The 140,603-nt window shown below is 49.5% G+C and overlaps 4 protein-coding genes, 1 long non-coding RNA gene and 1 pseudogene across 13 annotated transcripts; 3 read left to right on the top strand and 3 right to left on the bottom strand.

Moving 5' to 3' along the window:
* Nucleotides 1-71,238: 71,238 nt before the first annotated feature.
* Nucleotides 71,239-72,094, top strand: LOC117311934 (NADH-cytochrome b5 reductase 3 pseudogene; annotated as a pseudogene).
* Nucleotides 72,095-75,451: 3,357 nt separating this feature from the next.
* Nucleotides 75,452-105,294, bottom strand: AP1M1 (adaptor related protein complex 1 subunit mu 1). Of its 6 annotated transcripts, XR_004525983.2 has the most exons (13): nt 105,115-105,294; nt 99,323-99,479; nt 96,773-96,840; nt 94,907-95,037; nt 93,918-94,065; nt 85,385-85,511; nt 84,193-84,335; nt 83,656-83,727; nt 82,983-83,141; nt 82,700-82,775; nt 77,223-77,348; nt 76,511-76,586; nt 75,452-76,349 (listed from the first exon to the last, which is right to left on the bottom strand). XR_004525983.2 is itself a non-coding variant. In XM_033853809.2 (12 exons), the coding sequence occupies exons 1-12, from the start codon at nt 105,154-105,156 to the stop codon at nt 76,327-76,329; spliced, it is 1,272 nt and encodes a 423-aa protein (XP_033709700.1). In that variant the 5' UTR covers nt 105,157-105,291; the 3' UTR covers nt 75,452-76,326. The 6 variants fall into 6 exon arrangements, 3 of the variants coding, with proteins under 3 accessions (XP_033709700.1, XP_073659087.1, XP_033709698.1); XM_033853809.2 differs by lacking the exon at nt 82,700-82,775 and having other exon boundaries at nt 105,115-105,291; XM_073802986.1 differs by lacking the exons at nt 82,700-82,775; nt 105,115-105,294 and adding an exon at nt 99,595-99,748.
* LOC117311687 (uncharacterized) lies at nt 105,227-115,698 on the top strand. 2 transcript variants are annotated; one of them, XR_004525985.2, is made up of 4 exons: nt 105,227-105,353; nt 112,147-112,215; nt 112,326-112,376; nt 115,493-115,698. It is a non-coding gene; the product is annotated as an uncharacterized lncRNA (long non-coding RNA). The 2 variants fall into 2 exon arrangements; XR_012331034.1 differs by lacking the exon at nt 105,227-105,353 and adding an exon at nt 115,275-115,389 and having other exon boundaries at nt 108,616-112,376.
* Nucleotides 108,358-113,064, bottom strand: FAM32A (family with sequence similarity 32 member A). The gene is made up of 4 exons (XM_019951199.3): nt 112,924-113,064; nt 112,692-112,833; nt 108,929-108,982; nt 108,358-108,619 (listed from the first exon to the last, which is right to left on the bottom strand). Exons 1-4 carry the CDS (start codon nt 112,995-112,997, stop codon nt 108,551-108,553), a joined length of 339 nt encoding a protein of 112 aa, XP_019806758.1. The 5' UTR covers nt 112,998-113,064; the 3' UTR covers nt 108,358-108,550.
* An 8,239-nt stretch (nt 115,699-123,937) lies between the features above and the next one.
* CIB3 (calcium and integrin binding family member 3) lies at nt 123,938-129,897 on the top strand. Its single transcript, XM_004328944.4, has 6 exons — nt 123,938-124,116; nt 124,334-124,368; nt 126,300-126,411; nt 127,409-127,556; nt 128,369-128,564; nt 129,774-129,897. Exons 1-6 carry the CDS (start codon nt 124,066-124,068, stop codon nt 129,793-129,795), a joined length of 564 nt encoding a protein of 187 aa, XP_004328992.1. The 5' UTR covers nt 123,938-124,065; the 3' UTR covers nt 129,796-129,897.
* Nucleotides 129,898-131,745: 1,848 nt separating this feature from the next.
* On the bottom strand, nt 131,746-140,342 carry HSH2D (hematopoietic SH2 domain containing). Of its 3 annotated transcripts, XM_073802985.1 has the most exons (7): nt 140,199-140,320; nt 138,820-138,917; nt 138,170-138,317; nt 136,349-136,438; nt 135,178-135,343; nt 134,512-134,646; nt 131,746-132,394 (listed from the first exon to the last, which is right to left on the bottom strand). In XM_073802985.1, the coding sequence occupies exons 3-7, from the start codon at nt 138,292-138,294 to the stop codon at nt 131,870-131,872; spliced, it is 1,041 nt and encodes a 346-aa protein (XP_073659086.1). In that variant the 5' UTR covers nt 138,295-138,317; nt 138,820-138,917; nt 140,199-140,320; the 3' UTR covers nt 131,746-131,869. The 3 variants fall into 3 exon arrangements, with proteins under 3 accessions (XP_073659086.1, XP_004328994.2, XP_019806760.1); XM_004328946.4 differs by lacking the exon at nt 138,820-138,917 and having other exon boundaries at nt 140,199-140,342; XM_019951201.3 differs by lacking the exons at nt 138,820-138,917; nt 140,199-140,320 and having other exon boundaries at nt 136,387-136,438; nt 138,170-138,257.
* Between the last annotated feature and the right edge of the window lie 261 nt (nt 140,343-140,603).

The raw sequence follows: 140,603 nt of genomic DNA, 5'->3' as shown, positions 1-140,603 counted from the left end.
CCTGTGAGCTCACTCAAGTGCTGGTTAGATGAGCTTTGCTCACTGTCATTCCGTTCTCTGGGCCTCAGTGTCCCTGAATGAGAACGAGGGGAAGTTGAAGGGAATCAAATTTGTTTCCCAGGATGTATAATTCTCAGTCAGTTGCGGACCTCTGCTTCAATGGCGCCTGGGGCCTCCCCTCAGCCTCAGCTAGCTCCTGCCGCTCTCTCCAGCCCATCCCCGTCCCTTCCTATTCTGTTTCCTTGCCAGTTCTGGAACACACCAAGCACATTCCTCCCTCCAGGCTTTGTACTTGCTGTGCCTTCCACCAAGCGTTCAGTCCTCTCACTTTCCACTAGCCTGGCTCAGGCTTATCTCCCGCCCCCTCCCCCCTAAACTAATGAACTTTATTTTTATAGAGCAGCAACAGGTTTACAGAAAAAAATGATCAGAAAGTACAAAGAGTTCCCATATATCCCCTCCCAAGGCACAGTTTCCCCTATTATTAACGTCTTGCTTTAGCGTGATAACCTTTGTTACATATTGATACATTATTATCCAGCCAATGTCGATACATTATTATTAACTCAAGCCCACAGTTTACTTTAGGGTTCACTCTTTGTGTTGGACATTCTGTGGGTTTCAACAAATGCATAGTGACATGTATCTGCTGTTACATCATATAGAACTATATAGAACTGTTTTCACTGCCCTAAAAATCCCTCCCTCCCTCCCTTCTAAGTCCTGGTTAGGTTCCGTAGTTTTACCTTTTGCAGAATGTCACAGAGCTGGAACCACACCATATGTAGCTTTTTCAGAGTCTTCTTTCACTTAGCAGTATGCATTTAAGATTCCTCCATGTCTTTTGGTGGCTTGATAGCTCCTTTCTTTTTATCAGTGAGTAATATTCCATGGTATGGATGTACCACAGTTTGTCCATTCAACTATTGAAGGACATCTTGGTTGCTCCCGGTTTGGGGCCATCGAGTTGCTATTGAATAGGCATTGAATATGGCTGCTATAAACATTCATGTGCAGGTTTTTGCCTGGACATAAGTTTTCAAATTAATTGGATAAATACCTAGGAACACAATTGATGGAATGTAGGATAAGACTCTGTTTAGCTTAGTAAGAGACCACCAAACTGTCTTCCAAAGTAGCTGTACCACCAGCGATGAACAAATGAGAGTTCCTGTTGCTCCACATCCTCGTCAGCATTGAGTGGTGTTGGTTTTTTATATTTCAGCCATGCTAATAGGTGTTTGGTGGTATCTCATTGTTGTTTTAATTTGCAATCCCCTGATGATATCTGATGTGGAGCCCCTTTTCATATGCTTGTTTGCCATCTGTATATTTTCTTTGGTGAGGGGTCTGTTCAGATCTTTGGCCCAGTTTTTAACTGGGTTTTTTATTTTCTTATTGGACTTTAAGAATCCTTTGTATATTTTGGACACGAGTCCTTTACCTGGTAGGTGTTTTGCAAAGATTTTCTCCCAGTCTGTGGCTTGTCTTTTGATTCTCTTAACGGTGCCTTTTGCAGAACAGAAGTTTTTCATTTTAATGAAGCCCAGCTTATCAGTTTTTCCTTTCACAGACTGTGCTCTTGGTCTCGTATCTAAAAAGTCAGTGCCAAACCCAAGGTCATCTCGATTTTCCCCTATGTTGTCATCTAGAAGATTTACAGTTTTGCATTTTACATTGAAGTGAATGATCCATTTTGAGTTAATTTTGTTGTTGTTGTTTGGCTGGTTTTTTGTTTTGTTTTGTTTTGTTGCACGTGGATACCCAGTGGTTCCAGCACACTTTGTTGAAAAGGCTGTGTCCTCAGCTCATCTGACTGTGCGTTTCAGTGTGAATGTGGGCTCTCCAGGCTCCACCCCCACCCACTGGGCCCACAAATAGTACCCTTCCCCAGGCCATATAGTTCCTTCCTCCACCCCCTCTTTTCTGTTGTTGTTGTTCTGCGGCACTTTTCACCGCTGGTCATTATTTTTATCTACCTGTTTGCTTTTCTTCTGTCTCCACCACAAATAGTGTATGAATCACAGGGAGGATGGGAGCCAGGTCTATATTGGATCCATTATGTTCTTCAAGCCCAGTTCAGCACACAGTAGGCGCTCAATAAACGTTCACCAGAGGGATGAACAAGCAAATGAATAGCTACATCTCTTGAGGCTCTTCAGAGGAACTTCTGCAGGTGGCTCTCTGCTCCTGTGGGATTGTCTACACTCTCTCCTCCTCACCCAGCCTCCTGTGCACCTTCTTTGTCACCACGGGTGGTAATAAGTTGAATGTGTCCCCAAAAGATATGTCCATGTCCTCACTCCTGGTACCTGTGAATGTGACTTTAATTGCAAAGAGGGTCTTTGCAGATGTAATTAGGGGTATCAAAATGAGATCATCCTGGGTTAGGATGGGTCCTATATCCAATGATAAGTGTCCTTATAAGAGAAAGGACACAGAGATACAAATGTAGAGAAGGCCATGTGAAGATGGGGACAGAGATTGGAGCTTTTGTTGCCATAAGCCAAGGAACACCAAAGATTGCCTGGGGTTGCCAGAGGCCAGGAAGGAGGCCTGGGACGGATTTTCCCTCGGAGCCTCATCAGAAGGAACCAACCCTATTGACACCTTAATTTCAGGCTTCTGGCCCCCAGAACTTAAAGAGGATACATTTCTGTTCTCTTAAGCCACCGAGTTTGTGTCACTTTGTGGCGGCAGCCCCAGGAAGCTCATACCGTCATGGTAACCAGCTCTTCTGCCTGCCTGCCTGCCTGCCTGGTTCCCTCTTCAGAAAGGGAGCCCCTCAAAGGCAGGGGCCTCCCTTGATTCATCTCTGTGTCCCCCAGGCCCAGCTGTGGACCTGGTGTTGAAACAAACGTGATGTGAGGATGCTGGCCACCCACCAAGGACCTCCCGGGGCAGCGTGAGACACTCCAGCAGAGCACCCGGGGAATGTAACCAGTTACACAGAGCCACGAATGAGTGTAAAGAACGTGGGCTTCAGTTGCCACTTTAGCTGTGTGTCCTTAGGCACATCACACAACCTCTCTGAGCGTCAGTTTCATTGTGAGATATGAGTATTTACTGCCTGATTATAGGCATGGATGAATGAGCCAGATAGAGGGTCTCAGGCAGAGGGAGAGGCTTGGCACAGAGGGGTTCGGAGCATGGCACCTCTCAGGCTGTGGTCCTGTCTCCCTGCTGTCCAGGCTGCACCCACCTGTGTGGGTATGTGTCTTTGTGACGTCTCAGGTGATGATGCTATTGGAGAAAGAGCTCTGGACTCGAAGTCAAGTCCCAGCGCTACCTCTTTCAAGCTGGGTAACTTACTCTTGGCCAAGCTTCCAAGCAGCCTGTCCCACTGCTAAGCGGGGGAGAATAAGGCACATGTCCAAGGATTACATGGTCAGTAAGCAAACTGGTGATGCTGAAGAACGCCGTGGGCACCCTTCTCCCTGTCATGGCTAAGTTCCTAAAGGGTAGGGACTGACTCTGTGTTCATGCCCTGCCAGCCCCCCTCTCCCAGTTGGGAACTTTATGCCTCTTGATGGTGATGCCCTCGTTCTCATCTCTTTCCCAAGGTCTCCCATCCTCTCCTAACAGCCCAACATGAATAATCTAACCTGAGGGGGCAGATAGTTTCCCTCCAATCCATTGGTAATGTTTTGAGCGATGTGTTCGCACAGATTCTGAGATTACATCCTGGCTCAATGCTGGAAAAGAGTACTGTGATTGATTAGTGATGTCTCTCCATGACTGATTGGTGATGTCTGTCACTGGTGGAGCCTTGTTGGAGTAGTATGCATGCAGCTTTACATTTACCATCTCTTGTCAGGCTGTCTTTAAGGACCCGGGAAACTTGCAAATCAGAGGTCTTGAGCCTGAACAAAAAATAAATGTTGAGCTCCCTCTCCATGTTCTGCTGGACATGGAGAGGAAGGTAAAAAAGTACACAGCTCCGTTTCTGCCCACAGAGAGCTTACAATCTCCTTTAACCGGGTCCTGGCCATTTCTAGTATCCTTTACTTCTTTCCACTTTTCTTCTAGAGTCTAGACCATCTCTCCCTTTACTAGCTGTTCCGCCCCAAATAGCTATTGTGTGCACTTGGCCCAGCTCCCAAGAGCAAGCACTCAGGAATTCTACAGAAAACACGTCACTTAAAATACAGCTGAGCTTCCAAGACTAATTGTGAATGCTCTAGAGGAATTACAGTCACATGACAGCAGCAACTGCACGATGACTCCCAGCTGGGGCAGTCGGGGTATTTCTGCTTAAGTTTGCATAAGTTCTTTGCAGCGTGTTGCCAAACTTAGCTCCCCATGTTGCAAAGATGTTTGGCAGCTCGGTGTTTCTCCAGGATGGGAAGTGATGCAGGCAGGGGTGCTCCTGCAAGTGGGCTTTTTTCTGAAGGTCACCACCTTGCCACTGCCGTGCTTGTGGCCAAGGTCCAATGAGAAAGGGCACTTCCCAATTTGCCTCCCTGTCTCTGAGATTTTCTTACTGTTTATGAACAATTAAGTAGTGAGCATGTAGGGAAGGTGCAGAATTGCATGTGGTTGATGACCGATGGATTCCTATGGGGACCCCTCATCATCTCCTCACCAGCCAGACCATGACTATCTCAGTCTCATTGATGCAGGGACATGAGAGGTGGAGGAACATTTATGAAGCACCTACTGTACGAAGAGTAGCCCCTGCTCGCCGCAACTAGAGAAAGCCCGCGCAGCAACGAAGACACAAGGCAGCCAAAAAATAAATAAATACATTTTTTAAAAGCACCTACTGTATGCCAGGTCCTGCATTGAAGAGTTGTATGTGTTTTCTCATTTAATCCTCACAGCAGGTCTGTTTAGTGTGATGAGCAATGAACAGAATGGGGGTGCTCAGCCAGAACCCCAGGTCAGATCCTGGCCCTGGCACTTATATCTCAGTAACTTTGAATGAAGGGCCTTCTCTTTTTGAACCTTTGTTCCTGTCCCATCGAAGGAGCATGAGAATGCCTTGTCACCTGTTGATGAAGATAAGAGACACCCCGTGTAAAGAACTTTTCCTAGAAGAGGCCCTCTGATCCTGGAAGCTGTTTTTATTTGCCTAAATCAAGGGCTGGCACATCCTGACTTGTGGCTTTTTACAAAATATATGTATGAAAATGTCAATAGTATTGCTCTTTTTTTTTTTTTGCGGTACGCGGGCCTCTCACTGTTGTGGCCTCTCCCGTTGCGGAGCACAGGCTCCGGACGCGCAGGCTCAGCGGCCATGGCTCACGGGCCCAGCCGCTCCGTGGCATGTGGAATCTTCCCAGACCGGGGCACGAACCCATGTCCCCTGCATCGGCAGGCGGACTCTGAACCACTGCGCCACCAGGGAAGCCCGGTATTACTCTTTTTTTAAAAAAAATTATTTTATTGAAGTATAGTTGACTTACAATGTTGTGTTAATTTCTGCTGTACAGCAAAGTGTTCTTAATATTTCACGTATACTCCAACGTTAATTATATATGTGTGCATAATTTTTATGGAGGTGAAATTCATATAGTAAAAAAATTAACCATTTTAAAGTGAAAAATTCAGAGGCATTTAGGACATTCTCGGTATTGTGCAACCATCACCTCTATATAGTTCCAGAATATTTCCATCCCCCACAAAGGAAACTCCATCCCCGTCAGCACTCACTCCCCATCCCCTCCTCCCTCAGCCCCTGGTAACTGCGAATCCACTCTCTGTCTCTATAGATTTGCTTATTCTAGATATTTCTTCTAAAGGGAACCGCACACTATGTGACCAAAACAGCTTTTGTTTGGCCAATAGCTAAGCATGTCTTCTTCCTTTATGAATGTTTGGGAAAAAACCCCAAAAGAATACTATTTCATACATGAACATTCTATGAAAATCAAATTTCGGTGTCCATAAATATGTTTTATTGGCATGCAGCCACGCCCATTCATGGAGGTATTGAGACCATGCACAGAAAGAGACTGGATGGTCATATGCAGAAATACTGAATCTCTGGCCCAAAGCTTAGAGAAGTTGATTCCATATGGAGAAGCCAGCAGAGCTACTTTTGGACTCCAGAGTCTGAGCTGGGCTCCCAAACAATCACTGCCTCTCAGTATGCATTTAATAGACCTTTCTGGAATTCTTATTACTGAGCAGGTGCTGGAGAGTGAGCCGTCATCCAGAGTAAGCTGGTCTTTGCCCCTACTTAGCTTCCAGGTGTTAAATCAATAACTAGCCAAATAGATATGGGGGTGAATCTGAAGACATCCTTTAGGTCAGTGGTTTGGACATTCACCATCAAGGGATGTCTCGACACCTGGTTGTAAAGGTACAGTTTATTAGTGATGACTGACGAGAACTTTTTCTGTTTTTGCTTAGGTTTTTGTTACATGTTGGCCATAGCATCTGGGCTAGGGGCTGCTTTTTTGTTTTATTTTTACTTGAAAAATTTTAGTTTTATTTAGATTTAAAATTATTAAGTTTTGATTTATTTATTTTTATTTTATTAAAATTTTTGCTTTATTTAGATTTAAAATTTTTAAATCTTATTTATTTTTTATTTAAAAAATTTTTAGTTTAAAAAATTTTAAAGTTTGGGAGCTCCCTGGTGGCCTAGTGGTTAGGATTCCTGGCTTTCACTACTGTGGCCTGGGTTCAATCCCTGGTCGGGAAACTGAGATCCCGCAAGCCATGTGGCACAGCCAAAAAAAAAAAAAAAAAAAAAATTAAAGTTTTATTTAGATTTAATTTTTTATTTTAAAATTTTAATTTTATTTAGGTTTTTAAAAATTTAATTTTATTTCTATTTATAGTGGGATCATTTGCATACTGTGAAATTTCCAAGTGGTGCAACCATCACTACAGTCCAGATTTAGAACTTTTCCATCAACCCAAGGAAATCCCTCCTGTCCCATTTTCAGTCCATCCCCACTTCCACCCCCAGCCCCAGTCAACCACTGATGTGCTGAGTCTGTAGATTTGCCTTTTCTGGATATTTCATATAAATGCAGTCACACAGTGTGGTCCTTTGCATCTGGTTTCTTTGACTCTGCATAACTTGAGGCAGCGTGTACCAGTCACTGGTTCCTTTTCATTGCTGAATCGTATTCCATCTTACGTATGGACCACAACTTTGTCACCCCTTCACCTATTGATGGACTGAGTGATACTGTGTTGTCCATGTCACTTCTTGGAGCCCAGTAACAATCCCACACACATAACTTAGAAAAGGCAGTCATGTCCTTTCCCACCTTGAGTGCCCTGGCCTCCCCTCCCCTCATTGGCCTGGGAGTCCAGCACTGTTGCCTGTAAGGTCACCCCTTTGGGAAGCTGGTCAGACCTGTAGGCCTCCCTGCCACACCCTGCCAGGAGGAGGAGGCTGGCGTTCTGCCCTCCAAGACACCTTTGTGTTCTGCACTCATGTGCCCGGCGTAGCCATATGTGTGACCTGGTAGGGGGAGAAGGAAAGGCCTGGGGGCTGGGGCAACAGTGACTAAGGTTGAGCCCCACATTGTTGGCACCTGGGGGACCCGCTTCCTCACACAGTCCCCCTGACCTGCCTGCCTTCTGACTTCAAGGAAGGTTTGATTCTCGCTTATATGGACGACAAGCCTGCACAGAGCCTCCCCTCCCCAGGGATCGTGGCCTGTTGTCACACAACTTGCTTTGGTTTCCTGTCATCAGCCAGAGGAGCTGGCTTTGGCATTGACCTCATTTGAATCTCTCTCTGCTCCTTCTGTGGTGAATGGCCTCAGGGACATTGCTTCACCCTGCTGACCTGCAATGCTGTAATCAGGGTGGAAAATAATAACAACATGATTAAGTTATTATATGTTATTATGTCATTATTATATATTGTTAATAATGATAGGCACTCGACAGGTTGGCCGGTGATCTACAAGGGATGAATTGCTTAAGGACCCCGTTTAACATTGTTAAAAGTTTATTTGTAAATCTCCACGTCTTCTGTTTGGGGACAAGGTATTTCTGGATGCCTGGAACCGTTTCTCTGGAAAACAAAGGAGCATATATATTGTTCGGATCCACTTATTTTTTCACTTTCAATTTTTTTTAATCGAGGTGAAATTCAGAAAACAAAAAGATAATCACTTAAAGTGTACCAACTCAGTGGTATTAAGTACATTCAAAATGTTGTACGAACATCCACTCTAGCTAGTTCCAGAACATTTCCGTGACCCCAAAAGGAGACCTTGTACCCATTAGTGGTCACTCCCCATTACTCCCTCCCTCCCCCAGTCCCTGACCGCCATCAGTCTTCTCTCTGTCTCTATAGATTTGCCTGTTCTGGACGTTTCATATAAATGGAATCATTCACTAAGTGGCCTTTGGTGTCTGGCTTCTTTCACTCAGCATCATGTTTTCAAAATTTGTCCACGTTGTAGCAGCCCTTTTTATGGCTGAATAATATTCCAAGATGTGGAGGGACCACGTTTTGTTTATCCACTCATCTGTCGATAGACATTTGGGCCGTTTCCACCTTTTGGCAGTTGTGACTAGTGCTGCTGTGAACATTGGTGTACAGGTATTCGTTTGAGTCCCTGTTTTCAGCTCTTTGGGGTCTATACCTGGGAGTGGAATGGCTCGGTCTTACGATAACTTTAGGTTTAACTTTTGGGGGAGCCACCTAATCAGATCCACTTTGAAAAGGCTCTCCTGGGCTGGAGACAGTGCTGGGTCTTCTAGCTTTGACCCCACCCCCTGCCTCCAAGATATTTATTCTTCTGATGACATTTATTCAAGCCTCTATAAGCACCATCTCATTTCCTCCTTCCAGACCCCGTGATTTGGCTTTCTCTGTTGCACACTTTCTCTCTCCTCCTGTTCCAGTAACACAAGGCTTCTCCCACTTCCCACTGGGAGCCAAGCCACAGGCTGGATGAGTGACGTTGCAGCTTTAACAGGGTGGACCTCACCTGGATGGTGTAATAAACCCCCTTTACAGATGAGCAAACTGAGGCTTACTGCCTCAGGGTTTGGGATCCCTATACCATCACACCAGCCCCCTCTCATTCCCGGTTCTTCAACGTCTTTGCAGTTTTGCTCCTTGACCCTGGGCAAATGCTGACACGTGGTCCCTGTACTACAAAGGCTTTTCTGGTTGAATTTTGGGGGAGGACGTTAAGAAAAAAAAACTTAAAGAGAAACAGGTCCTGATGGGAAAATATCCACGGTATCACGGGGTCAGTGGTGTCCCCACTAAAAGATATGCCTACCTCCTAACCTCTCACATCTGTGACTGTGATTTCTTAGAAATAGGGTCTTTCCAGATGTGATCGAGTGAAAGCTCCCGAGATGAGGTCATCCTGGATTTAGGATGGGCTCTAAGTCCAGGGACAGTTGTCCTTACAGGGAAAGAGAAGGGGAAACAGACAGAGAATGGAAGGCTGTGTGAAGATGGAGGAAGATATGGGAGTGACGCAGCCACAAGCCAAGGAACGCTGAGGGTTGCTGGCAGCCTCCAGAAGCTGGGAGAGAGATGGGGCCGATTCCCTCCCTCAGAACCTCCGGAAGGAACCAACCCTGCCCACACCTTTATCTCAGACCTCTGGCCTCCAGGACTGTGAGACAAAACATTTGTTTTATGTAAAGCCACCCAGTTTGCGGTCATTTGTTAAAGCAGCCACAGGAAACTCATATGCATGGACAGGAGGAGTGAGCTGGGGTCTCTGCATGCTGGGTCCGGGCTGAACATGGCTGAAATCCTGGGCCCATAAGGGAGCAAGGTATGCCCACAGACAGCCAGGGTGTAGCAAGATAAATGCCATGAAAGAGGTGCAGTTATTATTGTTCTCATCACCATTATTAGTATTGAGTCATTATTCATCTCCGTGATATGGGGCGCTCATTACCCCCTCGACTCCAGCCCATCCCTCCATTCTGCGACCCAGTTAATGGAACACCCTTCTTTTGCTGAGGCTAGAGCTCCCAGATCAAACACTGGACGCCCAGTGAAGTTTGAATTTCAGATAGATGAGGAAAGATGTTTTCGCATTAAGTATGTTCCTGTTTAACTGCCTTCCTCTTCCATTCTTAGCTTAAAGCTGTTGTATTTACAAATAACCTTTTAATTGTGGAATTGACAAATCTGATGGCAGAAACGCTGCGAAGAGCATATTCAGAGCTCCCCGTGTCTCCTTGGCCCAGTTTCCCTGAAAGTTAACGTCTTACGAGAGGACCGGGCATTTGTCAAAGCTGAGAAATTAACACTGGGCGGTGCTGTTTGATGCTGCACTCCAGACTTTATTGGATGTCCCCACTCCACCCACAGATGTCCTCTTTCGGTTCCAGATCCCATACTACATTTAGTCATCACCTTGCCCCAGTCTCCTCTAGCCTGTGACAGTTTTGCAGACTTTGTTTTCCTCATGACCTTGATAGTCTGGTAGAGTGCTGGCTGGCTATCTCCTAGGACCACTGAATGTACCCCACCCCAATCTGTTTTTTTTTTTTTAATATTTATTTATTCATTTTTTTTGGCTGCACTGTGTCTTAGTTGCGGCACATGGGATCTTTTGTTGCAGCATGCGTACTTCTTAGCTGTAGCAGGCGAACTCTTAGTTGCGGCATGTATGCGGGATCTAGTTCCCCGACCAGGACGCCCTGCATTGGGAGCGTGGAGTTTACCCACTGGACCACCAGGGATGTCTCCCCTCCATCTGGGTTTGTCTGATGTTTTCTTGTGATTAGATGGGGGATATCTGGGGAGAGGACCACAAAGGTGACGGGTCCTCCATATCATACCATCCCAGGGGTACCTGATGTCTGCATGACTTTTCACTGTGATGTGAACGCTGCGCTTCATGCTCAGGGGCACCACGAACATTCCCTAGACATCTTCAGGAACCAGACTGAGTTTTGGTTCCTTGAAAGCAGAAGACAGCGATAGCACGTACTGGGCACCAGGCCAGGCCCTGGGATGCATCCCCTTCACGCTGCTGGAAGATGGATTTTAATGGGAGAACATGGATGTAGAAGAACTTCTCCAACTGCAGAGCCTGGAATCCTGAAATGGTCCTCTTATCTTTTTCCCAAACAGTTTCCCGATATGCACACTTTACAGCCCCAGTAAGCGATAAGAGAGGCAGCCGCTTTTGAGAGGTTTGCCTGAAGCATGTTCCTCTAACTTACAGCCTAAAGAACATCAACTGAGCCATTTTAACTCTCAGAGTTGATTTAATCTGCACAGCAGCTCCATGATGTTATCCAAGTTATCCGGGGAGAACGGAGGCTCAGAGAGGCTAAGGTATCTCCTGAAGATCACACAGCAGCTCGGGTCTGCTTACACCCACCAACTCTGCTCCCTATTGCAAGAAGCCTCAGTAGTTAAGTTGCATCTCCCCTAGAATATGTTCTTAAAAGGAGGGGGTGGGGCAGGCCAGCGTGAGAACTGGGTTAGTTACAGGGGCCTGTAAGCAGGATTTTCCAACACGAGCACTGCTGACATTTGGGACCGGATGATTCTCTGTGGTGGGGCTGTCCTGTGCATTTTAGGATGTTGAGTAGCATCCCTGGTCTCCACCCATCAGATGCCAGTGATAGCATCCCCCAGTTGTGACAACCAAAAATGTCTCCAAGTTTTCCCCAGGGGGTCAGAGGAGAGATGCTCTGTGTAAGCATAGGAGGCGAGGTTGCTCCTCAGAGCTGTGATTTGCATTTCTAGCAAACTCCAGAGCCCTGCTGGGTGGTCAGACCCCTTCCCAGCTCTGGGAAGGAAACCTTCCTCCATCATCCCCATCACTGGCTGGCTTGGAAGACGTCGGACATTTGCGATTTAATAAGAAAAGTCTAAGCTCCCCTGACTCAGGGGAGCCTTGTGCTCAGCGATCTGTACTGTTTACACCAAACAATGACTTACGCACGGCAGAAAGCTGGTGATATGCCGGTATGTGCAGAGCAAGAAAAACCAGAGGGGCTGTCAGCTCTCCTGGCCTGACTCATGTGTTGCCATGCTGGGAGCGCGGCCAAGTCCTGACTCACGGCAATGTCATACCTGTGCCCTCAACCCAGGGATGGCACCCCTCTGAGAAAATATTGGCTAAACCCACGGCAATTGGGCTTGGCTGTATCCTTGCTTGCAACACCTAGGGTGTGAAGGGGTGTGGGACCCATGGTGGCCTTGCACCCTTGGTAGCCCCGGGCTGTTTGTAGGAGGAAGGTTGAGTCAGCCGTGGAGGTTGGTGCCAGGCCGAGACCCCTGGAGAAAGAGTGAAGGAGCGAGCAGAATTTCAGATATGCACCTTCTGGTTCTGTGTATTCATTTTTGTTTTTAACTTTTTTAACAAACTGAGGTGAAATTCCTACCACGTAAAACTAACCTGTCTTAGTCCTGCTCTAACAAACTACCATAGACTGGGTGACTTAGAAACGATAGAAATTTATTTCTCAAAGTTCTGGAGGTTGCCAAGTTCGAGATCAAGATGCCGGCTGATTTATTTCACTCGGCATGATGTTTTCAGAGTTCATCCACATTGGCACATGAATCAGGGTTTCATTCCTTTTCGAAGCAGGATAATATTCCATTGTGTGGATGGACCACATTTTGTTTTTCCATTCGTCAGTTGATGGCATTGTATATTTGGGCTATTGTGAGTAGTACTTTTGGACAGCAGTAGTATAAATTTATTTTATTTATTTATTTGTGGCTGCGTTGGGTCTTCGTTGCTGTGCGTGGGCTTTCTCTAGTTGTGGCGAGTGGGGGCTACTCTTCCTCGTGGTGCGCAGGCTTCTCATTGCCGTGGCTTCTCTTGTTGCCGGGCACGGGCTCTAAGCGTGCGGGCTTCAATAGTTGTGGAACACAGGCTCAGTAGTTGTGGCACATGGGCTTAGTTGCTCCACGGCATGTGGGATCTTCCCGGACCAGGGCTTGAACTCATGTCCCCTGCACCAGCAGGCAGATTCTTAACCACTGCACCAGCAGGGAAGTCCCAGTAGTGCTGTTTGAGTATTGTTTGAACACCTGTTTTCAATTCTTTGGGGTCTATACTTAGGAGTGGAATTGCTGGGTCATGTGGTAATTCTATGTTTAACCTTTTGAGGAACCGCCAAAGCGTTTTCCTCGGTGGCTACAGCATTTCACATTCCCACCAGCAGTGCACAAGGGTTTTGATTTCTCCACACTAACATTTGTTATTTTCCTTCTTTTTTGGCCAAGCCAGTGGGTTTGATTTGCATCCATTTATCTGCTCTGTGCAGACTCTGTCCCAAGCATTGCGGGGGGTGGGGGTGGGAGCAGTCCCCTGGCCTGGAAGAATTTGCAGGGACACATGAAAAAGTGGGAGCATATGTCACTTCACCAGGCAGAGGGGCATCCAGGAAGACTTCCTGGAGGGGGTGGTAGATAGCAATGGGTTAGGCCAAGCATCTCTAACTATGGCCCACGGGCTGGCCGCCTGTTTTTACAAATACACTTTTATTGGAACCCATCCACTCTCACTCATTTACACGTTGCCTATGTCTGCTTTGCACTACAATGGCAGAATTGAGTCATTTCAAGAAAATGTATGACTAGGAAAGGTAAAAATGTTTACGTCAGGCTCTTTATAGAAAAAGTTTGCAGGCTTTTGGGTCAGGCCAAGGAGGAACAGTGTGTGCATCGCCCAGACTCATGTGGAGATGGTGTGTTGGGGAACCGTGTTCTAGGTTTTCCGTCTGGCTGGGGTGTTCAGTGCCTGAGGGGAGCGTGAGAGATGAGGCCGGGGAGTGGGGGGACTCTAGGGGTAATTGTCTCCTATGCTGAGCTGAGGAGGTTGACGGTGGGGCCCGTGCTGGCTCTACTCTCTGTTTTCTCATCCTTCTCTGGGCCGGGAGGCTGGCCTCTGACGCATTGATGGCTCCTTGTTCGGTTTGGTCAGTAGGAGGTCCCTGAGGGGCACTAAGGGCAGGAGGGAAGTGGTTTGGGGAAATGATCCTCTGGGGTCCCTCCTGCCAGGAGGCTCTGCAGTGGCTTCATCTCCTGCTGAAGGCCACACTCCCCTCCCCAGCACACAGTGCCTGCCCTTCCCTCACCCCTGCTGCCTTGGGGTAGTAACAGCCCCCCAGTGTTGCTCATCCTGGGTGCTGGACCAGCCCTGCTGGCTTCCCAAACCCTGAGTTTTTGCCCATTCTCCCCAGTCACCCAGGTGAACATCCAGCTGAGCTGTGTCCTAGGGGATGCAGGGACCTACTTCCCCGTAGAAGGATTCTCTCCCTTTCTTTTTATAGTGGATGAAAACAACAAAACTTATCTTTTATGGGCTCTTTGTGGCCCCCACACCGCCAAATTCATCTGTTGAAATCCTAACCGACAATGTGACGGAATTAGGAGGTGGGGCCTTTGGGAGGTGATTAGGTCATAAGGGTGGAGCTGTCATGAATGGGATTAGTGCCCTTATAAAAGAGACCCCAGAGAGCTCCCTCACCCCTTCTGCTAAGTGAGGATACAGTATATACTGTGTTGATATATATATCAATATTTATCATCTGCATCTAGGAATCAGGCTTGCGCCAGAACCCAACCATGCTGGCACCTTGGTCTCAGACTTCCAGCCTCCAGAGCTGTTGTTTACAAGCCACCCAGGCTATGGTATTCTGTGACAGCAGCCTATGCTGATTAAGACAGTCTCTATTATCTCCCTGTTTCTACAAGTCAGGAACCCAGCACAGAGTAGCTGGTCCTCTGCTCGGTGTCCCACAAAGCGGTAATCAAGATGTTGGCCAGGGTGGGAGTCTCACCTGAGGCTCCTCCTCCAAGCTCCCTGGTTGTTGGCAGAACCCAGTTCCTTGTGGTTGTAGGACTGAGGCCCTCGGCTCCTTGAGGCTGCCTATCCTCTCCATCAAGCTTCCTTAAGGCCCACAGCATTGCCGCTCTCTACTGCTTCCAATTTCTGACTTCTAGATGCTCTTTTTTTAAAAAAAATATGTTTCTTCAAGTTTCTTCATTTTTCTTCAAAAAATGTTTCTTCAGCTACTTAGTTTAATTTTGGGTTATCCAACATTGTTTTTTAAAAAATTGTGATAAAATACACATAAGAGAAATTACCATTTTAATCTTGCCTTTTTTGCTTCCTTTGCTTATTTTAAATTGAAGTATAATTGATTTACAGTGTTGTGTTAGTTTCAGGTGTACAGCAATGTGGTTCAATTAATATGTGTGTGTGTGTATATATATATATATATATATATATACATGCATATATGCATACACACACATACATGTACACACGCACACACACATATATATCTATTCTTTTTCAGATACTTTCCCCTTATAGGTTATTACAAAATATTGAGTATAGCCCTTTTTAAGTGTACACTTAAGTGGCATTAAGTACATTCACATTCTTGTGCAACCATCACCACCATTCATCTCCAGAACCTTTTCATTTTCCCCAGCTGAAACGCTATCCTCATTAAACACTAACTCCCCATTCTCCCCTCCCCCAACCCCTGGCAACTACCATTCTACTTTCTGTCTATGAATCTGACTACCCTAGGAACCTCATGAAAGTATTTGTCCTTTTGTAACTGGCTTATTACACTTAATAATGTCCTCAAGGTTTATCCATGTCACATGTGTCAGAATTTCATTCCTTTCGTGGCTGACGAATATTCCATTGTACGGATATACCACATTTTTTACCCATTTATCTGTTGATGGTACTTGGGTTGCTTCCACTATCCAACACACTTAAAAAATTTTTTTTGATTAAAAATATTGTGGTTAAAAAATGACATAACCTAGGGACTTCCATGGTGGCACGGTGTTTAAGAATCTGCCTGCCAATGCAGGGGTGCAGGGGACAGGGGTTCGAGCCCTGGTCTGGGAAGACCTCACATGCTGCGGAGCAGCTAAGCCCACGTGCCACAACTACTGAAGCCCGCGTGCCTAGAGCCCGTGCTCCGCAACAAGAGAAGCCACTGCAGTGAGAAGCCCGCGAACCGCAATAAAGAGTAGCCCCCGCTCTCTGCAACTAGAGAAAGCCCGCGTGCAGCAACAAAGACCCAACACAGCCAAAAATTAATTAATTAACTTAAAAAAGACATAACCTAAAATTTACCGTCAGACCCTCGATTATGTCAGGACCACCCAGGATAACCTCCCTTTAGATGGACTCGAAATCAAATGATTTGGGACCTTAATTGCATCTTCAAAAATCCCTTCACTTTGGCCCTACAATGTAACCTAATTAAGGGAGTGACATCTCAACTATTCACTGGTCCCACACGTAAGCACGGTAGTATACCAGGCAGGAGTCTTGGGAATCTGAATCCCGCTTACCATGCGCTCTACCGCTTGCCATTGCCCATGGGTGGTTATGAAGGGATGGCTCAGGAGGCCCGTGGGTGGAATTGGGGGTGGGAGACACTTGTCCCTCATCAGAAACACACTGCCCCATCCTTCCAAATAAAGACAACCTGCATTGAGATGGTGAAAGCCCTTTGTCCCCTGGGCTGTGGGCCTCAATGCCCTAGATGATCAGCCTGGATGACGAGACTCCCCAGGCAGGAATGGAGGGACCACATTCGTGTGCAAGTCCTCTGTCCCCATACACAGTGGAGACGTCTGTTCACTTCTGAGACCTTTTGGAGGTGACTGGCCCCTGGCTTTTGTCCTCACTGGGGTCCAAGGGGATCCCTCGGAAAGGTTTTCAACGGGCTGGCTGGCTGACTGCCAGAAGCTTTTACCAAGCTTATTGATTTGTGGCGACAGAGGACTTTTTGCAGACAATCCGAGGGTTGAGTCCCCATGACTCATGTTGTCCTGGGCACCCGGAGGCTGTGTACCGAAGGTGGCAGCTCTCAGGCGAGGCTGCTTGCGTGCATGTGCCTCCCAGACACACCTGGTTGAGTCACCGGGGAAACCAGTGGGCAGTGAGGCTGGCCGGAGGGGTTCCGTGCGACTCATGAGCTCCTTCAGGGATCGGTATCCCACTTTTGGGTCCACTTTGGGGTCCTTGGGGAAGTCACTGAGTCTCTTTTCCACACCTGCCAAATGGGGTTTCGGGATGGGTGGATCGCCAGGTGAAGGCTGTAAAGCGCCTGGCGCATAGGGAGCTCTCGCCCACGGTGGCCACTGTCATTGATGACAGCTCCTCCTGGGCAGGGAGGTGGCCCCTGTGAGCACAGGTCCCTTCAGACCTCCTCTCTCCACCACCATCCACCCTTTCACAGCCTGTAAGACCAGGACAAAGCCTCGTCTTTCCTCTGCAAAATCTCTCCACCCATCCAGAGTTAGAACCATTTGCTTTTTCTTCCCAGACAGGGCAGGGTTCCCTGGGTCATGGGGCTGGCAGAATTCTGAGCACCAGCACCGATCCTGGGTAGAAGGTTCTGCTGAAGCCTTCTGCTATACCTTCCAGCTTGTGCTGCATCCTGCGGGGCTGCCTGGCCAGTGAACTTGTAGGAGGAGTGAGGTCTGAGCCACTGCTGCCCCTTAGTGCATGCACTAGGTGCTCAATAAATGCCTGTCTGGTCTTTTCAATGAAGGTAAAACTTGCATGCGGCTGAGTGCACTAATCTGAAATGTACGCGCAGTGGATTTCACTGAAGTGACTGTCACCCAGATCAAAATGTGGGAGCATCCAGTGCCCCCAAGGCTCCCTCTGCCAGTGAGGGAAACTTTGCCTCTGACCTCTGTCCCCGGACATGAGTTTCACCAGCTGTTGATCTTACTGGTGGAACTCACTGTGGAATCACCATTATGGCCTCTTTCACATTTGGTTTCTTTCCTCAGTTTTGTGCCCACGGGGTTCCACATTCTGTATGTAGCGGGCCTTTCCCCCCCCATCGGTGTATAGTATCCCATTAAATGAATATACTACAGTTCATTCATTGATGACATTTGGGTTCTTTTCTCATTTCCTCCCGCCCTCTCTCCCTCCCTCCCTCCCTCCTTCCCTCTCTCTCTCTCTCTCTTTCTTCCTTTCTGGCCACTGTCAGTAATGCGGCTATGTTTTTAGTGTGGACATATGGATTTATTTCTTTAAGGGTATATACCTAGCAGTGGCCTCACAGGGTCACAGCTTTGGTAGATACTGGCAAATGGTTTTCCAAAGCGGCTGGACCAATTTATTACTCTTGAAAGCAAAACAACCACCCCGAGGAGAGAGCGCAGCTCCCTAAAAAGCATGGCCCACAGAGTCAGCAAAAAGAAAATCCTGGACATGAAACTTGGACCCGATTTGAGAGCATCTCCCAGAGTGGGTTGTGGGGGCGGGGCGCGGCCAGCAGGTAAGCGACTAATACTTGGGTTGGATTTTGTGAAATGAGACATCCCTGCCACCTCCAATCTGGAGAACGCTTGTCACACCCACTTTACACATTTCTCAGGTCCCGATTCCGACCGTCACCAACCCTCACGTCCACGGGGGATGGTCTTTAAGGCAAATACTGAAAATATCGAATGTAGCTTCGGACAGATTTAGCTTTGGGTTCCACTGCTGCCGGCTTCAGCCATGCGTGACTTTGCTGGGGGCCAGTCGCCTGCCCTCTCTGTGCCTTGGGTTTCCTCTTCTGTAAAATGGGAAAGGCGTTCGGGGCATGGTGGAACTCCCAAGGGCGCTAGGAAGATTAAGGAGACACTGATAGAAAGTGACTTAAAAATCCTGGCTCACTGTGGGCGACCAACAGATGTGCCTGGGTCTCAGCTGCCGGTGGCTGGTGGAAAAAGATTCCTTTCCTTTCCTCGGAAGATTTGTGACCGTTTACAAGCACTCAGCCTTGCCAGCAGAGTTCACATAGGCACTGGGCCTCCCAGCCCCATCCACTCCCATCCACTTCCCCTTCTCACTCCGGTGGGGGGAGTCAGGGATCCCGGCCAGGGCATCACTTTCCCTTCTCGTGTCTGCCTGCTGCCAGCACAGCCCTCTGCCCCGAAAGCTCGCTGCCTGGGCCGTTGGATGTGCTTGCAGGGGCCAGTGGCATAGACTCTGTGTTATGTAAGTTCTGAGGTGAGTTTTGGAAAACTCCACCCTCTCCCACCACCACCTTTTTTTTTTTTTTTTTTTTCCCCTCGAGGTTTTCCAGTGTCACCCAAACACCCAGCTCTGGGAGTTGGGGTGGGCTGGAGGGGAGCAGTTGTTTACATGTCTTGGTGAGAACAGTGTGTCTGAAGGCCAGGGCAAGATGTGTGCGAGTGCTTTCGACTGGGGAAAAACAAATGTGATTTGAGAAATTAAAAAAAAAAAAAAAAGAAGAGGAAAAATGAAATGGAAAACAACTGCTCGCAGAACTGGAACTTTGAGGCACGGCCCCAACTGTAGGATTTCGAATGACCTGGGGAAGAATGTTCTGGAATACTCCAGGAGGCTCTTGTGCTCCTGGCAGGCTGATGGCTCGTGCCCCTCACCCTCCACACCACATCACTCGGGCCGCTCCGGACGGACGGACGTGCCGAGGAGGACAAACAGCTGCTTCTTTTCCAGGGGTTGCAAGCCTGCGTCCCCAGGCGCTTAAAAATAGCCATGGTTTCTTGCAGACCTGAGTCTAACAATCAGGGTTTTCTTCTGATGTAAAAACTTTTCCACCGTAAGGGCAGTTTTTTGAAAATATGTGTAGTGAGAGAGAGTTTTGCTTTTTTTTTTTCCTCCCAGGAGTAGTTGTGAAGGCTTGAGTTTAAAATGGCCAGTCCAGTGTCATGTTGTCGTGTGTGTGTGTGTGTGTGTGTGTGTGTGTGTGTGTGTGTGTGTGTTTGAGGCTTAGGATTGATGGAGGGGAGAAGGAAACTAATATTGAAGACCTACTATGTGCCAGGCCCTGTGTGGAGCTCCCTGGGTCCTCAGGACTAAGAGACCCATTCGTATTTCCACCACTTTATGGGGGGGGAGGGGGAACTGAGGCACAACGGATCCTCTGCTGAGCCAGGAGTTCGACTGTTTGATTTTGAAGCCTCTGATCCTGACCCAGGCTTGTTCCCCTGTATGAGCCTCAGAGGGTCCAGGAACCCCCCGACACTGAAGGCAAGCTGCTGACATATTTATGTAAAATGAATGGTCTCCAACTTTCATCACCCGGGAGCCCAGGACATCAAAAAGATACAAAACTACCCCTCCAAAAAAGGTTTTTGAGAGAACCACGGCCTAGAGCTTGGGTCAAGTTGCTTCTCTTTTCCGGGCCTCAGTTTTGATATTTGAGAAATGGATTGTATCTCCTGGTACATGCCGGATATGTGGTCCTGAGCCCCTCCCCACATCCCACCAGATGTTGATGTCTCCACGGGCGAGGAGGCTTTTTCCCACCTTCGTAGTGCAGACGTGTAACGAGACCACCTTGATCTTGGCAGGAGAAGCTCAGGGCTGACTTCTGACTTCTGGGGGCCTGAGGCACGTTTGCTTTTGCCTTACGTTTCTACCTGGCTGAGGGGACCAACTGTCACAAAATGACCAGGTCGTCAGATTTAGCAAATAAAACACGAGGTGCCCAGTTAAATTTGAGATTCAGATAACACATGTTTTAGCATAAATATGTACCAAGTATCGCTTGGAATGGGACATACTTCCTCCATTTTAAACAAAAGTTAAAGAATTGAATGATTTCCATAGGACTTAAAAATTTCATTTTCACCCTCTGAAGTAAGAAAAAATAAAACTTTTTTTTTTTCTGCCCTAAAATAATGTTTTTTCTTTTGATGTTAAAGAAATCAAGACATTTCTGTGGACTCCTAAAAGTACCAGACCTCCTATTCCTGATGTATCAGCTGGTCCTGGAGAAAGTGGCCTTCCCTTAAGCCCACGTCCCCTGGGTGGAAAGTGACCACGGGGTTTCCTTTATGTGATACTGCCCGGCATCTCCCAAGCCTCGGGTCAGTGCAGGGCCCAGAACCAGGTTCTGGGAAAAATCGAGGGGGAGAAGTGTTGCCTGTTCAGGCTGATCTGCCCCTCGCAGAGACGCTTCCGGTCCAGACGGGCTCCCTTTGAATATGAGGAAGCATGAATCAGACCTCGGTGGCCTGGCAGGCAAGCCCCAGTGAGGTGTCTTTTCAAGGGGCCACCTGAGTGTTCACCCCTTTGCTCACTGGCCTTCTGGTGGCCTGGGGTTTGGGGACAAATTTAGATCATTTGCCATCTGACCGAAATGGACCTTCAAAGATTTCCCAGGGTCTTAACAAATTCTTTGTCACCAGAACTTTCTCGAGGAACCGGTAGAGGACGGGAGACATCTCGGCGGCTCAGGCCCCAGCTGGGTTTTACTGAGACAAACCAGGTGGATCAGACATTTGGGGTCCAAAAGGCCTGGAGTTGCCTTTGATTTCTGCCTGGCTATGATTTCGGAGATTTCTGCCTGGTTGTGAAAAACAAACTGTAACAAAAGCCCGTCGCCAGATTGAGCAAATGAAAGGTAGGATACCCAGTTAAATTGGCATTTCAGATAAACAGCGATTTTAAAAGTATAAGTATATCCCAAATTTTGCATGGAATGGGATATACTAAAAAGTTATCCACTGTTTACCTGAAATTCAAATTTAACGGGTGTCCTGTGTTTTATCCTGGGACCCTGCAGGGCAAGAGAGAAAACTCAGGGAGAGGCGGGGATGGGGGCGCACCCATCCTAGCTTGAGGTCCTAGTGGGTGCCAGGTCACCGACGTCATCTCCTTACATCGTCATCACAGCCAGTGCACAGATGAGGAAGCTGAGAGTGGAGGGAAGTTGGTGCAGAATGAGGGCATTTCCTGGTGGGCAGCTGCAGGTATGCCCCCAGGAGCATGAAGAATTCAGGCTTAATCCTGCCAGGGTCAAAATGGGGCAGGACTCCTCAAAAAGTTAAACGTAGCATTACCGCTTGACATAGCTATTCCGTTCCTGGGGACCTACCCCCCCGGAATTGAAAACAGATGTTTACACGAATACTTGCACACGCATGTCCACAGTAGCACTAGTCAGCATCGCCAAAAGAAACAGAGGAATTCCCTGGTGGTCCAGTGGTTAGGGCTCCATGCTCCCACTGCAGGAGGCATGGGTTCTATCCCTGGTCGGGGAGCTAAGATCCTGCATACCTCAAGGTGCAGCCAAAAAATAAATAAGGTAGAGATAACCCGGATGTCCATCGATAGATGAATGGATAAACAAAGTGTGATCCAACCATACAATGGAATATTACTCAGCCATACAAAGGAATGATTCATGCTACAATGTGGATAAACCTCAAATAAACCTGAGTGGAAGGAAGCCCAGACACAAAAGGTTATATAGGATTCCACTTACTTGAAATACCCAGAACATAAAAATCCATAGAGACAGGAAGTAGATTGGTGGTTGCCAGGGCCTGATGGAGGGGGGGATGGGGAGTGACTGCAGATGGGGACGGGGTCTCCTTTTGGGGGTGATAGAAGTGTTCAGGAACTAGATAAAGGTGCTGGTTGCCCAACACTGCAAATGTACTAAATGCCACTGAATCACACATTTGAAAACTGTTAAAATGGTAAATGTTATGCGTATTTTACCACAATTTTAAAAAAATATCGGGCAGGGGCTGGCTAGGAGGAGACTTGGGCTACCATCAGGCCCGTGGCCAGAGTCCCAGAAGAGTTGCGAACAGGGACCCTCTTTGGTTGGATAACTGCTGCCAGGAGCTGTGCCGGATACGGCTGTCAGGTCCCATTGAATGCTGGGGAGCAGGGACCCCTGGTGTGCCCCCTTTACAGAAGTGGCAACTGAGGCCCATGAAGTCAGGGAGCTTGCACAGGGACTCAGCATGGCCAGCTGGGATTGCAATGTGGGCCTGTGTGGCCTCGAGCCCAGGAGTTCGTTCCAGGGAAAGCCATCTGCAGGCTGAGGGTGCTGAGTCACCGCTGGGGGTGGGACCACAAGATCCATCATGGGACGTTAGGGAGGGAGGGGGCGAACGGCTCCTCCTCTGACAGCCCCAAGGCAGGCAGCCTCACGGTCTGTGCCGCCCACCCCAGGCGTGCTGGGCCCGCCGGGGCCAACAGAAGATCAGAAAAGAGCTCGAATCCCAGTAATCAGGAGGTGCTTTGGTTAAAAGCCCGGTTCTTGGAGCCAGGTAGCTGACCCTGTTGGGCTGGGGGTGGGGCTTCACCCCTCTGAGGCTCAGTTTCCCCTCTGAACCTACCCCTCTCCCCCGTGGGTCAGCGGAGCATTCGCAGAAGGTGCTGCTCTATGGAGGCTGGTGCAGCGTTGAGCTCAACCCCTGGAGAGTTCACCAGCCTCCGGGGCATCTCGCCAGGGATGTGAAACCCATCCCCCAGGGGCCTGGACATCTACTTATTTGTTTAATTGAGAAACTCGAGTCACAGAGAAGACGTAGGCTCGATCAGAAATGTTTGAACAGGACCAAAGTCAGCCCACCCTGCTGGGAAGTGGGGACCAGGGGCAGGCACACACAGGGTGCTCTGACTAGGTGATTTACGACAATCGATCGATTGACGATTGATAATCCTTTCTCTGATGAAAGAAAACGAGGCAGCAGAACTGGTCATCTTGTTCTTGGAAGAGAGAGTGGTTCCCTGATGGGCAGAACTGAGCAGAAAAGCACTGCATTCCACGAGAAGGAGCGTTAGAGACAGACAGAGAGAGTGAGAAGGAGAGGGATAAAGAGAGAGAGAGGGGGACCCTGAGACTGGTTAATAGAATTCAGCCTTTGGGCTTCTTTGAATTGAAGCCCTGATGGGATGCAAGTCTTCACTTGACAGATGCGGAAACTGAGGCCGGGAGGGGGTACCAGTCCCCTCCGTTCACCATCACCCAGGCCTGTTGGCCTGCCACAGCCCTCAGCTTCACTGATGCCCCCGATCACTTTCCCGCGTCCCCCAGCCCACAAGTCCCCTTTGGCCAGTTAAAAATAGCTGGTGGAGGACTACGGTGACTTCTGAAAGGGGCCTCAGAACCCAGGCGGCGGCGATGTGCAGCCAGCGACGGCGCTAACTGCGGCAGCCACACAGGGTACAAAGGCGCCTTCAGGGGAACTGGCGCGTCTGGATCAGATTTCTGGAGAGCAAACGTTTCTTTCATTTCCCTGAGCCCCGGCAGGGATCTGTCCTAACGGCAGAAGAAAACATCCCCTGGAAGGGAACAGGATCTCATTTGGGGTGTGAGGGTGCGGGGGGAGCCCCAGGGCACTACTGAACGGTGGCACTTAGGGAAGCTCCCAGCACACCCCGCAGCAGCCCCCCATTTAGGGTAAGTTGGGAGGACTTCCCTCTCCTCCAGTTTTATGAAAGCGTCTGTGTAGAACTGGCATTCTGTCTTTCCTAAACCTTTGGGGAAATTTACCAGTGACGCCATCCTGACCTGGCTTTCTACCTGGGAAGGTTCTCCACCACCCCATCAACTTCTTCCGTGGATACAGGGCTATCCTGGTGATCCATTTCCTCTTGAGTGAGTTTGGGGAATTTGTGTCTTTCAAAGAATTTGTCTGTGTCATCTGAGCCATTGAACTGATTGGAATCAAGTTGTTTATAATGTGCCCTTGTGATCCTTTTAATACGTGTAGGATCTGTCCTGGGGTCCCCTCTCTCCTTCCTGACATTGGTCATTTGTGCCTTATTTTCCTGATCTATGTGGCTCAGTCCAGGATGAGAAGCCCCAAACCCTGGTGTTGAGTTTGTCCCAAAATTCGGGCAGTAGTGGGCTTTGTTGTCCTCGCTGTTCTGATGGCAATGACATCGGAGGCCCTTATGGAAAGGCAACCCCGCCCAGCTCAAAGCACAGGAAGCCTTCCTATGTAAGGGTGATGACGGTCCATCTTCTGACTCTGCCCTCCGAACTCCCAAAGTTTAACTTCTAAGCATAGACCAGATAGAACATGAGCCCCAAAGTCTGGAAAACCCTGGCTCAAATCCGTTACTTTTCGTCAGGGCTGGGATAGGGTAAGGCAAGTGAGGCATCCAGGTGCAAAATTTAAGGAGGTGTCCGTCAGCAGGCTTGTGGAAGGCAAGGCTGGAAAAAACTCCCCGAGACAACTTGGCCACGTGGTCTTGGGTTACCGTGACAACACATGATGCTACTCCTCCCTTGCTGCATCTGTGAAGAGGGGGAGGGGATGGTACTAGAGCTGATGCGTGGGTTAAATGAGATAATATATGGACGCCACGCCCAGGGAAGTAAAAGCCCTGGAAATAATGATAAGAATTCATAATAATTACTCAGCCTCCTAGGGCCTCTCTTCTAAGTGTTTAGTGCTTACAACAATGCAGGAACTATTGTTTGTTCCATTTTACAGATGAGAAGACTGAGACCCAGAGCTGGTGGCAGAGGCAGGATTCGAACCCTGGCCGTCAGGCCCCCAGCCTGTGTGCACTTTGTGCGTCATCGCTGTGCACATCCGAAATCACAGCTCCACCCGAGTTCCTCTCCCCCGATAGCGCCTGGGTTTGCATCCTTGGCTGGAGAAAAGTGATTTAAAACAGGAACACCCACGGTGGCCCTGACTCTGCCTGAGTTCTGGAAGCGGGGCAGCCTCGGGACTCTGAACTTGGCTGGCGTTTTCCCCCAGCCCCGGGGCCCAGGGACGGGGGTTTGGCCTGTCTTAGGCCCCAAACCACCTGCTCAGCCCAGCATCCAGCCAGCCTGCGTGCGAGTGAGGGAGAGAGGGGACCCTCCGCTGTCTTTATATACCGGGGTTATTTTTAACCCGGCCTTCCAGAACATTACGGAGCTTCCTCTCTCCGATTCGCAGGAAGCCCTACTTGGCCGTGTTTCCTGCTAACACGCGGCCCCGAGATTGCTGAGAACAACAGGCCCAAGACTGCTCGGCTCCGGGAAAAAAAAACCTGGCTCCCTTTCAAAGCCCTGACAAAACTCTTTCAGAGCTCTGCGCTCCCGCCAGCCCGAGCATGGCCCCCACGGCGCTGACAAATTGGTCGAGACCATGCCCAGGGCTCGCAGGCAGGGGCCCCCGACTACATCATCCTTCCCAAGGTGGGAAAAAAGTGTGTGCCCTCCCTCCACCCCCAACTGGATAGACAAATACCTGCATTGGTGGATTTTTCTATGCTTCTGTTTTTTATTTTCTTCCATGTATTTTTATTGAGACGAAATTCACGTAACAGAAAATTAGTCATGTTAAAGTGGAAAATTTGGTGGCATTGGGTACATTCACCATGTTATGCAACCACCATCTCTGATTCCAAAACATTTTCATCACTCCAAAATAAAACCTGGTCCCCGTGAGCAGTCACTCCCCATTCCCCCTGCCCCAGCCCCTGGCAACCACTAATCTGCTGTCTGTTTCTATGGATTTGTCTGCTCTGGACATTTCATATAGATGGAATCATTCACTGTGTGGCTTTTAGTGTCTGCCTTCTCTCACGTAGCATCGTGTTTTCAAGGTTCATCCACACTGCAGGATGAATCAGCACTTTATTCTTTTTCATGGCTGAGTAGTATTCCATTGTATGGATGCCCCCATGTTTTCTTTCTCCACTCCATCGTTGATGGATGGATTTTGCTTTCCAACATATGTTGAAGGCTTGGGTTTGGAAGAAATTTTTTTTGTCAATGTCGTGTCACTTTCCTCTTGGAAACGTTGCTGTTTGCTGCAGAGCAATTCATCTATGATGTCTGCACTTTGGCGGAAGGTGTGGAGAAAACGTGGTTCTGGACAGAGGCATCTTAACCCTTCTGTTCTGGTTTGACCTTTTCTTCCTGTGGTCTTCTGTGTGCAGCGATGGTTTCTCATGGGGAGGCAGTGGGGTGTGGTGGGCAGCCAGGACCTGATTCAATCCAGCCTCCTTCACTTACCAGCCACGTGATGCTGGACAAAGCCCTATGGTTCTCTTAAAGCCTAAAACCTTTGTACTCTGACATCGGCCCCCAGTATCCAGAGAAACTTGGCTCCAGCGGGGCCCTCTCTTTTACAAATGTGGAAACTGAGGCTTGGAGAGGGTGTGTGACTTGCCCAGGGTCTCACAGGTACAAGAAGCGCTGGGGATGCAGCCCCAGCCCCAGCCTAAACTTGGGTGGGCTCGTCTCCTGGTTGGGCTTGGGAATCCCTGCAAGCAGCCCCTCCCCTGTCCCTCCTGGTCTCCTTTCTTTGGCCACAGCCCTCAGAGAAGCCACTGCCTCCTTCTCTGATCTCTCTTGTCATCACCTCCTGGGGTCACCCATCCTGTTTGTGGCTTTGTCTCAGATGGGATCTCGTCACCACGTCCAAAGACATTTGCCTGAGTCCGTGGTTCTTACCTGGGGGAAATTCTGCACTCCAGGGGATATCTGGCCATGTCTGGGGACATTTTTGGTTGTCACAACTGGGGTTAGAGGGTGCTATTGGTTTTGAGTGGGTAGAGACCAGGGAAGCTGCTCAACAGCTTACAGTGCACGGGACACCCCCCCACCCACAGGGGATGATGGATTCCAAATGTCGATAGTGCTGAAGGCGAGAACACTGCCTTGACATGAGAGACCTTGTTTGCTGTCTGTTATTCTATCATCTATCATCAATCTATCTATCAATTACCTATTTGTCATCTATCGATCATCAATCAATCATCTATCGATTATCTATTGACCATCCATCTAATAATCTGGTGTCTATCAGTTATCTGTCTATATCTATCTACCACATCTTGTATCATCTATCAATTATCTGTCTATCTATCTATCTATCTATCTATCTATCTATTATCTATCTATGTATCTACCTGCCTATCACAGAGAATGATCCAGTCCCAAATGTCAGCAGTGCCGAGAAACCCCAACCCAGTGAAGGCTCGGATGTCTGTAACAGAACGGGCAAGGTCCTTTCTGGGCTGGGTCCTTCTCACCTCCCACCGCCTTTGATCCTCCTATAGCCCTGTGAGGTGGGATCCTTTATCCCCAGGTGAGGAAACTGGGACCCAGGAAGGTTAGGAGTCTCATGTGAGAAGTGGAGCTCAGGCTTCATTCTGAGGGCACTAGGGAGCCATGAGAGGTGTTAGAGCAAGGGAGGGAACCGGTTGAGTCTGCATGTTGGGGAGATGCCTCTGGGGCCAGGATGTGGTCTTGACTGAGGCAGGGAGCTTAGAGGGGACCCCTGTGGGAGAGCTGAAGGACTCCCAGAAGGAGGGGGCGATCCAAGTGGGGTTCAGGAGAGCTACGGGGGAGAGAGAGAGAGAGAAAAGGGCAAGGGTGTCTCTGTAAAGCCAGCTGCAGGCTGTGGCCGCAGAAGGGAGGGGGCCAGATTCATTGGGCTCCCCCAGGTGAAGATGGGGGAAGGATGGCCATCTTCTGGGGGGCCAGCCATGGACTCCCCAGCTTGTCACTGGATAAACATTCATCAACATTATTTCTAGGCCAGATATGGTTCAGTGGGGACACAGACTTCAGGGAGGACCTGGCATGGGAAACTCCAGTCTGAGGAAGACAGCTGGACACAGACACAGTCCTATGGGGTCAAGGCTGGGCAGAGGGAAGGACCCAGTGCTGGGGGCACCCAGAGGGGGAGCAGGGCCTCTGCCTGGGACTGGGGAGCAGGCCAGGCTGCAAAGGGGAAATGATATATAGGTTCAGGCAAATGGGGGAAGGGTGTTCCAAGCAAAGGACACAGCACAGGCAAAGGTCCAGAGGTGAGACTTCGGCAGATTTGGGAAACAGGAGGAGTGGTGTGTTGGAGGGAAATGTAGGGAGGTGAGGCTGGGTTATAAAAGATGGTAAAGCGAGTTGGAGGTGGTATGATGGGCAGTTATGGGGATTAGATGCTCTCTCTTGCCACCCACCCCCATCCCATCCTAGCACCCTACAGGTGGCAGCAGCTTTGGTTGGGAGCCTCCTCTTTTTTTTTTTTAAATTTATTTTTGGCTGTGTTGGGTCTTCATTGCTGCGCCCAGGCTTCTTCTAGTTGCGGTGAGCGGGGGCTACTCTTCGTTGCGGTGCACGGGCTTCTCACTGTGGTGGCTTCTCTTGTTGCGGAACATGGGCTCTAGGCGCGCAGGCTTCAGTAGTTGTGGCACGTGGGCTCAGTAGTTGTGGATTGAGGGCTCTAGAGCTCAGGCTCAGTAGTTGTGGCGCACAGGCTTAGTTGCTCCGTGGCATGTGGGATCTTCCCGGACCAGGGATCGAACCCATGTCCCCTGCACTGGCAGGCGGATTCTTAACCACTGCGCCACCAGGGAAGCCCGGGAGCCTCATCTTAATAAGAACAAGGGACCCTTAGCTCACGGCGAGTTTAAAAGTTGCATCTCAATTTATATCCTAGGCAACTTCCAAGCCTGCAGCTATTTCTTGTCGCCCTGCTGCCCTGGACACCTAACCCTTTGTATCTGGCTCCACCAGCCTGACTGGTAACCCGCTTCCCAGCACTGAACTTAGCCATCCAGCTTCGCGCCACCCCCTGTTGAGCCCTGTGTCATAGTACGGGCTACTGAAGTCACGCAGGAAACCCTCAGACTTTGGGTTGCGTGAGGCTGGGACCCCTGGGAAGTCTCAGCTCCATCCAGGCCGTGCCTGAGGGGCCCTGAGTCTGGGGAGAAAGAGGACATGGACACCCCAGCCTGTGTGGTCAGGGCTGGACCTGAGGGAGGGATGGGACATGGGGAGGGGGAAGCAAAATGGAATCTGACATGTGGAGTTAAAATGGGGGGACAGAGTGGGGTTCCTCTTGCAGGGGAACAGCATGTGCAAAGACCCAGAGAGCTGAGGCAGCCTGGGGCCCGCCAGGGGGTGAAGATGCCCAGGGCCAGCTCAGGCAGGGCCAGGAAGCTATGCGTGGGGACTGGGAGCCTGGACCTGACCTAAAGGCAAGGGGGTTCCTTGTGATCTGGGGAATGTCCATGGCGGGGAGTGGGGATGGGTGTCCGCTGAGCTGGAGGGTTCTTGCTGCTTTCGCTTAGAAGAGCTGCGAGCATCTTCTGGTTTCTCGCTTCCGTGGCCCTCCAAGCAGTGGCTTGTCCAAAGGTGGAGCATTTTACCTCACGGTGGACGCTCGCAGCAGCCCCACCCCTCCCCCGCCTCCTGCACCCACTCACTCATTCCTTTATTCATTGACTCAGTCATTCCTTCGCTGTCCCTGGGGAGCCTGGCACTCAGCCTGCTTTGGTCCCCCGGGACCCCGGGCTCACCTTCCAGAGCACACGCATCCTCACCCGGTTCTGCCTCGTGGGCAAGTCCCCCTTGAGTCTGCGTTCTACCGGCCATTCTGTCTGGGCTTCACACATTGTTATTCCCAGCGCCAACCTGTATGGGGTGGCCCAGGGGTCTGCAAACTATAGCCCGGGGGCCAAATCCTGCCTGCCGCCTGCGGTTGTAAAGCCTGTGAGACGAGAATGTTTGCTTTCCTTTCTTTTTTAACTTGGGGTAAAATGTGCATAACATAAAAGTTACCGTTGTCACCATTTTAAAATGTACAGTTCAGTAGCGTCAAGTACATTCACATTGTTGTGCAGCTACCATCACCACCATCCATCCCCAGAACTTTGTCATCTTCCCAAACTGAAACTCTGTCCACGTTAAACCCTAACTCCGCATTCCCCCTCCCCCAGTCCCTGGTGCCCACCATTCTACTTCCTGCCTCTATGAATCTGACTCCTCTAGGGACCTCATATAAGTGAGATCATACAGTATTTGTCGTTTTGTGACTGGCTTCTTTCATTTAGCATAATATCCTCAAAATTCATCCATGTGTCAGAATTTCCTTCCTTTTTGTGGCTGAATAATATTGCATTGTATGGATGGACCATACTTTGCTTATCCATTCATCCATCAATGGACATTTGGGTTGTTTCCACCTTCGGCTATTGTGTGTTTTCTTTTTATAACAGCTTTACTAAGATATAGCTCACATCTCATACAATTTCACCCACTTAGGATGTACAGTTCCACGATTTTTGGTATATTCACAGAGCTGTGCATCCGTCACCACAAGTAGAATATTTTCATAACCCTGAAAGAAACCCGCACCCCTTAACTGTCACCCCCTGATAAGAATGGCATTTACATTTTTTAATAGTTGAAAAACTACGGAAAGAAGAATACTATTTTGTGACATGGGAAAGTTCTACAGAAATTCAAATCGTGTCCATAAATAAAGTTTTATTGGCACCTGGCCCTGCCCATTGGTGTACATCTTTTTTTTTTTTTTTTAAGTTTTATTCCTTCACCCACAACATGATCGTACTACCTCCTCTCTCTCTTTTTTTTTCCGGCCTTGTGGCATGTGGGATCTTAGTTCCCCGACCAGGAATAGAAGCCATGTCCCCTGCATTGGAAGCACAGAGTCTGGACTGCCAGGAAAGTCCCTGCTGTACATCTTGTCTGTGGCTGCTCTCAAGCTACAATGGCAGAGTTGAGTGGTTTCAGCAGAGACTGAACAGTTCACAAAGCTGAGCATCTGTACCATGTGTACCTTGGCAGGAAAAGTTTGCGGACCCTGCAATTTCTCCTCACCTCGTCATCCGGGCTCCCATCCAGCTGAGCCCCCTCCATCTCGCCTGGAGATGCCAGCACCAGCCTCTTGTTTCCTCCCCTGATGGATCATACTGCAGTAGAGTGTGAGCATCACTCCTTCAAGGTGTGGCCTGTAAACATCACTGAGGATGGCGTGTTTAGATCTAAGTTCAAATATCCCCTCCAATGGCCCCTTTAGTTCAGGAGCTCTCAGCCTCAGCACCATTGACTTCTGGGGCTGGATCCTTCTCTGTGCTGGGGGCCGTCCTGTGCATTGTAGGGTGTTGAACAGCACCCCTGGTCTCCGCCCACCAGATGCCAGTAGCACCCACCCCCCACCAATAAAACCAAAAATGTCTCCCGACATTGCCCAATGTTCCCTGGAGGTTAAAATCGCCTTCCCCTTCTGTCTGACCCCACCTATCCTGGTTTGGTAGGTGGCAGAAAGGGAGTGGGAGACCTACCCCTCCTCCCATGGACAGACCAAGGGATAGACTTTTCACACCTAACACCTCTCCCACCCTTCAGCACCCTCCTGTGAGATGTGAATTACTCGCCCCTTTAGCAGATGGGTAAACTGAGGTGCGGTGAGGGAAGCCAGTAACCTGTCCTTCTGCTCCCTGCCCCCTCAGGCTTTCTCCGGACAGCAGAAATTACAGCCCTCAGAGCCCCAAATAGCTCCTTTCTCTCTCCCTTCAAGGCAGTCGCTGAACACACTGGCTGTGGTTCAGACTCCAAAGCTGCAGGGGTGAAATAAGAGATTCAAATCTTGTCCGCTGGAGATCATAAACTTCAAAGAAGGCAAAGGGATCTGGTCCCTGATGATGGGGGCCTGACTGTGTTTGCCCGCTGCCTTGGGGAACCACAAAAAGTGTCTGATGGGGAGAGTCAAAATGAGCCCCTGAATGGGGGGCTGGTGAACCCCCTGGGCTGTTCTGCTCAGTGAGTTCAGAAGGAGGTTCCTACAGACTTTTCGGTGAGAATGTGGGACCCTGAGATGGCACTGGGTGCAGCCCATTTGTAGGCATGGCTTAGAGGTCTCCTCCTCCAGGAAGCCTCCAGGAATGCATTCCTTCCATCCTCACATAGTCCCCTTTACAAAACTCCTCAGGGTCAGGGAAGCCATCCCTGGGCCCTGATGGCTCCTCACCAACTGGCCAGACAAGATGTCGAGGTGAGGGAGCCCCAAGATGGGTGTGGAGGCTCAGGCTGCTGGAGCTTTGCAGTTTCTCTGCATTTTCAGAAAATAGAAGGTGAGTTAAGCCGGTCATTTTCAATTCTGCCTGAACATTCAAGTGCCCCCAGGGAGACTTTAAGATCTATGATCCCACCACCTGAACCCAGAGAACACAGTTAACATCACCAGCAATGGGACAAGCCAAGGTCGGGTGCTTCGGAATACGAGGCACCAGGGAGAACCAGCATGACTCCTGCAGATCCTGCCCCAAGACACACAACTGAGCTGGTCACCAGGAACCAGCAGGCCAGCCCGCCAGGGGATGTGCTGCAGAACAACTGCCTGGACTCTGCAAAAATGTCAAATGTGAAAGACACAAGAAGGCTGAGAAACTGCTCCTGATAAGGGAGGCAAGAAAGACATGAGAACAAAAGACAGCAGGTGAGTCTGTCCTGGATCCTAAATGAGGAAAGAAAAAGTTGCCATTAAAAGACTAAGACATTTAAAAAAACAAAAAGCTTAGTCTTTTTGTGCAGCCGTAACACAATACCAGAGACTGGGTGGCTTATAAACACATTTATTTCTCACAGTTCTGGAGGCTGCAAGTCCAAGTTCAAGGTATGGGCTGATTTGGCAACTGGTGAGGGTCTGCTGGTTCATAGATGCTGCCTTTTCACTGTGTCCTCACATGGCGGAAGGGGCGAGGGAGCCCTCTGTGGTCTCTTTTACAAGGGCACTAATCCCATTTACTGGAGCTCCACCCTCATGACCTAATCACCTCCCAAAGGCCCCACCTCCTTGATACCACCACATTGGGTGTTAGAATCTTAACCTATGAATTTGGGGAGGACAAACATTCAGACCATTGTGGGCAGTGGGGTTCATTTGACTACAAAATGTAAATTAGATCACGCTATTTCTCAATGAAAAATTTGGAGAGTGTGACATTTGTCCTGGAGTTGTGTGAGAATCTCCTGGTTCTCAGGATAGGCAAGCAGAAGAACTTAGGGATTATGGAGCGTGATGTCAACAGTGTATTCCCAAATCGTTCAAAAATGATATTATATTGCTATGAACTGAATACTTGTACCCCGCTCAAATTCACGTGCTAAAGTCCTAACTCCCTGTACCTCAGAATATGACTGTATTTGAAGGTAGAGTCTTATTTATTTTATTGTATTTATTTATTTTTGGCTGCGTTGGGTCTTCGTTGCTTTCTTCTAGTTGTGGTGAGCAGGGCCCTCTCTTTGTTGCAGTGCACAGGCTTCTCATTGCAGTGGCTTATCTTGTTGCAGAGCATGGGCTCTAGAGGCGCAGGCTCAGTAGTTGTGGCGCACGGGCTTAATTGCTCCGCGGCATGTGGGATCTTCCTGGACCAGGGCTCGAACCTGTGTCCCCTGCATTGGCAGGCAGATTGTTTCTTAACCACTGCACCACCAGGGAAGCCCAGAGGTAGGGTCTTTAAAGAGCTGATTAAGTTAAAATGAGGCCATACAATGGGCCGTAACCGGATCTGACTGGTGTCCTTATATGAAGAGGAAACTGACACAAAGAGACACAAGGGATAAGTGTATATATGGAGAAAAGACCCTGCAAAGAAGCAATAAGAAGGTGGCCATCTGCAAGCCAAGGAGAGAGGCCTCAGGAGAAACCAACCTGCTGACACCTTGATCTTGGACTTCCAGTCTCCAGAACTGTGAGGAAATTAATTTCTGTTATTTAAGACACCCAGTCTTAAAATGGCTGTTATGACAGCTGGAGTAGACTAATACAATATTTATAAATATATACATTTTTCACCTGTATATGTAATATATACTATATATAAAAATTTTATATCATTTGTATCAATTACATATATACACATATGTATAAGCATATATATATATATATACTTTATATTTATATATATAAAGAGAGAGAGGGAATGTGATAAATTGTTAGCAGCTTGTGGGTCTGGGCGCAGGGTATGTATTATTCTAGCAACTTTCCTGTAGGTTTCACATTTTTCAAAATAAATGTTGCAAAAACGCGAAAGAGAGCCTTGGTTCCTGGCCTCACCAAGCCCACTGAAGTCAGATCCTTGGGCATGGGTGGGGCACCAGGATTTTTGAAAGTGGCACCCCAGCTTCAGAACTGGGGTTTGTGGTGATGTGGAAGCATCATGGTTGCAACAGGGGGACCGGGGCAAGGGCCCTTCTCTGAGGGCCGATGGGGGTGGTGAGGCCAGGGGAGAGCATAGGCTGCAGGCCCCTTCTCCACTCCCCTCTCCCACCTTGGCGACCTCATGTCCATTTACTTCTCTGTGCGGTCTCCTGAGTTGCCCCTCATAAGAGCAGTGTTGGCTCCATTTTGCTTAATTGGAAGTTACAGGCCTGGTGGCCATACGCTGAGGTGCCTCTCATGCCTGAGGGCAAAAAAACCCTGTTCCCATTAGCAGTCACTCCACGTTCCCCTCCTCTGCCCCTGGCATCCACCAGTCTGCTTTCTTTCTCTGTGGATTTGCCTGTGCTGGACATTTCATATAAATGGGATCACATACTCTGTGGCCTTTCATGTCTGGCTTTTATCACTCAGCGTAACATTTTTCGAGGTCCGTATGTGTTTAGTATATATCAGTGCTTCGTTCCTTTTTATGGCTGACCAAACACATTATTTTTTAAAATCAGGGCTTTGCTTATAGAAATGCAAAATGCTATATTTGTCAAACATCAGACGCTGTTTTGTTTTTTTTTTATCCCCTCCACAAATAGCTCAAAATCGACTCAAGCTACCAAACGTCACACACTCCCAATGTTTAACCACAAGCCCACGGGTCTCCTGTGGAAGGGGTTCGGGGCTCAGGCATCCTTGGATGGCCCCCATGGGAATAACGTTTTAATTAAAAAGGCTTACAATGACAGACTCGAAATGTAAACTCCCAGGCAGCGAAGGCCCGGGCCATGCCTGACATTCCAGGCCAGCCTCCTTGGAGCCCCAGCAGCCGCAGAAGTCCCCAAGCCGAGCCAGGAATAGTTCTGCCTTTTATTTGGAAAGAGAATTACAGGGCTTGCAGCCTAGCCCCAAGCTTGCTGCTTCGAAGCTGTATTTTTGAACACGACCATAACCGCACACTTGCCTTCGATGGTCCGTGCCAGGCTAAATGCTGCCAGCTGCTTAGACGCTCGGCTCAAGGCTCTAAACACAGGTTCTTTTTTATTCCCATTTTAAGGTCTACCCGACTATTTCTGTGCAAAAACAGATTGAAAATCTCACTGGCTCGGGAGCCTCTGGCAGCTACCAAGGCCGCCCTGTTGTCTCTGCTCCCCGCAAGTGGATCTCGGGCCTGCCTCGTCCACGGGGATTTGCCTACCTGGAGGAGCTGTCCCTGGGTTCCCCAAATCCTCCCCTCCTCATCTCAAGCCTGGGGAGGGTGGGACTCTGGGATCAACAGGCTCACTGGCTAGGTTAAGAGGGGTGATTCCTGGAAGGAGAACCAGAAAAAGCAGGATGCATGATGGGAAGGAAAACGTTCATGTGGTCACAGTGGGTGAGCCAAGATTTGAACTTGGGTCCTAGTTAGGTGAGAGTCACAGGGTTAAAAAATGTTGAGCCCTTGCTGGTGGGAGTGTACGATGGTGTAGTGGCTGAATTCTGGTGGGTCCTCCAAAAGTTAAACACAGACTTACCAGCAATTCCAGTCCTACCCCAAAGAATTGAAAACAAGTGTTCCAATAAAAACTTGTACATTCGTGTTCATAGCAGCACTAGTCACAATTGCCGAAAGGTGGAAACAACACGAATGTCCATCAAAGGATGAGTGGATAAACAAAATGCGGGTCCATCCATACTATGGAATATTACTCGGTCATAAAAAGGAATGAAACACTGACATGCTACTATGTGGATGAATCTTGAAAACATCATGCTGATTGAAAGAAGCCAGACACAAAAGGCCACATGTTGTGTGATCCCATCTATATGAAATGTCCAGAACAGGCAAATCTATAGACACAGAAAGTAGATTAGTGGTTGCCAGGGGCTGGGGGACGGGGAGATGGGGAGTGACTTCTAATGGGTACAGGGTCTCTTTTGGGGGTGATGAAAATTTTCTAGAACTGAGTGGTGAACTAGAGATGATTGCTACACAACCTTTTAAATGTACAAAATGCTACTGAATTGTTTACTTTAAAATGGTTAATTTTATGTTATGTGAATTTCATTGCAATTAAAAAAACAAGCAACTCAGCTCTACCCTTGGGTTCAAGGAAAGGAAGTGTCCAGGAGCAGGTGGGGGAGATAACGGCATATCAGCAACGCCTGTGAGAAAAACTTCGGGGTTCTGTTGGGTTGATATGACTCAGTAGGGGGAGGGGGTGGGGCCTGGGATGCGGAGAGTCTCTGCCACATCAACAGAGGTATAGGGTCCAGAAAGAGGGAGGTGGGTTCCCTGGCCAGACCACAGCCAAGGAGTTGGGCTCAAATCTGGGGAGGAGAGGCAAGGACAAAGTGCAGATTTGAGGAGGGGCTCAGTAGGGCTGAGAAAATTTGAAAGCCCATCCCTTCGAGGAGAAATAGTGCAGCATGAACTCTAGAGCTGGGCTAATTACATTAAAATCCCAGCTCTGCCACTTACCAGCTGTGTGACCTTGGGCAAGCCACTTAACCTCTCTGAGCCTCAGTTTCCTAAGATGTGAAATGGGTTTAAGAATAGTATCTGTTTCATAGCAGGTTGTGAGAATTCAGAGCCTTGGGGTAACAGCGTTATTCCCGGCAGAGGGAACTGCACATGGAAAGCTGTGGAGATGTGAAGCCATGAGGGAGAGTGGTGAACAGTGAGCAGATCTGGAGAGAGGCTGGGTTTCTGCCTCAGAGACACCCAGCACACAGTAGGTGATCAGATGGCTTCAGGTGCCTGCCCTTACCTGGAGGAAACTAGCCATTTCCCTCCTCTTTGCTTCAGGCTGGCCCCCAGGAGTTAAAGGCCCCCAGTTCTAGCCTAAAGAAGTTATACAAATGGGCAAGAAGCACATGAAAAGGATGCTCAACATCACTAATCATCAGGGAAATGCAAATCAAAACCACAAAGAGCTACCACCTCACACCCATGAGGGCGGCTCCTAACGAAAACACAGAAAATAACAAATGTTTTCGAGGATGTCGAGAAATTGGAACACTTGTGCACTGTTAGTGGGAAAGTAACATGGTGCAGCTGCTGTGGAAAAGAGTACAGGAGCTCCTCAAAAAATTAAAAATAGAATTACCTTATGATCCAGCAAGCTCACTTCTGGGTAGATCCCCCAAAGAATTGAAATCGGGGTCTCAAAGAGATCCTTGTACACTCATGTTCACAGCAACATTTTCCACAAGAGCTAAAAGGTGGAAGCAACCCAAGTGTCCAGCAATGGATGAATGAATAAGCAAAATGTGGTCTATCCATACAATGGAATACTATTCAGCCTTAAAAAGGAAGGAAACTGTCCCGTGCTACGTGGATGAACCTTGAAGACACGCTGAGTAAAATGAGCCAGTAACAAAGGGACAAGTATGCATGATTCCACTTATATGAGGTCCCTAGAGCAAATTCATAGAGACAGAAAGTAGAATGGTAGTTGCCAGGGGCTGGAGGAGGGGGAATGGGGAGTTAGCGTTTAATCGGGACAGGGCTTCAGTTTTGCAAGATGAAGAGTTCTTGGAGAAGGATGGTGGTGATGGTTACACAACGAAGTGAATATACTCAGGGCCACTGTGCTGTGCTTTTAAAAATGGTTAAGATGGGGCTTCCCTGGTAGCGCAGTGGTTGAGAGTCCGCCTGCCGATGCAGGGGACTACAGGTTCGTGCCCCGGTCCGGGAAGATCCCACATGCCGCGGAGCCGTGAGCCATGGCCGCTGGGCCTGCGCGTCCGGAGCCTGTGCTCCGCGACGGGAGAGGCCACAACAGTGAGAGGCCCGCGTACCGAAAAAAAAAAAAAAAAAAAGGTTAAGATGGTGAATTTTATGTTACGGGTATTTTACCACAAATTTTACTACCATTTGAAAAAAACCACACATTCTGAGATGTGTCTGTAACAGAATAGATAATTGATTTATACCTGGGGTGGGGCTCGCTGGGTGATGCTGGGTGAACATCTCACTCTTTGGGTGCCTGTTTCCTCCGGTGCAAACTGGGGATATGAGGCCACCCTCTGGCGTCATTAGGAAGGTCAAGATGTCATGTGGGGAAGCCAGATGGGGATGGGAAGGGGTCCTACCCATCCGCAGGGTCCCGCTTGGGAAACCAAATCCTGCATGTTCCGTTTTGGCTGAGGGAGCACCATGCCTGCACTTTATTCCACAGAAAGATGCCAAGGACTTCGAGCAACCGTAAAACTAAAACTTGCTGGTGTTTGTCCCGTGCCTGCCAAGTGCCTGGCTGGCACTGCATCTGCCCATTTTACAGAAGAGGAAACTGAGGCTCAGAGGGGTGAAGTGACTTGCTCAGATCACATAGCAGGATGTGGCCGGGGTGGGATTAGAAGCCCTAATTTGCCTGACCTCAAGCCGTGGAGGCCCTGAAAAACAGCGAAGGGGCTCCTTGTGATGGTTTAGAGACACGGGCAGCGCTGGTTTCTTCTGACACAACAGACCACAGTTGGTTGAAGAGAGTTCTGTTCTAGCTGTGCAGCTCTTCCATAAATGCAAAATGTATTGATTTTCTTCAATATGATGGAGAGGGGGGTGAAAGTGCTCTTTTAAAATGTGCTGCCTAAATGCTATTGTGGGGAGGGGGTCATCCCCGATGAGATCCTGGAAGAGCAAAGGGAGACCTGGAGAAAATCTGAAAAAGGTCTGGAGTTTGACAAACAGCATTGTCCCAAGGTTAATCTCTCTGCACCACAGACGTGGAAGAAAATGGCTTTGTGGAGGCTGAGGGAAGGGGAGACAGAACTCTTTGTACCATCATTGCACCTTTTCTGAAACAATAATCTGGATGATCTAAAATTATCCAAAATAAAAACTTCCTTTTTATTAAATCAACGTAATTTCGGCCCAGATGGGGATGTGTCTGCGGGGGAGCCTTCTGCTTTGGGCTGGAGAGGACACAGAGCCCTTTGTCCCCATCGAGAATCGGTGACCTTGGGTCAGATGGCCTTGGTTCGCCAGACTTGGGCCTGTGGCCACCCTGGGGCCAAGAGGATTGGAGAGAGAAGCAGCCTTGGGGACATGAGGGACAGGTGCCCAACACTTTCTTTTTCTCCCCGCCTCCTCCGGGTCATTGGAAAGTCCTGTTGGCCCTGCCCCCAAAATGTATCCTCATTTTGTTCCTTCCCTCCACTGCCCTGCACCACCCAGCCTCCATCACTGCTCCAAGCCACCCCTCTGGCCTCCCCACCCTCGTCTCCCTCCTTCTCTCCCTCCATCACTCTGTTCCAGCCACACTGGTCTCCCTGCCCAGGACTGCTCCACCTCAGGGCCTTTGCACCGGCTGTTCCCTCCGCCCAGAAGACCCTCCCCCCAGGAGGCCATATAGCTCTTCCTCTAACTTCCTTCAGTTCTGTGCTCTGGTGTCACCTGGGAGCAGTCGCCCTTAGTCACCTTGAATCAACAGTCCCCTCTCCTTGTTTGCTGCCTTGCTTTATCACCTGTCTCCCGGGCCAGATCCTCAGTTCCAGGAGTACAGAGGACATTGGTTACAGCTTTACTGTGGTACAGTGGCTATACAATGAGCTGCACTTAGTTAAATCATGTCATTGGATGACTTTCGGTAAAACTGCGTGCCCACAATGGAATTGGTGAACAGGTTTATCCCTGCAAGTCTCCTGGGTCCCCTGGTAATCCCTCCTTCCCCTCCCAACACCCACCTTCATCCCAAGCATCCACAATCTGCTCTCTGTAACTATAGCTTCGTTTGTGCTTGCTAGAATTTCACATAAATGAAATCATCCAAGAGGTGCTTTCCTGTCTGGCTTTTTTCACTCAGTATCACAATCCCGAGCTCCCTGCAGGCCATCACATGTATTTGCGGTCCGTTTCTTCTCATGGTGGAGGAGGGTTCTGTGGTGTGGACAGACACAGTTTCTCCATTTACTGTTTGAGGGGAATCTGGGTTGTTGCCATTCTTGACAATTATGAATAAAGCTGCTATGAACATTCCTAAGAACATGTGTTTTCATTTCTCTTAAGTAAATACCTAGGCGTGGAATGATGAGGTCAAATTGTATGTATGTGTCTAACGCTTTTTTTTTTTTAAAAGGAGGTGAAATTTGCATGACATGAAATTAACAGTTTTCAAGTGAACAGTTCAGTGCATTCAGTATATCCACAATGTTGTGCAACATCATCTCTATTTAATTCTAGAACATTTCCATCACCCCAAGATGTTTAACCTTTTAAAATTGCCAGGCTGTTTTCCAAAGTGGTTGTACTCTTTCACATTCCCTCTGCAGCGTTTGAGCGTTCCAGCTGATCCACGCCCTGAGAGTCAGCGTTTTTATCTGCCTGTTTTACCCAGAGCCAGCCCAGGCTCAAGCAGGTGCTAAAATATTTGTTGAATATGTGAACAGATGAACCACCGTGATGACTGCTGGGGTGGCTTCTGAAATGCACGGATGGGACCTGGACTAAATCCGCTGAGTGTTGAGGAGGGAGACACCCCCTGAAGTTCGGAGACCCTGGGGCATCCGAGTCATGGTACAGCTCCTATGTGCTGACCACCAAACAGTCCTCAGCTCATCTGCAGCACAAGTCCCATTTTACAGAGGGGGAAACTGAGGCTCCGAGAGCACCCGGAGGATGCTGCATTAGCAAGGACTCTGCAAGGGCCCCAGGGACAAGGCAAGAAGGCTCAGTCTGCACTGAGGCCGGATAAGAGTGGTTGGCCTGGTTTCAGGGGACTTGGTTTGAACCCCAGCTCTGCTGCTGCTGCTGTGTGAGCCCGGGCAGGGCAGCCACTGCTCTGATCTCCCCTTTCCTCTTCCATGAAGGATTTATTGAGGGTCTTGTGCACGTGGAGGTCATAGCTGTGCACGTGGAGGTCATAACTAGGACACTTGGTGCCATTAAGTCAAATTCTAAGAAGTGAGACACTTGGTCCCATCAAGTCAAATTCTAGGAGGTGAGACCAAGGAGGAGGGGCAAGCTGGGATACCATCAGGGCTCGTTTGTTTCTATTTTTTTAACTAGCAAATATCCAATATCCCTGGTTTTCCTATACGTATAGTATCAATATATAATTACCTAAACGAATATTTATGAATATATAAATATTTACAGTAAGTCCCCTACATACGAACAAGCTCTGTTCTGAGAGCACGTTTGTAAGTCCAATTTGTTCATAAGTCCAACAAAGTTAGCCTAGGTACCCAACTAACACAACTGGCTGTACTGTACTGTAATAGGTTTATAACACTTTTCACACAAATAATACGTAAAAAGCAAACACAAAAAATAAAGAAAACATTTTTAATCTTACATTACAATACCTTGAAAAGTACAGTAGTACCAGCTACATCACCGTTGCTTTTACGCTTGCTTCTGGACATCCTGGGCTTGAAATAAAGATACTGTACTACTGTGTATGCTACTGTACAGTAAAGTACACAAAAGCACAACTACTTGTAGAGGACACACACATGTGACAATGTACCCCAGACACGTGAACTAATTTACATGATTGGACATGCGAACGCACGTTCACATCTTTGAAAGTTCGCAACTTGAAGGTTTGTATGTAGGGGAACTATATGTAAATATACAGTTATATAATAAATATAAATATATTTACTGTATATAGATATATTTACTTATATATTTATATAAATATTTACACATTTACGTATCAATATTTTATATATTTATATATTTAATATAATTTACTATGTTACATGCAGATATATGCAGTCAATCCTCATTATCTGCAGATTCCATATTTGCGAATTCTCCAACTTGCTAGAATTTATTTGTAACACCCAAATCAATTCGCGGACACACACAGAGCGACAACAAGTTTGAGTTGCCAAGTGCAGGGTCCCATCTGAGGTGGGACAAGGCGACACTCTGCCTTCCTGTTCCAGCTCTCAGACTGTAAACAGGCATCCTTTTCATGATCTTTTTAGTGTCACAGTTTCCCCACTTCTGTGCTTTTCTTTGGTGATCTTGCTGTTTAAATAGGCCCCCAAGTGTAGTGCTGAAGTGCTATCTGGTGTTCCTAAGAGCAAAAAGGCTGGGATGCACTGCTGGGGAGAAATACATGTTCCTTCCTTCAGGCGTGAGTTCTGCACAATATATATTAAACAAACTGTCTTTAAACAGAAACACACAGAAAACAAGGTTATATATTGACTGGTTGATGAAAATGTTGTCACCAGAGGCTCGCAGGAAACTAACCCTGTATTTCCTTTAGGGTGAATGGTCCAGTATTGGCTAATTCAGTGTTTTTGGTGGATAATGAGAATTGACCACACACACACACACAATATGTAGACATATATAAATATATGTAAATATACTATAATATGCAAATGTGTAATATATGTAAAGCGATTACATAGAAATATATATTTATGTTTATACAGACATTTAAAATATATATATATATTTTTTTTTTACAGTTGGTTTGTTTGAATCCTGTTCCAAGCCAACGTGCAGGGACCTAGAGTCTCTCATACAGAGTGAAGTGAGTCAGAAAGAGAAAAACAAATATCGTATATTAAGGCATATATGTGGAATCTAGAAAAATGGTACAGGTGAACCTATTTGCAGGTCAAGAATAGAGACTCGACATAGAGAACGGATGTGTGGGCACAGGGGGAGGAAAGCGGGGAATGAACTAGGAGATTGGGATTGACATATATACACTACTGTGTGTAAAACAGATAGTGGGAACCTGCTGTATAGCCCAGGGAGCTCAGCTCGGTGTTCTGTGGTGACCTAGATGGGTGGAATTGGGGGGTGGGAGGGAGGTCCAAGAGGGAGGGGATAGATGTATACATATAGCTGATTCACTTCGTTGTACAGCAGAAACTAACATTGTAAAGCAACTATGCCCCAATTAAAAAGAAAGAAATGTCTTTTTCGTCTCTTTAACTTACAGCTTTTCCTCCCTCCTTTTCTTTTCCTCTTTACCTTTTATTTGTTGAGGAGCTGGGGTCACACGCGTGTCCTGTAGTTTCCCCAAATCTGGATTTTGCTGCTGGCGTCCCTACATGTTGCTCACTTTGCTGTGACTCAAGGTTGATGTTCCGGCGCGTTGACCCCCTTGAGACACAGGACGGGTTACTGAGCTCCATGCCATCAGAGGGACCCCGCGTCGTCACGTCCTGTCCTCGCAGCCTCCAACGACCTCTGCCTGGAGCCACGACCTCTGAGGGGGCTGCATTTGGGGCTGGAGAGCTGTCCTTCTAAAGCCAGGTATCCGTCTGGGACTGGGGTTAGGACAGCGACGTGGAATCCCACCCCTGCTGGGTCAGACTCGTCTTTACTTAGAACAGGGATACTTTGTTCATCATGGGTATTTTTACACGCATTTTGATTTTCAAAAAGATCGCATTACACGTTATTTATCTTGAAGATGGAGTTTTTTGGAGCACCCTGAGGCCCCCACCTCCCTCCTCTGGGTCCCCTGACTTTGATCCTCATCTGCATGTGAGAATGATAATAATATCTCCTCCCCCCGCAGGGTTGGAGTGAGGCTGAAAGGAACCCACAGGCAAGAGAGTGTTTTTGGCCCCCTCACCCCAGGACGAGGTGGCCCTGGAAGGAAAGTGGTTCAAGGAGGGAAGCTGAAAAAGAAGAGGGTCAGCTGGTCACTGGGCAGCGGGGGTGGAGGACAGAGGAGCTGGGCACATTCCTGCCCTCCCTGGCTCTGTTGCTGCACCTGTAGGTTGAGGTGGCAGCCCCATTCTTCTGCCTCCCTCTCTGCCTACAGACTTCAGGTTTCCAAAAACTGACATCCCCTGGTTCTCTGAGTTTCCTGAACACCTACTATGTGCTGAGCTCAGTCCCCGACCCTGGGGACGCAGCAGTGAACAGGACAGGTCCAGTCCTGCATGATGGAGCTGACATTCCAGGGGGATCAAGTCTGATGATTTGATTACAGGTCATGATAGACGGGGAATTGCATTAAACAGGGTGCTGAGAGAGGGGAAATCTGGGGGCTACTTTAGTCACTAAGGGAGGCCCAAGGGGCCCTCTTCGAGGAGGTGACATATGAGTTGAAGCCTGAAGGAGGTGAGGGAATACGCTGCGTGAGGATCTGGGGGAAGGATGTTTTGGACAGAGGGCATGGCATGTGCAAAGGTCCTGGGGTAGGGAGCAAGCTGGGCTTTTGAGGAGCCATGGGACTGCAGAGTGTGTGGCCCAGGCAGGGAGGAGGTGGGGGTGGGGAGGTGGGCAGAGGTTTGCCAGAAACTTCAGGGAACCAGGAGATCAGTTCAGGGATAACATGCGAATCAGGCTTTCAGATGTAATTTCTCATAGCATCTGCCTTTCTGGGGCCCTTTGGCTGTGTCTGCCTCTGAAGCACTCTCCCTCTCCGACCCTGCATGCCTCTTATCTTGGAGCTGTGTATTGGGAAACAGAATTATCTCCCCTGGCTTTGGAACAGGCTATAAATGCTCAGGGGTGGGGTGAGGGAGGCAGTGAGCACTATGCCCGGTCGCTCCAGGTTTCAGATGTGTGTGTGTTGGGAGGGAGGGTGTAGGAACCATGGCAGAGCCCTAGGAACCCCCAACCTGGCCCAGATGGGCATGGGCATCCTGGAGGCCTTCTTGGAAGCAGCGTCCAAATGGAGGCCTGTTCCCAAGCAGCCGTATAGGGTAGGGTCTTGCTAAATTCTGTATCCCGGGCCCCTGCCTGGAGCTCTGGTTGGCCTTGAGAGGCCCAGCGTTTTTACATCCCCACTCTCCCTCCTTGCAGGTCCCTGAACCACCAGGAAGAGAGCTCCTGGTGACGGCACACAAAGGCCTGGAGGGAAGGGTTCTTTTCCATTTTTTTTTTTTTTTCCCCGTCTTGGGACTCTCTGAAGGCAGGGGCAGGGCCAGGGCAGAACTTGGGGAGGTCCCGAGGGTCCTGCTCCTCAAACTTTGCCCCTTGGAGGTGGGAGGTGGGGGTGGGATGGGGTTGGACCCAACCTGACCCTCCCCTCAAAGCAGAGAATTTCTTTGAGGTTTCAGGGTGTATTTTGGAAACTTCTCTGAAGTTTTCACTCAACCCCTTGACATTTTCTTGTTAACTTTGCTATAAAACCACATGCAGTTTTCTATTGAATCTGTGTGTACACTTCCCCCAGACTCAGTTCTCTCATTATTTAATGAATAGTCACTGAATCCATGATGGGCACCGGGGATGGTCGAAGTCCCTTCCCATATGGGGCTCTCGGGCCAGCAGGAGGCGAATGATATCAGTAAATAGACACCAAATACAATTCCAGGTACTGAGATGCTCAGAAGCAGGAAGGCCAGAGGGAGAGAGGGCACATTCATGCCTGTGACTGAAGGAGGCAGGAGGGCTTCTCCCAGGAGGCAAGAGAGGCCAGAGGGAACAGCCAGTGCAAAGACCCTGCCCCTCACAGCCAGCCCACGTGGCGGGCGATTTTAATCCCATTGCTCAGGTGCAGAAACTGAGGCTCAGCTATCCTGGTGGACCCTCCAGGGGGTTAGTGGCAAAGCTGGCTCAGATTTTGGACCCTTGTTTCTAGGAGGAGGGTCTGGACTGGGCCTCCCTCCTGACCTGTCCCAGATTCATCCTGGGAGGTCCTGCCTCCATAGAACACTCACAAGGATGCCAGGCAGGGGGATGCAGGTGGGGGTGGGGTGGGGAAAAGGAGGGCCAGGCCATGCCAGGAGCCGGGGGGAAGCCAGGCACCTGCGAGCAGACAGACAGACAGGCAGGCAGCAGCCCACAGAAGAATTGGCTCAGCAGGTAGACAGGTAGCAAATGCATGGAAACCCTAGGCGGGCCTGGCGTCAAGGGCAGGCGGGAGGCCTGGTGATTGATGCCACATCTGAGGGGCAGCCCCTGGCACCCGCCAGAGGAGGGGCAGGAACAGCTGGGGCAGTTGGGGTTCCCAGTGGAGGTTCACCTGGTCCCGGCTTGGGTGACGGGGAGCTCACTACCTCCCTCCTTCAGCATCCCTCAAAACACTTCTTACCAGGAGGTTCAGCTCTGTGTCCTGCATTTTCCACCTCCAAGGAAGAAAAGATCTCCTTTGTGCTTAAGTTTTGTTGAGATATAAATGCACATACCATGTAATTCAATCATTTAAAGTATCCAATTCAATGGTTTCTAGTATATTCACAGAGTCGTGCAACCATCATCACTGTCCGTTTTAGAACATTTTCATCACCTCAGGAAGCAACCCCGTACCCTTTAGCTATCACCTCACTATTTCTCCGCGTCCCCACCCCCGGCCCTAAGCAACCACTAATCTACTTTCCATCCATATGGATTTTCCATTTCTTGGTGGTGTCACCGGTCCAGCTCCCTCCAGCCTGTCCCAAGTGGTCTCACTTTATCCTCACACCACCCCCACGGGGTGAGTGCTACCACTATGCCCATTTCACAGATGAGAAAACCGAGGCTCAGAGAGTGCAAGCTGTGTGGGGATTTGAACTCTCACCTCCCCCCGCCCCGTCCCTGGCTTAAGTTGTGTGAAGTCCCCACTGCCCTCGAGATAAGGCCCAGCTCATTAACCTCAACTTGCCAGGTGGTCCTCTCCTCCAAGCCTTTGCCCATGTGAGTCCTTCTGCCTGGAGTGCCCTCCCCACCTTCTGCAACTAACCCTCACTCACTCCCCCAAGACCCCCTTCCAGCATCCCTTCCACCAGGAAGCCTCCCGGAGGCCCTGGCATAGCTGTTCTCCCCCTCTCCCCAGCCCTGCCCCGTGGCTGTGAGACCAGGAGACATCTGGCTGAAAATCTTAAAAATAAGTCCTGTAAACTAGTCATTGGATGCATTAAAGGCTCTAATCAGCCGGGATCACGATGCGGGGCCTGATAACCCGGCTGTTTTGTACCAGCTGCCCTGTGATGACATGGGCCAACTCTTCTGAGAAGTGTGCGCATGGAGAGGCCCCAAAACCACCCTCCCCCCACTGCTGATAGCAGATAACATCCCCTGAGCTGTGGTTTTCGCAGCCATCAGACTTGTGGTGCCAGATCGACCGAGCAGAGCGAGATCAAAACAGTATCTGGGCCCGGCCGTGGTCAGGAGTGAAGGGCAGCGCGTGGGGCGCTCGGGGATGCGAGGGTCAGGCAGGGGCCCCCAGTGCCCGATGAAAGCAGTGGGTTAGTATTATGCACAGTGGGGCTTTTTCCATCCATTTCACACTGGAGAAATTGAAGTCCGATGGGTCCTCGTGCCGCATTCCCTGGGTCTATCTTGGCCAAGTAGGCGTCCCGATGGGTCTCAAACACCCTTTGCTTCATAGAAGGGGTTCAGGAGTGCTGGAATGAACTGCCGTCAGGCCTGGGGCTGCCCGGGGGAAATGTGTGGAGCGTCTTAGGGGTTGGCAGCAAGTGCCAGCAGCTCCAGTTCCTCTGCCTAGGATGGTGGCCTATATTCTGTCACACGATCAAGTCTCTGCAAAGGGGCAGCACGTGGGGGGCAGTTCAGTCTTCCTGGGTTCAGGTTTCAGGCTCGCAGTTGTTGGCCAAGGACTCGGGTCCTAGAGAGGCCAACTCAGCTGGGCTCTGCTGGAGACACAGCCTTGGCTCCAGAATGCACCCATGCTGTTCCACGCCGTTTCACACTGTTCCATCTTCCTCAGGAAAGCACACGCAGACTCAAATTCACTGCACCCTGGGGCTTCCAAGGGCAGGTCTGAAGGCCCTGAAGTTCCAAAGGCAGGGCTGGGTCTGTGGTACATCCATCCACTTTCAGCAAATATTTTCCAAACAGCTGTATCATGCTGCAGCATACCTGACCTAGGTATGTCCACAGGCATGTTTAGGATAAAATCCAAACCCTTTTGTTGAGGCCCACAAGACCCTGTGGTCTGGCCCCTGACACCCTCTGACCCCATCTTCTCCCATTCTCAACACACCAGCCTCCCTCCTGTGCCATGATCACTGGGCACTGTCTGTCTCTGGGCCTTTTCACTGGCTGTTCCTTCTGCCAAGAATCCTGTTCCCTCTGGCTCACTCCCTCACCTCCTGCAGGTCTGAGCTCAAACAAGGAGGCCTTCCTTGACTTTCCCAGCTGAAATAACCCTCCTAGCCCCACCCATCTCCTTAACTTGATTCACTTTTCTGTACCACAAAGATTTTTCCTGATGTTATGTCGCACGTTTATACACTTACTGTTTCTTTCTCCATTGGCAGGTATCTTGTCTGTCTTGTTCACTGCTGTACCCCAGCCAGGCATGCTGCATCTGCATAATAAATAGCTGTGAATGGATGGATACAGTCAAGGGGAAGTGTGTTGGGGGGGCTGATTTGGGTTGGGGGAGGTTGCTGGAACCTCTCTGAGCTGACACTGGATATGAGGCTTGAAGAGTTTGCTCCTGGGGAAGTCGGCCCAGGAGTGGCCCAGGACAGGGACAGAGCAATCGGGAGCTGCAAGGCGAAGGGGTAGCCAGAGTCCCCAGGCTTTGCTTGGGTCCCAGGTTCTGAGATTATTCTTTTTCTGTTCCCCCCATAGGATCTGGGGGTTGATGTGTGTTCATGTCCAGCTAACTCTTTAAATAAACTTTCTATTTTGGAATAATCTTAGGCTTCCAGACAAGTCGTACAGGCCGTACCCTGTAGCCCTCCTCCCAACCTCCCCCATCAACATTTGACATTTTCACGGTACCTTTGCCAAATTGAAGGAATGAATGTTGGTGTGTTTACGTTACTATTAACAAAATGCCAGACTTTATTTGAACATCACCAACTTTTCCACTGGTGCCTTTTTTCTGTTCCAGGATCCCACATTGCATTTAGTTGCTGGGCTGTTTTAAAAATATAGATTCTTTTTTTTTTTTTTCTTTGCAGTACGTGGGCCTCTCACTGTTGTGGCCTCTCCCGTTGCGGAGCACAGGCTCCGGACGCACAGGCTCAGCGGCCATGACTCACGGGTGCAGCTGCTCCACGGCATGTGGGATCTTCCCGGACCGGGGCACGAACCCGCGTCCCCTGCATCGGCAGGCGGACTCTCAACCACTGCGCCACCAGGGAAGCCCCTAAAAATATGGATTCTATGTATTGGAAACCCAGCTGTGAAACTGGAAAAGGCTTGAATGGGGGGCTGGGTGGTGTCTGTGGACCTCTGTGAGGCTGTCCCTGAGCAGGAGGTCCCCAAGGTCAAGGGCATGCTGAGGGGAAGCCAGGGGAAAGTTGAGGCTCCATCTGGGAAAGAATCTGCTAACCCTGGGAGCTGATTCTGGGGCGAGGGTCCCACCAGGTTGCCCCATGGGTAGTGAGCGCCCTGTCATGGGGGCATGTAAGGAGGTTCTGTTTGGGTTCCTAGAGATTTTATGGAGACCTCTGGTCTGTGCAGGAAAGTTGGATGGGATGAGCAAGTCTCTGATTCCTACTTGAGGCAAATTCCCTGGAGCACATCTGCCCTGTTCTTGTGATCCACCCACATTTCTCTTTGCCTTCAAGTCTGAGGAGATGAGTTTTCATGCTGTGCAAGCAGGTCCTCCTCTCTGAGCATGTGTCTCTGTCTGTAAAATAGGGGCTTCCACTTCTCACACACTAGGATGACTATCTTCAAAAAGACAAAAACGGGCTTCCCTGGTGGCGCAGTGGTTGAGAGTCCGCCTGCCGATGCAGGGGACACGGGTTTGTGCCCCGGTCCGGGAAGATCCCACATGCCGCGGAGCGGCTGGGCCCGTGAGCCATGGCCGCTGAGCCTGCGCGTCCGGAGCCTGTGCTCCGCAACGGGAGAGGCCACAACAGAGAGAGGCCCGCGTACCGCAAAAAAACAAAAACAATCGAGTTGGTGAGGTTGTGGAGAAGTTGGAACCCTCCTAAACCTAAACCGGTTTAGTCGCCTGGAGAAGGATTTGGCGGTTCCTCAAAGCTAAACATCGAGTTACCATATGACCCAGCAATTCCCCTTCTAGGTACAGACCCAGGAGAAGTGAAAACACGTGTCCACACAAGAGCTTGCGCACACATCCATCCGCACCAGCACTAGTCACGGTCGCCAAATGTGGAAACAACCAAATGCCAGTTGACAGCTGAGTCCCTAAACAGAAAGTGGTCCATCCGTACAATAGAATATTATTCAGCCATAAAGAGGAATGAAGCTCTCATACATGTGAATGTGGATGAACCTCGAAAACATCATGCTGAGTGGAAGAAGCCAATGCGAAAGGCCACATAGCGTGCCGTCCCATTTATATGTAATATCCAAACAGGCAAACCCACGGAGACAGCAAGCAGATTCGTGGTTGTCAGGGGCTGGGGGTTGCGGGGGGCGGAGGAGAAGAGACTACTGATAGGGAGAGGGGTTCCTTTGGGGGTCGTGAAAATGTTCTGGAATTAGATAGAGGTGATGATTGCACCACATGGTGCATGTGCTAAAAACCACTATATCGTACACTTTAAAAGGGTTGACGTGGTGAATTTTATGTTATGTAAATTTTATCTTGATTAAAAATATCAGAGCTAGCCTCTACGACCACCCCTAAAGCGGGGGAGTTGTTGGGGGCACAGGTACTGTCCCCTCCCCTCTCCCTTTGGACCCTCAGAGCAGGGTGGGTGCTGGCAGCCCACCCAGTGAGGGTGCCCCAGTGCCCACTGACGCTCCTGCCCACCACGCCCAGGTGGCAGCTACTCAGGCTAGGGTGATAAAGGGGGAAGTGGGGCTTTTCGTGGTTCCAGGGCCCCTGGATTTGCATCGGCCACTTTTACATAAAAATCTTTCCAGGCTGTGCCCAGCGGGCCCTGAAGCCGGCCATGGGGTCGGTGGGCTGTGCACCGGGGGCGAACTTGCTGGAAGCTTCTGCAATACCCAGTCCGACCTGCTGGTTCCTGTTTTGGGGGAATGTTATCACTGCTGGCTTCTTAGAAAGAGCCCGAGGTGGGGGGAGCCTGCCAGCCCCCAGTGAGTCCTGGCATCACCTTTGCCCTCTCTTTCCCTGGGGTGGGGGGCAGACAGGAGCTCTATCCGGGGGTCGGCAGGGGCACAAGGCCGGGGGTTGGGGGGTGGTGATGACAGGGGCCATTTACCAAGCACTGCCTGTGTCCCTGGCTGTCTGTGTGCTGTGGGTCATCTCCTGGGACCCCCATAAAATGTGTTTCCCCAGACCCATAGTTCAGTTGAGAACACGGGGGTTCATAGAGGTGTGATGATCAGACTGAAGCCAGGCTGGGGTTCGAGCTGCTGGCCTGGGGTCAAGCCCAGGCCGATAAAACTCCCGTTTCGATAAGCTGGGGGGATGACCTGCCACAGTTTACTCAGGCAACAAATATTTACCGAGCTCCTCCTGGTGCCAAGGTCTGGGCTGGGAGCCGGAAATTTGATGGGCAGTAAGCCGGCAAGGTCTTACCCTCCCAATGGCCGATGGCCAGGGAACAGATGAGAGAAAGTCAAATGAGTAAGGTGATATCAGAGAGCATGGTAGGGGGACGGAGGTGGGTCCCAGAGCCACAGGGAGGGCCTGAGCAAGGGAGGTGGGTAGGGGGGTCTTGATGGTGACGGCTTGCCTGCTCTGCGCGAGGTGGGTGTCCCCTGACAGGCGTCTCTTCCATTGCCCTCTCTTTCCTGCTTTGGTTTCACCCCCTCGAGCCTGAATTTGCATTATTGGGACATTTCTTCTTTTTAAAACTCCTACCTTCTGCCTTCTCTGCAGAGTCTCTCTTGGTGCAGCCTGGAGGGTACCTCTCCTGTCCCAACGGACCCCCATAAACAAAGGATTTCTTCCTCGGCTTCGGGTTTCTCAGAAAAACTGCCTCCGCGGTCCCGGGTTATGAAATGCACCCTGAGCTGACCAGGAAGACCCTGTGGGACTCACTGCCTACCGAGTGCCCCCTGCAACAGGACCGGAAAGGACCCCTCATAACTTTCCTGGGTCCCCATTTTACCGATGAGGACCCAGAGGCCAGTGAGCTCAGACTGGCACTCGAACCCGGGATGGCTGCCTCTTGGGCGCAACGATCCTTCCTACCCTGAGGCGCACGGGGCATCAGACCGGAAAGACAGAGACCCTGGGAGAGTCAGGCAGGCTCACGTTGCATCTCCACCGTTAACATGTAGCCAAGTAGCCTGGCCTTGCTGGGCATCAGTTTCCCCCTCTGGCAAATGGGCTGAGCGTTCCCCCCTCGCTCCATCATAAACGCTCCTGCTTGTGGCTTCAGTGGCCTTTGCATACGTCCACCCCGTGTTGTCAGCCTCCCCTTAAACCCCTCGATGGCATAGCTTTGGTTTCAGGATAACGTCCATGCTCTTCGCTGTGGCTTTTGAGGCTGTATGTGGCCAGTCCCTGCCCCCCACCCCGGACCCGGGTCTCTGCCAGATCCTCAGACACATGAGGCTCCCCCAGGACCCCAGGCCTTTGCACTTGCTCTTCCTGCCTCCATCCATGCCTCTGAACCTCAACCAGTTATTGCCTACTTACCTGTCAGTCTCAGCCTGACGTCAAACTGCCTTCTTTCCTTTTCTGCTTTTTAAATGTTTTCTTCAAGTGTAACATATAGACAGAAAAGTGCCTAAATCCTAAGTCTATGGCTCGATAACTTTTCACAAAGTAGACACACCTGTGTAACCAGCACCCAGCTCAAGAAACAGAGCATTCCCAGCCCTAACCCTTCCTGCCAAACTTCCTGGTGGGCTCAACAGTTTTGAATTGATGATTAATGATTACATGAGGGGCCCTCTGTCTCTGATGTGGCTGTCCAATAAGCTGCCGGGTCCTTGGGCTGCATTAATAGAGGTATAGACTCTAGAACAAGGGAGGTGATTTCTCTCCCCATTCTGGGTTGATCAGAGCAGGCAGGCAGCTCCCCCTGCCACTCTGAAATAGGACAGACGGACAGCGGGTTCAGTGAAAACCACCGTGGTACGTATGTGTGTGTGTATACACTTCAGAGCGGTGCCCTGGGAGAAGGCACTGGAGGCTTTAAGGCATTTAACTTAGAGAAGGACAGACCCAAGTCCCTGTCACCTCATCCGGGTGGTTCCATGGCAGAGCAAGGCAGCGTGCAGGTCCGCTCTGAAGGAGGCGCGGGTTCCAGGCTACTTTGATGGTAGTGAGCATCCCGTCAGGAGAACGATGGCAGCCTGATGCCCAGGGCAGCAAGGAGAGCAGGAGCTCATTACTACAGGCTGCCCAAGACAGAGATAGTCTAACGCCTTCCCTCACACCAGGCCCTGTAGAGAGGAGGGGGAGGGGGAGGACTGCAGGGGACCTGTGGCCATGCTGAGACCTTTCTCAGGCGGGGAGATGGAAGCCCAGAACCTGCCCAAGCTCATTGGGCCAAAACTGGCTTTCCAGGCACAGGCCGGCCTTGGAGCTCCGGCTTTGGGTGGAGTTCAGGTCAGGTTATATCTGGCATGGCCGTTCCCTTTCGCCGGCTGCAGCTGCCCCGGGTGGGGGCCGCTGGGCACGCTCCACCACCTGCACTGGCAAGCGGCCGCAGGTGCTGGGCCGGCCACTTTACATAACCACGCTTGGTCTCCCCTGCCTTGCTCGCTGTCCTGCCCCCTCGCCTCTCACCAGGAAAGGGCCAGGGGTCTGAGAGCAGGCGCCGACTCCGAGCCCCAGTGAACTCTTGAGTATTTTTATTTCACTTCTGCGTTTCACTTTTACTGGTCTTGGGCGAAATGTGTGTGCTAGTCAGACCCCAAGCAGTAGCTATTGGGTTAGGGACGGTTCTGTTCTGTGTCGACCAGGCTGGGGATGGGGGAGCACACAGACCTGGGTTTGAATCCCACCCCTGCCACTGGCTGGCTGTGTGGCCTCTGGAGCTACACTCAGCCCCTCTAAGCCTCCTGAGAGGTGCATGGGGTGTGGGAAGAGACCTCGGGCCTGGGTTCTGATGCGACCCTGCCTCTGGCCTGCTGTGTAGCCTCAAGCAAGTCCCTTCCCCTCTCTGGGCCTCAATTATCTCTTCTGTAAAATGGGAATAACTACAGCCACATCCTTGGAATGTTGTCTCTCTGATCCAGCACTTCTTCAGGGTCTGGCTGGGTGCTTGTGCAGGAGAGGTGAGGCATCCTGGAGAGTGTGGACCAGTGGCATGTCCTTGAACTTGAGAAGCTTGAGCTATAAGGATCTCACCATGTGGCTAGTTTAAAATGCAGATTCCTGGGCACTTCCCAGGGTCAGGAGGGGGCGGGTTGGCCCTCAGGTGTCAGCAGGCGCCACATCAGACCGAGAAACTTTAGGAAAGGCTCTGGGACCCGAGTTTGTGTTGCCCGGGACAGGACCGAGGAGGGCTGTGGGGAGGGGAAAACCGAGGGCCAGAGAGGTGAAGTCATTCACGCTGGGTCGCTCAGCCGGCAAGTGGCTGCACTGGGATTGAATGGCGAGTCGCACACACAGGCCCTGGAACCTCCAGCGAGCCTGGCGCTGGGGCGCGCTCTGCTCTGAGCACCCAGGTGTTCACGTTCCATCGGCCTCAGGGCCAGCGGGAGCTGCCGAGGAATGTGAAGCTTCAAGCTTCCCCCGGGAACAACTGGCAGCCCGGTCGGGGTTTATATAGTGGCTCCCAAAATATCTGGCCGCAGATAGGCTGAGGCAGGCGAGGGTGCGGCTGGCCAATGCCGTGGCTTCCTGTCCTGCCAAGATGTTTCCTGCCGATAGCCAGGCCCAGTGGCCTTATCTATGACCCTGGGGCCGCCAGAAGGACAGCACCCCCTACCAGGGGACAGGCTGTTCTGGCCCGGGGAAGGGGCTGCAGGGACCCAGGAGAAGGTCAGAGAAAGCAGCAGCCCTCTGAGGGTGGTGGGTAGTTAGGTCAACTCACGCGTTTGGGGAAGGAGCGTTGTAGTCGGAGCCCAACTGCCCCAGGGTTGAGTTGCGGCTTTGGGGCTAAATGACTGTGTGACTCTCGGGAGCTGGGTCCCTCTCAAAGTCACCCTCATCCATCAAGTGGGGATAGCGGTGTCTCCATTTTCATTTAACATCCCCCACCCTGACCCCCCAGCCTGGACCTCAAGGAGCCCCAAGTCTGGGGGAGACAGAGCTGGACACAGATCCCGTCCCCAACCCTGCAGCATCAGGGCTTGGCTAGAAGGAGGGTGGAGGCTGGAGGAATTCAGGTGTCTGTCTAGGGTGGCTGCCTGGAGGAAGGACGCCACAGCTGGGGTTCAGTGGGTATGTAGGAGCCCATCAAGCAGAAGACATGGAAGGGATGACCAGGCTGAGGGAACAGTGTGTGAGAATGCTTGGAGTCAAAGTGACACTCTCCCCATTTCACAGCGAAGGAAGCTGAGATTCCAAGAGGAAGTGATTCCATGGCTCTGAAACCTGGCTCTTCCTCCTGTACCTGCTGCCGAGCTCCTGGGAGGAGACATGTTCCCTCTCAGTGGAGACCCTGGGACATGGGGGACTTTTTTTAAAAAATTCAAATTTGATTTTACTGCAGCCCAAACAGTACAATTAACTATACATAAATACACTATATATATATATGTTACGTATATGCACACACATTTTAAGTTACAGGAAATAACAAAGTGAATAAAATTTTCTAGGAAATAACGTTTATTGTGGTAGATGGTGTTAAAGTTACAGTTGCCTACAGCCATAACTCAACATCCTTAATTTGGTGTAAGTGTGACACATTTTCTTGCCTTCCTGCGTCCTGCTAAGTCACCGTACCTACTGCTTTATTAAACTGATACGCTGATATTAAACATTACTCATTTCACTTATACTCTGATTCTAAAAAGGGGTTTTCACCTCTGACTCTCACCAGCTCCACCATGGTCCTCCCGGACCTGGTGGCCAAGGCTAGGGGGTCTGATGGGAGCAGCAGGGAGGGACTGGGGTCAAAGATGAGTCTCAAGGTTCCAGCTGGGGTCTGAGACAGGGTCACTGGCCCTGCCTCTGTCTTACCCTGTGGCTTCAGGGAGGTTGTCCACACCTCCCTGCCCTTGGAGGGAGGGGCCGAGATGCCCCAGAGCACCAACATCCCTGGACTCTTTACCCAGGACAACCCAGTTCCTGCCTGCTCACCCCATCCCCCCCCTCGCTGGCTCAGGTTGGAGATTTTGTGCACAACGCAGGGAGGGTCGATGGGGTGAGAGGTGAGGGAACTGCTGGTTTTCATCCCCTCTTTCATGGTTTTCAAGACGCGTGAGCAAAATATGAAACTTTGTTCTATGAATCCGTGCTGCCTCCATGGGGCCTGAGCCACTTGGGTCTCCTGGTGGGAGGACTCAAAACTGTGGGGCAGAGGGACTCAGACAAATACATGTACATGAATATTCACAACAGCATTTTCACAGAAGCCGAAAAGTGGAGAGAAACCAAATGCCCATTGATGGGTGAAAGCTAAACAAAATGTGGTCCATAATACAAGGAAATATTAGCCCTAAAAATGAATGAAGCCTGACACATGCTACAACGGGGATGAACCTCAAATTTGTCACACTGAGTGAGAGAAGCCAGACGCAGAAGACCACCTAGCGCATGATCCCGTTTATATGAAATGTCCCAAGAGGCAAATCCATCGGGGCAGGAAGCAGACAAGCAGTTTCAGGGACTGGGGGAGGGGGGACAGGGAGGGACTGCTCATGGGCACAGGGTTCCCTTTTGGGGTGATGAAAGTGATCTACAATTAGATACTGCTGGTGCTTGCACAACTTTGTAAAGGCACAAAGGGCCCCTGAACTGTTCACTTTACGATGGCTCATTTTATGTCATGTGAATTTCACCTCCATTAGAAAAACGATTTTTAAACTGTGTGGCAGTGTCCTGGGGCTTGTTTCTGGGTGGTTTCAAAATTTCAAATGGTGAAGCCTTTGCTATCATCTGATTTTCTTAGCTGATGGGCTCCCCCATTATGCAGTCAGTGCTCCTAGGAAGACCTGCTACTGGAGCTGGGGTGATGGTGGTCCTGCCTCTGCCGTTCTGATGTCCATGCTGATGAAACACCTGAGTGCCTTAGCTCTGCCAGCCTGTTGGACCCTCAGCTGCACAGGCCCCCTAGCCCCGAGTCCCCTCACAGAATCCTCCCTGAGAGGCAAGGGCCACTGTGAGCCCATTTCCCAGATGATGTATTGAGGCTCAGATGCTCTTGGTTACCCAGCCAGCAAGTAGCCGAGCCCCAGTCTCACTCAGGTCTGGCTGGCTCCAACGCCGTGTGCTCGGCACCTCGCAGGTCCTCGCTGTTGGGTCTAGGACCCCTCCCTCCTCAAGCGGTGGCATGGTGGGTGCTGCAATGTGACTGCACGCCTCCACACACACCCACTCACGTGGCTGGGCTTCTGTCGCTCCAGGCCTTCTGGGAAGCCGTGCCAGGTGCAACCTGTTTCTCTTAGAAGGGAGCAGAGCCAGGAGGAGGATGGGAAATGCTCTCAGCGTCTGAGTGCAGGCAGGGTGGGAGATGGGCTGTGCAGGAACTGCTGAGGGACTGGGAACGTTCTGGGCTATGTGGAGAGGCGGGCAGCCTGTGGTTTTGGGAACTGGGACAAGCCAGCCCCTGCTGGTTGACACTAGGCACAGGACTCCTGCTCTCCAACCTGTTTTCTTCTATGAAATGGGCTTTATAAGAGCCACTGCCTCTCAGAGCAGATCTGAGGGATGGATGAGACAATTGAGGGGTCTAGCCCTGCTTGGCAGGCGGAAGTTGGGACAGGAAGGACTGTTCAGGTCCTGGATGGGACGACTGAGAAACACTCTGGGTTTAAAAACAAACAGCCAACAGTATGGCAGTTCCTCAGAAAAATTGAAAATAGATTGCGACAGACGAATGGATGAGCAAAACGTGTTATATATGTATGATGGAATATTATTCAACCTTTAAAAGGAAGGAAATTCTGACACCTGCTACAGCAGGGATGAACCTGGAGGACATGATGCTGAGCGAAAGAAGCCAGTCGCAAAAGGACACATACTGTGTGATCCCACTTATGTGAGGTCCCTAAAGCAGTCAAATTTGTAGAGACAGGAAGTAGAATGGGAGTTGCCAGGGACGGAGGGAAATGGGGAGGTTAGTGTTTATTGGGGACAGAGTTTCAGTTTTGCAAGATGAAAAATTCTGGAGATGGACAGTGGTGATGGTTGCACAACAGTGTGAATGTACTTAATGCCACTGAACTGTGCTCTTAAAAATGGCTCAGATGGTGAATTTTAAGTTATGTGTATTTTACCACAATTTAAAAAAAGAAGCAAACAGCCCGATGATCCCTCCTGGTGGAGCAGCTCTGGGCTCAGACTGCACTAGATGAAGTTACCAGGTTTTTCCCTCTGACTAGAGGACCCCCAAACCATCTGCCTGCCAAGCTCCAGCTCATCGTCAAATGTCCCCTCCTCCAGGCAGCCCTCCTTGATCTCCCAAGTAGATTCTAGCTCTGCTATTGGGCACCCCTCAGCCCTTTCTCTGGCTCACCCCTGACCTCTCTGAGATGGAGTGTCTGCATCCGGCTCAGTCAAGGGGTGAGGCTGAGCCGATGAGAAGCTGGGGAGTGGGGAGCTCTGCTTTGATGTTGGGAGAGTGTGGAGGCAGTAGCAGGGGAGAGAGGCTTAGAGGACCAAGACCTTTTGCTCAGTAGGCATTGTTGACTGTCCCTCCCACACCTGCCATGTGCCCTGAGGAGCCCCCAGTGTGGGGGACAGAGCAGGACACAGAGTGTGTGGTCAGGACTGGGCAGGGGCTGAGAGGCAGAGAGAAACCTTTGACACCGGCTCAGTGACACTGGAACCTGGCCTGGCCCCGTGGAGGGAGCTGGGGGCCCGGGGGTGAGAGAGGTGCAAAAAGGATTGTCCCTCAAAGGCTGGCCTGGAGAGGGTGCGTGTGTGTTTGTGTGGTAGGCACACGTGTACGTGTGTATCTTTCTGTGTATCTGTGTCTGTTGTAGGCGTGTGTCTCTGTGTGTCTGTTGTGTGTGTAGTTGTGTTGCGTGTGTAAATCTGTTCACGCTTTGTGTCTCTGCGTGCTTAGGCACGCGTGCGTGATGCACCCATGTGTGTGCGCGCGCACGTGGCTATGTGGCATTTTTGAGGAACTGAATCCCCTGCTCGGATGTGTTTTCTGCCCAGAGGGTATGGGAGGCCCCTGCATGCCGTCATCCCCGCCACAGCCTCGCTACCCCACAGCCCCAGGTCCCCAAGCCTTCTCGGCTCTCTGGCCACACCCCAAATCCGACCTCTTCTCTCCATCACCCAACACCCCTGGCCTCCCCACCCCCCTCCTGCCTGGGTTCTCCTCTCTCCCATCGGCCGCCAGGGGAAGCTGTGAAAACCTAAACCTCTCTGTGGCTCCCCATCCCCTTCTCTGGGGCGTCCTGGTTTTTGTTCTTCTCTCCCTGCCACGCCTGGCTGGCTGCGTCCTGCCCGTCCCAGGCCTCAGCCTCTACACTGAGTTCCCTGGGTTGCCTTTCCACCCCACGCCAGGCCGGGGCCTCCCTGCCCTCATGCAGCTCCCGACATGCCGTGGTGGAGATATCTGTTGCCCCTACCTCATGCCCCCGAGGGGAGGGGTTTTGTTTTGTGTGGTTCAGTTGCCTCCTTGCATTGAGAACGTGGCCTGGTACTCAGCAGGTTCTCAATAAATATCTGAATGAATGAGGGTGGGAGGAGGGGCTGGAGAGGTCAGAGGAACCAGATGCAGCAGGGACTTGCCTGAGGGCCTGGTCAGGGGACTAAAGCTAAGAAGTCGGCCAAACGACACCTAAGAGGGGCAACGCGTGGTCTTAGAAGCACGTGGTGTGAGTTGGACAAGAGACAAACGCCAGGGATGGTGGCACATCCAGGACAGCTGGGCCCATCCAGTGGAGATGCAGGGGCTTAGGCTAGGTGGGTGCTGGAGGGGAGGGGAGAAGTGGGGGAGCTGAGATTCAGGAGGTGGAAAAGGTGGGAGCATCAATGATCCATGTGGGGGAGATGAGCCTCGATTTCCCGTTTGTGCTTTGGAATAGCTAGGATGGCGCTCACTGAGGCAGGAGAGGCCCCCGGGGTAAGGAGGAGAAGTAGAGTGTTGGGTCCTTCAGAGGATCCTTAACTCTGTGGCCATTTCCTGGGAGGCAGGAGGACCTGGAGACCTTGTCTCAAGATAAAGCCGAGAAAGAGGAACCACTGAGGGGATGGAGACGAAACCACGGTTAGAAAACACAGAGGGGGATGGCGGCCCAGAAGCCGAGGGCAGAGGGGGCCGCTCAAAAAGGTGGGTGTGGTCAGCACCCCACTGGTTCCTCAGTGGGGAGCTTGGCACAGAATCCGGTGGGTGCAAAGTCCAGTTGCAGTGGGGTTGGAACATGCACGAACCACAGCCCTACCAGCAGGGCTGAAATGGAAAAGTCTGATAACACGAAGTGCTGACGAGGATGTGGAGCAAATGGAATCCTAGCTCACCTCTGTGGGAGGTAAAATGGTACAGCCACCTTGGAAGACTGTTTTGCAGTGTCTGCCGAACATAGATCCCCCCTCCCCTATAACCCAGACATTCCACCCCTGGGTATTCATCCACAAGAGATGAAAACATACAGTAGCCACAGGACCTGGGCACACCTGCTTAGAGAAGCTCTGGACACAAGCCGAACGCCCATCAACAGAACTGGCCAAACAAATCGCTGTACAGTTGTGCTGTGGAATAGTATACAGCAAGGAAAAATGATGGAGGATGTGGGCGAATCTTGCGGGTACGATGATGAGCAAAAGCAGCGAGATCAAAAGCAGGACACACTGTGTGAGTCTGTGTACCTGAAGTTCAAGAACAGACAAAATGAACCAATGGTGTTAGCCAACAGGACAGTAGTTCCTTCTGGGAGGTGGCACGAGGGGGCCTGCCTGGGGGATGGGGCGGTGTTATGTTATGGGTCAATTTGAACATACACAGAGGTAAAAACGCATCAGGCTACACACCTCAGATCTGAGTATTTGGCACAAATTGCTGTGTGTTTTATCTCAATCCAAAGGTGAATATATACAGTCACAAAAAACACTTTGGGCAGCACTTAAAACACATGAGATTTGGTGGGGTAGGGAGGCTGGGCAGTGATCATTGAAAAGAACTTGACAGAAAATTCCAGGCACGGTATTCCCAGTTTGGCCAGGAGTCATGGCCTTTTAGTCTTATTAAAAACCAGTGAAATTCCTCAAAAAAACTAAACATGGGATTACTGTATGATCCAGGAATTCCACCCTTAGGTATATACCCAAAAGAACTGAAGGAAGGGATGAAAATAGATATTTTTACACCTATGTTTATAGGAGAATTATTATTATTATTTTTTTTTTCGGTACGCGGGCCTCTCACCCCTGTGACCTCTCCCATTGCGGAGCACAGGATCTGGATGTGCAGGCTCAGCAGCCATGGCTCACGGGCCCAGCCACTCCGTGGCATGTGGGATCCTCCTGGACCAGGGCATGAACCCGTGTCCCCTGCATCAGCAGGCGGATTCTCAACCACTGCACCACCAGGGAAGCCCCAGGAGAATTATTCACATTAGCCAAAAGATGGAAACAACTCAGGTGTCCATCTACAGATGAGTGGCTATACAAAATTTGGTAAATCCACCCAATGGAATATTATTCAGCCATAAAAAGGAATGAAGCATGGATACATGCTACAACATGGATGAATCTTGAAAACATCATGCTGGGTGAAAGCAGCCAGACACAAAAGACCACACAGCACGTGATTCCATTTACATGAAACGTCCAGAACAGGCAAATCCACAGATACGGAAAGCAGATTGGTAGTTACCAGGGACTGAGGGAGGGGGATGGGGAGCGACTGCTCATGGGGACGGGTTTCCCTTGAGGTGATGAAAATTTCTGAAATTAGATAGAGGTGGTGGTTGCACAGTATTGTGAATGCGCTAGATTCTGTGGAATTGCCCACTTCAAAATGGTTATGTAAATTGTTATATGTTATGTGAACGTCACCTCAACTAAAGAAACAAGAGTGAATTGGCGACACCGGGGCCTTGCACCTTCTAAAAGGATCTTGGCCCCTAGAGAGGGCAACTGAGTAGTTCCTACATGGCTGACAACAACCTAGAACTTCCTTTCTTCTAACAAAATGGCATGTAGAAGCCCCATGTGGACATGGAAACAGGCCCAGAGAGGGTGGGGAGTCTGCTCGAGGTCACACAGCAAGGGGAGCCAGTCTGTGGGGCTCGGCTTTGGACTGGGGTTCCCGGCTGAGCTTGAGCAAGGGACAGACCCAGTTCCCCATCTGTTGAATGGCTGGAAGGAAGTGGGTGAAGGGGTGCCCTGTCTGCTCTCCCCCGGGAGGCCCCTGTCCCGACCCCAGGGGGCAGCACTGTGTGTAGGGGACCTGCCCAGTCCTGGTGCCCTGAGGACTGCTCCAGCCTGTCTTTGGGCCTCAGTTTCCCCAAGTGTTCAGGGGGGCTGCAGGGCTCGGGCAGGTACTGGGCCATCTGCTGTGAGCTAAGATTCCCTGAGTCTGGGAGGGTCAGACTGACTCCTTGGTGGCCCTAACTTGATCCTTTTAGCCAGGACAGGCTGGCCAGTGGGGATCACAGGCACCACCCGAGCTCAGGGCCCCCAGTGCCCCTGTCCTCCTTCCAACCACCGTTTCCCTAGCTGCTTCTGGCGGGGGCTGAGAGAGCACAGCTGAGTAATCTGGGAGCATTCGGAACCTGAGAACTTCCATGACATTTCTGAGCCTCAGTTTCTACATCTGTCACGGTCAGGCTGAATGAGAATCCCCCAGGAAGGATAACATGTGTCTGGGGCACCCCCATGTTCAGAGAGGGCCTGATCTCCCCATCCCCATGCCTGTCCCACACACCTTTCTCTGTGGCCTTGGACCCAAGTCCCCAAGCATTTATTTCTGACCCGTGGGCGCCCCCTGGTGGCCACGACTGGCAGAGCCTTGTGGGCATGTCCACAGGTCCCAGTCCCAGCCTAGCACTGCCCTGGACCCTGGGGACACAGCAGTGACAAACCAAACAGGGGACCCTTCCCTTGGGGGGCTTCTAGGCAGATAGGAGACACGGGAAATGTGGAACAAAGAACAATTGTATGTATGGACAAGCTGGCCTGGCTCGGGGAAGGCGAGATTTGAATTGAGATGTAAGTGTCAGGAAGGAGGCAGCCGAGGTGGAAGTATCTGCGAGTGCAAAGGCTCCGAGGTGGGAACAAGCTTGGGGCACAGAGGTGGGGGTGGCGGGAACAAAGGGGAGGAGGGCGAGAGTGGAGGCCTGAGATCAGACACTCAGGCAAGGAGGGAGGGTTTTACTCTGAGGGCACTGGGAGCTATGGTAGGATTTTGAGTGAGGGTGGGACAATCTTTATTAACAGTGATGTTGGGCTGTCACAAAAACACTGATGATAATTTAACATGTATGCAGCACTGACCAGAAGAAATAAAGCTTGCCAATGCAATCAAGGCCCATGGTCCCCAGCTCAGCCCTGGGTGTTCCTCTCCCTGCCCCAGAGGGTACCTCTGTCTAGAATTTGGAGTTAGTCTTTCCCGTATACCAGCGGTCCCCAACCTTTTTGGCACCAGGGACTGGTTTCGTGGAAGACAATTTTTCCACGGGCCCGGGGTTGTGTGGATGGTTTTAGGATGATTCAAGCGCATTACGTTTATTGGGCACTTTATTTCTATAATTATTACATTGTAATATATAATGAAATAATTATACAGCTCACCATAATGCAGAATCAGTGGGAGCCCTGAGCTTGTTTTCCTGCAGCTAGATAGATGGTCCCATCTGGGGGTGATGGGAGACAGTGACACCCGAAGTGTGTTGCTTATATCTAGCCTGCTCTGTAAGATGCAAGTTCATTGTCACTTGCCACTCACTGACAGGGTTTTGATATGAGTCTGCATGCAATTGATTTATTATGGTCTCTGTGCAGTCAAACCTCTCTGCTAATGATGATCTGTATTTGCAGCCGCTCCCCAGTGCTGGCATCACTGCCTCAGCTCCACCTCGGATCATCGGGCATTAGATTCTCATAAGGAGAGTACAACCTAGATCCCTCCCGTGCACAGTTCACAGTAGGGTTCTCGCTCCTATGAGAATCTAAGGCTGCCACTGATCTGACAGGAGGCAGAGCTCAGGCGGCAGTGCGAGTGATGGGGAGCGGCTGTAAATACAGATGAAGCTTTGCTCACTCACCCGCCCCTCACCTCCTGCCGTGCAGCCTGGTTCCTAACAGGTTGGGGACCCCTGCCTTACACAATTTTATATTTTATTATATTCTATGTGACCATAGATGTCGAAGTGTTGTTTTATGTGATTTTAAACTTTGTATAAATAAGGGGGGGGGGGAACATCCTCCTGCAGTTTGCTCATTTCATTAACAAGGTTTATATATTTTTAGCTATTAGTTTTTCAGTTTATTTTTAAACTTTGAAAAACTGAGGCATAACACGTGCACATAAAGGGTTTAAAGTGCATGTCTTCAGTGCATGTGACTTACACGTGTGTAAGCAGCATGCAGGTCACAATGTAGAGCTTTCCCATCATTCCAGAAGGTTCCCTCCAATCAGCAGCCTCCTGGTCCCAGCAGCAGCTGCTTTCGCGCGTGCCTGTGATCCGTTCTGTGGTGGCGTGGGGAGAGCCCTTCTGCTTTTTTTGTCGCTGTATAATATTCCATTGTGTGGCTCATCTATGCCTTGTGTTTCTAGGCTGGGGCTATCATGTGTCAGGCTGCTGTGAACGTTTGAGCCCCTGTCTTTTCGTGGCATGTGTGCTCAGTTCTCTTGGGTGAATACCCAGAGGTAGAACTGTAGAGTCGCAGCCTGGGCCAACGGTCAGCTTTGGTAGAGACCACTGGGCGTAGCTGAGAGATGTGGCCGTGTCAGCATCCCCAGCCCTGGGCCATTCACTGAGTGAGCAGAGTGTGTGCCTGGATAAATTGACAACTGTTCTGCCATCATCCCACCAGCTCCCATTTGGTTATTTCCCATCGTTAGCTCTTCCAGAGCTATGGTGAGTGTTCTTGGACCGTTTGTGCTTGTGTGAGGGGTATACAGGGGAATTGTGATGGAATTTGGGCCAGGGCCATAAGACAATGACATTGTTACTTTAGCCTCTAATTTAAAATCCAGCATTTCTGAGGCGGGGCTGTGAAATCATAGGGGGCTTAGGGGGGCATTGATTACTGGCCCTTCCTGCGGGCTGTGTGCCTGTGCCAGAGAAAGCCTTTCCTTCTGTGCTTGTCTACTAGGATCTCCGAGAGGGGCGCTTTCTGATGTTTGATGGTAAGTGGGGATCGTTTATGATGGGGAAGTAGCTTCCTTCTATCCCTACACCTGTTTCTATTAGAAAAGTCTGCTGTGTCTTAAGCGTTCCTTTCCCAAATTTACTGATGTGGTTCAGTTTGCTGGTGGGATGAGTTATGGGGATCAAGTGTACTCTGGAACCCATATCCTTCCTGGAATAAACCTTGCTTAGTCAGAGCATGTTGTAGTATTGACTTGCCGCTCAATTCTGGTTGCTGATATTTTGTTTAGAAGTTTTGCTTCTAAAGTAAGGCTCATCTACAGTTTCCTCTTTTTCCCCCCATCTTTTTTTTTTTTTTTTTTTTTTTTTTTTTTTGCGGTACGCTGGCCTCTCACTGTTGTGGCCTCTCCCGTTGCGGAACACAGGCTCCGGACGCGCAGGCTCAGCGGCCATGGCTCACGGGACCAGCCGCTCCGTGGCATGTGGGATCTTCCCGGACCGGGGCACGAACCCGTGTCCCCTGCATCGGCAGGCAGACTCTCAACCACTGCGCCACCAGGGAAGCCCTTCCCCCGTATCTTTAAAAAAAATTATTTATTTGTTTGTTTTTATTTTTGGCTGCGTTGGGTCTTCGTTGCTGTGCACGGGCTTTCTCTAGTTGCGGCGAGAGGGGGCTACTCTTCGTTGCGGTACACGGGCTTCTCATTGTCGTGGCTTCTCTTGTTTGCGGAGCACGGGCTCTAGGCGCGCAGGCTTCAGTAGTTGTGGCACGTGGGCTCACTAGTTGTGGCTCGCGGACTCTTGAGCACAGGTTCAGAAGTTGTGGCACACGGACTTAGTTGCTCCGCGGCATGTGGGATCTTCCCGGGCCAGGGCTTGAACCCGTGTCCCTCGCATTGGCAGGCAGATTCTTAACCACTGCGCCAGCAGGGAAGCCCCTTTTCCCCTATCTTTAACTGGTCTGGGTATTCAAGTGCTGGCTGCTTCAAAAACTGAATTGGGGAGTTTTCCACCATTTTGATTGCCTGGAATTAGAGTCATCTGATTTGTAATACATTAAACTGGGGGAATTATAATATCATACTGTAAAGTACATGAAATAGAAATGTACAGTTTAACAGAGTTATGAGTCAAACATCTGTGTTACCACCATCCACTCAAGAAACAGAGTACGGGCAGCATCCCAACCCACACTCCCCTGGTCCTTCTCCTCTCCTCCCCCTCCCCCAGGTAGCCCTGTTCTGACTTAACCTTCATCTGGCTTTTTAGAGTTTTTCCCTTCCTCTGGAAGCATCACTCAAGAATATAGTTTAGTTTAAGCCTGTTTTTGAACTTCATCCCAAAGGAATCACACTGTTTATGTTGTGTGTCTGAATCACTATCGATTAAGTAGGTCTTGATGCCCAGCTAAGAAAGCCATCCCATCTTATTCTTCTTCAAGATTCTTTATTATTCTTGGCCCTTTGATCTTCCATGTACATTTTAGAATTCGCTTGTCAAGTTCCACAAAAACCTGACTGGGATTTTGATGAAGAATGCATTTAAGCTATAATTCAATTTGAGGAGGGTATTAGTTTCTTATTGCTGCGGTAACAAATTACCACCAAGTTAAAACAACACAAATTTATTAACGTAACAGTTCTGGAGGTCAGAAGTCTGGAATGGGTCGCACCATGCTAAAAGCAAGGTGTCAGCAGGGCTGTATTCCTTCTGGGGGTTCCAGCGGAGAATCTGTTTCCTCACCTTTGCCAGCTTCTAGAGGCTGCCTGTGTCCTTGGTTCACGGCCCCGTCCTGCATCTTCAAAGCCAGCAACAATGGGCTGAGTCCTTCACACACTGCAGCTTTCTGGTTCTTCCTCTTCTGTCACTTTCTTCCACATTTAAGGACTATTGTGATTACATTGAGCCCATCCAGGTTATTCAGGGTAATCTCCCTCTTAAGGTCAGATGATTAGCAACCTTAATCCCATTTGCAAACTTAACACCCCTCTGCCATGTAACTTAACATATTCATAGGTTTGGGGGATTAGAATGTGGACATCTTTGGTGGGCATTATTCTGCCTACCACGAGGAGTACTGGCATCTTTGATACTGCGACTCTATAATCATGGTATTTTAAAAATTTATTCCTAGGTACTTCATTTTTTTGACACTATTGTCAATATCGGTAGTTTGCTCAAGAGTTGTTTATTCTTTTAAATCATAAATGAATGTTTAATTTTTTCAAATACTTTACCTGTACCTACCTACTGAAATGATCACATATGTTTCCCTCCCTTACTCCTTTTAAGATAGTGGATTGCTTTTCCAGTATTAAACCAATTTTGCCATCCCAGGATTTAACCCAATTTAGTCACAATGTTATGTCCTTTCTATACATTGCCAACTCCACCCCCCCCCCCCCACCTCCTGGAATTTTATTTAGGATTTTCACATCTATGGTCATCAGTGAGATTGGTCTATAATTTTCTTGTCTCAGATTGTTTCATGGACATGCTTGATTTCCTAAAATGAGTAAGGAAATGTTTCTTATTTTTCTATTCTTTGGGCAGAGTTTGTGAAATTCTTCTTTTTTTTTTTTCTTTAATGTTTGGTAAAACTTTCCCAATAAAGTCATCTGGATCTGGAGTTTTGACTAGTTTAATTTCTTTAGTAGTTATAGAACAATTCAGATTTTTCATTTCTTTTGAGTCAGTTTTTTTCCCCTCTAGGAATTTGTCCAAGTTATCTAAAATTTTCAAGTTTGCTGGCATAAAGTTGTTCATAATACCCCTTTATCCAGTACTCCTTGCCCATATGGTATCTTCAGGTGGATTAGAAAAAGACAGTCCTCTTCGAGATGGATGAAGCTCTGGGCCGGGCACACAGCTTGGTAGACAGAAAGTGGGCTGAGTGACTTTGTGAAGTGGCACTTGCCTTGTTCTCATCTTTTTAATGTTTCAAAAGCTACAGTAATGTCTTTTTTCCCCCCATTTCCAATAATAGCTATTAGTGCCTTTTATTCATCTTGCTCAAAACTTCCAGCAGTTTTTCAATTTCATTCATCTTTTAAAATAGCTGACTTGTTGATTCTTTTTATTTGAATGTTTGTTTTCTATTTCCTTCATATCTACTCTTTATTATTTCCTATCTATACTCTTAGGTTTATTTTGTTCTTTTCCTAAATTCTGGAGACAGATGCTTAGCTCTTTATTTTCAGTCTTTCTTTTATAATATATATTTTATCAATATATATAATTTTGTATTACATATTACATATATGCAACATATATTGCATATATTTTAATATCTAGTATTAATACACTTAAGGCTACAAATTTCCTTCAAAATGCTACTTTAGCTGCATTGCACAAGTTTTTAAATAAGTATTTTCATTATCTCTCAGTTCAAGATAATTTTCCAAAATTTAATTATTTCCTAAAAATTAATTTCCCTAAAATTTCCGAAAATATAATTTTCCTAAAATTTCTTCCTTGATCAGTGGGTTATTTAGAACTGGTTTCCAAAATATGGAGATTTTTCTTATTATTGTTTTAAAATTGATTCCTAACTAAATAACATTTTGGTAAAGGGACTATGTCCTTCAACCTTGCTTTATAACCCAGTGTGTGCTTCAAAGAAAAATGTATTTTGTAGTTGCTGAATACAATGTTCTACATATACAGGCCCATTAGGTCAAATTTATTAATTGTATAGTTCAAATATTCTGTATCTTTACTGACTTTTTTCGTTTACTTGTTCTATCAACTGCTGAGAGAGATGAATTTAAATTGCTCATTATTACTGTGGATTTAACTATCTCTCCTGGTAGTTGTGTCAAATTTTGCTTTATGTATTTTGAGACCATGTTATTAGGGTCACACAAATTAAAAATATTTTTATCTCCTGATGAAATGAATCTTTTATTATTATTATAATAATATGTCCCACTTTATCTCCAGCAATGATTTTGCCTTAAAGCATATGTTGTCTAATATTAATATAACAGTTCCAGCTTTCTTATGGTATTTCTATGGTTATTTTCCCCATCTGTTATATATGTTTTAAAATTAATTAATTAATTAATTTTATCTTTGGCTGCATTGGGTCTTCGTTGCTGCGTGTAGCCTTTCTCTGGTTGTGGCGAGTGGGGGCTACTCTTTGTTGCAGTGCACAGGCTCTAGGCTCGTGGGCTTCAGTAGTTGCAGCACACAGGCTCAGTGGTTGTGGCGCATGGGCTTAGTTGCTCCGCGGTATGTGGGATCTTCCCGGACCGGGGCTCGAACCCGTGTACCCTGCATTGTCGGGCGGATTCTTAAACACTGCGCCACCAGGGACGTACCCATCCTGTTATTTTTTAACTTTCTGTATTTTAATGGTTTTTATGTGTCTCTTATAAATAACATAGAGTTGAAATTTTTAAAAATCCAGTTTGGCAAACTGACCTTTAGCTGGAGTGTATAGTCCATTTACATTTAATGTAATAATTGATATCACACTTAAATCTAGATTTAAATCTACCCTATTAATTTACTTTCTATTTTTACCCTTTCTATGTTCCTTTTTATCCCCCCTCTGGCCTCTCTGGCCTCCTTTTAGGTTGTCTGTGGGTTTTTAAAAAAATCATTGTCTTCCCTCTGAACATTTGGAAGTTACAATTCTGCTTTTCTTATTGTAGTGATTCCTTTAGAAGTTATAATGCATGCTTTTCAAAATGCAGATTTCATCGATGTTTTTTACTTTTGTCCCACACAATCGTGGACTTGGAACACTCTAACTCCACTTACTCCCTGAGGACTTTTTTTTTTTTCTGTTGTACATTTTAATTCTATCACTTTTTTTAACTCCAGGAAACATTATTATTGTTTTATGCAACCTATGTTTGTTTAGGTTTTCCCATGTATTCACTCCTTCTTTATTCTTTATTCCTTCTTACATCTTGACCTTCCATCTGGGATCACTTTCTTTTTGCCCGAAGCAATATAATTTAGAATTTTCTTTAGTGTGAGTTGGCTGCTGCTGGCAAACTCATACAGGCTTTGTCTGAAAAAGTTTTTATTTCAACCTCATTCTTGAAATATTTTTGTTGGGTTGGCAGTTTTCTTTCAGCACGTTGAAAATGTCATTTTGCTTTCATCTGGTTTCCTTTGTTGCTGATGAAAAGTAGGCTGTTTACCTTGTCACACTTTTGAAGTTAATGTGTTTTCCACCCCTAGCTGCTTTACAGATTTGTTGTCTTTTTTTCTTTATAAATTTTACTGAAGTGTAACATATATACAGAAGAGTGAACAGTCATAAATGCTTGATGAATTTTCAAAAGTGAGAACACCATGTAACCTGCATCCAGATTAAAAAAATAATCTCTTGTATTTTCTAATTTCCATTACATTTTCTTCTTTAATTACACATGGTAATTTAGAAGTGTTCTTAAAAACTATATTTGGGCTCAGTGACGTGGCGGGGGGCGGGGCGCAGGCCCAGGGCGTGGCGGTCACAGCAGCGGCGGCGGAGCTAGAGCAGAGTGGAGCCACCACGGGGGCCTGGCTGAGCACGTTGGGCCACGTGGTCCTCTCCCCAGTCTGGTTCCTGTACAGCCTGCTCATGAAGCTGTTCCAAAGCTCCACTCCCGCCATCACCCTCGAGAACCTGGACATCAAGTACCTGCTGCGGCTGATTGACAAGGAGGTCATCAGCCTTGACACCTGATGGTTCCACTTTGCTCTACCGTCGCCCCAGCACATCCTGGGCCTCCCCGTAGGGCTAGCACATCTACCTCTCGGCTTGAATCAATGGGAACCTGGTCATTCTGCCCTACATGCCTGTCTCCAGCGATGACAAGGGCTTTGTGGACCTGGTCATCAAGGTTTACTTCAAAGACACTCACCCCAAGTTTCCCGCTGGTGGGATGTCCCAGATGTCCCAGTACCTGTAAAGCATGAAGATTGGAGGCACCATTGAGTTCCGAGACCCAAATGGGCTGCCGGTCTACCAGGGCAAAGGAAAGTTTGCCATCTGTGCAGACAAGAAATCCAACCCTGTCATCAAGACGGTGAAGTCTGTGGGCATGTTTGCGGGAGGAACGGGCATCACCCCAATGCTATAGGTGATCCGCGCCATCATGAAGGACAGGGATGATCACACCATGTGCCACCTGCGCTTTGCCAACCAGACTGAGAAGGACCTCCTGCTGCGGCTGGAGCTGGAGGAACTGAAGAACGAACATTCTGAGTGCTTCAAGCTCTGGTACATGGTGGACAGTGCCCCTGAAGCTTGGGACTACAGCCAGGGCTTCGTGAACGAGGAGATGATCTGGGACCACCTTCCACCCCTGGAGGAGGAGCCACTGGTGCTGATGTGCGGACCCCCGTGCATGATCCAGTATGCCTACCTGCCCAATCTGGACAGCGTGGGCCACCCCAAGGAGCGCTCCTTCGCCTTCTGATGGGCGGGCCCGGGCTGGCTCCGCCCCACACTCACCGTGCCCTGTCTGCACCCACCCCTCCCGCTGTTGTCTGTTAACACCACTCTCCCCCACATCTCCTGCTGCGGCCGGGTTCAGCCTGGCCTGCCCGTTCCTGGGAGGGCACCCCGCTGGGCTGGTCCCCAAGGGGCCCCTTTGGGAGCAGGGCTCTGTTACAGGTGGGCCGCTGTCAGCCACCTTTAGGGCAGATTCCTGTCGGCCTCACTGGAGATGCCCTTCCCCACCCCCTCCCGGCAGGGGCTGCTGGGTGAGAGGCTGCCTCGACCCCAGGGTACAGCAGGCCCGGCCAGCAGGGAGTTGCGCTCTCCCTGGAGCTGGAGTAGGAGGAGGGGGCTGGCCGAGGGCCCTTCCAGCTGGCACATGGGCCCTCCCAAAGCCTCAGCATTTCCCCAAAACACCCAAACATTCGGGCAGCTTTGGAAGCTCCAAGCAGTCGACCTCTGATTGACCAGCTTGGGGTCCCGGGCTGCCAGCCCTAATGGCAGAGCTAAGACGATGTATTTATCCCTCTGTCCCAGACCCCCATTCTGCTGCCCTCACCCCAGATGGGGGAGATTTTTAGCAGAGCCTCTTGTCTGAGGGATATTCTCAGTGGCCTCGACGTTGCCTTTAGACCACAGCGTGTCGGCCTCTTGCATATCGGCTTTTTAGAGTCATTTATGAGCAAATTGAAGTAAAACTTTGCTAATTTGGAAAAAAAAAGAAAACTAATTATATTTGTAAATATTTTAAAGAAATTCATTTGTTGTTGATTTCTAACTTAATTCTCTTGAGAATTCCTTAGAGAATGTGGACTCTAATACCAAGAATTCTTAGGAATTTGTGAAAAGTGTTTCAAGGTCTAGTACACTTTTTTTTTTTGGCCTTAAGTCTATTTGGTCTGATATTAATATAACTACATGAGGTTTATTTTGGTATTGGACAGCATTATTTTCTTTTTAACTGTGTTGTGTACTTATATTTCAGGTGTATATTTCACAAACAGGATATAGCTGGATTTTGTATCTTAAACTAGCAGGTTTGCTTCGTTTACATTTATTGTGATTCCTAACATTTGGATTTATTTCTACAATCTTATTTTGCGGTTTCTATGGCACAGTAGGAAAAGTTGTGCAGTTTTAAGTGTTATTATTAAAAGATTCTTAGGACACCTTGTATTTATCCCGCTTTTTCATGCTCCTCTCTCCTTTCCTGTTGGTTTGTTAAAATTTTCTTTAAACCGTTTCCCAACCACTGGTTTGGAAGTTATACAAGGATATATAGCTTTTTTAGACTTTAGTCCATCTTCTTCCCAAACAGTAAAAAGACCTTGGGAGGTATGGATGCCAACTGCCTATCTATTTTGCAGGATGCTGTCCGGAATTTTAGTTGTAACTTATGTTACTACTCAGACATTACTAACTCATCACTACCACTGCTTTATATAGTCAATGACAGTTTAGATATTCCCAATGTTTTCCAAGCTTTTTCAGCAATCTTCCTCAAGTCTCTTTCCTTCCTCCTGCATTGAATCCTTTTTTGTTGTTGTTGTTGTTGGCGGTGTTGGGTCTTCGTTGCTGTGCACGGGCTTTCTCTAGTTGTGGAGAGCAGGTGGCTACTCTTTGTTGCGGTGTGCGGGCTTCTCATTTTGTGGTGGCTTCTCTTCTTGTGGAGCACGGGCTCTAGGTGCATGGGCTTCAGTAGTTGCAGCACACAGGATTCAGCAGTTGTGGCGCATGGGCTTAGTTGCTCTGCAGCATGTGGGATTGTCCCAGACCAGGGCTCAAACCCATGTCCCCTGCATTGGCAGGCAGATTCTTAACCACTGAGCCATCAGGGAAGTCCTGAATCTCCTTGTTGTACGCCAAGTTGCTTCGTGAGGGTCTGCTGTTTGTTAAACTTTTAATTTTGTTCTTTTGCTGGGCACAGAATTGGTCATCACAGACTAATCATCTTCTCTTAGCAATCTGAGCCTATTCTTTTTTTTTTTTTTTTTTGCGGTACGCGGGCCTCTCACTGTTGTGGCCTCTCCCGTTGCGGAGCACAGGCTCCGGACGCGCAGGCTCAGCGGCCATGGCTCACAGGCCCAGCCGCTCCGCGGCATGTGGGATCTTCCCGGACCGGGGCACGAACCCGTGTCCCCTGCATCGGCAGGCGGACTCTCAACCACTGCGCCACCAGGGAAGCCCTTGAGCCTATTCTTTATCTTCTGACTTCCATTCTTGCAGTTGTGAAACCAGCTCTCAGCCTAATTGCTTTTTTCTTTTTTGTGTGTGTTTTTATCTTCTTTGCATTGCTTTTTGTGATCTTCACTGAGTCTCTAATGTTCTGCATTTTGACTGTGATGTTTCTTAGTTTTAGACTTAGATTTATTTATCCTGATTTGGCCTCACTGGTTTCCTGAATCTGAGAATGTAAAGATTTTACATTTAAAATGTTTAATTTTGGAAAATTCTGGTCATTGTCTCTTTGTATATTGTGGCTCCCCAGGGTCTTCTGGAGGGAGGCCACCAGGGCTTGCTGCAGATGTGGGCATGCGAGTGAGGGGTGGGGCATTAAGGGTGCCTGCAAGGGCTTTGGCCTGAGCCCTGGGCCAGGGCAACGTCCTTTACTCCACACGGTAGAAGGCCAAGATTCCACTCAGGCTGATGCCCACTAGACCTCCAAGGAGGAGCTGGGTGATATGGGAGAGGGAGAAGAAAACACAGTCCTTGAATGTAAGAGGGTGTGGGGCAGGCAGGGCCATCAGCGTTGGAGGGACAGTGGGTGCAGGTGCCTGCAGTGGGAACACAAGCTCCTCCCGCCCATGTGCCCACCATGATCCCCTCTATGGACCAGGCAGCGGTTCTCAGACTCCAGTGCGTGCACGAATCACATGTAGAGCCTGTTAACTGGTCTCCTGGGCCCCATCCCGAGACTCTGCCTCAGCAGGTCAGGGTGGGCCTGTGAACCTGCATTTGTAGTGAGCTCGAAGGGGACGCTGGTGTTGCTGGTACCAGGACCACACTCTAAGGAAGACCACTGGGCTGGGAAGGGCTGCGGGCAAGCTGTTGGTGATCTGAGGGTTTGGGGTTGTAACAGTCATCTCCGATGAGAGGGATACATTTTGCTCATGTGCTCTCCTCTGTGTGGGCCCCCTAGAAGGGGTGGCCCTGGTGGCCCAGTGCAATGGCTCTGCCGTCCCATTGCCTGTTCCCGTCTTCCCTGGGGGATGTAGGGGCACTGGGAGCTGGTGACACCTCACGGAGCCACACATGGGTTGGCGTGAGCCTGCACCTCCCCCTGGTCATCCATGGGGAGTCAGTACCACGCTGCATCAGATGGAAGGCAGGCAGCATGTGTAACTGATGGAATTTAATGTACTCATGACACAAACACAGACAGGGTTGAAGGGGGTGGTGTCCAAGCACGGATGTGGATGACCCGTGCGCCCCACCCTCGGAGGCCAGGGGCTCTTCTTGGACCCCACCTCCCCTGGGGGGACAAACACTGATGTGGCTGAGTGACAGCATCGTGTGGCACAGGCTGGCCCTCAGAAGGCGCCTCTGTTGAAGCCTATGCGTCCAGGCCAAGGAGCCTCCAAGGAACAGCCATCAGCTGCAGCCTCTGATCAAAGTGCCAGGTTCTGGCCCGATGTGGGAAGGCGACCCAGCGTCAGCCTCGCTGGGGAGGAGGGCGAGGAACGGGGAGGTCCTGTCCTCGCTAAGTGCTGCCTGAGCGCTTCAGGATGAGGGGCAGGAGGCGTGGACAGTGAAGTTCACGTAAACAGCAACGGACCAAGACAAAAATCCAGGAACACTCAATAAACCTACAACGTTCAACAGAATGGCAACAAAACGGTGGCCCTGCCAGCCCGGCCAGACAGTGGTCTGGCGAGCGTTTCCCAATCTTTTCGTGACTAGGAGCTAAACAGCACAGAAGGCTGTATTTGATCTCTGGAGGGAAAGATTTCTTTCCTTCCCTTCAAACTGACTCGGGGGCAAAGAGACGAGACTTCTTGAAGATAAGCCTCTTCTGGGAAAAGGGACTTGGGGGATGAGAGTGGCGACGGCACAGCAGGTGCGCCTGGAGGAGGAGGGGCCCCTGGGTGGAGCCGGGAGGGTGGCTGGTGTCCAGGGGAGCCCTTCCTTCCGGCAGGCTTGGCAGGTGCTTCCTCCCAGTGCTTCCACCAGGAGCCCCAGTGCCGGGCCGGGAGCGTTGGCCACCGTGGCCCCTCACTGGGTCCGGAGCTGGTAATCTAGGAGTGAGGAGGAGGCGTCTGTTGTCTGCTCTGCACCCTGGACCCACCTGCCCCGACCCTGGGGCTGCTCCGTGAGCACCACCCTGGAGACAGCAGCATGCCCACCAGGGACCTTTTCAGCACCCCCCCGACCTGCCCCACGGGTGGGCCGCACGCACCTCCGTTCTGAGTGATGTAACGAACCCACGGTAGGGCCTGGTAGCCGCTCTTCTCGATGATCTTCAGGTAGCGCACCTGGGGCACAGGTACCAGGGCCCTAAGCATGCACACACCCCCATCCCCCTTCCTGGTCCCCGCTTAGTCATTCCTCCCGGGGCCAGGCTGTGACCAGGAGGGCGAGGGAGGGGGCAAAGGGCCTTGATCTGTCTGAACCTCTCTGAGGCTGAGGGAGGATGGAGGTACTTCTAGAAGATGCGGCGAAGAGCCAGATGTGCGCTCTCGGGCACAGCCCTCCAGCAGATTCCTGGAGAAGGGGTCCCGTCCAGGGTTCTCTTCCCCATGCAGGTCTTCTGCGGAGGTGCCCAGGAAAACGGGTCCCATGGTGGCAAGTGCGTGGATGCTAGAGGCTCAAACTCTAGTTTTGGGGACTGAATGCGTCTCTGAGCTTGGAGCTCAAGCACAGGTCAGGTCTGGGTAAACAACCGTGGGCCTCTTTCCATTAGGGCCGGGCTGCCCTCGGAGACAGGCAGAGCCAGGAGCACCGCGGAGCCCCAGGACAAGCCAATTAGCACCCTTTTCTAACTGGCTGCACAGATGTCTGTCACCTGCAACCCTCTGAGCCTGGACTGACACCTGGTCCCGGTCCCTGTGAGGCCCCCCTGGGCCTATCCATGTCTGCTCTGGGGCCCTGGCAGCCCTGGCCGCATGTACCTGGATGCCGGAGGTAGTAAAGTAGGGGATCTCAAACTTGACACTGATCGGGGGCTTGCCCTCCTTGTCCTCCGCCTCCACGCTGGGCAGGCCGAAGTGGGCCCGCATCAGGTACTCCTTGCCGCCCTGGGGGAGAACACCAGGGTGGAGGTGGTCAGGCTGAGGCCCCGGGCAAGCTCGGCCAACAGCTGCCCCTGGAGAATGCCAGGCTGCTGGCTTGGCCACCAACCTCCTCCTGTGTGACCTGCAGTCACCCAGTGCCTTGGCTTCTCCAAAACACTCATACTTGTCCTCCAGGCCTCACAGGCTGCCCCCACCAGCCCCGCTGGGGAAAACTGCTGAATTCTGAGGATGAAGAGAAAATTTCACAAGTTGCCAGGCACAGAAGCCTAGCTGCTTCAAGGAAAATAAGACCAACAGGCCTTGGGAGGGAAGAACAGAGAGGGAGAGCGAGCACACAGCGCAGATGTGGGCTGCCGTGGGACAAGGGCCCCTACCTGCCCAGGCCAGAGTCCAAGTGAACACCCCCAGAGCCCAGAAGGTGTGTGAAAGCAAGAGGGACATGTCAAAATGAAGAAAAGGGAACAGGGAGAGGCAACAAAAATAAGAGACCAAGGCTGGGGGCTGACTGATGAGCTGGCCCTGGGTCTTGCCCCCAAAGGGCGTGGCTCTGGTGCTGGAAGCTGAGCAATGACTCCAGAGATGGTGCTTGGAGCAGGGCCAGGAATGACTGGAACCCTCGTCTCGGCCATGAGGAGTCATGAGTCTTGGCCTGGTTGTCCAAGCGCCCGGTGAGCCTCACCCAGAACAGCAGGGAGGAGTGGGGAGCATAGCTCTCATCACACCCGGGACATGGAGGGTTTTGATCCCCATGCCTCTGGCAACAGCAGTCACTGCCGACCATAGCTACTTCTGCATGCCTCCGGCAGGGCAGGGCAGGAGAGAGCCACGCCTCCCCAGGGCTGAGCTCATGCTCCCCCCCCGCCCCCCCCCCCATCCCAGGATGAAGCGAGTGGTCAGTCTCTGCTCATCAGTGCAGGAATGTGGACTCTGCCTGACTCGGTGCTATGTGCTGAGTGCAGATTCTGGGACAACGAGGGGAGAATAATGTGGTCTCAGCAACAGACGAAGCAGGCAGCAAAGGAATAAAATCAGCTCCATCAGCCTGTGTATGAAACAACCACCTGACCAAAAATCTGAGCCTTATAAAAACAAAGTGGAGGGACTTCCCTGGTGGCGCAGTGGTTAAGAATCCACCTGCCAATGCAGGGGACACGGGTTCGAGCCCTGGTCCGGGAAGATCCCACATGCCACGGAGCAAATAAGCCTGTGCGCCGCATCTACTGAGCCTGCGCTCTAGAGGCCGTGAGCCACAACTACTGAGCCAGTGCTCCTAGAGCCCGTGCTCCGCAACGAGAAGCCACCTCAGCGAGAAACCCGCTCACGGCAACAGAAAGTAGCCCCCGCTCTCAACAACTAGAGGAAGCATGTGCGCAGCAACAAAGACCCAACACAGCCAAAAATAAATGAATTAATTTTTAAAAAAAAAGAATCTGCCTGCCAATGCAGGGGTCACGGGTTCAATCCCTGTCCCGGGAAGATCCCACACGCCACGGAGCAACTAAGCCCATGCGCTGCAACTACTGAGCCTGTGCTCTAGAGCCCGCAAGCCACAACTGATGAAGCCTGTGCGCTCTAGGGCCCATGTACCGCAACTACTGAGCCTGCATGCTGCAACTACTGAAGCCCACGTGCCTAGAGCCCGTGCTCCGTAACAAGAGAAGCCATCGCAACAAGAAGCCTGCACACCACAACAAAGAGTAGCCCCCGCTCTCTGCAACTAGAGAAAGCCCGCACACAGCAACGAAGACCCAAACGCAGTCCAAAAAAAAAAAAAAAAAGGTTAAGAGTAGTAATTAAAGAAAAAGCAAAGTGGAAAATGAAAGCAAAACAATATGCAGAGAGGCTGGCCCTCTCTGGGGGGGGGTGGAAGTCTGCAAGCCTACCTTGTGTCAGTCATGTCCATGTACATGGGTTTACTTCTCTTATTAATGAGAAAGACTTAGAGGTTGGCTCACAGACCAAAACCCAACTCCACACTGTAAAAGCAGAGTGAGAAAGGCTAAACCAGTAGAAAGAATGGGTGAAGGCATGCCAGCCAAAGTCAAACAAAATAGAGCAGGGCTGCTGCCACAGCAGAGAATTCAGGGCAAAGAATTACAGGTGCAGAGGATGATAGTCCACATCCTAAAGGCTATTCCTACGATCCATAGGGAGGATACAATAGATAGGAGTATCTATGCACCAAATAACATGGCAGCAACTTTTGTTAAGCAGATGCTACAAGAGAGGAGAAGAGAACCAGAGGAAGGCAGAGCTGGCCCAGCTCTCTGTCTGACTGATGCTGTCATGGCATCATGGCAGACCTCATGGCACATGTGTCAAATTCTCTACCCCAATAACAGAGGCTCTATCTTCTTCTCAACTACATATGGGATATTCACAAACTTTGACCTTCTATTAGTGCACAATGAACACTTCAATAAATTCTAAAAGTAGAAACAGCATGAATAACATTCTCTGGTCTCAAAGCACCAAATTTATAGTGAAGACAAAATGGAAAAAAACCCTTGACCAGGAAATTCAAACAAGACAAAACAAAACAAAAAAACACTCTCCATTCAATTACAGAATTTCTAGATAATATCAAACATTACATGCCAGATCTATGGGCTATACAGCTAAGGCAGGGTTCAGAGGAACATTTGTGGCTTAAATATTCATTTATATCAATACAAATTTTAAAACAAAATAATCAAATTAAAATACAGAACTTGAAAACTAGAGCAAAGAAAGGATGAAGAAACTCAAATTAAAGACTTATAAAACTGAAAACTATTACAACAAATAAACTAAAAAGTGAATCTGGAAAAAAAATACGCAAACTACCAGGTAACCTTATCAAGGAAAAAAGAAGGCACAAGTATGCAAAATAAGATATAACAAGGGAGAAGTAATTGTCATAAGAGAAGGGGAAAAAAAGACACCAATTTTCTACAACTCTGTGTAGACAAATTTGAAAACCTGGTTAGGATGGATAATTTTGTAGGAAAATACAATTTACCTAAACTGACTCCAACAGAAATAGAAACTCTAAATGGTCTAATTTCCACAGATGAGGTAGAGAAAGTAACAGAGATACAGATGGTCACACAGCCAAATTCTACCAATCCTCTCAAGGCAAGACGATCTCAAGGCTACTTAAACTGTTCTGCATCATGGAAAAGGGAGACAAAAAAATAATGAAATGGGTACAATATTGATACCTGATAGAGACTGTACCAAAGAAAAAAAATAAATCTCAGTTATGGATCTCAATGTAAAAATCCTACATACAATGTTAACCAACAGGATTAATAGCACATTAAAGAGAAAACAGATCATGATCAAGTGGGGTTTGCCAGAATGCATGGATGGTTCAAGATCCATCCTATATTAATATAGGAACTTACAGACACTGAAGAGGCGTTTGGGTAAATTCGTTGGCCATTTGTGCTAAAAACACAGTAAAGGGGACTTCCCTGGTGGCACAGTGGTTAGGACTCTGCGCTCCCAATGCAGGGGGCCCAGGTTTGATCCCTGGTCAGGGAACTAGATCCCACATGCATGCAGCAACTAACAGTTTGCACGCAGCAAATAAGAGTTCGCATGACACAACTAAGGAGCCTGTGTGCTACAACTAAGGAGCCTGCCTGCCCCAACTAAGACCCAGCACAACCAAATAAAAATAAATATTAAAAAAATAAAATAAAATAAAAAATAAAAACACAGTAAAGTAGGACTGAAGTGAATTGTAGCCCAAAGCAGCAACACACTTAAGAGGGGAAACCCTGCCAGCTCCAGCTGGGGGCAAAGCCAGGAGGCTGCTCTCTCCACCGCCATTTACAGGCAATGGAGATAGTAAGTGAAGCAGTGAGACGCCAGAAGCTATAAGGTGCCCAAGAATGGGAGAGGAAAAGGGGAAACTGAATCTGGCTGCAAACAGTGTGGAAGAATATCTAAAAACCCATGAGAATTGAAAGAAAAACTACCACAAACAAAAAATTTAGTAAGGTACCAGGACACAAAATTACCATACAAATGTTAGCAACCTGTTGTAAGACACAATGGAAGAGAAGACCCCAGTTACCAAAATATCAACTTAAAAATTATCTTAATGAGAAATATGCAAAACCAGAAGAGATCTTTGGGGTGTCCTGGAGGCAAGGAGTGTTCTGTGGCTTTTATCCGGTTCAGTTGTGTTCACTCTGAGGAAATTCACTGAGTTGTACACATATCACTTGTTACTTTTCTGCATGTTATATTTAAATAAAAGTACCTTTAAAAACAACGGGAGAGGCCATATGAGGTATATATAAGGTAAGCATTAAAACATTCCCAAAAGGCACAAAGGTGAGAGTGGGGCAAGGCTATTGATAGGATAATTCGGCCTCAAAAAGGTGTTAATCCTTCCCAATTAACTTACAAATTTAGTGCAAACAAACTGATTCTAAAATTTATGAGAAAAATGAAACAAGCAAGAGTTGCCAGGAAACAGATAAGCAGTGAGGTTGTGGGGAGTTACGGTAGGGGTAGGGTTGGCCCTACCAGATGTTAAAACATAGAATAAAGTTAAAATGTGGCCTTGCGGCACGGAGAGACAGACAAGAGGATGCTCAAAAAGAGACCTCATGCCGCATGAAAATTTGATTTTTGAAAAACACGGCATTTCAAACCACTGGGGAAAAGATGGGACTTTTTAGTGAATGAGGTTAGGAAACTGGATAGCCATGTGGGAAAAGATAAAGCTGGATCTGTATGTCACCCATTTACCAGACTGTGCTCCAAAAGGACCTAAAGCCTAAGGTGAAAAATACTACTGTACTCGTTCTAGAAGCAAACATGGGTGAATTGCTTTATAGCCTGGAATGGGGAAGCCTTTCAAATCATGACTTAAAATCCAAACACAATAAAAGAAAGACTGAGAAATGTGACTACATTAAACAACAATTAAAAGAAGAAGCAATCAAAAAGGTTACACAGCAAAAAACACCAGAAGCAAAGTCAAAAGACAAACACCAAACACTGAGAAACACCATTTGCAACTGATATCAAAGAAAAGGTACTAATCTTGCCCATGTGTAAACAGCTTTTGGAAACTAAGAAGAAAATGAGCAAACTTGACAGAGAAGTGAGCAAGAGACAGCTACTATAGTTTCCCGAGAAAGAAGCGCAAACAGTCCTCTGAGACGTGAAAAAGTGCTCCATCTTGTTTCTCATGAGAAGGGCGATGGGCCGCACCCCGAGTCGGCGCAGCCGCTTACCCATCTTCCGGTCCCAAGGCACTCGTCACACAAACCCAGACTCAAGTGCTCAGAATCCTGAACACGAGCCAGGTGGCTATACCAGCCTGGGGGCCGGGGCAGGAAGTGCTCTACCTTCCTGGAGCTGGTGCTGGATTCCCGTGAGGCCCTGGCCCCAAGGCAGTCTGTTCCCCAGGAGGGATGTTGAGCTCTAAACAGGAGTGTCAGAGGGAGAAAGGAGGAGGGAGAGAGGGACCCCTGCCGTGACTCTGAAGACAGGCTGGTTCACACACAAGAGGAAGGTGGAGTGCCCCCCTACCCTGGGCCCCAGCCCCACCCCTGCCCCAGCCAGGCTGAGCCGAGCAGGCCTCTGCCCATGCCTGTCTGGAGGGGGTGCCCCGCCGAGAAGGGTGCTCACCGGGAAGGACTTGATGGACCACACAATCTCACTGTTCTCGGGGACCCACTTGACGCTCCCCACTGTCGTCTTGAACTTGGGTGAGTCGGCATCGTTGGGCACAGGGATGTGGATCTCCACGTTGTTGGCTGTTGACCGCCGCTTGAACTGGCTCTTGGCCTGGAGACGAGGCCAATGTGGCCAAGGTTGCGGCGGGTGACGGTGAGACAGCCTGGCTCCCACCCAGCCTGCTCCCACAAGGGCCACATGCCCCTTGGCCTGGCCTCTGGGAGTCCCACTCCCAGCACCGAGCTGACCCCCACGCCCTCTCCCACCCCCTGAGGTCTTCCTTAAGCTCAACTTTGGACGGTCAGTCTCTGCCCTCCTGTCCCCTTGGTCTTTGGGACTCCCGATCCCTCCCTCTGGCCCTGGCCTCCAGGGAGAAGGTCTGTGTGACCAGGGCTGGCCTGGGCTAGGTGAGGTCACTGAGTGGCAGAAGTGCTCCACCTGGACACTTGGTCACAGGCCACTGCCATGGTGGCCGCACACAAGATCTGGGCAGTGTGTCCTCTCTGTGCCCAAGGCCCCGGACAGGCCAGAGATACCAGAAGGCCTGCACTAGGCGGGGGAGCCCAAATGCCCCCTCTTATGCCCCACACGCCTGGCTGATGCTGCGTGCAGGATGCACACACACCTTGATCATGTACTCGATGCGGCTGTGGGAATGCTTTTCAATCACAGACTCGATCCAGATCAAGGGCTTGACCTGTCGGGGAGAGTGAAGATGGCGCTCACAACCAGTCGTTTTACAAAGCCCTGTTTCACAGAGGGGAAACTGAGGGCAAGGGACCACAGGGCCAGGTGTGAGCCCAGCACACTGCTGCTCGGGGCTCCACAGCTGGTGCCAGGATGGGTCAGAGCATTAGAGAAAATGCAGAAAACATCACCGAGGACGCTCTGGTGGGGAATGCCTGGGAAAGGGGCAGTGGTGTCAAAGGGGTCTGGCCCCTCAGTTCAGAAAGTTCAGAGCCTTGCATTGTCAAACAGGCTCCTTGGAGCCCAGGCTGCTCATGGGGAGCTGTGCCCATCCTGGGCATCACCTCACAAGACGTGAGACTCGCTGTGGACGGGGACGGCTCCCAGCCAGCAGGGAAGAGGAGGGAGGCTGCCCCAGGGGAGGAGCAGGGGCGGGGGCCTGGGGGCCCTCTTGGCTGGCGGCTGGTGCACTCACATGGGTGTTGAGGCGGTAGGACATGAGCTCAAACTCGCCATCGGGTGGGATGAAGGAGATGGTGCGGTCGTTCTCAAAGCGAGAGAGCCGCACACACTGGTGGAACTTCACGTCCTCCAGCTCCACGGACTTGCTTTTGCCACCTGAGGGGAGGTGGGGGTGAGGGCGGGACAGTCCCTAGGTCCCCCAGGCCACTCTCTCAGCAATGCTCCCACTGTCTAGGGTTCACTCCTGACACAGCAGAGCAGAGCTGCCCCCAGATCTGTGAGAGTATCTTGGGCCACGAACACCAAGGGGGCCGGCTTCTGAGGCAGCCACGCCCCATCTCTCCTCACCCCGCTGGAAGCCCCATTACGTCCCAAGATTGGGCTGAGGACAGGGCTAGTAGGCCTAGTTCACAATGAGTCCCCAGCCAGAGTTGCTGCCTGGGACATGTTTGCTGAATGATTAACAGACCCCACTGGAGGTGCTTGGTGATGGCTTGGGGCTCCCTGAGGGCGCCGGTCCTGTCATCCCTGGGGTCCTGTCTTGGTTTCCCAGCCCAGAGAGGCTGTGTGGGTTGAGCTCAGTCCTGAGAGGGGAGCTGCTCTGAAGGGCTAACGTCAGAGAGGCCCTCACTAGCGATGCTGCAGACGCAACTATGACAACACGTGCCACTGCTCCGGCCGCCGGTGGACCTGTGGTTGGCGGGGAGGCTGGTGGTCCAGTTTGCAAACACGGAGCCCCAGCCACCCTGGGCTCCTGAGGCCGCTCTGGCCATGCCCCACCATGGGAAGTGCTACATCCAGGCCAGGCAGCGCATGCTCGAACCACTGTGTGTGGCTTTTGAACAGCCCAGACCCAACGCCAGAGGTGAGGGCAGAAACTGGGTCTGGGAGGGGAGAGCGAGCCCGCAGTACCTTCCAGTAGGGTGGAGTTGAGGACCTGTTGTATGATGCTACATGTGCTTTGGCACCTAAGGTGCTCACCTGCACCTCTGGCCCTCGGAGCAACAAGGGGGCTTGACTTGAGTATTTTCACTCTCCCATGTCCTCTAAGTCCAGGTGTTAGTTTATTCGTTTTCACAGTTCTTGTAAACAACGTGAAAATGTTTCTAAGCCAAGTGCTTGAGATGAACTTGTTGTTCATCACGCAGGTGAACAGTCCCTCAGCTGCCCCAGGGGTGAAACCTGGGCCCCGGTGGCATACTCACGGCCCGTGTTGTCGAAGAGAACCTTGTCGTTGAGGCCCAGGCGCAGCTCAGGCATGCCCGACAGGAAGACCCGCATCTTGATGGAGCCCACAATCTCACTGCGTAGGACGTTACCGTTGGCACTGACCTAGGGGGTGGCGAGGAGGGGGTGAGGGGAGGCCCCACGCACCGGTCACTGTCCCCCAACCACGCTGTGTGACCCTCCTGGCCACTCCCATTCTCGAAGCCCTTCTCGCTGTCCCCTGAGTTGGGGAGGCAGGGCCAGGCCAGGCCAGGGAGGCAGACACTTACAGGTCCCGCCTTCTAGTCCTCAGGCCACACTAGGCTCCTCCCTCGCAGATGGGCCAGGTGATACTGTGCCTGGAATCCTCTCTGAGGGCTCTACTCTAAGTTGCTCTTGGGATGCCTGGGGCAGACCTGGTGGCTTGAGGCCGTGTGCTCAGCTGGCCTGGGCAGGGACTCTACCAGGTCTGCTCATCTGCTGGGAGCAGGCCAGACTGACTTTCCTGGAAATCTGTTTCTCCATGTGGGGCCTGGCAAAGTCCCTAGGGCTTGTTGAAGACGGAGCTTCCTGGACCCTGCTCCCAGGGCTGCCCTGATGTCTGATAACCACCGATCCAAAATAACAATACACTTAAGCAAATACAATCACAGCTACAACACTGACTGAGCAGCTCCTCCTCAACAGGGCGGGGCTGTGACTTGGGCTACCTTTTAACTCCTGTGCAAACCAGAAGGCATCTGAGAGTACAACTAAAAATCACAGCAGGACGATGGGCAAACCCGGAGACTGTCCTCAGGGGGCCAGGCTGCTGGAGCACCTCTCCTTGGGCCCATTTTAGAGACGAGGACACTGAGGCACAGAGAGGATGCCACACGCCGAGGGCACAGAGTGGCTGGCAGAGGTGCTGGGGCCACAGCCTGGACCACCACCCCGTAGTGCCATTCTGCATGAGGCCACATCCACACCAGCAAGTGAAACAGAGGGCTACAAACTCAGAGGCCCTAGGGCCATATGGGCCGTTCCTTGGAGGGCCTGAGTTTCCGATTTCTGCAGAGAAGCAGGAAAATCTGTCCAGTCTTTAACTCAGATGTCTGCAAGTAACACGTGCACACATGAAAGCCCTTCGCATCTGAGGGAAGTGGAGAACTGAGGCGCCATGTGGACGATGACCCCGAGAAAGGCACAAAACAGGACAGAAGGCCCTGCGGGGTGTGGCTCCGTCACTTCCCGTCGCTCACTATGCTCTGACCATGCTGGCCTCTCACTGTCCTCGCCTCATCAGGCAGCAACCTGACCCCACAGCACACAGAAGCTGCTTCCTCCTCTGCCTCTTGCCAGCCCTGTCTGCCTGTCCATCCATCCTGTCCACGCTCGGGTGAGGGGTCATGTCAGGCTGCTCACTGCTGGGTCCAGCACGAGGACAGTGCCTGGGGCAGCGGGCACTCGGCGAGCCCGTGCAGACATGGCCCTTCGCCCCTGGGCTCTGGGCAGCTGGCACTACCACCTGCCTTACTCTGCAGGTCCTCCGTGTTCCCCCCCAACAGTCTGCCCTTAGACCCCCTTCTCTGGGGGGCTATCTCCCCTTGGGGAGTTGGGACTGCACCACCCTCTATAGCTGAATGATGCGAAAGAAGGCTCAGGAAGTGGAGACAAAAGCCATGCAGCCTCTAAGGCTAATCCTGGCCACCTGGGCAGCAACCAGGACGGTGCTGAGGCGTGACTGGCAGCCCAAAGCTGGTGCCTTCCCCAGGGTGGGCATGGAGGAGATGTTTGCCGGGGGATCGGCTGCCTAATTATACTAGTACAACAAGATTTTCAGAACCTGGAGGCCAATGTTGACTCTGAAGGCCGCCAGTTCTGCAATCAGACTTAGGAAGGTGTGTTCCAACATGACTGGGATGTCCATACCTGCCTCTTGCTGCCCCTCGTATGGAAGAACAGGGGTCCTTGGGCAGTGCCATGTGTAGGGACACACTGCGGCTGGGACGCCCCTGAACTCCCAGCACTTTCCCAGGCAGTTGTTTATAAGCTGCTCCCTGGGATTGCTTCTCCACCTTAGGACACCCTACAGCCATGTTCTGGGCTCAGTAAACAATTCAGACGAAGGTCCTCAGGCAGGAGGGGAATGCAGTGAGTGAGGCCACTGTCTTGCCTCATGGCTTAGTAAGTAAGAGAGCAAATACGTTTATATTCAGTCCACTGGGAGAATCTTTTTGAAAAGCACTGTTACTTAGCAATTGCATGTCTGGGAACTCGGCCCTCCAGAAATCCTGCCCAGATAAGGGAGATGCCCAAACACACATCTGAGGATGAGCAATCATGCTCATTTCTGCACTGGCTGTAACAGTCAGAAATGGGCACACCTAAGTGGCCCACATGACTGGACTGGCCCAGCCAATCCTTGTCTGCCCAAGTCATGGGAGTGAGGCCCTCTCCCGAGAGGTGACAGGCAGGCTGCAGGTGACATGGGACTGGCCTGCATCACCCTTTCTCTACCACTGACTACAGCTATAAAACCTGGGCAGGATGCATGGGCAACTACTGGAAGACTGAAAAGGTGGATCTGGGAGGAGCCGACTGAATGAGCAGTCCTCCCTAACCCCCTACCCATGTGAAAGTGCAGCAGAAACCTGAAAGTGGAACCAAGAAGTACGGTGCAGTCAGAGCTTGTGGAAGCCTCTGGCTCTAGCTCCAGGGCCAGAAGGGGAACTCCTGCCGCTCAGAAGGAGTATGGAAATCCCTCATTTACCCCCTTTTCTCTGTTTTCTCACGTCCCAGGCCCTAGGCAATTCAGCTGCCTTTCCGAGAGGGTGGGGCAAACCCAGGATTTCAGCCCAAGTGCAGACAAGCGCTAGAGTAGGGATCCAGAGCCCCGAGTTTTTGGCCACAGAACCAAAAAGGGAAGCCCCCAGCCAGAAAGCACCAGGTAGAGAGCAGAGAGTGAAAGGTTCAGGTAAGCAACCTCATGAAGTTGTTTATGTCTCCAGATCTCTCTAGAACCAGGCATGCATGGATATGATCCTAATTAGCACGCCAAAGACATCAAGAACCAAACTCTCCCCAGTCCCTGATGGACCACTGGGCAGTGCATATTTGGCATAGATTTAAATAGCAAAGGGCACAAAGGCTTTGAAAACTGAACCGATTCTCATGGCCCATAGACTGGGGGTTGAAACTTGCGGCCCGAACCTAACCAGGACAATTGTCAGCTAAAACAAACAAACAAAATCAACATTTTCTGTATAATTTAAATAAGACCTAGAATCTTACCCCAGGATATAATCTAAAATTACTCAGCATACAAAGAACCATGAAAATTTCAGCTCACATGGAAAATACAATCAACAGACACCAACGATGATATGGATATTGGGATTATCTGACAAAGACATTAAATAGCTAGGATAAAAACTGCAAACACTCTTGCAACAAATGTCAAACTAGAAAGTCTTGGGAAAGAAACAAGACTATAAGAAGAAGAATCAAATGGAAATTTTAGAACTGAAAAATACAATAACAAAAAAATCACTGAATGAGCTTAATAGCAGAATGGAGATAACACAGGAAACGGTCAGTGAACTTGAAAGCAGATCAATAGGACTTATCCAATCTAAACAATAGAGAGGAAAAAAAGATGGAATAGAATGAACAGAGCCTCAGAGACCCTTGGGACAATAACAAAATGTCTAACATTTATGTCACTAGAGTCCAGACGGAAACGAGAAAGAGTGAAATGGTGAAAACATATTTTAAGAAATAATGGATGAAAACATCCCGAGTTTGGTAAAGTACGTAAATCTACAGATCCAAGAAGCTGAACAAGCCCCAAACATTAGGAATCCAAAGATATCCATACCTAGACACATCATAAGCTATCTGCTGAACACTAAAGACAAAGAAAAAATGTGGAAAACAGCCAGAGAAAAACAACACATTACCTACAGGGGAATACCGATTCGAGTGACTGTGGATTTTCATCAGAAACCATGGAGTCCAGAAGGAAGTGACACAACATTTTTAAGGTACTAAAAGAGAACTGTTAACCCAGAATTTGATATCCAGTGACAATATCCTTTTGGAATGAAGATGAAATAAAGACATTCTCAGATGAAGGAAAATGAAGGGAATCTGTAGCCAGTAGGCCTGTTTTGAAAGAATTGCTAAAAGAATCTTTTTAGATGGAACTGAAATTGTACCAGAAGGAAACCTGGAAAATTGGAAATGAGGGGAGAGCAACAGAAATAGTAAATATCTGGGTAAATATGGTCGAGAGTCTTCTTCTTCTCCTCTTGAGTTCTTTAAAGTATGTTTGACAATCGAAAGCAAAAATTTTAACACTGTCTGATATGGTTTTCAATGTATATAGATGAATATACAGGACAACTCTATGATGGGGCAGTAAAGTTTCTAAATTCCAATTGAAGCGGTAAAATATTAACTCTAAGTAGAGTATTTTATAGCAACCACTAAAATAACTATACGAAGAAAAAAAAGATAGAGTGAAGAAACAAAATGGAACACTACAAATGTTCAAAAAGATCACAGAAAGATAGGAAAAGGAAACAAAGGAATGAAAAACAGAAGGCAAGTAATAAAGTGGTATATTTTAATCCAAGCAAATTAACAGTTACAGTAAGTATAAATGCTCTAAATATATAAAAGACAGAGACTGTCAGAATGGATTTAAAAAATGACTCAATTATATGTTTTCTACAAGATATGGCACAGGTAAGTTAAAAGTAAAAGGATTAAAAAAAAAGGAGTAAAAGGATAGAAAGACATATACCATGTAAACACTAATCAAAAGAATTCTGGAGTGACAATATTGATAGCAAAACAGACCTCAGAGCAAAAAAATGATCAGGAATAAAGAGGGACATTATATAATGATAAAGGGGTCAGTTCACCAAGAAAACAGAAGAATCCTAAATCCATTTGCACCTAATAACAGAACTTCAAAATATGTGAAGCAAAGACACAGACAAATTCACAATTTATAGCTGGAGATTTTAATGCTCCTCAGTAACAGGTAGAACCAGTAGACAGAAAATTAGCAAGAATTGCTAGAAGAATTGAACAATGCCATTAACCAACTGGATTTAATTGGTATTTACAGAACACTCTCTCCAACAAGAGCAGAATATACATTTTTTTCAAGGGTACATGGAACATTCACCAAGATAGATCATATTCTGGATCATTAAAACAGACCTTAACAAACTTTAAAGAATTGACAGTATATAAACTATATTCTCAGACAATAATAGAATTAAATTAAAAATCAATGACAGGGACTTCCCTGGTGGTCCAGTGGTAAAGAATCCTCCTTACAATGCCGGGGACGTGGGTTCGATCCCTAGTCAGGGAACTAAGATCCCACGTGCCACAGGGCAAATAAGCCCACGTGCCACAACTACTGAGCTTGTGCGCCTCAACTAGAGAGCCTGTGTGCCTCAAACTACAGAGCTCACGTGCTCTGGAACTTGCGCACCACAACTACAGAGCCCATGCACCCTGGAGCCTGGGCGCCACAACTAGAGAAGAGAAAACCTGCACGCCACAGTAGAGAGAAGCCCGTGCGCCACAATGAAGATCCCACATGCTGCAACTAAGACCTGATGCAGCCAAAAATAAATAATAAAAAATATATATAAATAAATAATAAATAAATCTTTTAAAAAAATCAATGACAATGAGATAACAGAAAAACCTGCAAACATTTAGAAATTAAACAACACTTTTATTAAATAAGCCATGGGTCAAAAAGAAAGTCTCAAGGGAAATTTGAAAATATTTTGAACAAAAATGAAAATCCAACATATCAGTGTAGGATACAGCTAAAGTAGTGCTTAGAGACAAATTTATAGCATTAAATGTTTATATTAGAAAAGAAGAAAGTTTCAAATTAGTATCTTTAGTTTCCACTTTAAGAAACTAGAAAAAGAAGAGCAAAATAAGCCAAAATCATGAGGAAGAAAATATTAGAGATAAGAGCAGAAATCACTGTGATTGAAAACAGAAAAATAATAGAGGAAATCAATGAAATCAAAAGTTGATTCTTTGTGAAAATCAATAAAACAGATAAACCTCTCATAAGATTGACAAAGAGAAAAGAAAGAACATAAATTACCAATATCGGAAATGAAAGAGAGTGTATCAGTACAGACCCTGTACACATGAAAAAGGTAATAAGGGAATACTATAAACAACACTGTGCATAGAAACTCAGTGACTTAGATGAAATAGATCAATTTCTTAAAAACAGCAAACTACCAAAACTCACTCGAGATGAAACAGAAAATCCAAATAATCCTATAACCATTAAATAATTGAAATTCGTACTGAAAAATAAATCTCCAGGCTCAGATAGTTTTGCAGGTGAATTCTACCAAATAAAATTAAAAATAAGCAATTTACAATGGCTTCCAAAAAATGAAATACTTAGGTATAAATCTAACAAAAAATTTGTACATGGTAAAAACTAGAAAATGCTGATGAAAGAAATCAAAGATGACCTAAATATATAGAGAGAGACATACTGCACTCATGGATTGTGAGACTTAATATACTAAAGATATCAAATCTCCCCAAATTGATTAATAGAGTTATTTAACACAACACCAATCAAAATCCCAGACAAGCTGATTCTAAAACTCTAAACAAAGGAACTAAAGAGCTGAACAATTTTGAAAAAGAAGAATGTTGTGAGAGTCACATTATCTGATTTTCAGACTTACTATAAAGTTACAGTTATCAAGACAGTGTGGTTATTGGTGAAGGAACAGATATACAGATCGATGGAAAAGAACAGAGTCCAGAAATAGAGTTGCACAATATGGCCAATTGTTCTTTGACAAAAATGCAAAAGCAATTCAATGGAAAAAGGATAATATTTTCCAAAATGATTTTACAACAAATGAAAAAAAATGTTCAATATGCAAAAAAATGGATATATGCCTCACACCTCAAATAAAATTTAAGTCAAAAATATCATAGACCTAAATGTAAAACTATAAAACTTCTAGAAGAAAATTTAGGAGAAAATCTATGTGACCTTGGGTTTGACAATGAGTTCTCAGACATGGCACCAAAAGCTTAATCAATTTAAAAAGCTGACATTTGGACTTTCTCAAAATTAAAAACTTTTGCTCCGTGAAAGACAATGCCAATAGAATGAAAAGAAAAGTGACAGACTAGGAGAATATATTTGCAAATCACACATGTGACAGAAGACTTTATCCAGAATATATAAAGAACTTTCAAAACTCAACAATCAGAAAACAAACAACTCAAAAATGATCAGAAGATATGAAGAGACACTTCTCCAAAGAGCATAATGATGCCAAAGAAGCACATAGAAAGATGCTCAACATCATTAACCATTAGGGAAATGCACATTAAAGCCATGATGAGACACCTATTAGGATGACAGAAATAAAAATGTTGATCAAGGATGTGGAGCAACCGGAACTCTCATCTGCTACTGGTGAAAATGCAAAAATGTTAACAGCCACTCTGGAAAACAGTTTGGCAGTTTCTTACACAGTTAAACATACACTTACCATATGACCCAGCAATCCCACTGCAGGGTATCTGCCGTAGAGAGATGAAAACTTCTGTCCACACATAAACCTATACATGAAATGTTTATAGCAACTCTTTTAACAACTGCCAAACGTTGGAAACAACCCAGATGTTCTTTGATGGGTGAATGGATAAACATACTGTAGTTCAACATATAAAATAAACAAATATAAGAAGAAATAAACTTTTGATAACAGAGCAACTTGGATGAATCTCAAAGGCGTTATACTGAAAGAAGCTAGATTCAAAGTGACACACACTGTATGATTCCACTCATACAACAATCTCAAAAAGACAGAACTATAGTGATGAAGACCAGATCAGCAGTTGCCAGGGGTTGGGAACAGGCAGGAGGGTGTGACTACCAAGAGGCAGCATCCAGGGAGGTTTCTGAGGTGATGGAGTTTGTTCTGATTCCTGGTTATGATAATGGGTACACAAATCTGTACATGTGCTAAAATTCATAGAAAATATGGTCAATTACCAAATAGTCACTTAAAAAATAAAATTAAAAAACAAACGAACATACACAAAACAGTAAAAACCAAAAAACCCGAAAAACAAGTCACAGGAGAACTACATCTTATGTTCTCAGTTTCACAGAAAAACAATGTATGTCTGTATATCTACAGCACGAGGTCCCAAAGGATGACAATGAATCCTTAAGCGATGTGGCCTTTCTGATTACAAAGCCCTTCACTTTCAAAGTCTATACACTGCTTTTTTTTTTTTAATGATGTGCATGCATTCACTCTAAATAAGAACAGAAACTAATGAAGATAAAACAAGCTCACATTGCAATGAGCAGCCCAACCTGAATCCCGCTGATCTGCTATCACACAGAAACTACCTGTTTCTCAGGGCCTTGCTAGTTTTAAAAGTAGAGCTGCTTTTATTTCCAATCATGGAGAAGATAAAATTTAAAAAAAAGAAAAGGAAGCCTACCAGGAGATTGACGGACTCAATGACGTCCAAGAACACCTCGTTCTTCCGGTACTTGATGCCCTCAGAGCGCCAGGACACTGCGTTGGTGACGGTGGCTGGGGGCCGTGGGGCCCCTGTTTCCAACTTGTGGCCTTCCTGAGTTATGTACCTGTGGGCCCGGGCTCACAGTTAAGCAGCTCAGGCACAGACATTCTTCAAAACAGCCCCTCCCTGTAGCAGGCGCCAGGAAAGGCAGGCTCTGGTTTCACCTGAGGCTGTTTAACACAAGAATATCTTACGATTTCCAAAGCCTCCAACAAACTCTTCAGTTACAGTGAGTGCAGAGTGGTCACTTTTAGGGAGCCAAGGAGACAGCGTTGGTGAGGAAAACAAGAAGTGGGCATGAAGTGCTTCCCCTGCTGGGGGTGCAGAAGGGACCAACCTCCTAGGGGTGTAACCTGGTGACCCTGATTCCACTTGGGGAACAACAGATGTGAGATGTGCTGAAGTTCATGTGGCTTCTCTGAGTGTCCCTCTGCTCCCCTGTAAAATGGGAAGACAGCACCCCTGACTGTGAATGGAGTGAAAAAAGCGCTTGCACAGGGCCTGGTTCACAGGAAGTGCTTAATCCACGGTGACTGTTACTTGATGGGCAGGATTCCAAAGGAGGGAGATTTGTCATCATAGCTTCATTTATGACAATAAAAACAAAGGCAGGTGACTCCCTAATAACAAGCCATTTAGCACACTTCTGTGGATGGAAATGAAGACCTCGCAACAGGAAAAATGCTCATGCTACGCACGGATGCTGCGTGGAAAAAGGACCCACAACTGTCCCAGTGACTTAGTAAACTTCTGGTGCGGCTGGAGACAGGGCAGGGGGACCAACAACATGAACATACGTTTGCTTCCTCCACCTCCAAACCTGCTGACGACATCAATGTTGTGACATCACCCAGGAGGGGCCTGACCCCTGCCCCCCATCCCCAGGCCCCATCCCACCCACTCACTCCTGCAGGATCTTGCTGTCTGTGGTCTGGGGGTAGCCGAAGTCCATGAGCTCATCCAGCAGCTCGTAGATGATGACGAAGTTGTCGCGGATACTCTCCTCTTCCAGCTCCTTGAAATATTCCGAAAATACCTGTGGTGTTGCGTGGGGGGCAGATCGTTGAGAGGAAGGACGAGGACGGGATGAACGCTTGCACAAGTTCATTTGCCCTTCGTGCCCTGAGGCCCCTGCTAACAGCCCTTTTGTCCACGAGCTGCATTTGCCCGTTTCCCAGAGTGCTATGGACGAGGCCTTGGGCTCAGGGAATGTGGGCAGGAGGACAGCAGTGGCCACCTATGAGGCAGGAACCAGGCTGGGGGAGTACAGGCGTCAGGCCTGGTCAGAAGCCCCACCCCAGCGGGCCCACTCTCCTCCCCTCCCTGACAGACACTCCCAGGCCTGGGGCCCCTTCCCATCTTCTCTTTAATCCTGACTGTAACTATCACCCTTTGCCTCTGAGCCAGGAGTGACTCAGGTGAGGGACAAGAACCACTGTGGAGGGGACAAGTGGCTCTTCCAGCCTCCTCTGGCCTCCCTGAACTCCAGTCTGTACAGCTGTGCCTGCAGACGAATCTGCCCCATTTCAACAGAAAATTAAGAGGATCAAAGCAGGGATGCCAAAGGAGACAAAGGGAAGAGGAGCTTGGTCGAAGCTCTTTCATGAGCACAAACACTGAAGCAGAAAGGCAATGCCACACACTTCAGGGAGGAGAACCTTCCTCCTTCCCGCTTCCCCGTCTCCACACCCCAGGACTGCAACCGCTGGGCCTCTCCTCTGAAATCACAGGCAGCGCAGCCCGGCCTGCAACAGCTCTGGAATGCAGGCCTACTCCTCAGCCTGCACCCGGGGCCTCCCCGGGGGACATGCTGCTCTCCTGCCCCCATGTCCTCACTGCCCACACCAGCCTGTTCCCCAGCGTCTGGCATAGATGGCTCCTGATCGGGCTGCACAGGGCATCATCTGAGGGATGAAAGTTTTCCTGGGCCCACCCCAGGCCTCCTGGGCCCATCACCCGCTTTCTTCAACCCCACAGCCCCCACTTTGGCCGCGCCCCTCCATCTGTCTCCTGGAAATCCGCCTGGCCTCCCAGCTGCCTTCAAGTGCTTTTTCTACTCAGCAGCCAGAGATGATCTTACCTCGAACCAGGTCTTGTCAGTCTCCTGCTTAGTGCCCTCCACCACCTCTCGCGAGACTTGGAATGAAATCTGAACTCCTCACTAGGCCCTGTACATCCCGCCCCTGCCCACCCCGCCCATCCCTATGGTCTAGCCCTGTCACCTTGCTGATAGCAGCCCCACACTCTGTCCCGAGCACACTGGCCCACCTGATGTTCCCTGACTGCACCACGTGCACTCCCCCGCCAGGGCCTTTGCATGTGCTGCTCTCTGCCTCCCCAGCTGTCAGCTGGGCCTGCTGTGTGTCACCTCTCTCCAAGGTAGGGCCTCAGGCCTCTGTGTTTAGGCCCCGCCCCCACAAGATTCCGAACAGAACTTGGCTCCGCCCTCCTCCTGCTTTTCCCACCTTCCTAATCTCTGACTCATCTGGTTACCCTCCACCCTTCCACAGCCAGCTAGGGGGCATACCTGTCCCTCTTGGAGTCATGGCGCACCTGGCCTGAGCCCCACCTCCCGTTCGCTTTCCTCTCTTCACCAGGCAGAGGGGCAACTAAGGCCACAGAATCCCACTCACGGATCACGTGGAGCTCCCCCATCTCACTTCTGGGGTTCCAGCTCCAAACTCCCTAGGGATGCTGCAGCCCTCGGGAGGCTGGTATGGGGAGGCACACTGCAGTGCCAGGGTGACGGATTCCCCTGTGGCTCAACTCACCTGCACCACCTTGTAGAGGAAGGAGAACACCAGTGACACGCACGCGTTCTTCTTAGAGGTGGCGACCACTGCATGGCGGCTGCAGTCAAGGAGCGGTCAGAGGCCTGGGCTGCCACCCCACAGACCCCAGTTCACTGCATGTTTTGGAGCCACCCCAAGCCATGACTTGGCCCTCAGCGGGTTACCGACCTCCTGGTCTGAGCTGGGCCTGGGACACAGCAGTTACAGCCAGAGGAGGTCCCGGCTCCCAGGGAGCGCTCAGCTGACAGAGGGGCAGCAGGGGGCACAGGGAACCCACCCCAGCTGCTGGGTAGCGGGGGCTGCCCTGAGGAGGTGATGCCTGAGCTGAGGGCTGAAGCCCAGGGTGTGGTAGAGGGCACTTCAGGTGGGACGAGCAGCCTGGGGCAGGAGGAGGTAGTGTGGGTCATCCAGGAGCGGAAAGCAGGAGCACAGTCGGCCCTTCTCCAAAGCCCATCGCTTACGTGACCCTCCTGAGGTCCAGGGCTCCCCAGGCAGGCTCCGGCGGAAGCAGCCGGGGCCAATTCTAGCTCAAGCCTTTCTTTGAGCCTTTGCCCCTGAAGCAAACCTTTTGAATGAAGCCTCCATTTTCTCACTAGTATGATGGGGGCCTGAGAGTGGATTTACTGAGGTGATGTATGTAAAGTGTCTGGCACACTTCCTCTGATGGGCAGGGGGGGGCGGGGGGGACGGCGGTGGGGGTCGGGGTATGTCCTCACCTCTTGGGGTCAGTGTATACTGGGCACTTCCTGTTCCTCTTTCCTTAAAGGGCCTCAAGCCACGCAGGGAGGCCAGTTCCTGTGCACTGCGCCCTGGCCATTCACAAGCCTGTGCCACTCCAGTGCCAAGCTGTGAGCTCTGGGAGGGAGAAAGGGACTGCCTCTACCTCACTTCCTGCCTCAGCTGGCCCAGCGCAGGGCCCCAGGACATGGAGCTGGGCCAGTCAAAGGAGTGCTGGCTTCCCACCTCTAGTCCGGGCAACATGCCATCCAGGTGCTCTCTAAGGAGGGGCAGAGGGTACCTCTGACCCTCATGGCTGGGCCTTGCTGGAAACTGCCACCTGACAATGGAACTCAGGCTGGAACTCAGGCAGGGTGTGCTGGGCACTGGCACCCAGAGGGGCAAGCCCTCGATGTCTCCTCCCTGGCTGCCCATGCGTGAGACACTGGGGCCCAACTGGAAACTGGTCTGACGGCTCCTGCTGCGCTGACACAACTGCCCCTCCCTCCTCTCCATACCCGGGCAACCACTGCCCAGACCCAGGGCAGCTTCCAAGATAGCCAACTCTTGGCTCACAGGCCACCTACCATACTCTACAGAGCTGCCCCTGAGGCCTTCCAGAGAGGTGTGAAGAAACAGAGGCACGATGAAGGGAGCCAGACCTCAGGGCACTGGGTGAAGGTCCCAGGCCAACACCTCCCGCCCTGTAACATGTACACAAATCACTAGGGATGGCCTTGCTACAATGCAGATTCTGACCCAGCAAGGCTGCATGGCATCTGGGATTCTGCATTTCCAAAAGGCTCCCAGGGGATGCTCGGGCCCGTGGACCACACCTGCACTAGCGAGGTCCTGTGTGTCTCCATGAACACGGGAAAGGGGAGAGAACCCACGTCTGCTGGGTGTGATGCATCTGCACCAGCTCAACGGACCCTAACAGTCCTGCTCGCACCGGACTGTGGGAAGGTGAGGACTTGCCTCCAGTCACATAGCTACTGGAGCTTGGGTCTGAACAGGGCTGTGTGCTGCAAAGCCACGCCCTTCTTGCAGCAGTGCGGATACCAGAATGTGCCTGACCAAAGCCATGGGGGGCTGGTCAGACCTCACGGATGGGAACTGGCTCAGCCAGGTCTCCACATGAGCCTGAGCACGGGGGGCTCTGAGATCTGGGCCGGGTTGGGAGGAATCTCTCCCCTCCTCTGTATCCCACCACCCTTCATGATCCAGGCCACCGCCCTGCCCACCTCCGCCTCCCCACCCCTCCCTATGGCCACTTCTGATCCCTGAAGTCTGGCATCCACTCAGCAGCCAGAGACTTTCAGAAAATGCAAACGTGCCCGTGTCACCCCTCTGCCTGAAACCTTCCGAAGACTTCCCAACACACTTAAGGTGATTTCCTATGAGGCCTTGCAGTGCACACCCTGCTGACCACTTGGGCCCTGCTCCTACCATGCAACCCCCTCCAGGGCTCGTCACCCCCCACTACAGCTTCGGAATGAGACTTCGCCTGGGCTAGTGCTCCTCGTGCCGGCCAACTCCCGTGGCTGGCAGACACCTGGCCTTCCTGCAGGTCTCCTCCAGGATGTCACTTCCTCAGGGAACCCTTCCTGGCTCCCTGGACCTCTGTCACACTGGTCATCCTTGGGCAGCAGGGAGCTCCAGAAAGACAGGGCTGTGCCTCATGCGCCCCACTGGCCTGAGCCAGCCCTGGGTCAGCCGAGTCAGGGGCTGGCAGCCCTCAGTTGCACGTGTGTGTGAATGCACACACATGTCCACAAGGGGCCCCCTGGGAGCCCCCTAGCCAAGGGATACGATACAGGTTGTTGTGCTTGATCCACATGAAGCGGACTCCCCCATGGGCCAGGATAGGTGACAGCATCCCCTCCTCCTCTTTCTCCATCAGGATGGGCATGAAGTGCTCCACCTCCGACATGTCCACGTCACCGCGGTAGTTCCGGCAGATGAGCACCTGGGTGGAGGTGGAAGACGGGGAAGACACTTTCATCTTGAGTTCCACTAGCTGGATGGCTGGGGTGGCGGGTGAGACGCACCAGCTTCCTTCCCTCCAGGGACCCCAAACACACCTGTCCATCAAAGGGCCATCTGATCTCCATCCCCCAGGGGATTCCTCAAGGAAAGCATTTCGCCAAGTGAACTTCCACAGGGGCCAGTGGGAATCTTCCCAGAGGGAGCATGGAGGGGGGCTATGGGGCAAGAGTCCAGGACCGCGTCACTCGGGAGATGCCAGGTTAAACAATGTCCCATAGGCTCTCATTGCAGATCTTCTCAGAGCCTTTCTGTGCTAATGAGCCCTGCTCTTCTGTCTGTGTCAGGAGAGGGACACTGCTAAGTGTTCACATCTACCAGAACCTGCCTGTGGCCTGAAGAGAAGCTCTTCTCCTCATCTCTCTCTCACGGCCTGTGGGTTTGGATGTGAAGCATCACTGCCGATAGGAAAGGAAAATGGGACAACCACTGTGGTAAAGTTTGACAGGTTCTCAGAAACTTCTAATCCAGCTTATAACCCAGCCATTACTCTCTTAGGTATTCACCCAAGAGAAAGGAACCATACGTCCACATGAAGATGCATGCATGGATGTTCACAGCAGCTTATTTTAAATAGACTCAGGCTGGCGAGAATGCCAACGTCTTCAACAGGTGAATGGAGACATAAACTGTCCAGCCACACCATGGAACACTCCTCAGCTATGAAAAGGAATGACTACTGACACTGGCAACAGCATGAGAGAATCTCAGGATCACTGAGCCGAGTGAAAGAAACCAGACAATGAAGAACATATCTACGTGATTCCACTGAAATAAATAAATCCTGGGAAATGGTAACAGAAAACACATCAGTGGCTGCCTGGGGACAGGCTGGATACAGACGGGTGTGAGGAAGCTTTAGGGGGTGATAGAATATGTGTTTATGGTTTCCTGGGTATACACAATGACTGAACTCATCAAACTATATGCTTTAAATAAACACAGTCTGTTACATGGAAGTTACACCTCCCTGAAGGAATGAAAAAGGAGGTGTGAAGCTATGCCATTCTGAGCAAGGCCCCATTTGGAGATGCCGCCTAGAGCTGCTGCCACTCTTGTGTGTCCATGAGGACAGCTGGCAGTATAACTCAGTCATATGCTGAGAATGACACCACAGAGCTGACCAGCCTGGGAGCCGCCTGCCTCAGAACCTGTAGTTTCATAAGATACATTGTCTTACTCTTACAAGCCAGAGAGAGAGAGACAGAGAGACAGAGAGAGAGAGAGAGAGAGAGAGAGAGAGAGAGAGAGAGCGCGCGCGCAGGCGAGTGAGCAGGCGAGAGAGAACCTTCCTTTTCTAGTTTCTCCTTTGTGGCCTATGGGCAAGGGACCCTGTGCCCTCACTGCTGTTCAGAAGGCCTCTTAGAGACTCAGCACCCAGTGGGTGAGCTTATGGGTACCTGGACCAGGCCCTGGCACAGGGATTCCCACATACCCTCTCATATATTCTTTGCCAGGAGTATATATTGCCTCATATACTCCCCCCACCATGAAGCAGGACTGATATTTTTAAAGAGATGGACAGTGATGTCCAGAGAGGTGGCACCACCTGCCTGAGGTCACACAGCGAACAAAGGTGAGCCAGGATTCTAACCCCACTTCTCACTCCCTTCAGGGCCACTTCTGCTTGATAAATATTGCTTTCCTGGGCTTCCCAAGCCCACCTTCTACCCCATGTATCCAATTTTGGGGGATGCCACAGGCATGGAGTCCCCGGGCCCCCAGTGTGTTCAAAGGAAAGAGCAGGGAGCAATTTATTTTGCTCACCTTCATCACCAAGGCTGCAGAGAGGTCCACTCATTCATACCGTCTACCATACATCATGCTGGGCCTGGAGACACAGGGGTGACCAAGACAAACAGGGTCCCTGCACTGAGACAGCTGGTCAGGGGGAAATGAGAGACTCTGCAAGGGTATGACCTTCAAACTGAGGCCTGAGGGGACAGGCAGGATAGAAGCAGAGGGACCAGTGTGGCTAAAGCCATGGGGTTAAGGGTGCAGCCCATGTGGGCACACCTAGGAGCACTGGTTAGGTAGAGTAGGGGCAGCCTCGGAGCTCAGGCTGCAGGTCAGGACAAAGGCAGGAGACAGGACAGATTGGAGGGAGGCAGGCAACGAGGGGACAATCCTCAACCCTTGGTGCTGATCCTGACCCCACAATTCCTTCCTCGCAGACAGTGAGACAGGCGTTCTTAAACAGAATCAGATCAGATTGCTTCTTGTTTAAACTGCTGCTACCCCAGCCTCCCCTCATACAGAACAAACTGCAAGTCCATCCCCATGGCATGTCTTCACAGCCCCTCCAATGCCTCTCCATCCATGCTCCCCAGACTCACCCCATTCCAGCCATCCTGGTCAGCACCCTAGCTCTCTCTAAGCAATCTACATTTGCTCCTGCCTCAGGGACTTTGCACTTGCAGTTCCCTCTGCCCAGAATGCCCTGGCCTAGATCTTCTCGGTTCTTAGACCTGAGCTCAGATGGCACCTCCTCCAAGAAGTCTTCCCTGCTCACCCTGGCTAAGATCATATCCTGCCCCTTTCCACTCCCAAGCCCACTTCACCTTCACTGCCCACATCACCACTGCATTATATATTCATATCCTCATTTATCATCTGTCGCTTCTACCAGAGTCTAACACTCCCTGAGAACAGTGACCACTTTCGTCTCGTTTACGGCTGTGTCCCAGCACCCACAACAGAGCCTGGCCCATAGTAGCTGCTCAGTGAAGTCTGTGCAGTGAACATGGCAGTGAGGAAAAGGAGGCCAGGATAATGCCCATGTCTCCAATGTGGGCAGCTGCATGGATAGTGGTGTCAATCACTGAGATGGGGAGAGAGAGCAGGGCTGGCAGGCGGCAGGGAGCTCATCTGGGGAAATGCCAAGTTTGCGGTGGCCGTGAGACCTCCAAGGTGTCCTGGAGGCCTGTGGATCTCCAGATAAGTGCTCTGGACTTTGGAACAAATTTGAGAGTCATTGGCACAGTGACATAAATCAAAGTCTGCCTCAAGGAGAGCAACAGTACGGGAGGCACGCCAGGCCCAAGCACGAGGAGCTGACGTCCAAGGGGAGGGCAGAAGATGAGGGGCAGCAGTCAGTGAGAGAAACGGGGAAAACAGAGAGCACAGCAACCTCGAGGCCAACAGAAGCCTGCTGAGGAGGAGCATAGTAGTGGTGTCAGAAGCTGCAAAGAAGCAAGAAAGATAAGGGCAGAGAGATATCCATGGAGGGCTTTCTATCAGCTGAATGTGGCCCCGCTGGTTTCCTTGGTGATCAGAGGCTCTGGCTGGCAGGCAGATATGCGGTTGTGAATTTCCTGACTTTATTTTTTATTAAATGAAGTCTGCGCAGAAGGCAAACTTTCAAAACATGAGGTCCATGGGGAGTGGAATAATAAATGGTGTGATGGTCACTGAGGATGGGAGGCAAACCCACAGCTGCCTCAGGAGCTTCCTGAAAGGCACGTATAATCATACTTCTTCCAGGCTATTGTCTCCTATGGTGGCTGTTCCTTCTTGGGATCAAAGTGGTTCCCTCTGTCCTGCTCTCCCATCTGGACATCCTCAACACCCACGGCCCTCTTGGTATCATCCTCCAGGCTCCAGCATTACCCAGGACTTTTGGCTTGCCAGCGCCAGCGGGCCCACTGTGACACCTCCTCGTTCACCTGACTGCCACCTGGTCACCTTCCCAGCTCTGGCATCTCCCTCCTCCAGGAAGCCTTCGTAAACACTTCTCCTCCCGCCAGCCCAAACTGAGGCTGGGTAACTGCATTACCTGGGGCCTTGTCCTTGTGGCTAATGGGATCTGACCATTTGGATCCATGTGTCTGCTTGGATCTGTCAGCTTCCATGCACCTCCCCTACCGGAGCTCAAGGTCCGTGGGGACTAACATGGCCTGTGGACCATGGGTGGTGCTGAGCCTGCCTGGTGTGTCTGCTCACCGAGTTCACACACTCGCCCTAGGTCATGCAGCTGAGCAGCAGAGACAGGTTTTGAGCTCAGCCCTAACTCCTCAGTCACAGAGCGATGGTCCGCACTGGAATTGGTGCCTACTAGGTGCTCATGAAATGTTTGCTGAAGAAATGAGTGATCTGAGTAGGCAGCCTGTAGGACCTCTGGTGACACAGTGGCCAGGGAGGAAACAAGAACACGTGCTACAAAGACTTGGGGAACACTGCACCCTCCCAGCCCCTGGTGTGCCCTGTGTCTTTCTTTGCCTCCAAGAAGGTTGAAGAAGGGAGCCTAGTACTGGGTCTCACTAGCTGTTGACTTTGGGTGGCATCCAAGGCAGGCAACCCACTTAAGGGACTCTGGGAAAGTGCTGGGGGTGGGGAATGGAGCAGCAAGGGACAGTCACTTCACCTCTTCACTCCCTGCTGCTTCTGAGCTAACTCCTGCCCACTTCACCTAGGCCCGACACCGGTGTTTCTTTCACTCACTGATGTGGGGCTTGTTTAATATTGTTGGTTCTGCCCTATTCTTGTTACTCCCCAATGCAAGAGGTCTCTTGGCTTCTAGCTGGGATGGACTTGGGGGAAGGCAGCAGGTCACTTCTGAAAAGTTTTGAGATCCCTCCTTTATGAAGCTTTCCCAAAAACCCCTGGGAAAGGCACCCAAGGCCTAGTTATGTCCAATTCCTCCTTCATGTCTCAGCCGGGTTTGTCACTCCCCCTGGGCAGCCCTTCCTGACCCCCAGCAGAGGCTGACTCTCCCTATTATATCATCACTGCTCCACCACTGCAATTTATATTTATTTGTGCTTTTTGAGATCAGTGTCCCTCTACCACCAGATTTTGAGCTCCAGAAGGACAGGGACTGATTTCTGATTTTGCTCCCCAAAGGCAGCCCAAAGCTTAGCACCCTGCCTGGCACTTAGTAGGTGCTCCTCAAATATCAGCTGAATGAACAATTGATTCTGGGTTCAACTCCTAGACCTGCCACTTCTCTGTGACCGGTGTGACCTTGGGCAGATTGCATCGCCTCTCTGTGCCTCAGTTTCTCCCTCTGTTAAATGGCACTCCCACCACCCACTTCACCTGACCCTTGTAACTCAATGTCACAGTGAACGTTAAGAAATCCCTACAGGGACTGGCACAGAAAAATCGCTGAATAAACATAAGCTGCTGCGCTCCCAGAGGGCGGGACTGGCCCGAGGGCACACTGTCCCCGCAACGCCTCACCACCTCTGGTCAAGGGTCGTGCAGCCCCTCGGCGCCAGGCCTGGCTTCCAAGCGGGCTGCGGCCAGCGCTCCCCGGCCCCCACGGAGGCCTGGGCCGCCAGCCCACAGGGGTGGGGGATGAGGGTCTTGCAGCCGGTTACCTGGCAACGGCGGCAGCCCACTGCGTTATCTAGCAACGAGGCAGGGCTAACGCGGACCTAAGACCTCTTCCTGGATACTTAGCAACAGGGTGGAGGCCTCAGGTTCTGCCAAACGGCTTCCTTGCCTAAAACCAGGATGACTCCCATTGGCCGGTTAACTAGCAACAGGGTGGGTCCCCATGGGGCGAGGCCCCCGCCAGTTGCCTGGCAACGCGGAAGGTGGGGCGCCCTCGGTACCTTGCCCTTCAGGTCCAGCACGTAGACGGCACTGGCGGACATGGTGGCTGCGGAAAGCCTCGGCACTGGCCGAGGGCGGCGGCGACAGCGGGGACTGCCAGGCGGTGAGCCAGGCCGGGTGCGCCCCGCGACAGTTCGTTTCCACTTCCGGTCCGGGGAACCTCGCGCGGACCGTTAGGTCCGGCCGGGAACGAGCTGCCAAGAATGCGCCGGCGCAGGGCGCAGGGTGCGCAGGCGCAGTAAGTCCAATGCGCCCTAACTTCCCGTTCCTCCCTCAAGCATCCCGGAAGTAAGCCGAGAGGGGCGGGGCGGGGCCGGGCCGACTGAGGCAGGGCACTCTAGCTGCCTGACTGGGCGAAGCCCCTGCAGCTGAAAACCCCACTTTGTGGGCCAAGTTAGGTAAGAGATCCTTGTGGTTGAACCCACCTGGGGCCCAGCCGTATGGAACTCATAGCCTGGTGGGGAAGTCGAAAACAAATATACAGTCACCAACTGTGATACCCTTTATAGGGAGGGGTAAGGTGGTGGTTACTTGGAAAGAAGTTAAACTCTCTGGCAATTGAGCCGTAGCAACAGTCAGTTCCTGTCACCTGTCAGTGTCAACGTTTGTCAGTGGACAAGTGTTTCAGTTTATTGCCTGAAATGATCTCCTGAAAGCCACACCCCACTGAACCTAGGCAAAAAGCAGGTGATTTATTTCTGTAGTTAGTGGTCACTGTGGGTAATGCAAACTGTGACCCTAATTAATCTAATTGAATTATATCTCATTTGCTTTTATGAATACTCGGCCTTTGGAGAAATGCCTGCATTCTGTCCCAATGAACCATCACAGTGCCCTGGGCCCAGTCCTGCAGTATCAGAACCATTTACCCAGGCTGCTTGCCTCTCTCTTCTTTTATCTTCTCTACTACCTCCACTTGGGGTTTTCAAAGACAGTTTTAGCAACTCTGTGGTTATACATCCTCTACTTGGGGTAGAGATGTAAATGCAAGAAAATCCAGAGAAGAAAACTGGAATCTTTAAAGGTTATCAAGTGAATCCTGGGCTGGAAGAATTCTTCCACAAAGCAGCCAACTGAGGCTTTTTGACATCAACTCTCTCTCAAGAAATCCTACCGTGCCTAGCCTCATACCTTGCCCAATTTACTGCAGTGTTTTAGAAAAACATGTCTTTTTTCTAACTACAAAACTGTACATCTCACTGAAGAAAAACTGAGGAAATGCCAAAAAGCATAAGGCAAAAAGAAAAGCCACCCAGGAGAGGCAACCCTTTCCATTATGGAGGATTTCTTTTCAGGCTTGCTGTGGGCATTTTAAATGTTTAATACAGTATCGGGGGGCTAGGAGGACAAAAGTCTTTTGAGGAAACAAAGACTTCCAAGTGCCAACAGTACTGTCACAGTAAACACTGTTTACACATAAGTTACTTGTAACCTCCTTTTCTCCATATGCGAAGGAATTTGAATCATATCTGAATTTCATTCTTGGCAGTTAATGCATAAGTCAGATTTGACCTCTGTGACGTCTCAGAAAAGACCATACAGATTGTGCTAGACCAGAGTTTTTCAAACTTTGCTGCATGCTGGGGTCACCTGGGGAGCTCTGAAAAATCTCATGACGGAACCCCACCCCAGGTAGCATCAGTAGTTCTTAATGCTCCCCAGGAGAGCCTAACTTACAGATTTTGAGAACCACTGTGGTAGACTGTAAGTGATGGCCCTCAATAAACCACATCTTGTGATGTTCGTGCCCTGTGTAATTCCCTCCCAGAGTGGGTCTGGCAATGACTTGTGTTGGCGATGGAACAGGTTATGTAAAGGGAGATTCTGGAGGATGGTCTGGCCCCAGGCAAGTCAATGTAACTTACACACGAACTAAACTACATCTCGTGGAGCAGAACCATCCAGCTGAATGAGCATGGTCAATACACAGAATTGTGAGAGAGAAATTCCACTGTTTTCAGTCACTCAGTTTTGGAGCGATCTGATGGGCAGGGAGAATTGGAGTAGCTGTCTTCCCCACTACTGAAGCAGGCTTTTCACAGCGCCACCGCATCATGCTCACAGACCCCAACTGCTGACTCATGGATGGCAAAGGCCTGAAAGTGCCTTTCTACCAGTCAGTGGGGGAATCCACTGCAAGGAGCCATGCTAACCAGAGAGTATGTCACCTCCTTTAGGTGGGTTGCAAACCCCAGGTGGAAACACATGTCATCTAATTTTCTCCAAATTGAGGGAGAATAGTTGTTTTGTGGTACGCACATTCTTTGTGTGTGATAATCCTAAAGGCAGTGTTTCTAGTGGTAGTCAAACAGCCTGTCATTATGATACTCAGACTCACAGTTAGTAACTTTTTTTTGTTTTATTCTGCATTTCACATATGACAGTCCCAAACCCAACACATGGTTTTGTTTTCTGCCTTTCTTATTCTCTCCGCACCTATGTCAACACATTTTTTCCCAACAGCATATGCAATCTGATCCTTATCTGGTGGGTATACAGAGGCCTTCAAAGATCCTGGCTCTCCAGCACGGGAACCTGAGTCCTTCCTTTTGACTACACTCACGTCTGTCTGTGCTGGGGGTCTGCCTCGGTCCCATCACCCTCGAGATGTCCTTAGGCCAGTAACGCCAAACATGTTATGTGCCAACTCTGAACAAATACGGGGGGCTGCTTGGAGCCCAGGGTTGAAGGTAAGATGGCAGGCTGTGCCTGGGTTCCATCACAAAGAATGCTGTGCCTGACTGGCAATGCCTGCCACGGCAACACCCACTAGACATGTCTGGAATGGGGATATATTGGGAGAAGAGGCTACATGCTGGCCACAGGTTTAGAAAGGGACAAGGTGTACGTTCCATCCTTGCCTTAGGTGGTTGTTCTGTTTCCCAGGCTGTGCTGTCTCACTGGCCAGAAGGCTGAGGGGGCAGACTGAAGACCATAGCTGCAAGTGGCTTCCCCAACCCCTGGATGGGAGAGCATAAGCCCCAATCTAGAGGGAGCTTGAAGGGCAGCCTGTGCAGGGCCCTACAGGGGTGTACATGCTGCAGGCCATGCTGGCATTAGCTCCTTGTCCTCTGGAGTCGGTTTCATCCAGGCAAAGCCAGCTGGCTGGCTGTCAAAGAGTCAGATACAACTTGGGGGTAAAACCACTTTTCCATGGCACTTACACAGAAATAACCTTAATCTCTGGATACGCTTTCCAAACTAAAAATGTTTCTCTTCTATGTGCTACTGAGAAATCAAAATAGAGTAAAAGGACGGTCTTATTTTAATCAAGTTCCAGAATGAGGACATACAGTTTTGAAAAGCACTGTCTCAGCAGATGATGCAAGGATGTGTGTAAAAGAATGTTTCTAGAAAATACCAAAGGCGCCAAATATAACCCCAACTTTGCCTTCTGCTTCTCCTTGATGCCACTCCATACCCCAGGAGGGGAGGCTACTTTGTCCAGCTGACTTTGGGAATGTCATAGTGCTCCGTGAGTGTGTCCAGGTGTCTGTTGAAGTCCTGGAAAAGCCGAGGAGAAAGCCCATGTCAGCACAGACCCAAGCAGGGCACTAGGGATATGCAGCACTGCCCACTCCCACTTCTCCACATCCTGTCTCTCCTCAGTGAGCCCCTTCCTCTCAAAGCCACCCTGCCAGGCATTATAGATGCCTGAACCCTGGCCTTGCCCTTATATGACCCTGGGGAGGTTGGGTAAACCCCCCCCCCCCCCCCCACCAACACTCCAATGGCTCCTCTACCAGGCTCCTAGCCTCTGGGCCCAGCCTGGTCCCTACATGGCTCAGTCTCCCCCACCAGCACATGACTTACCTCTACTCTCTGCTTGTGGGTTTTGGATGCTTTCTTCAGGATCCTTTCCATTTGCTGAAGAGAGGAGAGAAATGGAGGTGAGTCACATGCCTGATGCAGCCCAGGCCAGCACACGATGGAAGAGGAGAGCCCCCAGCCAGCCTGGCTCTCACACTTAGAATGGCTGGAGGTCTCAGGGTGAACACCTCGCCCCTCCCTCAACTCCACTCAGGTGGGTCCAGCAGGGATGCCTGACCATAACACACCCCGGTGGGAACTCACATCAGCTGCCCTTTGGTCTGAGTGGTGGGAAACGTCCTAGCACTGACTTAAGGAGAGAGACTCCGCTGGGAGCTGTACATGTGCTTCCTGCATCCTTGGGCAACTGACTGCATTCCCAGTTTGCAGAAAAAGAAAGCCTCAGAAGGGGTCTGAGGAAGGATAATAAATGAGGAAGGTAAAGAGCCTGACACAGAGTAGGTGCTTGAGTGACAGGACACAGAGCCAAGAGGGTTACAAGACCCAGATGGCCTTGACAAGTATGATGCTGGAACATGCACCCTGTACCACCATGACCTACCCTCATGCTTAACACCAATTATACCTGGTATGAGGTGAGAGCATGGGATGCAGAGCCACGCAGACCTGGGGCCGCACCTGGCTCCACACTTACTAGCTGGGTGACTGTGGCCGACTCACTTTGGTGCCCACCCCCGCCATGAACCGAGCTGCCTGGTACTGGTGCCCTGGTGCAGTCCTCTGTCGCACTGACTCTGGGTTGGTCCTGTGACACGGTTTACTTAACAGAATGCAGTGCCAGTGCTGGGCTGAAGCTGTAAGGAGACCTAGCAGGTTTTGCCTTGTGTTCTTGGAAGCTAGCCACCATTCGGGAAGTCTGATGACCTTGCTGCAAAGAAAGGACCTGGAGAATGAGATGACATGTGGGGAGGGAGGCCATAGAGGAGCAATGAGGCACCAGACACGTGATGGTGAAGCCATCTTGGATTTCCAGCCCAGATGGGCCTCCAGCCCCAGCTGCCATCTGACTGCACCAGGTTCCAAGGGAGGCCAGCAGAAGAACCAGCCAGCTAAGCCCAGGCAACCCACAAAAGCATGAGATATACTGTAGACTGCCCCTCCCTTTCCCTCCTCTTTCCTTTGCTGCCTCTTCATCTCCCTCTATGTCCAGTCAGCTCCCACCTGGCTGACACTCCCTCTCCCTCTGAAGTATCTGCCTTGTCCATCCCTGCCCCTTCCTGCTGCTGTGAGCCCACGTGAGGCCCGTGTCTCCTCACGAGAGGCCACACTGACTTGAGCAGCTGTCACCAATGCCAGGCACTTTGGGGGGCTCTGCCCTCCCTCTTCTCACTCCACGCACCAAGTTCAGAGGGCGTCATGGGTGCTGTTGTAAACCCCACTTCACAGACAAGAGAGAATGAGGACCAGAGTGCACAGTGGGTGATGGGGCTGGAAATGCCAAGCTCTGATCCTTTCCACCAGGCTGGAGCCTTCCTTCCAGCTGTCCAGCCTATAAAGCCCACTGTGCTCAATCCAACACTCTTCCACAAGGGAATCTGCATTTCCCAACTGCACCTCGCTTTGTCCACACCTGCTCCCTTCTCTCTCATCCATCTCATGTACCTCCCTCTCTTCCCCTCTCTTTCTCTCTCTCTCTTCCTGCCCCCCTCTCTCCCTCCGCTGGGTCAAACCAAACCCTCAGGAGGATTTCTGGTATTCATTGCCAACAACGAAAACTTCACCTTGACCTTCTACCCTCCAGCTAGAGGCCCATTTCTCCATTCCCTTTGACAGCAAATCTCCCAAGATTAATTTCTAATCCTTGTCTCCATCTCTGCCTTTCCCTGCCCCCACTTGGATCCACTCTAATCAGCCTTTCCTCCTTCTCATACCAAATACCAGCTAAGGGCTCTGAGTGCTCACCCGCCTAGACCTCCTGCCAGCATATGACACAATTGATCACGTCTTCCTTCTTGAAACACTTTCTCCACTTGGCTCCTAAGGACACACTCTCTCCTGGTATCCCTCCGTCCTGTGCTCCTTTGCAATTTCTTTTCTGCCACCCTCTGATCACCAGGGGTCAGATCCTAGACCTCCTCTGTCACTATCCTTCCTCAAAGGATCTCATGCAGTCCCCAGAGCAATTCCCCAATGTTGATCTGGGCCTAGACCTTTCCTCTAAACTGCAGAGTCAGGTATCGAACTGTCCATGAGAATTCTCCACTTGGGTTTCTAACAGGCACCTCAAATTTAACTTTTAAAACGAAGATCTTGATTCCCCCCACTTTAGAAACCTGCTTTACTTACAGTCCTTCCTGTTTCAGTAAAACAGCACCTTCATTCACCCAGCTTCTCCCACCAAAAATCTTGGTCATCCTTGATTCCTTTTTCCCAGCCCACACCCAGCCCATCAGCTAATCTGGCTGTTCTTCCTTCAAAACCTATCCCAAACCCGATACATTCCATCACCTCCACTATTGCTGCCCTACTCTGAGGGGCCATTATTAGTCACTCTGATGGTTGCATGAGCCTCTCCCCCTCTCCACCCCAACTCCAGCAGTAAAATCCCAGCCCTGCCTCTGACTATAATCTTAAGGAACGGGCTTGAGCGCATTCACTTGTTAAATCCTCTCCACCTATAAGGTTGGGACTTGAGTCCCACTTTACAGATGAAGAAATTAAGGTGTGGGAGGTGAGCCAACTTGTCCAGAGTTACACCACCAACAGTGGTAGAGACAGAATGGGACGCAGGTCTGTCGTGTCAAAGCCAGTAAGTCTCTCTCTCTCTCTCTCTCTCCTTTTTCTCTCCTATGACTCAATTAGGCCTGGGAGTAACGAGTTAACTTTTTCCTGACGTTACTGGACCAAATCACCAAGACCACCATTAGCGTTTCTCAGCCTGGGCACTACTGATATGTTGGGCCAGATCAATCTTTGCTCTGGGGGACACTGTCTCAAGCCCTTCAGGATGTTGAGCAGCATCCCTGCCCACCCCCGCCCCACCCAAGCTGTAACAAACAAAAATGTCTCTAAACATTGCCAAATGTCTTCTTGGGGGTGGAGGTGGGGGACAAAATGGCCCCCAGTTGAGAACCACTGACCTAGACTGATTATTCCCCCCAAACGTAATGGGCTGAACGTATCTATCCTACGCTGACCTCTCCTACCCTTCACCACCCAAATTTATTAAGTATTTTATATTAAGAGAAATCATTTTTCAGAGCCTGAACATACAACGTATTTGAAGCCGCCAAAGTCGTCATGGGAACACTTCGTGGTGACCTACAGCGGTAAGTATGCCCATTTAATGTCAACAGCTAATATCCATTGAGCACTGACTTTATGCCAGACTGAGCGCCATTTGCCCGCGTTACCTCATCCAAAGTTCCATCCCTCTTAGGAGAAAGCATGATCCTGACCCCTACATGTGTGGAAACTGAGGCATCAAGAGGTGAGTCACTGACCAGTGTTACGGGTCAAACGAGCGACAGCGCTGGAATCCAAAGCCGGGTCTCTAGCTCTCCCCTCTGCAGTCCAATCCGGCCAGAATACCTTCTTGTCCTCGGAGCTCCCCCACCGTGGACTCTTACTCTCTTACTCACGCAGCATCTTCTCCCCGGAATTAAGGTCCTCACTGACCGCTTGCCCTCCCCGGAGCGTTCTGGGGTAGACCCCGGTTACGGGTCTCCGGGTCCTGCCTCTGAATCCACCCCAGGAGACCCAGGCCATCGATGCGGGACATCCCTAGGCTTCCCACCCGCCTTACCCGCTTCTCCTGCATCTTCTCGAAGGCCGCCTGGGCCGGTGTCCGCTTGTCCAGGCCGCGCCGCTTCTCCTCCTCGTTCTTTTTGCTTGTTCCCATCGCTTCCAGCAGTTTCGCCTTGTCTTTGTCCTTCTTTTTCTTCTTCCTGGGAGGGGAGACGGGGTAACGGCGGGTCAGAGGGCTACGCTCCGGGGTCTCAGGAAGATGCTCAAAGGGACAGCCTCTCGGGACTCACCGCTTAGTCACTCCGAGCTCTGCCACGCCTTTCAGCTTCAGGGGCGCCTTCTGGACCTGCTCGTAGGCCTCCATGGCGCTCGGCTAACGTCCGGAACGTAAAAAGGCCACACTTCCCGATTTTCACCCGAACGCCCGCCTTCCTTCCTTTTGATTGGCCGATCTAGGCTGTGCGCATGCGTAGTTGCACCTGGACGTGGGCCACACTTCCGGGTTCAGGGCGGGACTTAGAGAGTCAAGCGCGTCCCCACCTTCTGCATCCTGTTTCCTGCCACACTTCCGGCTTTGGCGCCCACTTCCAATTTCCCCCGCCTTGGGCACCTAGATCTGGGAAGCCTTTTTGACAAAGCACCGGTTTCCTAAAACCCAACGTTTTATTGAGTGTTTTGCGCGTTATTTGAATGTTCTGTTCTCCTTTATTGCCATATTTTGAGGATTCAATAGATAACCTAATTTTGTAAGCCTAATAAGTACTCCTTAGTTTTTCAGCTTTTGGTAAATGACGGTAGTATGTGAAATATATGTTCGTGGTATTTAAAATAAAAATCGATTTCATTGAGGTACAATTTATAAAGAGTAAAATGCACCCATTTAAATTGTAGCCTTCCACGAGTGTAGTCACATTTATACACCTATGTAATCACCTTCAGAATCAAGATAAAGAACATTCCTTCACCCCCAAATTCCTTTGTTCCTCTTTACAGTTAATTCTTCCATCCCTTTCCCCAGGTAACTCCAAATTTGTTTTTTCTCACTATAGGTCATAATGGTCTTTTTTTAAAGTTTCATATAGGTGGAATCATAAACCATGTGTTCTCTTGAGTTAGAGTACTTGCACTGGGCATAGTGTGTTTGAGATTCTGCCTGTTGTTGGGTATAACAGTACTGCATTTTTATTGGTAAGTGTTATTCCGTTGTAACTGAGTAGGACCCTTCCTGGAACACACCCTCCCCCACCCACTCACCCACCATGTCTTCTGCCTGCCTCTCGTTTGTAGAAGAGCTTTAGCCTCCTAGGCTGTCCCCAAGTTCCAAAGTGTAAATTTAATCAGAGAAGTGAAACCATGGAGAAAGAAAGGAAGACAAAGTAATAATAGTTCAGCCATTAAATAAAGTCAAGGGGACTTGCCTGGTGGTCCAGTGGCTAAGACTCTGTGCCCCCAATGCAGGGAACCTGGATTCGATCCGTGGTTGGGGAACTAGATCCTGCATGCATGCCGCAACTAAGACTCCGCATGCCGCTACTAAGACCCAGCATAGCCAAAATAAATACTTAAAAAACAAAACCAAAGTCAAGGACATTCAGTTCCTCCTCAAGGGCTACAGATAATATTCTGAGCCATACCCTTTGAGGGTTTCCCCACCAGGTAGAAGAAGTTAACTGTATGCTGACCACAAGCACATAGATCCCAGACCTGTTGGAACCAGAAGATTGACGATGTTGACTCCCAAATGCCTCCTGACCAACCAATCAGAAGAAGATCCATGAGCTGATCACATACCCCACAATCTCCCTTCCTCACACTGTCATTAAAAATCTTTCCCTGAAAGCCTTTAGGGAGTTCAGGCCTTTTAAGCACTAGCCACCTGGACTCCTTGCTTGGCACCCTGCAATAAACACTACACTTTCCTTCACCACAGTCCAGTGTCAGTAAGTTGGCTTTACTGCACACAAGCAAGCGACCCAAGTTTGGTTCGGTAACACAATTATATATAAATGTATTCAACTTGCTTATCCACTCCCCTGTGGATAGATATCTGGGTTGTTTCCAGTTTGTTGCTATAATGAACAGAGCTTCTGTGAACGTAGTATATATCTTTGTATGGACATATTTCTCACTTCTCTTGGGCTCACTCCAGATGCCTTTGCTTCTTGAGGTAGAATTGTAGCAAGATTTGGTTTTCCTCAGAATAAAATGTTGATTCTCAGCCACTCTGGCTTTGAGGCTGTGTTAAGAGAAAATAGTTGCAGAAGGTGTACCAAAAAACCTGATCTAATAGTGTCATAACACTTGGGACTCCAGTGAGTTGGGCTTTTAATTCCCTGATATCACAAGTAATTTGTTTGTTGAATAAGCAGAACTATTGTCATAACCAAAACACAGTTCTATCTTTGTTCCCTTCCATTCTTTTAAACGTTATATTTTTCAATGTGGATCATCTTCCTCTGCCCTGGATGAAAATGCTGTCAGCCCCATGTCTCTCCTCTCATTTTTTCATGGGACATAGAGGAAACTCACTTTATGTAGTAAATAAGCCTCGAATCAATAAATGGAAAGACCTCAAATGGAGTCACTTATACTAAGTGCCACATCACCAACTGAGACTTAATTACAGTTTTGGCTTTTCCAGAAATGGAATCTCAAAGTAGTCAATCAGGAATTGCCTGGTTAGCACTAGTTGGGTCATCTGCCTGATAGACTCCTACCATTCCCTAAAGAAAAGTAACCTTGCAATAACCAACCAGGTAAGTATCATAAAACATAAAATTTACCATTGTAACCACTTTAAATTGTACCACTCATCAACATTAAATGCATTCACAATGCTGTGTATCTATCTTTTTTCAGATTACAAAAGATATACAAACATTAATTGTGGAATACGTAATAGAAAAAAATACAGAGAAACCCAAAGAAGACAGTAGAAATCGCTCCCATCCAGAAAAAAAAATCTGTTAGTGTTTTGATTTCTATTTCAGTCTATTATTATTTATAATTTAAAAAAATAAAAATGGGATCTTATTCTATACTTGCTTTGTCACTGACCCTTGCCCCATGAGAATACTGTGACTGCTTTCATGTATTGAGTTAAAAATTTTATCATTGGGATTTTAACACTGAGAGAAACAGGGAAGAAGCCCCAAATCTCCCATAATCCTTTGCTGACATTAAGATATATGTATAAATCCACATGTTCTGTGTAAGAAAACCACACAGTAAAAAAAATGGTTAAAAGAAAGAAAGAAAAAGGAAAGCGAAAAAGTAGAAGCTTCCCTTCTCACCTCCTTCCAAAGCGATTAACAAGTTCATTTTGATTCTTTGCAGCCCAAAATGTGTATATGCCAACATATATATATGTATATATATATATATATATATATATATATATATATATATATCTCTTTGAGATGTTCTTTTATTTCTGCCTTCAGCTTTTCACTTACCAAAATGTCTTGAAGCTCTTTACGAGACAGCAGGTACATTTCCACCCCACCTTCCTCAAAGCTGGATGTCCTGTGGCTGAGTGAAGCCCTCCCCAACCAATGACCACCTAGGTGTCCACAAATCTTATCTGACTTTTGCAAGTGGCCTGAATCTGTAGTAGTGGAATTGCTGAGTCCAAGAGTATGTGCATTTATGCATTTAAATTTGGACTGCTGTCGCCCAAATTGTGCCAGGGACATTTTTTGGAGGGCATTATGGGGGTGGAGGAGAAAAAAGAAGAGAGAAGCAAGCGCCCCCAAATCTAGAGGGGGTCGACAAAGGAGGGCACGATGCCTGCCTTTTCCCATTCTACCTGCAGGGGGCAGCAAACCACTGCCCAATTCTCCAGCCATAGGCTCAACCTTTGGCGAACCGGAATTGATGAGATCGCCAAGAAAGGAGTGGATGTAAATATATATATAACAGATTCACTTTGTTGTACTCCTGAAACTAACATAACATTGTAAATCAACTGTACCCCAATATAAATTTTAAAAAAAGAAAAAGAAAGAAGGGGCTTCCCTGTGCCAGTGAATGGGGGCGACCAAGTGGCGCCAGCTTACTTGTGGGGCTGTCCACGACAGAATCAACTCCGCAGGGAGGGACAGGAAAGATTCAGGTGTGGACATCTGTCTTCCCCAAGCCAACCCAGCAGCCTTGGAGCTCCTTTTTGGCACTTCCAAGGCTGTGTGCCCTGGAGCAAGTGGTCTGACCTCTCTGAGCTTCTCTTTCCTCTTTTATAAAATGGGAGTGATGATGATGATAACAATAACAGCTAATACTTTATATGGACTCATATGGAGATCATCTAATTTACTCTCACAGCCACCCTATTATGTAAACCATCCTGATTTTATAGGTCGGGAAGCTGAGGCACAGGCATAATCCAACGCACACTGAGTAGTGTTTGATCCTTGCTTTTGTCAACCACTATGAGGCCATCCGCTCAAATTAGATGCATCACTGTTTTATAAACCTTAAGAAAGTGTTTTTCAACCATTTTTCCCCCCTTATTCCCCCCTAAAGAGACCATTTTAATTTAATTTAATTAGAGAAGTTAAATGCTGATGAATAAGATTTTGCCAGGGAGGGTTAAGCTTTGGAGGGCCACAAACCACTGAAATATCTAAGATTTTTTTTGTCACCTCCTCCCCGCAAACCAATTTTCACCCCCTTGGGGGCAGTATTACCCCCACTGATAATTTGTGTTCTAAGAGGGAAAATGTGACAAGTGAACTATGACACAATGCTTTTGATCCCTTAAAATGTTTATTTTATATCCTTTTGAAGACTCTTGAGATTTTCATTATATGCTACTGCTGTGTATACATACAGAGAAAACCAGTGAATCAGTTAAGGCTTCCTAAATGTCTTCATATTCAGAGTATACTCTTCAAAATCACTTTCCAACTCTAGGTTGTCAATGCCTGTGCTTTATCACATCTCCCTCTGAGCCATCAAGGACTCCTGTAAGAAGCATTTCTGTAAGACAATCCACAGTGTTTCCAAAGAATAGGGTATGGAAAGGGAAAAAACATAGGGTATGGTGGGAAAACATGGGACATATCGCCTTCCAAGTGATCAAAGCCAATGTTGTTGGTGACATGGTATAGCTCCTGGTATGATGTGATGATGAAACTGAGCAGGACCCTGCAGGGCCTTCCTGGAGACACACCCCATGTCCTCCACCTCTTGTTTGTAGACAAGCTTTAGCCTCCTACGCCTTCCCCAAGTTCCAAAGAGCAAACTTAATCAGAGAAGTGAGAAGGTGCAGAAACAAAAGAAAACAATCAAGTGAGACAAAATAATAATAGTTTAGCCATTAAACAAAGTAAGGGACCTTTGGTTCCTCCTCAAGGTCTATAGATAATATTCTGAGTCATATCCTTGAGTTGTTTTGCAGATACTAAAACCCCTACCAGATGGAAGACGTTAACTGCATGCTGACCACCAGCATGTAGACCCCAGACCGGTTGGAACCAGAAGGTTGATGATTGAGATTCCCCAAACACTGCCCTGCTACCTCACCACCAACCAATCAAAAGGACATACACGAGCTGATCCCGCACCCTATGACCCTCTGCCTCACCTTGCCTTTAAAAACACTTCCCTGAAAGCCATCCGGGAGTTCAGGTCTTTTGAGCATGAGCTGCCCATTCTTCTCGTTTGGCCCTGCATTGGGCACCTTGCAAAAAACACTGAACTTTCCTTCAGCAAGACCTGGTGTCAGTAGATTGGATTTGCTGCATGCAGGCAAGCAGACCCAAGTTTGGTTCAATTACAGTGAAGAAGGGCAAATGAGGTGTTTCCTGTTTTGTGCTATTATGAATAAAATAGCCATTATAGGTTTTTGTGTGAATATAAGTTTTCATTTCTCTGGGGGTTGCCCATGAGTGCAAGTGCCGGGTTGTATGGTAGTTGAATGTATTTTATTTTATTTTATTTATTTTATTTTATTGTGGTAAGAACACTTAACTTGAGATCTACCCTCTTAACAAAGTGTATACTACATTATTGTTGGCTAGAGATACAATGTTGTCCAGCAGAACTCTGGAGCTTATTCATCTTGCATGATTGAAATATTATGCCTATTGATTAGTACGTCTCATTTCCTCCCTCAAGTCCCTGCCAACCTTTTCTACTCTCTGCTTCCAAGAATTTATTTTAGATATCTCATATAAGTGGAATCATGCAGTGTTTGTCTTTCTGTGACCGGTTTATTTCACTTAGCAAACATCCTCAAAGTTCAACCATGTTGTCACATATTGCAGAATTTCCTTCTTTTTACAGGTTGAATAATATTGCACTGTTTATATATATACCACATCTTTATCCATTCATTCATCGATGGACTTTCAGGCTGTTTCCATATTGTGGGTACTGTGAACAGTGCTACAACGGACATAAGAATGCTAACATCTCTTCAAAGTCCTGATTTACATTCTTTTAGATTTATACCCAGAAGTGGGATTGCTGGATCATATGGTAGTTCTATTTTTAATTTTTGAGGAACATCCATACTGTTTTCCACAGAGGCTGCACCATTTTGCATTCCCACCCACAGTGTGCAAGGGTTCCAATTTCTCCACATCACTGCCAACACTTGTTTTTTGTGTGTTTTTGTTTTGTTTTGTTTTTGCAGATGTGAAGTGATATCTCATTGTGGTTTTGATTTGCATTTCCCTGGTGATTAGTGACATGCAGTATTGTTATTATGATTCTGAGTTCTACAGCCTATATTATTATTATTTTTTTTGGCTGTGTTGGGTCTTCTTTGCTGCACGTGGGCTTTCTCTAGTTGCGGAGAGCGAGGGCTACTTTTCTTGCAGTGCGCAGGTTTCTCATGGCAATGGCTTCTCTTGTTGCGGAGCACAGGCTCTAGGCACACAGTCTTCAGTAGTTACAGCACACGGGCTCAGTAGTTGTGGCTCACAGGCTCTAGAGCACAGGCTCAGCGGTTGTGGCGTATAAGCTTTGTTGCTCCGTGGCCTGTGGGATCTTCCCAGGCCAGGGATCGAACCTGTGTCCCCTGCATAGGCAGGCAGATTCTTAACCACTGTGCAACCAGGGAAGTCCTATAGCCTATATTATAAGGGGATTTAAAAAGACCTCCTTGTCCCCCATTGCCTCATGGTTGAAGTCCAGGATATACTATAAGGTATTGTTGCATATAGTTTAACATAATAAAGCTGAAATTGATCTATGCCAAGATAAAATTAATTTATTTATACCATGAAAACTGATTTCTTGGAAATGCAAAAAAGAAAAAAATTCCATCATTGGAGCTGGTGTATCAGAGAAGCAGCCTCTAATGGCAGACATGAGCAGCAGCTTAATTAACAGTTATTAATTAACTTAATCATAGTTAGTGCTTGCTGAGCCCCTACATACAGCACTGGCTGGCTTGCTCTCTCTCAACTGTGTGATGCTTGCTCCAGCCTCAGTGCCTTTGCACTTGCTGTTCCCACTGCCAAGGACTCTCTTCCCACACAGCTTACTTCCCACTCACTTCCTTCCAGTCACTACTCATATGTCACCCCAACAGAGGTGCCTTCCCTTCCTAATCTACATAGCTCAACCTCATTTCTATCTATCTCTGCCCTGTTTTATTTTTCTTCTTAGAACTTAGCCCTCCTGACTAATTATGTGTTTATTTGGTTGCTTGCTCACTGGAATGTGAGATCCATGAGATCAGGAACTCATTTTTTTCCACAAATGTATTACCAGGACCTAGGACAGCACCTGGCACACAGTACATGTTCAATCATTAATTGAACATTAATTAATTGGGGGGGGGGAGTTACATAACCAAATCACAAAGTGTTTGATGGGGTCAGGCATAGGAATTTGGACTTCAACCACGAGGCAATGGGGAACAAGGAGGTCTTTAAAAATTAGTTTTGTTATTGTCTTCATTTAAAAAATGTATTGACAAGCAATAAGATTCACCCTTTTTGTGTACAGTACTATGAGTTTTCACAAATGAATACAGCCATGTCACCAACACTACAATCAAGATATAGAACAGTTCCATCACCCCCCAAATTCCCTTGTTCCTCCTCCCACCTCCCAGCCCCTGGCAACTATTAATATATTTTCTGTTCCTATAGTCTTGTCTTTTTGAGAATGTCACATAAGTGGATGAAATCATCTAGTAGATGTCTTCTTGACTCACTTGAAAGAAGTGAGGCTTCTTTCACTAAGCGTAATGCATTTGAGATCCATTCACATTGTGCATATCAATAGTTCATTCTTTTTTATGGCCAAGTAGTATTCTATCATATGGACAAACCACAGTTTGTTTATCCATTCCCCAGGCGAAGGACATTTGTGTTGTTTCCCGTTTTTGAAGGTTATGAATAAGGCTGCTATAAAAATTTATGTACAAAAAAATTTTTAAGCTGAAATACAATTCACATACCATAAAAGTCACCCTTTAAAGTGCACAATTCAGTCACATTGAGTACGTTCACAATGTTGTGTAACCTTCACCACTATTCAATTCCAGAACATTTTCATCACCTCAGAAAGAAACCCCATACCCATTAGAAGTCACTCCCCATTCCCCCTCCCTCAGCCTCTGGCAACCGTGTATCTATCTTCTGTCTCTGTGGATTTGCCTGTTCTGGGCATTTCATATAAATGGGATCATACAACATGTGACGTTTTGTGTCTGGCTTCTTTCACTCAGCATAATGGTTTTGAGGTTCATCCACGTCATAGCATGAATCAGTGCATCATTCCTTGGTATGACTGGATAATATTCCATTGTATGGATAGACTGCAATTTCTTTATCCATTCACCCATTGATGGCCATTTGGGTTGTTTCTACCTTTCTTTCATGTACAAGTTTTTACGTGGGCATATATTTTCAATTCTCTTCACCTGGGAATAAAAATTGCTGGGTCATATGGTAGCTATAAGTTTAACTTTTTTTTTTTTTTTTTTTTTTTGCGGTACGCAGGCCTCTCACTGCTATGGCCTCTCCCGTTGCGGAGTACAGGCTCCGGACGCGCAGGCTCAGAGGCCATGGCTCACGGGCCCAGCCGCTCCACGGCATGTGGGATCTTCCCGGACCGGGGCACGAACCGTGTCCCCTGCATCGGCAGGCGGACTCTCAACCACTGCGCCACCAGGGAAGCCCTATAAGTTTAACTTTTTAAAGAACTGCCAGACTGTTTCCCAAATCAGCTGCACCATTTTACATTCCCACCAGCAGAGTATGATGTTTCCAATATCTCCACATCCTGGCTAACACCTGTTATTGTCTGTCTTTTTTAGTATAGCCATCCTAGTGGGTGTGAAGTGGTATCTCACTGTGGTTTTGATTTCCATTTACCTAATTACTAGTGATGTCAAGCATCTTTTCACGTGCTTACTGGCCATTTGTATATCTTTTTTGGAGAGATGTCTATTCAAATCCTTTACCCATTTTGTTTTGTTTTAATAGACTTTGGTTTTAGAGAAGTTTTAGGTTCACAGCAAAATTGAGAAGAAGGTATTCAGAGTTTTCCCTTACATCTCCTGCCCCACTCATGCACAGCCTCCCCAGATACCAACATCCTCCACCAGAGTGGCGCATTTGTCACAGGTGATGAACCTACATTGACCCATCATCAGCCAGAGTCCATAGTTTAATTAGAACTTACTCTTCATGTTGTACATTCTGTGGGTTTGGACGAATGTATAACGATGCATAGCCATCATTATAGTATCATACAGAGTAGTTTCACTGCCCTAACAATCCTCTGTGTTTCACCTGTTCCTCCCTCCCTCCCCCCAACACTTGCCCATTTTTTTCTTGGGTTATTTGTCTTTTTGTTGTAAACTTCTAATAGTTCTGTATATAGCTTGGAGACTAGTCCCTTACCAGTTACATGATTTGCAAATATTGTCTCTATTTCGTGGGCACGTACAGGTTTTTGTGTGCACATAGGTTTTCATTTCCCCTGGACAAATACCCAGGAGTGGGATTGCTGAGTCATGTGTAAGTGTATGTTTAACTTTATAAAAAACTGCCAACCCATTTTCCATAGTGGCTGTACCATTTTGCATCACACCCTCAATGTATAAGAGTTCCAGTTGCTCCATGTCTTTGTCAACACTTGGTATTGTCAGTTTTTTTCCCCAAAAAAAATCATCTTCAGGGTTTTTTTTTTTTTTTTTTTTTTTTTTTTTTGCGGTATGCGGGCCTCTCACTGTTGTGGCCTCTCCCGTTGCGGAGCACAGGCTCCAGACGCGCAGGCTCAGTGGCCATGGCTCACGGGCCCAGCCGCTCCGCGGCATGTGGGATCTTCCCAGACTGGGACACGAACCCGTGTCCCCTGCATTGGCAGGCGGACTCTCAACCACTGCGCCACCAGGGAAGCCCTCAGGGGGGGTTTTAAAGCTTGATCATAGTCATATTTTACAGGATGGCTTCACACGCTGGAGCAAAGTATGGATGCTGAGGCAGGGGCCAGAGGAGACTTGTGGGAGGAACTGCAATGGTCCAGGCCAGGGAGAGTGGGAATGAGGGAAGGGGAAGACTCAAGAGTGATTCAGGGGGCCTGGGGTATGGGGCTGGAAACTGGCTGCGCAGGAGAGGAAAGTGGGAGGAGGCCAGATCCAGAGTGAGAAGGGCAGGGAGTGCCAGGCTGGGAACTTTCAACTCCCAGATTTTCTGCCCAAGAGGATTCTGAGTCTTAATAAGGTTGGGAGCTGCTACATTGTATTTACCCCTTGAGGATGTATGGTGCACATTAACATATTAAAGGCTCTGACAAGTCCTGCAATAAAGAACTCTGGCGTTATTTAACCCAAACTTAGACATTGGATTGCTCTTCTCAAGCCACAGCATCAGCCTCATCCTCATCCCCAATGCATACCTCATCTAGCTTGTTTACCATTATGTGCCTAGAGCTTGCGTGTATCCAGTGGTCAAATATTTTTGGGGGTGTTGTATTAATGATCTCATTAGATCTTCAGAACAACTCTATGAGGTAGGTACTAATATAATTTCCATCTTACAAACGAGGCTCAGAGAGGCCAGATGACTTGCCTAAGGCCACACAGCTAGTGGGTAAAGAGATGGAATTTGACCTGGGGTGTGCTGGCAGCCTCTCCACCACCCTGCCCATCTCTCCAAGGTGCCCCATACCCTCGGTCTCACCTGGTGGTGGCAGGTGTGCTCTCCCCACTGAGGGCTACCCTGTGACCTCCCAAAGCCCTTCTCCTTGCTCTGGTGGCTGTGGACATACTCAGGCTGTTGCCCAGAGAGCTCGGCTGTAACTTGAGCCTCACCCAGGCCGGGGGTGATGTGGAGGGTGGGCAGGTGACAACCAGGGCAGGGAGATTTGCCCAGACACTGGTACACAGCAGCCTGCCGACCGGTGTGGCCCCGAGGAGTTTGGGGGCTTTGGGAGCTTGTCCCAGGGTCCTGGCAGTGGTCTTCACCATGGGCAACAAGCAAACAGTCTTTACTCATGAGCAGCTGGAAGCATATCAGGTAGGCGTGATGGGCCGGACCCTCGGTGGGTTTAGCAGCCTTGGTTTACTGGCCCAAGAAATGGGGACAGCATCTCTTCATCCTGGGTGTGCAGTCAGCAAGCGTTCTGGGGAGGCTCTGTGTGTGGCTTCAGGCAGCGATGGACGTGGGCTTGTGGGAGAGGAAGGAGGCCCCCCACCAGGCAGGGTCTGGGTCAAGCCAACATCTCTCTCCGCAGGACTGCACCTTCTTCACGAGGAAGGAAATCATGAGGTCAGTCTAGGGAGGAGGGAGGAAGAGGTGGAAACTTGCTATACGTTGCTTGATTTGCAATTTGACCACGTTCAATGCTTCATAAGGGTTAAAGCACTAATGGGGGGATTGCGTGCATGGTCGGTGGATGGATGCAGAGATGGGAAGGCTGAGAAGTCACATCTGGTCCTGTTGTCATGTCTCTAGGCTGACAAGCTTGGGCTTTCTCCCAAAGGTGGCGGGGAGCCATAGAGAGTGTGTGAGCATGGCAGATGAAGATCAGCATGTTAGAAAGATCCCCCTGAGGCCAGTGTGAAGAGGCTGGGAGGCCAGGGGCAGAGTCTAGAGCCAGTTCTGGGCTGTGGGGTTGACATCAATGTTAGAGAGTGAGAAGGTGGCCCCAGGCTGCTGCAGGTCCCTGGTGTGAGCGAGCCAGGCATAGATGGGTATTCTACATCATCACTCATCCCATGGAGCTGTCATCCAGAGGCCCCGACCCATGAACTTGGAGCTGTGAAACTGAAGCTGGCTGGGGTTTAGCTGCAGAGTGATAGGGGCCAAGGCCCCAACTGTGTGGGCACAGGACATCCATTATTGATGGACACACCTTTCACTAGTGAGCCCCATTGTCTGGGTGAGGACAGCTTGCAAGGTCATCCTGGCCATCACGATTGGATTACTGATGGGGAAACTGAGGCTCAGACAAGGGAGGCTGACCCCAGGCCCCTGGGTAGATGGGTAGAGCCCCAAGGAGTTGGAGACTAACATTTTGTCTGCCTCAAGCTTCTCGCTTGTCAGACAGACCTACTGAGGGGAAAGGGGGATGAGGGGAAGAGGGACTTACTCAAGGCCATACAGAAACCCAAACCCAAGCCCAGGCTATTCTCTGAAGGAACCCAGGACTGAAGTTCCAGATATCTCCTCCTCGAGTTCCTAGCCATCGTGTGACCGAGGGGCTCCTGTCCCCCTCAGAGACAGTCCCTAGCAGCCTGGGGACCTCTGACTCATCAAGGATGGTCTCTACAAGGCTACTGCTCAGCATGCTTCAATGATGGTATGGTGTCACCAGGGGAGGGCATTAGGGTGGAGAGCTGGCTCTACCATCTAGGTAGTGTGTATGGCATTTGGTGTTTTGCAAAATGTCTTTCATTTACCCTTTTGAAAAACCTTAATATTAGACTTTTGTGTTTGCTCTGCCCCATTGAGAGAACCCTGCCCCCCATTATGAAGGGAGAGAAGGAAAGTGTGAGGATGTGGGCCGTTAGAGGCCTTGCCAACGATGTCATAATGTCCAGAGATACATAGATTGGCTCAGATTCTCTGAATGCTAAATGTGAATGCTATTTCTCTCCTAGCATGGAGCAATGCTGTTTAATTTTTTGTTCTTTCATCTGCTTACTTCTTATTGACTTTCTCTCGGAGGAGACCCAAAGGCAGTGACAGTGTCTGTTTTGTTCACCATCCGTCTCTGTGCCTGGCACATAGTAGGTACTCAGTAAATACTTGTTGAATGAATGAATGAAAATTTATCACAGTGCCTGGCACACTGTAGGCACTCAATAACTACTTGTTGAAAGAGGGAATGAATGAATGACCTTGCCTTAAACACTCTCCCTTTGTCGACCCCATCTGCTTGGTAAGCTCCTACTCATGCTTCAAAACCCAGCATCAATGCCCCCTCCTCCAGGAAGAATTTCCTCCTCCCTGGCTTGCTTCCTGCACTCTAGTTTTCCCTAGCTCTGGAGTCCTCTCTTTACCTTGGCATTGTCCCCAGGGCGATAAAGGCACCTGTGTCTGTCTTTGTGTGTGTGAGGCTTAGGCCCACGGCTAATGGCTCTTGGGGACTCAGCATCTTTCAGTGTAGAGTAAGCAGCTGCAAGAGTGAGAGAGTAGGGACAAAGCCACACACACCCATCTCCCAGACCTTCTCGTTGTTTCTGTCCCCACACCAGGCTCTTCTATCGCTACCAGGACCTTGCCCCCCAGCTTGTCCCTCTCGACTATACCAGCTACCCTGATGTGAAGGTTCCTTACGAGCTCATTGGCAGCATGCCTGAGCTGAAGGTATGCCTGGGCCATGGGGCAGGCAGGGAAAAAATAGTAGGGATGTCCCTTGCTGCATTCCTATGAGGTGAGTACTGTGATTATTTCCATTTTACATATGAAGAAACTGAAGTTCAGAGAGGTTAAGACACTTGTTCATAATCACACAGCTAGGACATGACATAGACAGGATTTAAACCCTGGGTTGTTGGGAAGATGAGATGAGATAATGCAGGTAAAGGGCTCAGTACAGGGCCTGTGACATGGCAAGTACTCAGGGAACATTAGTTTTTCTTTTCATAGTAGGAGCTATTAAATGTGGGTTCTTCTCAGCTGGTTGTTTGACACATAGTTTGTGACTCTGGAGGGGACTCTTGGGGTGAGGGACTGTGAATAGAGATTATTTTATCACAGGGGACAGAAACTTCATTCAAGAGGGACGGAATGGGTTGGATCACATGAGCAAAAAAATGCAGGGAAAGGCTTAGCATCACGTACAGCTGGAACCAGGGTCTCTGAGGATATGCTTGGGAATCTCCCTCCATCTTTCAGTTTCTCCCAGGAAGAGTCTTCAGTCTCAGGAAGCCTGTTCTCTTGAGGTAGTGAATGGAAACACCAGCTGCCTCAGATTTCCTCCCATAAGCTCTGCAACAAGCAGAAATAAGGTTCCTCCACCCCAACTTTTCAGCAACTCTCCCAGGGCAGCCTCTGATTGGCAAGTTTGAGTCATATGCTCATCCCAGAGGCAATCACGGTTGCCAGGTGAATGGAAATCCCTGATTGGCCTCACTCGGGTCATGTGACTGCCTCTGAAGCTGGAAATGGGGTTAACGACACCCAGACCACTGGGGTGGAGATTGGAGTTGCCTGAAGTCTTCTCCAGGGATCATGGGAGGAAGACAGTCTTGGTGAGGGGTACTTGGAGGTTCCCAGGAAGGTGAGTGTTGAGAGTGAAACCATGCGGAGCCCTCCCCCCAAGGTCCTGGTCAGGGATTGGTTCCCTGCTTCCTGTCTCTAGGACAACCCTTTCCGTCAGAGGATCGCCCAGGTCTTCTCCGAGGATGGGGATGGCCACATGACCTTGGACAACTTCTTGGACATGTTTTCTGTGATGAGTGAAATGGCTCCCCGCGACCTCAAAGCCTACTACGCTTTTAAAATTTATGGTGTGTGCGGGGACCCGGGGTGGGGAAACGGGAATGAGATCGGGTCGGGCCAGGGGCTGCCCTGCCATCACAAATGTCTCCCCAAGGGCTCCGAGGCCCTGCGTGGCCCTGTCCTTCACCTCACCCTGGTACCTCCCCACCCCATCCGTTTACTGACTCCATTCCAGCCACAATGGCCTGGCTGTTTCCCCAACACATCAAACTCTTTCTGCCTCTAGGCCTTTGCCTCTGTTGTGCCCTTTCCCCTGGCTTCTTCTTACCTTGAAATTTTGGTGAAAAGTAACCCATGCCCCCGAGTTACTCTCCATGCCACAGCCTATTTCTCTCCTTGCATGGAGCAATGCTGCTTAATTTCTTGTTCATTCATCTGTTCACTCCTTATTGACTTTCTCTCTGAGGAGACACGAGGGCAGTGACAGTGTCTTTTTGGTTCACCATCTGTCTCTGTGCCTGGCACATAGTAGGTACTCAGTAAATACTTGCTGAATGAATGAATGAATGAAAATTTATCACAGTGCCTGGCACACAGCAGGCACTCAATAAATACTTATTGAAAGAGGGAATGAATAACAATTATCACACACCTGACACGTAGTAGGTGCTCAATAAATACTTGAGTGAATGAATGACCTCCCAGCAGGTCCCTGCCCAATTCCAAAGCAAGATCCAGATAAAACCCTAGGGTCTTGGGTTCCCTCCAGTGGCTCAGTTTCCTCCTCTGTAAGACAGGGAAAAGATGTGCCCATGACTGGCCCAGCCTGCCTGCCCCTGTGTCCCCTCACCACCACAGCTCCACCTGTTCTGCTGCGCAGACTTTAACAACGATGACTACATCTGTGTGTGGGACCTGGAGCAGACGGTGACCAAGCTAACGCGGGGAGAGCTGAGCGCTGAGGAGGTGAGCCTGGTGTGTGAGAAGGTGCTGGATGAGGCCGACGGGGACCGCGACGGGCGACTGTCCCTGGAAGACTTCCAGAACATGATCCTGCGGGCGCCGGACTTCCTCAGGTGACATTCCTCTCCACCCTGCACAATCCGTTCCCATGTATGAGAGAGGCTCTTATGGAAAGGGTTCATAGACTCCCTTTGTGAAAATCCCTCTGTTCATTCATTTGCGACCTTGGGGAACTTTCCTGACCTCCCTAGCCTCAGTCCCTGTGTCTTTAAAATGGGGATAATTAGAGACCTTGTGAACACCTCCTCTGGGTGGACACAGCTCTTTGGGTGAGTGGAATATGGTTGGACTTCAGCCCTCAGTTGCTTGAACATTTTGTAGTGAACAGACTGTACCATAGCACTTGGCAGCCCTGGGGAGAATCAGTGCTTCCACTGTAGGGCGGATAGCATGGGTTAAATGAGTTAATACAGGGGTTGGCCCACCACCTGTTTTTTGTGAGCTAAGAATGGTTTTTACATTTTTAAATGGTTGGGGGAGAAAATAAAAGAATAATCATACTCCACGACACATGAAAGCTGTAGGAAATTCAAATTTCCGTGTCTATTGCTAGTTTTATTGGCGCGCAGCCTGCCTGTTTGTGTGCATAGCGTCTACGGCTGCTTTTGAGCTACATGGTGGTGCTGAGTCATTGTGCAAAGCTGGAAATATCAACTATTTGGCCCTTTGCCGAGAAAAGTTGAGTGACCTCTGAGCTAGTACACGCAAAGAATTTAGAGCAGTGCCTGGCATACAGTAGGTGCTCAGTAACTGCTTTATGGTTGCTGTTGTGGCTGTTATCATTGGTGGTATCCTTTCATGACCAGAGGGCCTCCTTCCTCTACCCTGGATAAGCAAGGATGGTCTCCCGCCACGGAGACACGAATAATGACACCAGGATGAATCCCTTGCTACTAATTGAGCACCTACTGTATGTCCCGCCCTGTACATTGGCCTCTTTTTAGCCCTTATTACAGCACAGTGAAGGAGGGACAGCTTATCCCCATTTTACAGGGGAGTAAACTGAGGCCCAGAGAGGGGTAGCCGCGCACTTAGAGTCTGGGGCAGAGCCAGGATGTACACTCTGATCCAAAGTGATGTGCTCTCAACCCCTGTGGGGGTCAGGAAGGCCACGGCCTGGGGTTTATTGAGGGGGTCTATCTCTCCCCCACCCACTGCGGCTCCTTGCATGCCTCGGGGACTCCTGGTGGGAGTGTTGGGGAGAAGGACGAAGGAAGGGTACCCTCTGCCTGCTGACAGACTCCCTTTCTCTTTGCACCCAGCACCTTCCACATCCGCATCTGAGGGTACTGCGGAGGAGCCGGGCCAGAGGAAGGCAGGGCGACCCCTCATCTCAATGTAGAATCTGGTCTCCCTGGGCTCCGGGAATAAACACACATCACTGAGTCACAGCTGCTCTGAAAACATGTTTCCCAACTTTAACCTGGCAGACAGGAGGGAGGCAGCCAAGGATCTAACCTCTGTCCTCACTGTGTGATCCTGGGTGTGGCTGCACCCTCTCTGGGCCACAATCTCCCCATTTGTACAAGGAAAGGGGTGACTTCTGGATGTCTCTCCACCGAGAGGGCTGGAAGTGCCTCACTGTGGGTCTCGGTGGGCGGAGGCGAGGTGTGGAGATCAGGCCCATGCTGTCCCAGCTCAGGGCCTCCCAAGGCCCAACCCTCGACTGCTCAAGTTGCCTTTTCTCCCCTCAATCCCCGAATTCCTCAAGGGGACTAAAGCTTCACCTCCTCACTGATTCATTAGAATCGCCAGAGGAGGCCTCTGGAGAGGGTGTGGTGGCAGGAATGTTATTCACTGAGGCTGGCACAGTGCTTTACAGTTCAGGAAACACCTGCCATTCTTTCATCACATTGGCTGCCTGTGACATCCCAGCAGGGTTGGCTGAGGAGAACTCACACTTCGTTCAGAGGCAACAGGGTGACTTGCCCAAGGCCACACCTGAAGTCATCTGCAGAGGTGGACTTGAACCCAGGCCCACTTCACTGCACATCCCAGACCTCTACATCTTGCAGATTTGGGAACCCCCATACCCAGTCCACCTATAGTCAGCCTGGGGGCCCATCCCATGTCCCCAGTCAATCCAAGGAGTGGTCATTCCTGCAAGAGAGACAAGCCCCCCAGGGACCCTCCCAGACACCTCCACTGTGTATCATTTCTAGGGTGTCCACTCTTGCCCTAACCCCCATTTATTAAGCACCTACTGTGCGCTAAAGCCCTAGGTTTTATTTGAATTCTGCTGGTTCATCCTGAGAAAGAGGGACTGCTCTTCTCCCCATTTTCCAGATGAGGAAACAGGCCCAGAGATGTCTAGTGACTCACCAAAGGTCACACAGCCCCACAACCCAAGATTCCCTCCAGAGCCCATCCCCACCCACAGCCCTAGGCTGCCTCTCCCTTTTTAAAGGAAAGGGCCTCTTATGCCTCTCCTAAAGCCGCCGTTGATGTCAGGAGTGCTTACTGTGTGCCAAGCCCTCCACAAGTTTCATCTCCATTTGCACAAGAACCCTGAGAGGAAGGCATGAACAGCCCTGTTACAGACAAGGCTGTACTCTATGAGGTGTGCCTAGGTTACGTGGGGAAAGGGCTCAAACTGACCTGGCTTCGAATCCTGGTGCTGACACCCCAGCCATGTGACCTTGGCCACACCTCTTCTCCTCTCTGAACCTGGATCTTCTTTATTTTTTTAATTTTAATTTAATATAATTGTTTTGGCTGTGTCGCGCAGCTCGTGGGATCTTAGTTCCCCGACAAGGGATCGAACCCAGGCCCTTGACAATGAGAGCATGGAGCCCTAACCACTGGACCGCCAGGGAAATTCCTGTCTCTTCTTTAAAATGTGCAGAATGGGGGCTTCCCTGGTGGCGCAGTGGTTGAGAGTCCGCCTGCCGATGCAGGGGACACGGGTTCGTGCCCCGGTCCGGGAAGATCCCATATGCCGCGGAGCGGCTGGGCCTGTGTGTCGTGGCCACTGAGCCTGCGCGTCCGGAGCCTGTGCTCCGCAACGGGAGAGGCCATAACAGTGAGAGGCCTGTGTACCACAAAAAAAAAAAAAAAAGTGCAGAATGAACCTACCTGATGGGCCTGCTCAGAGGCATAAAAGAAATAATGAACATGGAGGGTCTGGTGTGAGGCTAGGCACAGAGTAGGTGTCCTAGACGCCACTGCGGTAACATTATTATTATTACTAATTATTATTAAAATGACCAGGTCGCCTTACTGGCAATCGCAGGATCAGACCCAAGCAATGTCTTTATTACATTCCTCAGGTCCCTGAGGGCTAGTGGGTCATGGCAGAGAGCAAAAGGTCCAGGTGTGAACGGCCCCCGGCAGAGAGGGTCCCAGAGCCGGGGCGAACCTAGCAGTACCCAGGGGCGAAGGGTGGCGGTGAGCGGTACTCTTCGGGGAGACAGTCCTGTGGTTCTTGCGAGCCCCTTGGCTCCGGTTTGGACACGTGTGAGGACAGGGCCCTCACGACTGCCTGGTGCCAGTCCCTGACCCTCGAGGTTGTCTCGCTCCAGCTGGCTGACCTTGAGGCTTTCCTGGAGGGCTCATCTCTGTTTCTTGGAGCTTGGGGGTCTGTGAAGACATTATTTTTCCAGGCTGAGTCCCCTGCTCCAGCTCCAGAGCCATGGGTCACCACCAACGGCTTGGCGTCCCAGAGCGATGAGCTCGCAGCCACCAGCTGGGATTTCAGCTCCTGCTGGACCTTCTTGCCCGTCCGGGGGAGTATCTTGAGATTCCTCCAGATTTTCTGGCGGGCCTCCTCAAGAGGAGATTTCGGGGGGCAGGAGGAAGTAGCTTTCTCCGTGGATGCCCCGTCCGGCTCTGCCAATGGCTTCCCTTCTTTTCGCCGATGGAGCAGGACTGGGTTTGTGAAGGCCTGAAACCGAGAGCAGGTGAGACCTGGGGCTACCCCGCCTACCACAGCTCTGAATCTGCCCCAGAAACTGGGATCTGGGTTCCACCCAGATGTCCTGGGGCCAAGAAAGTCCCAAAGAGAACCCCCAAGCCTGATCCCACGACCCACCCTTCCTGTCTCAGTAAAGGGCTTCACTGTCTCCCTCGGTGGTTGGCAAACTTTTTCTGTAAGGGGTCAGAGAGGAAATGTTTTCAGCTTTGCAGGTCAGTCTATGTTTCATCACTCACCTCTGCTGTTGTAGGGCCAAAGCAGCCAGAGATCATACGTCAGTGAGCGAGCGTGCCTGTGTTCCTCTAATACTTTATGGACACGGAAATGTGGGTTTCATCTGACTTTCAAGGGTCATGAAATACGATTTTTCTTTTGATTTCTTTCAGCCATTCAAAAACATAAAAGTCATGCTTAGCTCATGGGCCATACAGAAGGAGGCAGTGGGCCAGATGCGGCCCTTGGGCAGTAGTTTGCCAACACCTGATCTACCAGGTTGTTCAGGCCCCAAACTTGGGTGTCATTTGTGGCAGATGCTGTCCATGCCCCATCCACATCCCTTTGTCTTGAGCATTTTGGTGCCTCCAGCTCCACTCCCAAGTGCCAGCAGTGGGGACTCTGCCTTGGGGACTTCTTTGGCCACTTTGCAGACCAGAGGTACCAGAGAATTAAAACCTCCCAGAGACAGCGCTTGACTAATGACTGATGGAAGGGAAGATCAGTACCGTAGCTCCTCGTCCTAAGGTGGGATAACTGACGTGCGTGCTCCACAGAGTCCACAGGGGTAACCCCCTCACTACAGCAGCCTCCTTTGGTGGCCCTCTCTCTCCTGACCCACTTTCCTGCTCCCCTCATGGTACCTCCTGGGATCACTTCCCAAATAATGGATGACTGGGGGACTCAAACCGTGACACTGTCCCTCTTCCCCTCACCCTCCACCTCCAAGCCATCAGCAAGATCCACCTTTAGGGCTCCCTTTCTAGTTTCTCCCACGTGGATACTTTCCCTGCCTCCTTCCCACCCCCAGACAGCCCCTTCTGCAGCCAGCAGCCACAGGGAACACCATCAGTCCCACCATGCTCAAGCTCTCTCATGGCTCCCCAGCACACCTGGAATAGATCCCAGCACCTCACCCTGGCCCCAAGACCCTGCATGAATGACCCCTGCCGACTCTGGCCCCTCACCTCCCAACAATCTCCCTTTTGCTCACTCCACTCTGTCCACACATTGGCTATTGTGGTTCTTCTGTTTTTCACCCTGAGCCTCAGGACATTTGCATGTGCTGTTTCCTCTGTTTGGAATGCCCTCCCTGCATCTCTGTGTGTGGTTGGCTCCTCTTCATCCTGAATGTCCCAGCTCTATGCCACCTACTCCAGGAAGCCTTCCCTGACTGTTCCCCCACCCTCACCTGCAAACCCACTGATGTGCCAGGGCCTCTCTGAGGGACAGGAGAAGCAGTGGTGAACAAGTCAGATTCCCAGGCCTCCCAAAGCTCACAGTCTGATGGGAGAGGCAGGCAGGAAACATGAAAACTCATAAATAAACAAGACTTTTCAAATTTTACAGACTGCTCTGCTGCAAATGAACAGGGTGATGTGATGGAGAAGGCAGAGGGGCTACTTTAGGTCTGCTGACTGGGGAGAGTGATACTTGAAGAAGAAGTGATGAAAGAAGCCAGGCATGGGAAATCTGGGGGCAGAGCACACAGCACATGCAAAGGCCCTGAGGTTAGCTTGATGTGTCAGAACAGCAGAAGGGTTGGCAGAGGGGCTGAAGTTGGGCTGGTGATGGGTAGCAGGACCTGAGATCATAGTTGGGATTTTAATCTTAGTGCCTTGGGAAACCACTGAAAAGTTTTTTGTTTGTTTTTGGGGTTTTTTTTGCCACACCCCACGTGGCATTGGAAGTACAGAGTCTTGACCACTGGACGGCCAGGGAAGTCTCCCTGAAAAGTTTTAAGCTTGGAGCTACGGGATCTAATCTTCATTCTAGAACATCTCCTCTGGCAGCTGTTGGCCACCTCTGCTCCTGCATCCCCCTGCCCCACCTCCCACCTTCCAGATTGAAGGTGCCAGTTTTCTGTCACATACCTCTTCAAGTGGGTCCATGGGACAAGAGGAGGGATTCTGGTATTTGCTGAGGCCAAGAGCAGAGCTGGTGGCTTCCTCAGCCAATGCATCAGAGAAAAGGAAGAGATCCTTATAATCCGCATTTGCTGGATCCTTCTGCGGGGCAGAGGGGACATGCAGCTTAGTCCCAAGGAGGGTACAGGGATGGGGCTGTGGTCCCAGATCCTGGAAATGGGGGCTCCGAGGTTGCCCCATCCACAAACCTTGTAAGGAAGAATGCCCCTCCCACAGCAGCTACTGAGGGCTAGGCCCTGCCCTCTGGGCCTTATAAGGAATATGCCACACTCACAGCCCCTTCTGAGGGCCTAGGCCACGCCCATCAATCCTTATAAGGAGATATGCCCCTCCCACAGCAGCTTGTGAGGACTGGGCCCCACCCACTGAGTCTTATAAGGAAATATGCTATTCCTGTAGATCAGCCAAGGTTATACCTGGCACATGAATTCCTGTAAAAAAAATCAGCCTGTGGGCCAGGGAACAAGGACCAGGAGGGGCGGGGCCACAAGAGAAACGGGGACCGCAAGAATGACAGAATCACAAGAGGCTGAGGGGGCTGAGGGAGCAAAAGAGTCTGGGGGGCTTGGCCCTTGGGAGAGCGCTATGGCCCTTGGGGGTCCCAACCCTCACCTGCTGGCTGGGCTGCGTCAGCAGATCCCCGTGTGGCCGTAACGGCTGCTGCTGATGGAAGGTGACCAAGGCAACTAGAGAGGCATGGGCTCTCTCCTCCCCAGGGATGATGAAGCTCCCATCATCCAAAAGTTTCACCATGAAGTGGCGGCAGCAGTTCTGAGCTCTGCGGAGACACTGCCATCTCATTCCCCATCATTCTGTCCCCACCCCCCAGCCCTTGACCTGGCAGCATCATGGCTACAGCCCATCTGCCTAGATTCCCTTGTAGGCTCCTCCACTCACTAGCCATGTGACACTTGGCAGGTGACTGCACTGTGCCTCAGTTTCCCCCTTTATCACATGGGGCTACTAAGGCTGACGTCAGGACTTCTTGTGAAGATAGAACAAGCTACTGCAGGTAAAAGCTTAACTCCGTGCCTGGCAAGGGGTAAATGATCAATAGAAATGACAACAATGAAAACTGGTACAGGTACTGAATAAATGCTCCATTATTAATGAACGGATGCATTTATTAATGGACCACTACGTGCTTACTACGTCTCATTTAATCCTCCCATCATGACTCTGAATTAATTTTAGCATTCTTATGTTCGAGATGAGGACTTTGAGGGAGGAACAGAAAGGATGAGTAACTTGTCCAAGATCACACAGCGTCTTAAGTGGCACAGCCAAGCCTTGGACTGCGTGACTAAAAGCCTAAGCTTTTCCCTCTATGGGTAACTCTGTAATAGGTCCATTTAAAAAATTCCTTTGGCCTGGAATCCTTTTGAAAAGTAGTTTGCGCTGCTGAATCCTCTAACTGAGATGCTAGATCAGGCATCGAGAAATTAAGGAGCTGGGCTGCCCTGGTTTCCCCTAACATGTCCCCCTGAGTGAAGTCAGGGAGGTGACATTTAAATGGTAGGGGAGAGAGGGGTAGTAAGGGGAAATGCAGCTGCCACTCTTGAGTCCTCAGCAGTTCCTGTTCTCAGACACACAGTCTCAGTTACTGCCAGGCCCAAGTCTGTTGGTTACAGCCAGACCTGCAACTGCCTACTCTTCAGTTAGATCTGGCCAGACCCTCGCACTGGTTGCTCACTGAGAAGTTGTTGTATGAAGCACCACTTGCTCCTCCAAGGAAGCCCCAGAGCCCTCCTGTCCCTGCCCTGGCCCCTAGCCCCGGCCTTACTTGTAAGAGAGCGTGTAGCCCACGTGGCTGTGACTGACCCTGATGAGGAAGGATCCCAGTGGCTGTGACTCCAGCAAGTTCTCGGCATCCCTGGAAGGGCAAATACAGGAGAGAGATGGCTAAGCATACTGGCCAGATGTCCGGTATACCAGTCATCCCTGTACTGGTGCCCCTGAGTCAGAGAGGCCTGTACTTTTCTGTTTTCAAACAAACAGCCTAAAACCCCTTCTTTTCTTGGTTATTTCAGAGCTTGGGATATTCAGGGACAGGGGTGTTCTCCCAGAGTTGGCAGGAAGCCTCTGATGACCTTGACCATCTCTCAGAGCCCCTGCTTGCCTTCCCAATGCCTGGAAGGCACCCCCCAGAGGCACCTTTGGGTAGATCGAGGTGTCACAGGTAATAAAGCAGGAGCTGCTCTTAGATGCATTTGATTTTAAAATCCAGCACTGCTTTTCATTAGCTGTGTGACCCCTGGTGAGGGTCAGTCCCTTTGTGACCTTCAGCTTCCTTAAGGTGAAAGTAAACTCTTACTCTCAGGGCCCACTTGAGGACAGATGACGTGCATGCAGCGTGAGTGTGGGAACTGCCAGCTGGTAAGAACCCACAAAAATGCTCACTACAGTAACTCCCCTACATATGAACCTTCAAGATGCGAACTTTCAAAGATGCGAATGTATTATAAACCTCTTACAGTACACTACTGTTGGGCTGGCCAAAAAGTTCGTTCAGGTTTTCCATAGGAGCGTATGAAAAACCCGAACGTACTTTTTGGTCAACTCAATACATAGCCAATTGTGTTAGCTGGGTACCTAGGCTAACTTTGTTGGACTTAGGAACAAATTGGACTTCCGAACACGCTATCAGAATGGAACTCATTCGTATGTAGGGGACTTAGTGTATTATTGTTACTCTTATCCCGGGTTCACAAAGAGTAATGTGGCCTTCTAGGAGACAGAATGGGGATTTTGGACCCGAGCTGTCTAATACAGAGGCCACTGGCCACGTGTGGCTGCTGAGCCCTTGAAATATGACTGGTGGGAATTGAGATGTGATTTTAGCATATAATACGTGCTGGATTTTGAGGACCTAGTGCCGATTACATGTTGAAATGAGAATATCTTGGATATACTGGGTTAAATAAAAAATATGATAAAAATTAATTCCACCTGTTTCTTTTCACTCTTTTAACAAAACTACTAAAAAGATTTAAAATTGTAATGTGTGGCTCACATTGTATTTCTTTTGGTGCACCCCAGAACTGAGAAACCATGTCCAGTTCCTCCTCTCTGTGGCTTTCACAGTTTCCTCAACTTCCTGCATGCAGAATGTGGCAATAAATGTTCTATTCGCCATTTATTTAGAGCCAGCCCCTAGGGGTGACTAGGTGGATTTGTTCATGTCCTCAGAGCTCAGTCTGATGTAGGAAGTGCATGTTGGTTATATCCCTGATGGACTGAGAGCAGCTGTTTGGGGCACTGTGTTAAGAAAGATTCTGAGGCTGCATTCTGCCATCATTGACTGGTGAGGTTGCATCCCCACCTGAATGAGGTGGGGGGCAGGGGCCTGTCAGGTCCCTGGCAGTACTGGTCTGGTGGCCACTTGTATAGAGAAAGCTGAGGACCCGTAACTTGTTCAAGGTCACATAGTGAGTCCATGGAGGAGGCAGGATTCAAGTCTGGGACTCCAGAGCTCTTTTCACCCACCCTCTTAACACACTTAGCTGAGCTAAGCCCAGAATTCTGCAGTAAAAACCTGCCTAGAGTCGGGGAAGACAAGGGAAGAGGGTGAAGGGCAGGGTGGAAGGTGTGGGTGTGTACTTACTCTCTTGAGATGGCACCATGGAACCACTCAGGGACCCCTCCACAGGTCAGCTGGTCCACCTGAGTCTGCACGAACCAGTCCAGTCTTGGAGGCAGTGGTGGGGGCAGCTTTCTGGCCTCTGTCATGGCTTCCAGGGGTGAGGGGTGACCTGGGAATGGGAGGGAGGAAAGAGAGTCAAGCCTGGGCCACCTCGCACCTTTGCTCTATCCATGCAGCTCATGGTGTTTCCTCCTATAAGAAGTCCTCCAGGCTGGACAGAACAACAGGATTGAAGTCGGCTTGAGTTTCTTGAGCACCTACTATGTGCTGGCACTTTATGCACATTCATTCATCGACTTGTCCCAAACCGCACCCCCCCAAGGATTTTTCCTTTTCCTTTTATTCTTATTATGTCATTACTACAAGTATTAGAAAGTCCCTTTTAAAAATATATGTATTTAAGAACTGAGTTTATTTAAATATTAAGTAACTATCACTGTCCTGGGAGGGACGTGGAGATGGCAAAATGATAAGTGAATGAATGAAACAGCAGGTACACAGTGGGTGCCATAAAAGGTTGCCATGGTTTCATTAAACACTACAGAGATGTGGCCCCAAACAGTTGCTTCTGTCACCATCGTCACCATAAGTGGTGGCTACCGATGGCACACCTATAACTTGTCAGGTGCATGGTTAATTCACACTCATTCTCAGCAGTTTTAAGCTCAGGTACCACAGGACTTCGTGAGCCAAGACAGAGAAAACAGAGCTGGAAAACAGAAAGAAAACAGCAGCGATTTGCAAAACAGTATTAAGTCAGTGAAAAACCAGCAAAAGCGTTGTGCCCTGCTGGGTTGTCTACACATGACCCCTCACTTTTACCCTTAATTCTGTCCCCAAACTGAAGCTCGCCCCTTCTCCTCCCACCCACTGGTCTAACTTTTCAATATCTCAGAACGTCTTTGTTACCAAGCTGTTTCCACAGGGAGGGGATGTATTTATCAACCCAGTCAATATTGACTTTCTCCTGCCAGAAGACAGACACCAAGCACACCCTCTGGGGAACGACCCAAAGGAATTCTGCAGCAAGTGAAATTAAATAGATCCATTAAAAAATGTTAAATGAAGCAGCGTGACAAATCAGTTGAGCCCAATCAGAGCCAGGCAACCTGGGTTCAAACCCCAGCTCCCTCAATTAGCTGCTGTGTGACCTTGAGCAAGTCACTTAACCTCTCTGTGCCTGAATTTTCATCTGCAATTTGGGGCTAATGATGGTAATTACCTGAGAGGATACAGTTGGCACAGCAGTAAGCACTGTATGTATATAATGAACATTCATGAATCCAGTAGTGACCTAGCATGAGGTAATGTTTACAAGCTTGTTCTTTTTTTCTACCAGGAAGAACTCTTGCTTATCCTTCAAGGGTCAGCAAAAATATCCCCCCTCCAGGCAGCTTTCTTGCCTCTTCTCTAAGACAAAGCCCTGGGCATCCCTCTCTGTCCCTCACCTTCCCCACCATTCTGGTCTAGCCTTGCCTCATGGAGCTGGAGTGTCTCTGTCTGGCTCTGTCTTCCCCATATTAGGAGCTCTTGAGGACTGGGTCCAGGGCTAGGTTCTTTTGGATTTTTCTGAGTCCCCAGCATCACCTGGCACTGGGTGGGCACAGAGGAGGGTGCAGGGCTGTTGGCTGACGAATGAAGTCATACTGTTTTAAGCTTCTGACCCTGGCATTGAGGCCTCCCTCACCCCTTCATCCCCACATCCTTACTCTACCCAAAACTGATCAAGCTGTCTCTCCTCTCCATGTCTTTGCCCATGCTGTGCCCCTGCCAAGAATGTTCTTTCCCTAATTCCAGCTCTATTTTCCAATGGTCACCTACCAGTGCCCCCAGAAAATTCCTCCTGCCTCTCTGGACCCCACCAGCCCTGTCCCTCCTTCTGGCCCAGCCTGGCCCCCATGTGCTATCTTCTCAAGGGTGGAGATGAGGCTCAGGGTCTAGGGGCCCCGGTCTCACTCAGCATGGGGTGGGTACAGAAATAGGCACGTACCTGGGAGAACCCTGTGGGGGGGCCAGAGGCCCTCACTCTGGCTGTGCCCCGGCACCTGCAGGAGCCTAGGTTTCTGTTCAGGGACTGCACGTCAGCGGGGTGGGGCGTTGCCCCAAGTGGTTCCTGTTTCCTTAAGTAGGTGAGCCCTGGGCGGGGACTAGGACACCGCTGTCCCTCCCTGCCCCCCGCCCGGTCTGCAGTCTGATGGAGCTGCTGAGCTGCATGCAGGTGGATAGACACCCTTGCTCCATCCAGACCTCAACAAGCCTTTATTGAGCACCTACTGTGTGCCAGATCCTCAGGGAACAAAAGAGGTGACCCCAAGACAGGCATAGGTCCTGCCCTCCCAGCATCGATAACCTGGTGAGAAACGAAGAGAAGTGAGAAATGATTAATGTCATTGTT

This window comes from Tursiops truncatus, chromosome 3 (assembly GCF_011762595.2).
Source record: "Tursiops truncatus isolate mTurTru1 chromosome 3, mTurTru1.mat.Y, whole genome shotgun sequence".
Taxonomy (NCBI): domain Eukaryota; kingdom Metazoa; phylum Chordata; class Mammalia; order Artiodactyla; family Delphinidae; genus Tursiops; species Tursiops truncatus.
Note: the sequence above shows the minus strand (reverse complement) of the source record. Positions and strands in the feature narration are given on the sequence as shown.

What these genes read in the sequence shown, in the direction of transcription:
- CIB3 (XM_004328944.4), top strand. Translation starts at nt 124,066, where the DNA reads ATGGGCAACAAGCAAACAGTCTTTACTCATGAGCAGCTGGAAGCATAT. An exon ending in AGCAGCTGGAAGCATATCAG is followed by an intron (nt 124,117 to 124,333) that starts GTAGGCGTGATG and finishes CTCTCTCCGCAG; the next exon opens with GACTGCACCTTCTTCACGAG. An exon ending in ACGAGGAAGGAAATCATGAG is followed by an intron (nt 124,369 to 126,299) that starts GTCAGTCTAGGG and finishes TCCCCACACCAG; the next exon opens with GCTCTTCTATCGCTACCAGG.
- HSH2D (XM_004328946.4), bottom strand. Translation starts at nt 138,294, where the DNA reads ATGACAGAGGCCAGAAAGCTGCCCCCACCACTGCCTCCAAGACTGGAC. An exon ending in GGCTACACGCTCTCTTACAA is followed by an intron (nt 135,344 to 136,348) that starts GTAAGGCCGGGG and finishes GTGTCTCCGCAG; the next exon opens with AGCTCAGAACTGCTGCCGCC. An exon ending in CCATGGACCCACTTGAAGAG is followed by an intron (nt 132,395 to 134,511) that starts GTATGTGACAGA and finishes TCTCGGTTTCAG; the next exon opens with GCCTTCACAAACCCAGTCCT.
- FAM32A (XM_019951199.3), bottom strand. Translation starts at nt 112,997, where the DNA reads ATGGAGGCCTACGAGCAGGTCCAGAAGGCGCCCCTGAAGCTGAAAGGC. An exon ending in AGAAGATGCAGGAGAAGCGG is followed by an intron (nt 108,983 to 112,691) that starts GTAAGGCGGGTG and finishes TCCTCTCTTCAG; the next exon opens with CAAATGGAAAGGATCCTGAA. An exon ending in CCCACAAGCAGAGAGTAGAG is followed by an intron (nt 108,620 to 108,928) that starts GTAAGTCATGTG and finishes CGGCTTTTCCAG; the next exon opens with GACTTCAACAGACACCTGGA.
- AP1M1 (XM_033853809.2), bottom strand. Translation starts at nt 105,156, where the DNA reads ATGTCCGCCAGTGCCGTCTACGTGCTGGACCTGAAGGGCAAG. An exon ending in TCTCTTCGACAACACGGGCC is followed by an intron (nt 84,336 to 85,384) that starts GTGAGTATGCCA and finishes ACCTCCCCTCAG; the next exon opens with GTGGCAAAAGCAAGTCCGTG. An exon ending in TTACATCACTCAGAACGGAG is followed by an intron (nt 76,350 to 76,510) that starts GTGCGTGCGGCC and finishes CCTCACTCCTAG; the next exon opens with ATTACCAGCTCCGGACCCAG.